At 50.5% G+C, this 120806-nt stretch overlaps 1 protein-coding gene across 2 annotated transcripts; it reads left to right on the forward strand.

Moving 5' to 3' along the window:
* Positions 1-30998: 30998 nt before the first annotated feature.
* On the forward strand, positions 30999-92803 carry PMEPA1 (prostate transmembrane protein, androgen induced 1). Of its 2 annotated transcripts, none has more exons than XM_050745613.1 (4): positions 30999-31148; positions 81450-81604; positions 88091-88144; positions 88571-92803. In XM_050745613.1, the coding sequence occupies exons 1-4, from the start codon at positions 31145-31147 to the stop codon at positions 89114-89116; spliced, it is 759 nt and encodes a 252-aa protein (XP_050601570.1). In that variant the 5' UTR covers positions 30999-31144; the 3' UTR covers positions 89117-92803. The 2 variants fall into 2 exon arrangements, with proteins under 2 accessions (XP_050601570.1, XP_050601569.1); XM_050745612.1 differs by lacking the exon at positions 30999-31148 and adding an exon at positions 31593-32133.
* The last annotated feature ends 28003 nt before the right edge of the window (positions 92804-120806 follow it).

A 120806-nucleotide genomic window follows, 5' to 3' on the forward strand; every position in this document is an offset into this window, starting at 1 on the left:
CACTAGGTCATGGCCCTTGGGTGGATCTGGCTTAACAAACATAGTCATATCTCCATAGGATTTATTTTACTTTATGTTTTAAGTGGCTACCAAAATTTAAACATAAGGACATTTCACACAAAAATCAGCATTTCAGCTTCTCTTGAATATTCAGAAGGCCAGTGAACATGACTCACATGCCTCATGAAGGGCCCAGGCTCAGGCGTCCGACCACCTGCATCAAAAGCACTGCTCTGCGCTTACCAGACCCATGGACTTGGCAAACCACTTATCGCTCTGTGCCTCAGTTTCCCCTGCAATCAAGTGGGTTGCCAAGAGCACAACTTTCCTCCTTCCTCCAGTGGCCCCAGAACGGGTGTCCTTCCAGTTTCTCAAACTCACCAAGGTCTCGCCCACCCCAGGGCCCTTGCACATGCCAGAATCCTCCCCACGCCCAGCTCCTCTCCAGAGGTAACTCCTCATTTTGTCTTCCTCGTCTTAGCTCAGGGGTCTTATTCTCAGGGAGGATCTTGCAGACATGCCAATCCCTCCTTTTACTCTCTTGTCCATGTCCTTCCCAGTAGCACCAGTTATCTGCAGTTATCACACATGTGTTTGCTGTTTACTGCCTATCTCCTCCCCCACTTCCCCTTTCCCTCACAGAACGCCCACTCACACTCAACATCTCATCCTTCTGTGAGGAGGCAGAGCCGGGATTTGAATCCCATCTCTCTGACCCCAGTGATTCTTTCCTCTCCATCATTGTCCCCCAGCATCACAGTGGGATGAAGGATCTAGAGCTTCACCGCCAGGCTTGGGTCCCAGCTCCACCTCCTCCAAGCCGTGACACTGACCTGTCTGTGTTTCATCTTCTTTGTCTGTAAATGGGATAACAGTGCCTAACTCATGGGCTTATATAAGGATGAGGTGAGTTAGCAAAGGGTTGCAAACAGTGCCTTGTGCAGGGAAAATACACAATTAGCCAGCATTATGTTATCCCAATTCTCCACTTTCAAGGAGGTACCAAGGTCCCCAAGGCACCTTCCCAACTGGCCCTCTGGCTTCACCCAGGAGCCGGCTGGCGCCAGTCCTGAGCCCTAATCACTTTCCATCTCATTGGCTCCTCCTAGCAGCTCCAGGAAGGACATCCAATTGTTATTCCCATTTTAGAGAGGAAGAGACCAAGGCACCGGGAGGTTAAGGAACGTGCCCCAGATAAAAACAGTTGTAAAAACAGAGGCACAGAGCCCAGACTCACCCCCAAGCCCTTGGCTCTAGAACCCACCCTTAGAATCGTTGTGAAGACAGCCACCTGTGCACAACCTTTGAAGCAGCGAATCCACACTCAGGAATTGATCTCAAGGCGAGGATCAAGCCAGTACCCAGCGGGTAAGGTACAGTGGAGCATTGTCCTCAGTAGCACTGTTTACACAGTCATGAAAATCCAGAAACAGCCTAAATGTCCATCCACAGGGGATTGCTCAAATAACGTGGGCTGTATTCAAACTCAAATGCTCTGCTGCCATGAAAGATGATGATAAATCTATATTCATTAGCATGGAAAGCTGTGATAGTTAAGTGGAAAAAAAGCAATCCACTAAATAGCATTCGTAGTGTGATTCTATTTTTGCTTCAATATAAATTTAAATATATATATATACATATACATATTTTATATATATATATATATATACACCCATGTGTGCAAATATGCATAGAAATGAGACTGGAAGAAAATGCATCAAAATGTTAAAAGTAGTGTTTCTGGGCAGTAAGATTCTGGATCCTTTCCACTTTCTTTCTCCTTATACTTTTCTGTTTTCTCTATTTTTTGCCATGAGCATGTATTGCTTTTATAATTGGGGGCGGGTGGAGATGTGAAAAACAATTTAGCTATTTTCATTTTGAAAAATGTGCAACTTGCTTTCTGTACTTCAAGATAAATCATGGGCACCTCTCTAGATCCACAGATAGAAACCAAATCCTTTTTTATTACTGCTGCACAGTATTCTGGAGCTTGGAGGTATTGCTATTTACTTGACCATCTCCCTAGTCATGGATCATCAAGTTAGGCAAGGTTAGATCAGAAAGGTTTCGGGGATGGTACCCCCATTTATTGAGACAAGGGGGTGCTTTAGAGGTGAGTGGGGAGTGAGCAGGGAGAGAGAAGATGGGTGGGCAGTAAACCTGGCCCAGTAGGAAGCTACTTATTCAGCGGCAGTCCTCGCCCCAGGAATCTGGTGAGTTTTATTGTTGTTCTTGTTTGAGATGGAGTCTTGCTCTGTCACCCAGGCTGGAGGGCAGTGGCATGATCTCAGCTTACTGCAACCTCCACCTCCGAGGTTCAAGTGATTCTCCTGCCTCAGCCTCCCTAGTATCTAGGACTACAGGCGCACGCCACCACCTCCAGCTAATTTTTTATATTTTTAGTAGAGACGAGGTTCCACCATATTGACCAAGCTGGTCTTGAACTCCTGACCTCGTGATCCGCCCGCCTTGGTCTCCCAAAGTGCTGGGATTACAGGTGTGAGCCACTGTGCCCAGTCGGAATCTGTGTTTTAACAAGCCCTCCAGCTGATTCCAAGGCACACTCAGGCTTAAGAACCACTGACTTCAATAACTGCTTGACTACCATCTGTCTCTTCCATTACAACAGTTCTCTTACCCAGCTGCACATTCAGATCATTTGGTGTATTAGTTATACCCAAGACTTAGAAGCTTAAACCAATGAGTGTTTGTTATCTCACAGTATCTGTGGGTCAGGAAATCAAGAGTGGTTCAGTTGGATGGAGCTGGCTCAGAGTCTCCCCTGACATTGCAGTCAAGATGGCAGCCAGGGCTGTGGCCATTGAAGACTTGACCGCATGGAGGATCTGCTTCCAAGAGGATCCACTGTGTGGCTGTTGGCTAAAGGCCTCAGCTCCTCACTAGACATTGGCAGCAGACCTTAGGTCCCGCCATGGGCATGTTCCCAGCCTTCATTAATTGCCTCTCCGTAGGCTACTTGAGCGCTCTTACAATATGTCATCTGGTTCCCCCAGGGCAAGTGATCCAAGAGAGAGAAAGAGAGAAGCCCCAGTGCCTTTTATGAGTTAAGTCTCAGAAGAGACACACTCTTACGTCCACCATATTCTACTCTTCAAAAGAGCATGAAGTCCAGCTCAAACTCCAAGAGGTGGCAGTGGGGGGAGTCAGTTTTACCTCTTAAAGGGAGGAGTATCAAAGAACCTATGGATTTAATTCAAGACCATCACTGTTGGGGTAGCCTAATAAATATCAACTCTTCCAATTCCACTGTAACTCCCATGGACTAGCAGCACCAGGGAGTTGCTCAGAAATGCAGAACTTCAGACCCCACCCTAGACCTGTTGAATACTCGTCTGATTTTGAGCAAGATGCCCCGGTGGTTCACCAACCTGCTGAAGTTGGAAAATGGCTACTCCAGACCAATGAAGGGCATCTATGAGGCAGGGCCTGGACCTTAGAACATCTCAGAGTTCCACAGGCCAATTCCACGGATCAGCCATGCCAGACTTAGCCCTTGACACCCAGTGTTTACTGCTGTGTCTTTGTGCTGAGGGAGGGCCTGGCACACAGAAAGCGCTTGGCATGTAGTTACTTTGACTGCCCACCTTCACAGACACCAAAAATAAAACCAAGTTCGAAATGTATTTATTTCTGTTATTAAAACCAGCACACCATCCGCCAGTGTTTCCACTTTGCATTGGCTTTGCCTGCCGCTGGGGTCTAATGACAGCCGTGAAACTCACCAATGGCATGACCCTGGGCTGTTCCTGGGCACTGCCTGGGGCAGAGCTCGTGAGGCTCTTATGTCTACTGAGTGCTCCCTGTCCCTGAGCTGAGCATTCTTCCTGAATTGTCACAATCAACAAACCATCTTAGGAGACGGGAACTGTTCCTCTCCAGCTTCCAGATGGGACAACAGAGATGCAGAGAGGCAAAACCTGCCCAAGTGAGGCAGAGAAGTCCGGCTCAGAAGCCCAAGCTCTTAAGGGGGGCCTTGAAGGATAACATCTGGTGTCCACTCAGAAAAGGAAATTGTATCCCTGGCATGAGGAACTGCATGGGCAAAAATGAAGTGGTGGGAAACAAAACTGTGTAGGACAGACTTTGAGGTGTCCCTATGATCCCTAGCTCCTGGTGGCCATACTCATATAATCCCCACGCCTGGATTGTGGGTGGGATTTCTGGCTTGCTGAAAACCTCCAGAACATGGCAAAGCTCCTGGGTGTCACTCCCATGATGATGTCATGTCATGAGACCCCCCCCCCATCCACCAGCACTCACTCTGGAATCTTACTCTCTTTATCAGCTTTGAAAAAGCAAACTACCATGAGTCCTCCAGCCGTGAAGGAATAAATTCTGGCAACAGCCTGCAAGAGCTTAGAAGCTGATTGCTTTCCAATTCCACACCTTGATTTCAGATAAGACCACAGCCCCAGTCAATACCTTGATTTCAGCCTGGGGAGGGTCTGAAGCAGAGAGCTCAGCCACGCCGTTCCCAGACTCCTGACCCACAGAAGCTGCAGAATAATCCATGTGTGTTGTTTTAAGCTGCTGAGTTTATGGTAATTTGTTACAGGGCAGTAGATAACTAATACAAACTCATTAGTTTGTTCATCCAACTCAGCTCCACCAGATAGAAATGCACCAGATTTAGCAAATAAAAATACAGGATGCCCAGTTAAGTTTGTATGTTAGTTAAACAGTGAATCATCAATCAACAGTATAAGTATGTCCCATGCAATATTTGGCACATATTCATGCTAATAAATTATTCATTGTTTATTAGAAATTCAAATTTAACTTGGTGTCCTGTATTTTATCTGGCCACCCTATGTTAGACCTTATGGAAAAAATGTTCTCCGAGGTCAGAAGGCTGAGCATATCCCAACTTTTTGCTGAACAGGTCTTGGGCAGCAAACGCGGGGACTCCCTGGAAACAACTTTCCAGGGTCAAGTTGGTAAAGACGAAGCCAATTTCCAAGTGCTTCTTTTGCAACCCCTAATGTTCAGCACCATATCACTGTCTCTAAATCGAAGCTTTCCTATATCTCAGGTCTCCTGGGCCAGAACATACCCCAAATCCTGCAGGACTCCCAGCAGAGAACAGTGGAAGGCTGGACCCACTTCTCCCTGATGTTCTCCCATCTAATGGGAATAAGCCCACTCCTTTGGAAGAGTTTAGTCGAGCGTCTATGACTCTGCAGTTCTTGGCACCCCAGTACAAAGGTAAGTAAGATATAGTCTTATCCCTCAAGGGGATTATGGTCCAGTAGGCGACAAGGAGGCAGAAGATAGGCAAAAAGGAAGGAAAAGAAGGAAGGAAGAAAGCACGGAGGGAGGAAAGGAAGGAAGAAGGGAGGGAAGAAGAAAAGGCATTAGATAGAAATGATGCCATCTGCTCAGCACCATGTTAAGGTGAAGTACAAGGGCTTGTGAGAGGAGTACACACACCTAGCCTGGAAGATGGGCAGAAGTTTCCTGGAAGAAGCCATGGGTAAACTGAGGCCTGCAGGATGAGAAGGACTTAGCTAGGTTAGTTATGAGGCAATATTCCATGCAGCAGGGCAACACTCATAAAAGCTTAGAGAAGAGAAAGGGAGAAACAAGAGACAAAGGGACATTCCAGATGTTGTTCAGACATCTGTGCCAGGCACCTGTTAAGTGCTGCCCACGTGGGTCAGCGTGGCCAGAGGGCTGAGACCAGGGGCGTTTCAGCAGGATCCGAAATCACCCAGTTGCCAGGGCTCAGAGCACATAGCCTGTGTGAAATTTGCTGGACAAGGCTTTGTTCCAAGAGCAACAGGAAAACATTTTGTTGCATGCTTTGGTGCAGGTGGGACCTGACCTGTGATTCTGAACAGTTTAACAAATAGAACGAATGGGAATGGACAACTAAAAATATTCCCTGGGAGGCGGGGAAAGGGGATCAGTGCAGGTACTCAGGTTTCTGCTGAGAGCGAGGAACACCAGGGAGGGAGCTGCTGTGGGGAGGAAGGCACTGCGTTCGAGGTGCCCATAGGACTTTCAAACAAATGTGGCCAGGAGGGAGTTGGAACTGTGGGTCCGGGGCTCAAGGGTGGGTTTGGGCTGGGGAAGTGTGGAGGAGTCATCAACCCACAGACATGCCAAGACTACTGGACCTCTTGCCTACCAGCATCCCTGTCCCTTCCAATAAGAGCACCTGGATTTTCTTGGGACCTCACCCCACCCCCATGCTCCGTCCCTGTGGCCCAGGTGGGTCTGACGGTTTATCTTGCTTTGGGGGCGGAATGTGATGTAAGCTTGACTCCATCCCCACAGCCACAGTGATTGGTTCAGGGATGAGCATGTGACACAAGCCAGGCCAACGAGCACCAGCCGTGGTATTTCTGCTGTAATTATTACAAAGAAGGAGGCTTTGTGTGTGTGTCCCTAAGGAGAGGGTGTAGTGGGTGTGTGTGTGTGTCAATAAGATGGGCTTGTTTACTGCAGGAGGACAGAGCCTCACACGGCCTTGGCTAACACAGCTCTCCCACCTCCTCCCATGGTGTTCTCAGAACCTGACCTGTGGTTCCCAACAGTTTAAGAAGTCCAACGAATGAGAATGGACAACCAAAAATAGTCCCTGGGAGGAGGGGAGAGGGGATCAGTGCTGGTCCCCGGTTCACTGTGGAATATGCCACAAATCCAATGTCCTGAGGTTAGAAGGAGCTGTCCAGACCAGCCCGGGCTGTATATATCCTCATTCCTCCTAGAGCAGGGTGTCCCTCGATGCCGGAACTCAGCAATCCCAGTGTCACCCGGGATGTGAAACCTGAGGTAGGGTGCTTTCAGGGTCCCTTGGCTGTAGTGCAAGGTGGAGCATGCACAGATGAAACACCTTCCGCCTTGGGCAGCTTTCCTGAGCCGCGAGCAACTGGCTTGCTGGGTCCTAGGTTTCTGCCTGTTCTCGCTGCCTATCTGGGAGTGACGTCTGCTCTGCCTGACTTTCTGTGTGAGTGTTCTGTCTCACCAGGCTCAACCTTGTGGTAAAGAACCTTTGCATTTATTTTCTGCTGCTCAAGAATGCCAGCTCTTTGAAGAAAAGGACTTTGGTTGTTTCATTCCATGCTCTATCTGCAGCTTCCGAAACACTGCTCAGCACATGGTAGGAGCTCACCATTTGTTGGACAAACAAATAAATAAACAATGAGATCAGGCTGTGAAGTCAGGGGAATCTAGGCTGGGATTCTGCCGACCGCCCTCCTTCCAGCCACGTGACCTTGGATGACCAAGTGACATGGTTTGGGTGTGTCCCCACCCAAATCTCATCTAGAATTGTAGCTCCCATAATTCCCACGTGTTGTGGGAAGGACACGGCAGGAGATAATTGGATCATGTGGATGGTTTCCCCCATACTGTTCTCGTCGTAGTGAACAAGTCTTACGAGATCTGATGGTCTTATAAGGGGAAACCCCTTTCGTTGGCTCATTTTCTCTCTTGACACTGCCATCTAAGGAGTGCCTTTCACCTTCCACCATGATTATGAGGCCTCCCCAGCCACGTGGCCCTGTGAGCCCATTAAACCTTTTTCTTTATAAATTACCCTGGTTTTGCCACTTAAAAGCTGTGTGACCTCAAACAAGTACTTCACCTGTTAATGCTGTGGTTTCTTCACCTGCAAATTCATGCCTGTTACTAGCATTCACCGCAGAGGTTGCTGTTAGAGTTGACCCGGGAAGCATGAGTAAAGTGCTCGGCACTGCGGGAGGCCCTAGGCAGGCAACGAATGTGCACCTTCCATGAGTCACACAATGCCTAGGAGCCAGAGCCACAGCGGGGCACCAAACAGCCAAGGCCCCTGCTCAGGGCACCGACAGGGGTAGGGAGGGAGTAGGATGGGGATGCAGAAATGTTCGAACAGGTAAGTGAACAAGGTCATGCTGGCCAACGCAGTGGCAGACAAGTGGAAAATATGAACAGAGGGAGACCAGGTATGCAAAAGCCAGGGCCATCTGCCAAAGCTGAAGGAGAAGAAGGCTTGTTCCTTGAGATGGGGCAGCAGGGAGGCCAGTGTATCCAGAGAGGGATGAGAGGGCCGTGGGCAGAGAGGCAGTGGCTCCCCGATGTCCATGAACTAATCTGCAGAACCTGTGAATATGCAACTTTACAAGGCAAAGGGACCAGGCAGATGTAATGAAGTGAAGGACCTGGAGGTAGGAAATTATCCTGGACTAGCCGGGGCCCCAGTGCAAGCACAGGGGTCCTTATAAGAGAGCTGAAGGAGAGCCACAGTGAAAGAGGAGATTAGAGGATGGAGGCCACAGAGGAAGGGGCCTGCAGGCAGCCGAGGAATGCAGGTGACCTCTAGAGCCTGAAAAAGGGCAAGGACACAGATTATCCCCTAGAGCCCCTCAAAGGGATGGGTCCTGCTGCCTGTGGTAGACGTCTGAGCTCCTGAACTTAGGATAATGTGTGCTGCTTTAAACCATGGAGTCCATGGCAATCTGTCACAGCAGCCAGAAGAAACTCATCCAGGCAGTCAGGGGTGGGACGAGGCAGGGCCTCATGGGCTTCAGGCCCAAGAGAAGACAGGGCAATGACATAACCCAAATTGCCATTTTGAACGCTTACTCTGTCTTCCATGTGGAGAGTGGTTTGGGGAGGGGTAAACAGGGATCTGTTCAAAGGCTGTTGAAGTCACCCGGGTGCAAATGGCAGTGTCTGGGGCTAGGATGGTGGTGGACAGCTGGAGAGCAAATGGTCTTACAAGGAATTTAAGAGGAAGAATATCTAGTAGAGCTGACCCTATGCACATCCTAGGAGCCGGCACCTCCACTCCTGGGCACAGCCCAACAGAAATGAAAACACAGGCACAAAAGCTATGGCTGCAATGTCTGCAGGCGCATTATCTGAAATGGCCAACTACTGGAAACAGCCCAAATGTCCTGCAACAGGGGACCGGAGAAACAAACTGTGGTGTATTCACACAGTGGAATATTACTCAGCTGTAAAAAGGAACATGCTACCAGTATACGTAACACCGAGAATGAATCTCACAGTCATACCATAGAGTGGAGGAAGCCAGGCACAAAAGAATAACATATCGTGTTATCCATTCAGATCAAGAACCCTCAGTGTGATCTGTGTGTCAGAACACAGAGGGGAATTGAAGGCAGAGACAGGGAGGGGCTCAGAGGGGATTCTGGGGTCTGGCCATGTCTTGTTTCTTAATCTGGTGCTATATAGTTACATGAATGAGGGTGTGCACTTCACGAAAATTCACTCATCTGGTCACATATCATTTTTTTCAGTACATATAATTTAATACATTCATATCATTAGACAAGATTAAATCAGTCTGCTTACAATACCCATCACCTTAAATATTTGTCTTTTCTTTATGCTAGAAACATTCAAATTATTCTCTTCTAGCTGTTCTGAAATATAGAGTATTATGAACTCCAGTTCCCTTCTGATCCATCGAACACTAGATCTTATTTTTCTATCAAACTATCATGAATGTTTTATGCACTTTGCTGCATGCATGTTATACTTCAATACATAATTGCATTGTAAAAAAGAGGTAGATTTATCAACAAGTGAATGGATAAACAAACCGGGGTATATCCATGCCACAGACTACTACTCAGAAATAAAAAGCTATGAACTGCGGATACACACAACAACGTGCACACATCTCAAAATAATTATGTGAAGGAAAGAAGCCAGACCCAAAAAAGTACATACTGTATGATTCCATTTATATATAAAACTCGAGGAAATACAAAGTCATTTATAGTGACTGAGAAGATCAGTGGCTGCTTGGGAGAGAGGGGGCGGGAGAGAGAGCTCACCGGGAGTGACAGAGATATTCAGCATGTGGACAGTTGAGGGGTTCACGGTGTGTACATAGATCAAAAGTTACCAAATGGTACAGCTGATTGTATGCCAACGATGCCTCAATAGAGCTATTTTTAAAACAGAGGTAGAGCTCCAGGATTTGCCAATGGATGAGATGTGGGGGGTGCGGGGAAGGAGGGAGGCATCAGTGGGACCCAGGAACCAGGGAGCTCTGGAAGGCAGGGCCTGGATCTGTGTTTTAGCACCACTGTTCCCAGTGCTTAGCACAGAACTAGGCACAAGGAGCTTTGTGCAGTAGATGCTGGTTCCCTGATATGGTTTGAAAGCTTTGTGTCGCCACCCAAATCTCATGTTGAATTGTGATCCGAGCATTGGAGGCGGGACCTGGTGGGAGGTGATTGGATCATGGGGATGGTGTTTCCCTTTGCTGTTCTCATGATAGTGAGTTCTCACAAGATCTGGTTGTTTGAAAGTGTGTAGCACTGTCCTTTCACACCCGTGCTCTCTCTCCTGCTGCCATGTGAAAAGGTACCTGCTTCCCCTTCGCCCTTCCACCATGATTTTAAGTTTTCTGAAACCTCCCCAACTATGCATCCCATACAGCCTGCAGAGCTGTGAGCCAAATAAACCTCTTTTCTTCATAAATTACCCAGTCTTAGGTAGTTCTTTATAGCAATGTGAGAACGGACTAATACGCGAGATGTACTTAGATTGCAGGGCCTGTCCTCTGCTGCCCATTCTTAGGGTGGTGTCTGTGTTTCCTTGGTCAAGTCACCCATGGGAGATCCAGGACAAAGAGCAGAAGAAAGTAGGGGGAAGAACAGGGAGGCTGAAAGAGGCCCAGAAGCATCACTGAGGCCCCCACAGCATGTCCTGGCCTTCACTGAGCATGTCACATGCCTCCCCTCCTGTCTCGGCTGTGTTAGAGCCTGGACATGCTGACAAGGTTGGAACTAATATCATACCCATTGTACAGGTGAGGAAACTGAGGCATTGTGGTGAAGAACCCAGGCTCTAGCGCAGTGGTTCCCAACTGGTAGCGATGGTGCCCCCTAGTTAGGATTGGCAGATTTAGCAAATAAAATACAGGACATCCAGTTAAACTTGAATTTCAATAAACAATGAATATTTTTAGCATAAGTATGTCCCAAATATTGCATAGGACATTCTTATGCTATACTTATGTGTATGTTTGGGACATACTTATACTAAAAAATAATTCCCTGTTTATCTGAAATTCAGATTTAACTGGTTGTCCTGTATTTTATCAGGCAACTCAAACCCCAACAGACATGTGGTGATGCCTGGAGACATTTTTGATTGTCGCAACAGGGGGTGAGGGGTAAGGTATGGGGCATGGATGGGACTGCCACTAGGACCTAGGAGGTAGAGGCCAGAGACGCTCCTGCAGGTCTCATTTCCGACAGCCCCACAGGGCAGTGTTCCCCGGCTCCAGTTGCCAACAGTGCCAAAGTTGAGAAGCCATGACCCAGAGCTGGACCTCAGGGCCTGACATTTGGGATGTGCCACTGAAGAGTGAGAAAGAGGCAAGAGAGGGAGGCCTGGGCAGATCCTGCCTCACCCGCAAGCCCCGGGAGGCTCACCAATGAGAGGAACAGTGAGCGCGTGCACACAGGAACAGGCACATGGTCCAATGCCCTGCACGCGTGTGCCTGACGCTTGCATTTTGTCAAGAAAGTGTGTAAAATGATACACAGGCGTCTAAAAATAATTAAATAAATAACTAGAGAGGCCCAAATTAGCCGTCTGATGGTTTTAGCATGGAGATTTGGTACAGCTTGCTCCAAGCATCCTGGTTTCCTAGGATACGTTGGCCACGCATTAGCTGTCTCAGGCCAAAAATAAAAGATTTGTGAGAAAGAAGCCACAGGACGGTGCCGCCGCCACTGCTGTGGTGCTCATCACTTAAGAAACCAGACGCCCCAGCCTCCCAGGAGAGAGACGGGCTTAGCTCTCTCTTCCTCCCGTTGGCAGGAGCACACAGGGACTCAGAGAGTGGCCTCTGGAGCCCGACGGGTCTGACTTCAAACCCTAGGCTGGCAGTAATCAGGCAGCTGGGGGAATGTGATTTGCCCTCCTCAAGCCTCAGAAAAGTTCTCCAGCAGAAGGAAAGACGCTCCCCGCTTCGTAGGGTGGCACAGAGTTGTTGGGCACAGAGGGAGCATTCGATACCTGGGAGCTGCTTCTAACACCACCAAAATAGATGGACATGATGGCCAGCGCTCAGCACATGGTACCAGGTGCCAGGAAACATGTAGAGATGCTGCTGGCCCACAAAGGAGACACAGCCCTGCATCTACACCCTCCTGAGCCCCTCTGCCGAGACCAGAGGGAGACAGAGGACCTGAGACAGGCCGTGCTCGGTTACCTGCCCACTCCGCCATGTTGGTTCCTGCCTGGCCCCACAAGCCTGAGTCTGAAAGTTTGAGCTCAGGGATCTCTGGAAGGAGCCTGGCGCTGCTCTTCCCATGGTGCTCTGATGCCCTGTTCATGCTTGGGAGGTACTGACAACCAAAAAGAGGAGTCCTAATTAACAGCCAGCACTTCGGGAGTGTTCTCAGCCCAGGCTGCCCATTAGAATCCTTCGTCCCAGCTGCACTCTTGACCAGTTAAGTCAGAATCTCTGAGGCTGACGCCTGTGCATCGGGATTTTTAAAGCTCTCAGGTGATTCCAATGTGCTGCCAAAGTTGAGACCAATTGGTCTAGATCAGGGGTTGGCAAATCTTTTCTTTTTTGTTCGAGACAGGGACTTCCTCTGTTGCCCAGGCTGGAGTGCCGTGGTATAACCATAGCTCATTGCGGTCTCGAACTCTTGAATGTAAGCAGTCCTCCCACCTCAGCCTTCCAAGTAGTTAGGACTGCAGGTGTGTACCACCACACCTGGCTAATTTATTTTATTTTATTTTATTTGTAAAGATGGGCTCTGGCTTTGTTGCCCAGGCTGGTCTTGAACTTCTGGCTTCAAGCAATCCTCCCATCTCGGCTTGCCAAAGCATTGAGATTACCGGTATAAGCCACTGTGCCCAGTCACAGATTCTTTCTTAAAGGGCCAGAGAGTAAATATCTTAGGCTGTGTGGGCTGAACGGTCTGTCACAACTAGTCAGCTTTACCCTTATAGCTCAAAAACCACTATCGACAATACGTGAACAAATGAGCCTGTTTGCATTCCCCAGAATAATTTACTTATGGGCACAGAACTTTGAATTGCATATAGTTTTCATGTACCACAGAATATTATTCTTTTGCCTTTTCCCAACCGTTTAAAAATGTAAAGGCCACTCGTAGCTGGCAGGTAGTACAAAGACAGGCACCAGGCTGGATGTGGCCCACAGGCTGTACTTTGCCACCCTTGAGAACCATACTCAATTTTTGACTCAAGTTGTTAATTAAGCATCTGCTATGCACCAGGCACAGTGCATAATGCTGTGTATCCTGGGAATACAGCCGGAAGCATATCAAAATCTCTTGACTTACAAAGCACATGCGTGCACTGTTGGGACTGTATTATTTCACTGCTCAACACCAGCAATTCTGTTATTTGCCTTTCCCGGAAGTGCCTGGCAGCTGCCAACCCAAGACTGAACCCAGAGGAGAACTCGGATTCTAGAAATTGCTGTCTGAAGTTCCCCTCACCTTCCAGGACGGTCCCTTCTCTCCCCACTGTCTGCCCAACCCCGTGTGCAGGTGCTGGGGAGGGACCCACAGGGACTAGGGGTTTGTCTCCATCCTACAAGGGACAGGAAGCAGAGCTGAGTGGCCGCTTGGTGCCTTGCAGTGCTCCGAGGGCTTTACCCCATGACAGCATTTGTATGTTTCCACCCATTTTACAGAGGAGCCAACTGAGCCCAGAGAGGTGAAGTGATTTGCCCAAGGACCTCCGCTAAGTCGTCCCGGCTTTCAGGAAACCAGACCCACTGAGGCAGCTGAGATGATCAAGTTTCGAGAGTGAAGCTGTGGTCAGACCCAGGGATCCTCCAAGCAACCTCCCCCAACCCTCGACTTTGGCTGGACTTGCCTCTTCCACCTTTGCAAGCCACTGGATCACTTCCCCCAGCCTGGAGGTATTTTCCCCGGTGCCAATCCCAGTGTTCCCTTATATTCCTACTTACTTTCAGCATTGGGACATTCCACTGACAAACTGTGCATGTACATCACCATTTTCTTTAGTTTTTGTTGTTGTTACCAGAAGTCAAAGCCCTCTGCTTCTTCATTTATCACTGTAGTCTTCCACCCCACAGGCATTTTTTTTCCCACAAACATGCTTGCCTCTCCCTCTTAATTTTTCTGCTCTGGGTTGATTTCTGACATTTCTAAGCCTGCCCTCAGGCCTGGGGGACCCTGGGGTTACACTAGGGTGTCTACCATGTGCCAGGAAACGGCATTGGAATCCGCCCTTCATCCTGGTTTCTCAGTAATGTACCAGAGCTGGTTCTTGTAATGCCTTGCTTTCCCGATAAGGCTAAGAAAGGCGAAACCACCCACCTTTAGTTTATGGAGCTGATTAGGTGGCAGAGTTGTGTGATCATTCAGACCCGGGCTCACGTTCCAGGTACCCGGATGCTGTGACCTTGAGAAGTGGCTCCCACATGTCCAGAATTCACCAACTGGCATGACTTTTCAGAAGGGGATGGCAAGAGACCACCACAGGTTAGTAATAATAACATTTTAAAGTTACTTTCTGCAATCAAAATCATTTCATAGGAGAATCTCTAACATCAATGCAACAGAAATAATAGTTCTTTTTGCAAAAAGTTCACAACATCTTCCGGTTGGCCTAATTTCCCAGCTGCCTGATGGAAATGCCATCCCAGTCCAGAAGTGGTCCTCGGCGCTGAGCAGGGCAGTCACCAGGCAAGTTGGCTCCTTTGAGTCTCAGTGCTCTCCTCTGCAAAATGCGATAAAATTAACGGCCGCCTAGAGTTGTTCAGTGATTGAGTCAACAAATATGCAAGTAACACCTCCCAAGCACCCGTGACGTGCTGGCTGTGGGAAGTTGCTGGGAACGTGGAATGAAGTACATGAAGCTCTTTATCCAGGGCCCGGCTCCGGGCCAGGTTCATAGCAGCTGCTCCCACGGCCAGGCTATTAGCATCCCTGGGGTTGTTACTGTGGGCATTGTCGGTGTTGCTCCAATCAATTCACCTCCCACCCCAGGTGGTTCTTCCAGGAAACTCCCAAATCTGGGTTCTTCCATTAATGGATAGGAGCTTCAGTTTCAAACTTCAATAGCCAGAATTAGAATCCTGACTTCACCAAGTGAGCAACTGACGGCTGGCTGTGGTGGCTCACGCCTGTAATCCCAGCACTTTGGGAGGCCGAGGCGGGTAGATCACTTGAGGTCAGGAGTTCGAGACCAGCCTGGCCAACATGGCAAAACCCTGTCTCTACTAAAAATACAAAAATTAGCCAGGCGTGGTGGTGCACGCCTATAGTCCCAGCTACTCAGGAGGCTGAAGCACGAGAATTGCTTGAACCTGGGAGGTGGAGGCTGTAGTGAGCAGAGATCACGCCACTGCACTCCAGTCTGGGCAACAGAGCCAGACTCTGTCTCAAAAAAAAAGAAGAAAAAAGTAAAAAAAAGGGAGCAAGTGACCCTCTCTGGGCATCCACTTCCGTGTTTGTACAAAGGGACAGCACTGAGACCTACCTCATAGGGTTCTCACGAGAACTGTGTACAGTAATTCAGGTGAATGCCTGAGCAGTGCTCAGCGTGTAGCAGGAATGCAAGATGAACTCAGTATTTAGTATTACTTTGAGACAGGGTCTCACTTTGTCACCCAGGCTGGAGTGTGGTAGTACAAACATGGCTCACTGCAGCCTCCACCTCCTGGGCTCAAGCAATCCTCCTGCCTCAGCTTCCCAAGCAGCTGGGACTACAGGCACATGCCAACATGCCCAGCTAATTTTTGTATTTTGTGTAGAGACGGGGTTTCACCATGTTGCCCAGGCTGGTCTCAAACTCCTGGGCTCAAGCGATCTGCCCACCTCAGTCTCCCAAAGTGCTAGGACTACAGGCGTGAACCACCACGCCTGGCCTGAATTCCGTATTATTGTTGTTGCTGCTGCTGCTGAGATATACCAGCCCATTAGATTGCAGATCCCATTCTCTTTCCATTCTCTGTGACAGTCCCCATGGATGCTGTCTGCCCTTCTCTCTCTCCTTCCCAAGTCCACTTGACCAAATGACTTCAAGACCTGCAGAACAGAGTAACAGCCTGTCCTCGGTCATAAGCACAGGGGTGCTCGCTGGCCACATGGGCTGACTCAGTGCTGTTTCTCCACTGGCCAACTGAGACCTTCCCCGAAAGGAACCAGACCCTCCAGGAAGCAAAGGCAGCCCTGTCCACCTGCCCTTATGGTACCAAAAAAAGCCCCCATATATAAAACCAAGAAAGCAATTTGGCTGTTGGCTGCATCCTAAATGCTGAAACCTGGTTTCTGATGTCCGAGGCTGTTCCCTGCCAGAGAGGCACATACAGACCCCCTCACCTCGGACAACTGTGTCCGATCTCCCCACACTAGCTGCCTGGTCACTCTGAACCCTGGGATGCCACCAAAAGGGGCCGAAGCAAATGGCGCTATAAACCAACGGTGTAATGACCCACCCCAGCCAGAGACCACTGCACCGTGGGATACGCCTCCTTGGAGGCCAGCTTCCCTCCTCCTTGTGGGGAGGTCTGCAGTCATCTGACAGTCAGTGTCTCCATGGAGCCTTCTCTGTGCTAGGCTGGAAGCTGGGGTTACACGGCAGACAAACCAGACAGATCCCTATTGTCAAAGGGTTTACAGTTTAGTGAGGCAAAGACAAGAAAAGACAGCTGCACACACTCAATCCAGGTTCTTACTGGTGACCCAAGGGAAAGAAACAGGGTGATAGGGTAGGACATAATGAGACAAGGGGAAGGCTTCCAGGAGGAGGTGACATTCAGGCTGAGCCCTGAATGACAAGACCATGCCAGGCAGGGGAACAGCGAAGGCAAAGGCCCTGGCGTGGGAGGCAGTGGACCAGGTGCAAGACTGCTGCTAGGGGCACCAAGCAAGAGAACAGGAGGAAATGAGGCTGGCCAGGGGGCAGGGCTGGTCAAGCAGCCTGAGTGCCCTGGGCCAGGGGTATGGACTCAGTGGGGAGGTCTCCAAGGGTTGCAGCTGCCTCTGGAGGGCCGATACTTGGCCTGGTTTCCCTGGAGGCACGATGTTGAAAGGAGACCTTGTCTGTCTCCCAGACTCAGCCTGAGCCAACGCTGATCTGCTTCTCAGTGGGAGAAAGGTGATCTTGTCCAGTGGTCGCAGGTTTGGAATTTCAAATTGCTTTGTTGGGCTTTGGGTGAGGGGAAAGGGATAAGATTTACAATTCAGTCCAGAGTGGGCATGTTTTGTTTCTGTCTGTTTTCCTGACAACTTTTGCTGTCAGAGGGATAAGCAAAGAGTCAGGGGTACCTCAGCGTCAGGTCTTATACCAGAACACAAGCTCCTTGAGGTCGGTGATTGTGTCTGCTTTGGTCATAACCAAATCATAGGGACTGAACACTGAATGAATGAATGAATGAATGAATGAATGAGTAAATGAGTGAGTGAATGAATGAATGGTAGAATTCTGGGGGGTGTTGTGGCCATACCGGCATTGTTTGAAGAAAACTTACGTAGTATTTCCTAGATTGTTGAAGCAATCAACGTGCCATTGATTCAACAACTTTTCCGAGACAGGCAGCCCCGAGTGCTCATTTCCACCGTAACGTGTGTCCCCATTTCAGAAACCAAAGTGGGTGACTCCCGCAAAAAGGGATAGTGCTGGGTTGCGTAGTGTCCCCCAAATTTCATATCCACCTGGGACCTCAGATGTGACCATATTTGGAAATAGGGTCTTTTCAAATGTCTTGAGTTGGGATGGGTCATACTGGATTTGAGCGCACCCTAAATCCAGTGACTGGTGTCCCTATGAGAAGCCAAAGTGAAGACACAGAGAGTCACACACGGAGAGGAAGACCATGCACAGAGGCAGAGATCTGCCTGCCGATCTCTGTGACGCGTCCACATGCCACACATTGCCAAAGGAGCCAGCAGCCACCAGGCCGAGAGAGAAACATTGGACAGATTCTCCCTGGAGCCCCTAGAGGGGCCGGCCCCGCTAGCATCGTGATTCTGGACTTCTGGCCTCCTGGACTGCGAGAGAATGAGCTTCTATTGTTTTACGCAAAGACAGGGACCAGGTATTTTTGGCTCACCTTTGCATTTCCCTCACCATTGCCGAAGTCAACGTAGCCCAAATGTGCCACTGAGGGCAGAGAGTGTTGAAATGGGCACCATGCACCCTAGACATGGAAAGACCAATCTCCAAACCTTGCGCATCTGTTTCCTGGGCTGCTGTGACAAATTCCCAGAAACTGGTGGCTTCAAGCAGCGTTGATCCTCTCACAGTTCTAGAGGACGAAAGTTCACAATCAGTTATTGCAGGAGCAAAATTAAAGTGTCAGCAGGGCCAGGCTTCCTCCAGAGGCCCCACTGGGGTCCTACCTGCCTCTGCCAGCTCCTGATGGCTGCCTGTGTGCCCGTGTCCCTTGGCTCACGGCTGCATCACTTCAGTCTCTGCCTCCTCCAGGTCTCTGCCTCTAGTCTCTGCCTCCTCCCAGGTTTCTTTCTCCCCCTGCCTGGTCTCTGCTTCCAGTCCCTGCCTCCAGTCTCTGCCTCCCCCCTACCCTGGTCTCTACCTCTCCCTCTCCATCCCGGTCTCTGTCTCTGCCTCCCTCTGCCTGCTCTTTGCCTCTACCTGGTCTCTGCTTCTGTCTTCCCGTGGCCGCCTCCTCTGCACATGTTGAATCTCCCTCTGCCTCCCTCTCATTTTACAGATAAGGAAACTGAGGCTTGGAGGTCGTAGCCTATCTGTCAAATGGTGTGATAACACCAACCTCCAAGGGTTGCTGAGAAGTTGACATGGAGCCACTCCGGTTACAAAGCCCCCAGCACAGCGCCTCCCTGTATCGAGTACGCCATAAGGGCTGGGATTGTTATTGTTGTGTTTCTGAGATGCATTTTTTTCATATTTTAATCATTCAGGCAGGAGGCTGCAACCTACAATCACTGTGTAAATTTAACATGGTCAAACATCTGATCTGCTCCCTCCTCTACTCCCAAAAGTTGTTTTTAAATAGAGCATGTGATGCTGTGAAGAGCAGATACCTTTCTGTTCCACACTTTTGTTGGGAGAGGACATGAGTGAAAGATGCAACGATTGGGAGGGACTTGTCTAAGAGGAAGCCCCGGCTTTCTCTGCAGTGGGGTCTGTCCTCCTCTGGGTGCTCATCATTCACTCAGATGAAGTGATAGAACCCATGCTTGTCAGATTTGCAAGTGTCTCCAAGGGGAAGGGGCACCCAGGGGCTGAGGGTGAAGGCCACAGGCTGAGAAGCTCTCGCCAGTAGTCAGTGAGGAGCAGCAAATTCGGGTCTTGGCACTCAGCCTCCTTAGGTCAGCTGCAAAATCCAAGGGCGATGCTGATCAGAATGGCTGCATTAGTAAGAGTGGCAAACCAAGTGCTGGGGAGGATGTGGAATACCAGGAAGTCTCCGTCCACTGCAGGTGGCAATGAATGGGCGTCGGTACAACCACCTTGGAAGACTGATCAGGAATATCCACTAAAGCTGAACACAAGCCCACCCTCTGCCAGCATTCCCAGTCCTGGCAAAGGAGCCCAGAGAAAGGAGAACAAGTGTGCAGGGAGCAACCCAGGAGACAATGGTACAAGTGTCCGCAGCAACCCCACGTGCAAGAGCCAACACCTGGAAACAACCCATGCCCATGACAAGAGAAGGGACAAGTCGTGGTGTCTGCACACAAAGGAAAGCTGCAGAGCCATGAAAAGGAACAAAGCAGCAAGGTGAACCTAGCACATCTAACCGTGACTGAAGAAGTCAGACCCAGAAGAATCCATACCACAGGATTCTGTTTACAGAACGTCAAGCCTGGGTGCCTTGGTTCATGCCTATAATCCCAGCACTTTGGAAGGACATGGTCGGAGCTTGAACCCAGGAGTCCAAGACCAGCCTGGGCAACATAGCAAGACTCCGTCTCTACAAAAAATTAAAAAATTAGTTGGGCATAGTGGCGTGCACCTGTAGTCCCAGCTACTTGAGAGGCTGGGGTGGGAGGATCGCTTGAGCCCAGGGGAGATGGAGGCTAAAGTAAGCCATGATCACACCACTACACTCCAGCCTGGGTGACAAAGTGAGACCCTGTCTCTAAAAATACAAAAATAAAATTAAACAATAGAAAGTCAAGAATGGACTAAATAAATCTACTGTCAAGGAAGAATCATGGTTATCTCTTCAGCAGGGACACAGCTGGGCAGTAACTGGAAACGAGGTGGGCAGTAACTGGAAACGAGGTGGGCAGTAATGGGAAAATCTCTGGAGTGATGGGAAGGCTCTCGATCTTGATCCGGGAGGATCAAGGTGTATTCAACGTGAAAAGTCATCAAACTATCGACTTTGGATTTGTGTGCTTTGCTCTCAATATATGTGCCGTCAACAACAACAAAAAAACACTACTCTGCCCAAGCATTCAACTTACATCAGTGCACTTACCCCTCACCAGAACCTGATGAAGAGGGAGCTATTTCCCCGTTTTGCAGAGGAGAAATCCCAAAATCTCCGCGGCTCCCAGGAGGGTGGCAGGCTGGGTCCTGTGAGCCAGATTCCCACTGTGAACTGCAGACATAGAGGCCACACCTGCAGGTGGCCTTCCCTGGGTCCAGCTAGAAACTGTCCTTGCCCTGCTCAGCTGTGGAAAGACCCTGTCTTGTGGTACTGGAGGATGCTGCCAGACCACGGACCCCCAGTAAGAACAGGGCCAGCTTCAAGGGATGTAACGTGCAGCCACGTGGGGCTCTGCCCTCAGAAGAGGCTCAGAGCTCGCCTGTCACCATCCTGAAGTTCTTGCTGATTTTTTGAACATGGAGCCTGGCATTTTTAGTTTACATTGGGCTCCACAAATGATGTAGCAGATCTTGAATAGAACACCATGATGTTTAGCATGATCCTTAGTTACTGAGGGACCGTTCTATGGAAAGAGAAAACGAATTTATGCTGCTAGGAAAACGAATTATGGAAGTTATAAAGCAGGCAGCCTGATGTATGGAAGGACTTCCTGCCAGTGACGATGGCTCTAAATGAGCTGCCTCCAAAGAAAAAGTGTTACTCTGTGCCAAGTGTTCAGCCTGCATCAACGCACTTACCCTTCACCATAACCAGATGAAGAGGGAGCTATTATCCCCATTTGGCAGAGGAGAAAAACTGAGACCCCACAGATTTTATTAGCTTGCCCTGTGTCACTCAGCTGGTTAGCAGTGATGCTGGGACTTGAAACTAAGTCTGACTCACTTGGAGTTGGCATCCACCGCCAGAGTCCTCAGAGATTCAAGCTCAGAGATTCAAGGGCCCCCCCTCTGTGGGCTGCTGGCATGGGGAGACAAGGGAACAAAGCTGCTCAGGGCATTCATGAGCTCGTGGGACACATGAGTAAAGCTGACGTGTGACACTAGGGAGGGGTGTGGACCGAGGCAATTCATGTTTTAAAAATGTTTAAATACCATGCAGGCAAAACCAAAACCCCTCCTGCAGGCTGTGTTCAGGTCAACGTTAATGGTAGCTGGTTTAGACTGACAGCCTCCTGAGGGCAGGGAGGGTATGTCATGCCCAGCACGGCGCCCCACCAGCCCAGCACAGGGCCTGGCAAGGAGGTAGCCTGTTTACCGGACATGTGGCCCCAATGCCTGTCTGTCTCACTGCCCCTCTTCCTGTCCAATGCCACCCCATAGGGCTGGGCCTTGCCGTAGGGGGCAGGACCCCAGCTCACCTGGCTCTGCCTCACCCACCTGATTCCTATCCCCCTCTTCTCTCCCACTTCCCACTAGCACAGGCCTAACTTAGAACATTCTTGGAAAAGAAACGCTGAGTACTCGACAAGTATTGGGATAGTACAGTGGTTAAGAACAAGGGCCCCGGGAGTAGACAGACCTGGATTTGAATCAAGCCCCACCACCTCCTAGCCACAAGACCTTAGAAAAGTTACCTTGCCTCTCTCTGCCCTGGTTTCCACATCTGCAAAATAAGAATAATAATGGTGCCTAATTTGGTTTTTGTGAATATTAAGTTATATAAGACTTGTAATTTTGTTAATATTAAATTGCATGTAATACATGTGAAATGCCCAGAACACCACTTTACACATAATAGGCATTTCATCAGTGCTATCTGTTCTTCTTTGCTGTTGTTGCTGTTGGAGGCAGGGTCTCGTTCTGTTGCCCAGGCTGGAGTGCAGTGGCACAATCATAGCTCACTGCAGCCTCAAACTCCTGGGCTCAAGCCATCCTCCTGCCTAAGCCTCCCAATTGACTGGGACGACTGGCATGCACCAAGACACCTGGCTGATATATACCTGTCTTTCTTTCATTTTTTTCCTTTTTTTAAGAGATGAGGTCCCACTACCGTTGCCCAGGGGTCTCAAACTCCTGGGCTCAAGCAATAATCCTGCCTCAGACTCCCAAAGTGCTAAGGTGCTAAGACTACAGGCGTGAGCTACCGCGCCTGGCCTGCTGTTGTTCTTTATTGCATGAACAATTGCCATTTATCAAACACCTCCTATGTGTTAAGCTCTCTGCTGAGAACTAGTCTTTGCAATAATTATTCAGAAAGTACATATTGACTACAAACTGGGGCAGACCTTCCTCAAGACACATGGGTACCTCCCCGTGGAGCTCACACCCTTTTAGAGGAGATACAATAAAAGCCAGGATGGGGAAGAGCAGTGGGGAAGAAGGGGAGGTAATGCTGAGCCACCTGCCCATGGTTAGAGACGCAGCAGGCCTGGGACTCCCGACGCTTCCCTCCTGCCTTATACCTGATCTAAGAAGGCCCTGCCGGGCACACAGTAGATGCCCAGGAAACGTCTGCTGAAGGGCTGGAGCCTCACAAAACCCTACTGATACAAACAGGCTCAGCGAAGCTGAGTGACTTGCCCAAGATCCTAAGAGGTGGTGGAGGAATCGCCTTTCCCAGAAAAGGACAAGCGCTTCGGAGCCACAGCTGCAGGGCTGCAGCCCCTGCGGACCCTGAGCCTTTAAACCCCGAAGCCCAGCCCGAGCCCGAGCCCAGCCCCGCAGCCACCACGTGGATTTAAAACCCACGCAGCCGCCGGGCTCCGGCCCCTCTCCCACCATTGGTCGAGGCCGCCAGCACTTGTATCCAATAGATCTTGTTTCTCCCGGAATCCCAACTTGGGATTGGGCCGTTTGCTGTGTCATTTCGAGCTGCCCATGACGTCAGCCTGTCTGGCACCCCGCCCCCCTTCGGTGTCTTGACTGCTGTTAAAGGAGCCGCAGGAGGTAGGACTTGAGAGTTGCTTCAGAGGCGCTATTAAGTAAAAATTTTTAAAAATTTTTCTAAATGAATGCTTATCGTAGAAAATATAGCAAACAATATGAGAAATATATTGCATTTAATCCATTACACAAAGCTGACCACTGTTAATATTTTGGCAAATATCATTTCAGTCCTTTTTCTAATAATATTTTTGTACAAAGTTGAGATCAGTTCTGCAGCCTATTTTTAAATTTAGTTTACATGGGACTTTATGTCGTCAATTTTTGAAAACATGGTTTTGAACAATTTTATGATCACTGACTTATTTACGCATCCCCTATTTGTTTTTAATTTCATTGCACTTTTGCTTTTACAAGTGAAGACAGGATCAACGTTCTTCTCCTTAAAACTCTGTTCACTTCTCTGATTATTTCCTTAAGATATGTGGTAGAAACGGAGCTACCGGTTGCAAATACTCATACTTTAAGGGACTAGTCCACATTGCAAAATTGTTTTGTGTTTATTCATTCAGCAAATATTTATTGGGCGTGACCACATGCCAGTCACTGCTAGGGGCTGTGGACACGGAGAATAAGACAGATGTAGCCCGTGCTGCCTTCAAAGACGCAATGCCAGTTTCACTGCCTTTAAAGCCAGCTCTTCTTGGACACCGATTCCCAAGCCCTAAACTGAGGACAGATTCACTTGGCCTGAGGGCTACCTGTGCAGATGGGACAAGACCGTGTCTCCAACCCTGGCACAGAGATGCAGGTGAAGGGCACAGAGTGTTTTCCTGGTGCCACCCCCTTGCGGGGACTGTTGGACACTGTCATGCCCTGTTCCTCTGGGCTCCCACAGTGCCTGCCTGGCATTCTGGATGCTTTGCAGACATCTCAGCATTTGTTCCTAGACCAGACACTGGGGACACACAGGACACAGTCTAGCTGGGGCGAGATACTGAAAGAAGCCACTCACAAATTCACACACACAAAATTATAATTTGGGATAAGTTCTCCAAAGGGAAGAAAAGGGTCTGTTTGTATTTTGTCCAGGACGGGGAGCCCCTGGAATGCACAGTGTGTAGTGTTAATCAGTCTCCCCTCCTATCCGTGGGGGGTACATTCTGAGACTCCCAGTGGATGCCTGAAACCTCAGATAGCACCGAACCCTATATACTCTGTTTTTTCATACACGTGGATACCTACAATAAGGTTTAATCTATAAATTAGGCATAGTAACAGATTGACAACAACAGCTAACAATAACACAGAACAATTATAACAATATAATGTAATAAAAATTATGTGAATATCGTCTCTCCCTCTCTCTCTCACACTCTCAAAATATCTTACTGTACTGTACCCACTATTTTTGGACCTTGGCTGACCATGGGTAACTGAAACCTTGGAAAGGGAAGCCATGCATGGGGTGGTGGGGGCGGGGGGACTACTGTAATTAACTTTTTCAAGAGATTGCTCCAAGCCAGGCCCTGTGCTCAGTGCCCTGTGTGAATTCCCCATGTAATTCTTGCAGTTGCCCTATGTGTGGATACCTGTCAGATCTCCACTTTTAAGTTGAAGAAACTGAGGCCCAGAGTAGCTCATTCACTTTCTCCAGCAAGGGCACACAGAAGTGGTAACATATACTTGCCTGACCCCGCCGTTTTCCGCATGCAGAATTCAGTTTTTGGGGAAATGGGCAGATGAGTGAGTAAGCCCATCAGGGGGAAACTGTGGAGGCAGAGCTGGCCTGCGCTAGTCACTGTGCAGTCCCACGGCTTGTTGCAGCGCCTGGCACGAGGTATGGAATAGCCTCCGTGCCAGGTGAGGTGCCCAGCATTAGCACTGCACACAGCCAGGCAGACACAGTCATGTCGGAGTCCTCTGTGATTAGTGTGGTCTTTGCTGTCACCCCCAGCCCACTCTACCTGCTTCCCCTCAAACCCAGCAGCGGAACACAAAGGGCTAACCTCTCCTAAATCTCTCTCATGTCATTGAGAAGCATACTTTTATATTATTAATTACTCCTAACAACAGTACAATGTGTCATTTGTGACAAGAGAGACGCAGAACACTTTTGGTTGGTTGTTTCTGGTCCATGAAGTCAGCTTGAATGACTAATAGTTCTTTCTGAAAGTGTTTCAGACATGAGTTAAACATCTGGAATCTTCCATTTCCCTCTCAAGCTCAACCTGTGCTAGAAAGGTCTGTGTATTAAGCTATTTAAGGTAACCAAAGACCCTGCGGGGCCTGGGCCGCTGTCAGGTGCTGGATGGATCCTAGCTCAGCTCTGCCTTTCTGTGGCACCTTGAATCTTCTCCAAGTCATGGCCCTCTCTGGGCCTCAGTTTACCCATCTGTCAGAAGACCAAATTGGCTCTAATGTTCCCTTCTGTCCTCTCCTTCTGCCCACCCCTTATCTCCCTGCCTGGCTTCCAAAGCCCTGTCTTTTCGGGAAGAATCCAGTTCCCTGCTGAAATTGAAAAACTGGACAGAAGAGAATGGGATGGCACCCTGGGGTGGAGGTGGGGGTGTCGTCTGTGGCCAATTTAGCCGAGCTTCTTTGGATTGCTGTTGGAGAACTCAACCATCTGACATTTGTCCAGCAGCAAAGCTCATGTATCAGTGCCTAAACAAACAAAATGCAACCAAGAAAATGTGCACACACACGCACAGATGACGCACAACACACGCATACCCTCACGGCAGAAGTATTCACATGTGTACCCCACACATATGTACAACACCACATGCACCCTCAAACGCTCAACACAGACGACACACACCACACGCATACAAACACCCCCACAGCATGAATATGCACATGTACGTCCCACATATACATGCAACACACACACACAAGCTCACAGTGTAGACCACACATGCACAACACGTCTTTCTGGCTGAGACTTCTGGTTCTGGTCGATACCATACAAACTCTCCTCGCTCTTTTCGGTAGGTGCTAGCCCAGATGACTGGCTTCTGGATACTCGGTTGGAAGGATACTTGGTTGGAAGGATACTTGGAGGTGGAGAGGGTGAGTGAGCGGGAAGACTTGTTAGCTGGTCATGAAGGCAGCCAAAAATGGGATTTGAGTGTGTTTGTGGCTAGGTGCCCCTCCCGCATTTACTCCAAGGAGGTTTGCCAAGCACCCACTGCAGGCCAGACTGGCCCGCCTGCTGGAGCTACCAATCAAGTGGAGGGGATGCTGAACTCACAGACACCGAGTCCAGGGGCCGCTGGGCCCTGTGCTGAGGCCTCCCGACGCTGCCTCTCCCTCACTGTGAAATCCTGCTCCTCCCTGTTCAGTGGCAGAGGGGATGCGGGTTCAGTGAGCTGAGCAGCCTGCCAAGGCCGCCCACGCCGGATCCAGAGCAGGTGCTGACGGGGCCTCTCTCACCACCCCAGCCCCTCCAGCCTCACTCCGCTGCAGAGTCAGCTGCCCTCGTTGTCGGAAATGAGTTTTTATGAACGAACACCACCAGTGGTGAGGCCAGTGGTGGATCCCAGGGAGCCTCCATGGAGCCAAGGGGGACAGTGCCAACCGAGTCCAGTAGGATGGCTAGGAAGGACCCAGTCAGAGGCAGTGAGGAGGGAGAGGGGGTGCATAAGGCGTCATTTGCTGAGGCTAACCCATGGGCTTTGGGGCCCAAGTACTGGATTCCCATCCCAGCTCCACCTCATCCTTAGGTCCCTGAGCCTCAGTGTCCCCATCTGTCAAATGGGAATAATATTAGCTTGGACTTCAGAGGGTTGCTGTGGGGATCCAGTGAGCCAATTTCTGGCTCACCGTAGGATCCCAATGCATATTTGTTGAATGACTAAGTGGAAGAATGTGAAGTGGTTAGAACAGGGCCTGGCACGGTGCATGGGCAGTGCCCAATAAACATTGGCTCTTACTAGTGTTTAAAAGTAAAACAAGAGAAAAACAAAACAAAACAAAACACAAATGAAGTCCAAAGTTGCTAACCTGTGAAAGTTGACAGCTCCAATTAACCCCAACCTAAGGAACAAAATGAGCCTGCTGGATGCCATTTCCGAAGGTGCTAAATTGGGAGGGGAGGTCACTAAGTTGCTTAAGGTTTCCCAAGACTAATTCTGCAGAGGCAGCTCCGTCCAGGCAGGCCAGGGGGTGGCAGGCAGACCGGGGCACAGATGGCCCTGAGAAGGGCCTCTGCCTTGTGCCCACAACCGGCTCCCCAAGCAGGACCTTTGTTGGCTCAGCCAGGCACTTTCCACAGTGGCCAGCCACCCTCGGCCAGCGGGCACAGTCAGGACATTGCCAGCCACCCTCGGCTGTGGCCAAAACCCACACTGACTTCCACGGGGTCCCAACTGGCTGCCAGTGGGGGCCTGGCATCTGAGCAGGACTGGTTACAGATTTGCAGGCCCCCGTCTTTAGAAATTGTTAACTATTAGGAATTCAAGAGGTCAACAGTAGAGAAGTAAACTAAACCAAAAAATAAAATAAAATAATACAATAAACCCCCGACCCTTCAGAGCATGTGGCCCTGGTGAGTGCAGGGGGGCTGCCCTCCCACAAAGCTGGCTCCGCGCCCAAGTCTGGCACCGCACAGAGGCGCGGCGCCGCTGGGAGCAAAGCCCCTTTACCTGCTGAAACAGGACGTTTCCTCTGGAAATATCCCCCCTGCCACAGATTAAACCCATGGGCAGGGCGGATGGTGGCACACACTGTCTGGAGTCCCAGAAAGGCCTGTCTCTGCAGTCACCTGTTTCACAATCCATTTGCTTCACACACCCATTTCACAACCCCACGGCCACAGCCAGGCCGGGAAATGTGTCCCAAACTCTAAACCTACTGGGACCATGAGAGTCTCCCAGTTCCTGATGCCCCCACCGGCCTGGCACCCCCTCTCCACTGTCTCCTACATGCGCAGCCCACGTCTCCCCAGAGAGGAAACCCAACCCTTTGGGCTCAAGTCGCCTCCAAACCCTCCCCCTTTATATTCTTCCCAGGTTTCGTCTCTCTGAAATTACCACCTGGACTCATCTTTTTACACATGTGATGTCAGCCTCACCTGTGAGCCTCAGTATGGCTGGGGCTGCACCTGTGGGTGGTCGGTAACTACAGGTGGAATGAGATGCCACCTCCTCAGAGAGGGCTTCCTTGATCTCACCCCAACTCTGGCCTTTGGCCTGTCATCACCATGTCTGAAATGACCTCCTGACCACATTGGCCTATGAGTTTGCATGTGTGTCTTTAGTCCCTTTGTCCCTCACAATGTCACACGAGGTCAGGGAGTTTGTTTTCTTCCCAGCCCTGTGCCCAGTACCCAGCACAGAGCTTCACACTGACTAGGAGCAGAATGTTTGTTGAATGAGTGAACAAAACCTTTCTTTTACTTCTGACTTGTGGCCTTCTTCCCAGGGACTCAGGCCTGCCCAATCGTGGTGCCCCTTCCCCACTCCCACTCCCAGCGGTGAGCCCTCCCTCCTCAGCCCATTAACACCTTGGCTGTGCCCATTTCCCCTGGGTAGAATCAGGGAGTTGTGACCTCCTCTGCCTGTGCCTGACAGTGGGCTCTGCCCCTCATGCCCAAATTGCCGGCATCACAATCCCTGGCACATCTAGGGTTACCAGATTTCACAAAGAAAAACACAAGCTATCCAGTTAAATTGAGATATACTTATACTAAACATTATTCATAGTTTATCTGAAATTCAAACTGAACTGGGTGTCCTGTATTTAATTCTGGCAGTCCTGGGCACACACGAAGCCTCCTGTGAATGCTGGCAGTCCAGCCTATGCTCCTTCCAAAGCAATTCTCCTTTCCTACTGCCCCGTCAGGGGCCCTGTCTGTGCTGGAATCATCATTCTCCTCATCTGTAAAATGGAAAATAAAATGATAGTGGTTCCTCCCTCCCAGGGTTGCCAAGATGATTAACATAACAACTAAGATGTATCCGGCCCCTTCTTCTCTATTTGCAAGGCATCAATCCCTTCATTCCTCGCAATCACACCATGTGAAGGTGCCATGAAGCCACCCATTTTGCAGAAGAGGAAACTGAGGCTGGAGAGGTGAAAGCACTCAGCCAAGGTGACACAGCTATGTCCCACTCATCTTTGGGTGACCCTCAGGTTTGGACCCTCAGTTCTGAACACTGCCTTAAGCTCTCCAGACAGAATCAACTTTGGAACTAGTGCCAGAGACCACTAAGTCAATCCCAGGTGATACCATCAGCACTCAATAAATGGTAGCCACTGCCATTGTCGCAGACAGATCAATGGGAGGTCAAGTGTTGTGGGTAGGTTTGGTTTCTTTAATCCACTGAATTAACTGGTTATTTTTGCCTGCTGGCAGTGCAGCCTCCATTGTGTAAATGCCATCTCACTTCCAAGACAATCAACGTGTGACTTCTCCCAGCCAGACTAGCCAGGTCTCCCGAGACTTCCCGGAGGGCAGGGGCTGGGTCTGGCATGGCTGAATTCCCTCGGCTCAGGGTTGCAGCTCAGCCAGAGTTAGTTGATTGAATGAATGAAGAAATGGCTGAAAGCAGGAGTGGTAAAGATGACCTCCTTTACCCTAGGAAGTGAATGGGACCCAGGTTATCTCCAGGCCCAGCCAATATTTGCAGTGGTCCCCCAAGGGCCGCTCAGGACCCCTCAGCTTTTCTCGTAAGTTGCAGAGGCCAAACTGCAGCAATATTTCCCCTGATAAAAGACACGCTGATGATACTGCCCCTTCCTCAAGGCAGGGGCTGAGGGAGCCCAGCTCACAGCAGGGTGCCATCTGGGGTAGACCCTGGGTATTGCCCCACTCCTGGGCCAGGGCCTGGGTCCTGATCTAGTGCTGGCTGTGGCTCCAAGAGTGAGCGTCTCCTCTCAAACAGAAGATGGTCAGTGACTCTGAACCTCCCTCTGGGCTGGGCATTCTTGGACTCCTCCAAAGAGCCTGGACCAGCCTGAGCCACATCCCTGGGCTTGACTTCTCCGGAACAGGCCTCCCAGTCTTTCTGGGGGAGCTCTGGCGGCACCGCTGTGCCTGTGCAGGGAGAGCAGGAACCCACTTCCTGCACCGGCTTTCTCTGAAGGATGAATTTACTCTGGTCTAGGTAAGTTCTCCCCTGAGGCCACCTTCATTTCCCAAATTCCAGCTTTTCCTTCTCTATCCAAACTGTTTACCAACACAATAACACTTTTTAAAAGCTTTTTTTGTTTGTTTGCTTTGAACACACACTAAGTCCCTGCTAATTACTAAAACTCCAGGCATTACAGGAATATGTGGATATTTAAAGAATCAGGACTATGTGGGAGAGGGAGAGGCAGCACCCCAGGGTCCTGGGTTGGAACACAGGCTCCTCCACCGTGTGACTTTCAACAAGCAACTTCCCTGACCAGCTTCCCGCTCTGTAAAATGGGGAGAATGACATTCGGCCACACTGAGTCGGTGTCAGGTTGAGTTAATATTTGGAGAGTTTCTGGCACAGGTAGGTGCTCCTTAAGTGCTTGTTAAATAAGTGAAGCTTTGAGAAAGTGTCTAAGAGGCGACCCACTAAATTCTTAAGAGGCTGGAGGTGGGCCAGGGAGGGGAGGTCTCTTATGTAATATTTTAATATCTTTTTAAACCAGAAGAATGTGTTCTTGTAGCACTCCTGTAATTAAAACTTAATGAAATAAAAGTACACCCCTCCCGCTCATATCCCTTTTGAACTCCGGCGCGCCGCGCCCCCCAGCCGGTGGCCCCTCGGGCAGCAGACAATGGGTGTGGATTCGCCCCAGGTCCCGCCGGCTGGGGCGGCGACTGTACACCAGTCCCCGACAGCTATTTACATGACAAGGGCTTCCGGGCGTGTCTACGCGAGTTCCCGTCTTTCCTGGTCGTCCTCCTTGGGTTCGGGTGAAAGCGCTTGGGGGCTCAGTGGGCCATGATTCCCGAGCTGCTGCAGAACTGAAGGCGGACAGTCTCCTGCGAAATCAGGCAATGGGTGATCTATCTTGGGGGCTTCCTCCCCCTTTCTCCAATTTCTCTTCCCTGAGCCCCCAGGGACCTTGTGCTCCTCAGAAGACAGGCTAGCCCCAAAAGCCTGGGTCAAGGACCCCAGGGACGGGGCCGAGGGGAGGGCGCACCAGCAACCCGCCCGCGTGCGGCTGGCACCGAGTTCGGCTCCCTGGCCGCGGGCGTGCGCCGGGCTGGCGTTCCAAGCTGACCGCCGTTGGGGAGAGGGCACAGCGCCCCTCCTCCGTTGCGCGGGTGCCGGGTCTACGTGGGCCGCCTAGCTCTGGCCCTTTAAGAGCCCGCCCCGTTTCCCGTCACCCCGCCCCCCGGCTCGGGGAGGGGGTGCGGGGGAACCTCGGCGGGGATTGGCGCAGCGCGCGCCCCCTCCCCGGCCCCCGCGCGGTGGGAACCGGCAGCCCCGTCTAGCGCTGACGTCAGACCGTCTGCCTGCCTCCGACCGCGGTCTCGGAGCGAAACCCGATCTCCTTGGACTTGAATGAGGAGGAGGCGGCGGCGGCGGCGGCGGCGGAGGCGCTCGGCTGGGGAAAGCTAGCGGCAGAGGCTCAGCCCCGGCGGCAGCGCGCGCCCCGCTGCCAGCCCATTTTCCGGACGCCACCCGCGGGCACTGCCGACGCCCCCGGGGCTGCCGAGGGGCGGCCGGGGGGGGCGCAGAGGAGCGCGGTCCCGCGCATTGAGCCCCGCGGCGCCCCGGGAACTTGGCGGCGACCCGAGCCCGGCGAGCCGGGGCGCACCTCCCCCGCCGCGCGCCTCCTGCATGCGGGGCCCCAGCTCCGGGCGCCGGCCGGAGCCCCCCCCGGCCGCCCCCGCGCCCCCCCGCGCCCCGCGCCGCGCCGCCGCGCCGTCCATGCACCGCTTGATGGGGGTCAACAGCACCGCCGCCGCCGCCGCCGGGCAGCCCAATGTCTCCTGCACGTGCAACTGCAAACGCTCTTTGTTCCAGAGCATGGAGATCAGTGAGTGACCCCACGCCCCCCTCCCCGGAGACTCCGTCGGGGTCGGACCCTATGTCGGGGCACAGCTGCGGGCGGGGGTCCGGGCCGTGCGCGCCCCCTCAGACCGAACGCTCTGCGCCCCGGCAGCGTCCGCCGCGCCCCGGGCGCGCCCTCCCGGCTCGCGGCAGCTGGCGGCCGGCCCGGCTTTGTCCCGCGGCGCTGCGAGCCTGGCACGGCCCCCGCTGTCCGCGCCCTGCCCGCCCTGACTCGGACCCGGGGCCCAGCGGCGGCGCACGGCGCGGGAGGGCTGGTGCGGGCGGATCCGTGAAGTTTCCATTTTATTTCCCTAAGGGGCAGTCGCGATGGAGCAATTAGGCCGGCTCTTTATCAACTTTGGGCGGGGGTGGAGGGGCGTGTGAGACACTGTCTGGTCTGCGAGGTGTCTGGGGCTCCGGGCGTGTGTCTGGAGTGTTCGCGGCGCTGTGTCTCGGGCTCTGAGTGGATGTCCGTGCGTCTGTGGAGTGTGCGTGGCTGCGTGGCTCTGTCTGGGTCTTCGGCGTCTCTCGGGGTGTCTGGGGGTCTGAGTCGCGGTCTTGCCCAAAAGTGCGTGCCTCCGAGTCTTCCTGCCTCTCTCTGTGTGTCTTTCCCGTGTCCGGGCCGGGGTGCCTTTCTTGAGCGTGTGCGTCTTTCTGGGGGTCTGGTCTGGCTGGGCCGGATCTGCGGACCGTGTGTGTCCAGGTGTCTGAATCCAGGGCTCAGCGCTGGCGCGTCTGGCCCAGCGTGGATCTTGAATGTGTGTGTGTCATTGTGCCAGTGTCTGTGTCCCCGACGCACCTATAAATAGCCTCTGTCTGGACAGCTTGGTTCAGTCTGGCTGAAGCCGTGGTTACAAAGGAGTCAAAGTTTGGGGCTGTTTGTGTTTGGGACTGCCTGGCCCTAAAAGGGGTTACTGGACCAACGGTGGGGAATGGGGTTTTGAACCTTGTAGCTAACGCAGCCGCCTGTGCACCCAAAAGTTGGGATAAGTAAGTCTGAACCTCCTGCACACACAGCCCACCTAGGTGGACATTTGGCTGAGCAGGGAATTGAACCACCACCTCCCGGGTTCTGGCTTCTAGCTTCTAGCCTACACCTTGTCCCCCAGCCCATCTTTTCGGGGACCTTTTGCTTCCCAGAGCTTTCGTTTCCCCATTCCCACTCTGAAGAAGCACCCCAGGTGAAGGGGCACACAGCCCTTCCCTGCCGGGGCCAGGCTGCCCCTAGCTGGGGCCCGGAGCTGGGAAGCAGCCGCCGTGGAATGAAGGCAGTGTCTGGGCAGCTCATAAGCAAGTGTCCGCAGGCGGCTGCCAGTTTGTGGCCCCTGAGCCTATACAGTGAGCTTTGAGTGGTAAAAATAACCAGGCTCGCTGGGCTTTGGCGGTGGGTCCTTCCATCCATCCACCTGGACACTCCATCCCAGCCTGGAACGGATAGCTCTCCCCCTACCCCCTCCAGCCGGCCTGCGCCAGCAAGGTGCCAGGAGGACCTGCCCAGAGCCAGCGTTTGCGGAACCGACTTGCCTTCCCAGAGGCCCTTTTGTGAACTCAGGAGGCTAATGAAATGCACGAGGATGTTATGAAAATCCGTTCGCACACGTTTGGAGAGTCTTGCCTTAGATGGATTGCTGCTTCAGGGCCCTGGTTGCCTCACTTTTTGCCCTTTGTTCTGTAAAGCTGCCTTGGGGACCTCCTGCTCAAGGGGCACACATCCTTGTGTCACCCTTATTCCAAGGGCTGGGCACAGTGCAGCATTTTACTCTTGTCTCTCTTTATGGTTCAGGACTTTAAAAAAAAAAAAAAAACAAGCATAGTTCTTATTTCTGTCCTCTCTTAGGCTCTTCAGTCCTTCATGATGTTTTTGAACTGACATAAAGGCCTCTTGCTAAATGCCTTGCTGCCACCCTCTGCACTTTGCCCGGCCGCCCCTGGCAGCCTTTAAGTGAGTAAGACCCTTGGGGTTAACACCTGGAACCCTGGCTGGTTCCAGCTGGCCCCTGGGTGCCCCAGTTAGTCCTGTGTTCTGTGTATACACAGCCCCCTACTTATTGAAAGAAAGCTGCAAGGCGCCAGGGAACCAACCAGTCTTTAAAATGCAGGTATACTGTAACTGTTTGTTTTCATCAGATTTCCCTGAAGGACTAGGGTGAGGAAGTAGTCAGGCCTGGTGTCTCCTGGAGTTTCTTTATACCAAAAGATAGGAAGGAAGCGAGGGGAGGAAAAAAGAAAGGAAAAAAGCTATTACTTGGTTTTTCTTTTAACTAGTAGTGGCTGCTGTTTTTCACCTAGTACATGCTGGGAGTTGTTTGCAACTAGAACTTGATGGATGGTTTGGAATTGGGCTTTGAGGCAGTGTCCACGTGGCTCCTATCCTGTAAGATACCTTGCTAGGTCCTTAAGCCATGATGGGCCTCACTCTCCTCATCTGAAGAATGAGACCGTGATGGATGAAATCTAAAATTCTATAGTCTTTCAAGATAGGATCTCTGCCCTGCTGAGCCTGGCTGGAGGTCAGTGGGCTGGACCCGGCTTCCCACCCACTGCCGATTCCCCTGTGTGGTCTTCAGCTACCCCAAATTTCAGACCTGAGAGGAGCCTGCGCAAGCTCGGGGTTCACATCCCTGGCTTATAGATGAGGAAAGCCCACTGTGGAAAGTTTTGCCCAAGGTCCAAAACCCACACCAGCCCCAGGCCAGGGTGGTTTCTCTTGGACTGCACACCCGCGCGCCTCTTGAATTTGGAACTTGGGCCCCAGGGCAGGTCCTCCTTGAAATTGGGGGCTGGAGGAAATGGTCAGAGCCCCTTCGTGTCTGCTCTCAGGATGTTGAATGGAGTGGGCTTGACTGTAACAGGATACTCCTGGGGCCCCATTTTTTCTGAGAGTCAAGGGATGAGGTTGCTGTCTGGTGGCAATTCAGTGTTCCCAAAACATACCCGTGGGAAAACCCTTTCTTTTAAAAAGCCAGGGGTCCTGGGATTAAAAGCAGGCAGCACGAGTGACAGCCTAACAGATGACAGCCTGGAGCTTGACGCGGCTACTTTTGAGGAAAGGACTCTTGGCACCCGGTTTTCCTGGCAACCTCATCTACCTCATTTCAGTTCAGCTGCGTCTCGGAGAGGACCCCCTGGTCTTTCTCCTCTGGCTGTTATCTCAAATTTGGGGCCCAGATGGATGCTAAGTTGTCTCTCTCGGGAAAAGACTGAACCTGGGGCCATCCGGTGTCTGCTCAGGCGGGAGGCATTTCCTGAGGGTCCTGGGAGGTGCCCCTGCCCTGGGCCCATCTCTGGTGGTATCTACGGTGACAGCTGTCTTTTTAACACCACCCACTGGCCAGAGTCACCGAGCCTCTGATTCCTCTTCTCCAGCCTGTTCCAAACAAATATGAGAAAATATCAGAAACTCACAGGACACCCAGGTTTCCCTGGGTTTGCCTGGCACATGCTGTTTTGACACTTGCTTGAATCAAGTGAGGGTATAGAGACAGTGCCTTGGCACTGTGACATTCTGAGCCCAGTAATTCTTTGTTGGGAGGCAGGAAAGGCCGTCCTGTGCTCTGTAAGGTGTTAGCAGCACCCCTGGCCTCTGCCCACTAGATACCAGCACCCCTCTCCCAGGTTCGACAGCCAGAAATGTCTCCAGACATGGTCAAATGCCCCTTGCTGAGACCACTGTTTAATCAATTAGTGGTTTCTCCTAAGGGGCTTGAGGGCCAGAGGGCAGCATCTGCGTTGCCAGGAGACCCTCAGTTCCCATCAGACGTCCATCCCTGTGAAGGCCTGTGGCCACTCCGCAGCCACTCATCCACTCAGCTTTCCTGAGTGCCTGTTGTGTGCCATGAAGCAAAGACAGGGGCTTGCTCTTGAGGTGAAGTTTTCCCGTTTCCATCTTGGATTTGCGTTTCGAAGGAGAGACCCCGGCGTTAGTGAAAGCTGATGTTTTGGATCGGGGTTAAAACACAGACGTCTAACACCAGCTGTTCTCCCCTGTGGGCCCGCTAAACCCTGGGACTTTTCACCCGCAGGTTTTCTGACTGTCTGGGTTTTAGGTTGTGGTGTACTAAGGGAGTTATTAAGGGAGTTGAGTTCTGTGACCCGAGTCTTAGGTCAGACAGTTGGCCGCAGCTTCCCAGGAGGTCTGGGTTAAGCCAGCTACACTGCCCAGTGTGACCCAGGGTCGAGGTGAGTTTAGCGTTTGTCAAGGCACAGAATAACTAATTGTTCCTGTACAAACACACACACGCCTGTGAGTGGGTGCTTGCATGCGCACACGTGCAGACACACACACGTGCACACACACATTCATACACAGGCACGCACAGCTTCTACTCCTGTCGGTCTTTCCTGCCCTCTTCTCTTTGGGTTGGGAATGGTTAAAACTTCTGGCCACGTAAGAAGGGGGAAGAGCGCACGTTCTCCCCTGTAAGTGGTGCAAACGTATGCACTCTGTCCGAAAAAGAAGGAAAGTGGAGCCGTGTGTGCTGCTGCCCAGGAGAAGTGAGGCTGTCGGGAGGTCCGTGGAGGCTGGAAGCGTCTACAGCAGAGCTGCCTCCCTCAGGAGCCCCAAGGCAGCCTCCATGCTGCAAGATGCACCCGCCACCAGATTGCCCCAGAGCCACGGGGTCAGGTGTTCCCACATGCCTACCCCCACCATCTCCACTCCCAACTTGGCCCAGGGCCAGGGAGTTTAAATGTTTATAGTCCGGTCAATAGTTTAAAAGCCAGAAATGTTCAGAGGAGGGTGCTGGTGGCAGGGTCCAAACCTGAGGATTGGTGTGGCCTTCTCGCTTCAGGTGTTCGCATCCAGAGACCAAGTTCACAGGCACCCCGGTGTCTGGGATCCTGCCCAAAGAGAGGGAACTCTTACACGGTGAATTTCGGAGGCTGTGCTGCTGCCAGCCTCGGGTTCTGTATGGTGCACATGCTGAGAGAAGGAGATTGAAGCCGAGGGCCCATTTTTTGCTTTTTACAAAGTGTTGCGTAACGCACGCATGGTTGGGGCACGTGCAGGAGCTGTGCGGGAGGCGGACCTGCTCCTCATGCACCCTCTGGAGTGACGAGGATGGTACCATGCCATGCCAGGGGCTCCCCGAGGCTGGGGGAGCATGGCTCAGGGAAGCAAACTCAGTTGTCTTTGGGGTGGGCTCCAGGGAACCGGGGGCAAGAGTCCAGTTTAAAGGCACTGTGACCAATGCTCAGCCCACCATTGCCACGTGGGCCCTGAGTGGCCAGATCTTTCCATTCCAGGGCAGCTGAATGGTTAGATTTTGACATAAAACTCCTGGGTTTTAAGTGTGGCAGTTCCTTTTGTCTCCCCTGTCACCAAGAAGCCCCACAGAACCTGCTGGCAGACCCCATCTGTCCCATCAAGTGACCTGCCCTGCTGTGGGTGGGTTAGGAGTGTGACTGAGGGCCAGAGGGATGGAGATGTCAAAACTTGCTGGTCCCATCCCCTTTGTGCTCCCCTTCACTGTCACCTGATAGGTCTGTAAAGTGGGGTGATAATAGCCCCTGTGCTGAGGGTGCCGAGAGATTCTGGCTGTGTGCGGCCTGGTGTCTGGCGCAGCTGTGTGTTCGTGGAGGTGGGCGGTGGTGGGGCGGATTGGACTCGATGGTCCTTTCTGCCTGGTTCCCTAGCGGTCACTCTCTAACAGAGTGCCTAGTTATGAGAAGGCCTTCACCAGAAAAAGGTTTCCCACCCTCGGACTAGCTGGGAAGGTTGGAATCAACAGGCCCATCTGGGGCCCATGGCCTTGAACATGGAGGTAATTGACTATCTGTGTAATACTCCTTGTCCTTACCAGGTCCACTGCAAACCTGGCTGGCAACGACCCCAGCTTGCCTGTTGCCGGCCCAGGAAGCCCCAGACAGTCTCTTCGGGCCTGCCAGCAGGGTTCCCTTAATCCACTGCCAGGCTTGGTGGACAGAGGCTGGAAGAGGGGGTACAAGGCAAGGCACAAAACAGTAGCTTCTGATGGTTTGGGGCTTCCCTTTTTGAGAATCAATTGAAATTTTTAACAGGTGAGCGTATGAGAGGCAAACCGTTGAAAGAAAGGCCCTGATCTCCCCTACCCCCATTGACAGGTGCAGCAGCGGGAGGGCCGGGGAGGGGCCGGTCTTCAGTTTCACTTCTGCTCCAAGCACTCCTTCCTGCCTGCTCCCCGGGGTGGGCTGCACCCCTTTGCGAAGCTGTGATAGTGCCGAGTACTGACAGTCAACCTCGTTTTCCCATTGGATGACACTACAACGCCAAACCTTGACACCTCAGGGGTCTCGTCAGGGTCTTGTCAGGCACTGGCAGAACTGCTGGTCACCAAACTGGGAAAAATCCCAGAATGACTTACCAGCCAGGGCAGGGGCTTCAGCACCCTGGGGTGGACGTGGAAGAGCTTGGGGCATCCCCAAGCTATCCGAGAGCCACAGAATGGCTTCTCTTTTCTGTTCCCCGGGTGACTGATGGATTTTTGTGCTTCTGCTTTTTTTCCTAGCTGAATGTGAAGAGATTATTATGTGCCAGGTATTAGTGAAGCATTTTTCTCAGTGTTCAAAACAACCCTGAGAGAGCTACTGCACCAATTTGCGAATATAAAAATGGGATCAGAGAGGGTAAGATACTTGCTTGAGGTCACACAGCCAGGAACTGATGCTCCATTGGGACTCAAACCCAAGCTCCCTGACCTTGCAGCCCACATTCCCAGGCTTTCTTTTCCACCACATCGACCTCCTGAGCTCCAGGGCCTTCTTTGCAAGATTGGCCATTGCAGTGGTATTTTAGGCTCCCAACAGTGCAAGCCCATATTGGACCATTTGTTAGGGAAGAACACATAAGAATTGGCCACCTCTCAGAGCAATTGGGTCCATTCTACTCTGGCAAGACACTGGCTGACATTCATTGGAAATGCCTCCCCAAAACACACGTGCCTTGCCAGACTGTGTGAGGAGCCGGTGTCTGTGTCTCCAGCTCCTCTATGCATCTCTGACATACCAGCACCAACAGATGTCGTGGCAGGGGTTTAGGGAGTAGCTGGGGAATGTTCCCAGGGAATCAAATGTAGGCTTGATAGGGGACATCACTAGACACAGCCTCCACAGGGGCTCGGCGTTCAGCACCATTTGCCACGCACCTCTGACCTCCTGTGCTGTTCCCAGGGCCGCAGAATGTCAGGGAACGACACAGATGAATTCCTGCCCTCTGCAAGCTGCCGCTCTTGTAGGGAGACAGGTGAAAGAACAGAGGGTAGCTGAGAGGCCACACTCAGAGGCACCTTCAGGGCCTCGCCTAGGGAGACCCCCAGCCTGGTGTCCTATTTGGGGCCCACAAGCACCCTGGTCTTCCTCCTGTCACACCTGTCATGGCAGTAATCCAATTTTTGTGTCATTAGCTGTGCCATGTCTGCTTTCCCCCCAGGCACCAAGCACAGAGTGGTTGTTGGTTGTGTCCTGAACCTGGTAGGAGTCTAATATGCATTGGATGAAGGGAGGAAGTGGGCAGGCGAACTTGCAAGAGATTCCAGATTCTTGTGTTCAAGATACAGGCTTTGAAGACCTTCATTTCGGGGGTGAGCGTGGTATCCTCCTGAGCCTCCAGTTGACCCTCTGTGAAGTGGAAGGAAGAATGACATCTGTTTTATGGGGTTGTCAAGACTGTTACCTGAAAAGCACCTCTGGCACAAAATGTGATTTTTAATGCTCCAAAGTTGCCACTATTTGGGGCAGGAAGCTGTGCCTGAGTTTCATACCTGCCCTCTCTTATAGAGCTAAGGGACAGGTACAGAAGTCAATGCGCACCCACCTCCCCTGCACCTGCTTCAGTTGTCCTGTGTGGCCAAGGTTTCACAAGTGATGGCTTTAGTTCTACAAAGGCCATCAAATGGCAAAAATGCATTGCCAGGGCTTGCTGCAAGCCCCCAGAAGGAGAATTCCTAGCGTGGTTCTTCTTGGCACACACTTGCTGCAGACTGGGAGTGTCCTGGGGTTAATATCCTCCTCATGGAGGAAGGTGGAGTTTGCTCAGAGGTGATGTTGAGATGCCACACGTTGAACCAAGCTAAGCAGCTATTATGACTCAACTTCGGCGGTATCAGGTGGTGATCAGCTATTCCTAGTGCTCCAGCACATTCTAGTATGTATTTGTTGTTAATGGGGATGGGGGTAGGAAGAAAGGTGGCTTGGAATCAGTCCCTGCCATAAACTAATAAGGAGTCAGAAAGGTTAGAAGTATAGTCTGATTTTCTTCTTTTTTTTTAATTTTTTTATGTCTTTTATTTATTTATTTATTTTTATTTTTATTTACTTATTTTTTTTTGAAATGGAGTTTCGCTCTGTTGCCCAGGCTGGAGTGCAGTGGTGTGATCTCAGCTTACTGCAACCTCTACCTCCCGGGTTCAAGTGATTCTCCTGCCTCAGCCTCCCAAGTAGCTGGGACTACAGGCGTGAGTCATCACACTTGGCTAATTTTTTGTATTTTTAGTAGAGACAGGGTTTTGCCATGCTGGCCAGGCTGGTCTCAAACTCCTGACCTCGGGTGATCTGCCCACCTCGGCCTCCCAAGGTGCTGAGATGACAGGTGTGAGCCACCACGCCAGGCCCCTTTTTTGATGTCTTTTAACTAAAATCTTTTGTGATTGTTTCAGTGGGCTTGGGAAATGGCTCTATGGCAGGAAAGAGAGTTTTAATTATTGGTAGCAAGTTGAAAATCCCCACTGGCTCGGGGATCTGGATGGTGGATAAAGGTTGATTGTGACCTCCACAAACCAACTCTTCACCATCAGCAAAAAACACCTCCCAATCCTCCTTGGCAGTGGTGCTAGGCTCCCCCCAGGCTGGACGGCCACAGCCAGAACCAGCTAGCGGTCGTGCAGTTTCGAGATGCCACTTTGCCTTTTAAGCCCTAAGAAACCGTCCTATATCCTTTGCCCCCCAATATAGGCTTTTGGAGTTTCAGGGGAGGTGGCTGTGCCGTGTGCTTATTTGTATTGATAGAAGTTGCACGATCTTGACACCAAATAGATCAATAAACATTTTGACGGTGGAAGCAGAATTATTGTGTGCCTCAGTTTCCCTGTTCCCCAGAACATGTTCTGTAAAGCGTGGGCCTGTGGTGGGGTCTGTCAGTGGCAGCTGTCAGCCTCTATTGTCATTGGCAGGTTGTCATGGATTCCCAGTATGCAGGTCGCATCAGCATCAGGAGTGGAAGAGTCTCTGCTGGTCCTTAAGGTCTCCAGGAGGGGCCGGTTCCATCGCTGGCTTTGGGAGCATGAAAGTGACAAATCCAGCCCTGAATTTGTCTGAGTGTCAGTGGTTAAGAATATAAAAAGGTGTGTTTTCATATTTAGAGCCACGTATCTTCAAGTATATACAGTAAACATTTGCATTTTATGTATGATATATGTAAAACATGGACTGTCAAAACATGTGAGTTCCAACCGCCGAGGCTGGGAGGCTTCTCTGAGGTCCCTTGTTGGAGTCCACCATGAGCATCCCACCTCCCACAGGTGTGTCACAGGGCAAGCTCAGGTGAGTCTGACCTTCTCCCTGCTTTGCCCTGGGTTCCCCCCGGCAGGTGAAATCAGATTTTCCAGGCTGTGTCCTCAGCAGCAAGAGAAGTGGGAAGTTGAATCAGTTTTCAGAAATGTTGAGCAAATGCAAACTGCTCTTTCCCCCAGGAGGTTTTCAGCACCAGTGGTCGCAGGTGCCTGGTTGCCCCTCTGCTCATCTAGACCAGATCCCGAGAGACTACCCTGCACCCCACACGCCTTGCTCAGCCTGTGGGGCAGTCCTGGCACCTGGTAGTTGCGCAGGGAGAGAGACTGTGGCAGGGTCCAGGGGCTTTTTAACACAGCTGAGCCTCTTTCTAGATGTGGAGTCTTTGGTCAGCTCCTTACGCTCCCTGATCTTGGCTGCCTCATTTATAAACCAGGATTTATAATTGCTGCACAGAGGTGATTAAATAAATTGTCTTTTAAGCACCTATCACAGGGCTGATTCTTAGTAGATACTCAATAAATGGCCACGAGGGTGTTGGTGCTGATGGTAAGTAGGGATTGGTGGTAAGCGGGCCAGCTGCCCGAGAGTGTGAGTTGAGTGGAGCTCAGGTTGGCTCCCTCTTGCATCAAGCTGCCCACTAGACTTGCACATCCCTGATATGGGTGACACCCACAGACTGCACAAGCTGTCCCGTAAGGTTCAGATGCCCAGACAACAAGATTCGGTTTGAGCCCGTGGGGTGATTCATCCCGGAGGCCACACTTCCTTTAGGGAGGCTCAGAATTTGCATGGGGCCACAGCAAACGCCTTTCTTCATTCCCCTGAGTTATGCAGCAGGTAACAGAACTTCGATCTGAAACACTTCGTGGATGTCAGTTGAGAGATGGCGTGAGAGTTTGATTATGGTCAGTGATGTGCTTCAGACTCCCAGAGAAGGGAGAATCTTGATGTCCTCTTACGGCTGCTACATTTAAGGAATAAAAAATAAAAGTTAATACAGAGACTTTTGCCAAGTCTGTGTGTGTGTATATCTATATGTACGTGCTCACGTCTTAGGATTTCTGCAAGGTCCGGAACAGCTTTTTCCAGAAGAAGGTGGAAAGTGAAGCCAGGGAACTTCGCGCAGGTCTGGGAACCCTGCAGGAACTTGGTGCCTGCCCCGCCTGTTCCGCAGATTCCCCTCACCGGGCTGAGCTGATGTCTGTAGCTGGCCAGAGCTCTAATTGCCTTCCTAAAGACAATTTAGTCGGTAATAATTCTATAAACCTCTGAATCAACTTTGCGCAAACACCCTGAGTAATTTCTTTGTTCTTTTCTTTCTACTTTGTAATTGGTGTCTGTAAAAGCCAAAGGTTTGGTCTTGCGGAAGGCGTGATTCATTTATTGGTGTCTCTGCCTCCTCGTTATTGAGTCATTTCAGATGCCATCTCAGTGAGCCAGGGCTGATTCATATGGGGCTGAGCTTAGAAGCCAATAGGGTCACGGCCATAGGAGGAAACTGGTTTTCTAATCTATTTATGATAGGGGAGAAAGAGGCGGGTGTATTGAAATGATGGAGAGGGTGTCATTACATGGGTGAATATAACCGATGAAATAACACCAACCAGCTTTTAAACACCACTCCATTTGCTGCTGTTGATTGTTAGGATAGATCGCAGCTCAATGTACTCCTATCTCGGGTGTATCTCTCCCTGTGTTTATGGATCTTGATCTCTGAGCAGGCTGACACGGGAGGGATACCCCCGCCAAACCTGGAGGGACGTTTCAAGTCATAAGCCACAGATGCAGAGAATGTTGCCTCTTTAAAAAATGTATCAGCTGGACCTACCATGAAACACATGTTTAAATGTTTAGGCTCACGTGTAAGGGAGCCTCTGCCCCATTTCCCACTCATTTCTCCAACAATGACAATTATTAGATGTTTGCGGTTGTTAGTTCTTTGCATTATTCTCCAAACTGTGAACTTACACATGGTGCCACTTATTTTGCCTGATTTTATTAGTTGCTTTGGCCCTGAATTGTCACTGTCCTCCCATCTAGAGGGTAATCAGAGTTGCTTGCCACATGGCCCAGAGGTGTAATTATGAGTCCAAATTCCAACTGTCCATATAAATCTAGGCTCTGCCTGCAAGGGGAATATTTCTTCCTGCCGTGCTTTCCTCTGGTTTGTTCCCCATCTGCATAGCTGCACTGCATCCTCCACTCTGCATCGGGGAACAAAGGCCTGTCTCAGGTAGTTTTGAATATCCAGCTCCTAGCCCAGGACCAAGTGCAAAGCATTCCATTGGTGTCTGTCTAGCTGCTGGCTGGATGGCTATGAGAAAGTTCACTGGAGGAGAAATTTGCCAGTAACCCTGTAGAATCCAGCCAGTATTTATTGAGCTGTCTGGTGACTTTCAAAGTATAGATGAGGGATGTTGAGTGCACGGCATTCGATCGGCATCCCCCATTTGCTGCCCATAGCAGACATTGCTAATCAATTGCACCCTCCATCCTTGCTGGGCTCAGATCCTCACCGAGGTGGTACTGCCAGTGTCTGCTCCCAGTCGGGGTTCAGAGAGGGCTCAAGTGATGACACCTCTTGGCCATCGGGATGTGGATGATCCTTATGGAGGAAACTGGAAGTTGTGCGGACAAACGGCTGACTAAAAGACTAGTGGGGGCTGCAGAAATCCTGGTGCATGCAGCCACCAGGACCAACTCCCATCTGCTCCTCCTTGTCACCCTGTGTGAGTCCCAAGGCAGTTCTTTCCATGAGTTCTACGGACATTCCCCACCTGTGGATGGCTTAGCCCCACACTTCAGCTGCCATGTAGCGGGGACCTTCCAGCACTTTAGTGAAGCAGCATCCAAGTGTGACTCCAAGAGCAAGGCTCCCCAAAGAGCATGACTGCCCGGAGTAAGCGTTATCCTTGGTTCCTTGACAGTATGTTATTTTTCTTTTTTAAAAATCAAGAGTGAAAACGGAAATATGCACAGAGGCCTCCATTTTCTCTTGCCAGCCTTTCTACACAAAAGTCTTGAGCTCTGCTCTTCGAGGCATTCCCTTTCACTCTAGTGAGAATGAGCTCTGGATCCTTTTCCCAGAATAGACTCGGGGGGGAATTGAGGGTGGGGTTCAGGAACAAAAACAAGAAAGGGGAGAATCTGGGAAGCAGTTAGTATTTAGGGAATGAACTTGACACCCAACAACTTTATCTCCTTGTTTTTCTGGGTTCTTGCCTGTGACATCGTGGCGTTTTGAACCCTAGTGATTCCTACTGACAGTGGCTCAGGTGCTCACTGAGCACTTTGCACACTCTGTCTCATTCATCCTCATGGCAACCCCGTCACGTGGAGGAGGAGGAGCTGAGTCATTTGCCAGGGATCGCCCAGCACACCACAGAGCAGGGTTTGAACTTGGGCTGCAGTGTCTTGGCACAGAATGGGAGGGAGAGTCACAGAGAAGCAGGACCGCTGGCCAGCCCATGGTCAAAGGGGAAAGTTCTGGACACAAGGTTTTCCTGGCATTCCTGGAGCCCCAGGGGCGCCCGGGCTCATACCTCTTTCTTCCTGAAGCCTGTGCCTCACTCGGCTAGGCAGGGATGAGCCCACCTTCCCCTGAGCCTCAGAACCGCGTGTCACTTGGTTTAAGGGATGGGCTGATTGGGGGCCTCTGCTGCTTCCTCCTCTCCTCCCATCCTCCACACACTTCCCTCCTTAGAAGGGTACCTACAGTGATCCCTTGGGCTCAGAGCGGGAGGGAGCAGAAATTTTCGGTAACAGGTTGCAGCTGAAGGGAGAAAGTGGTCCCTGTGACCAGTGGGGTGCTTGGGCAGGATCTGAGCTCCCCAGGAGGGGTGAGGAGAGAGTCCAGAGAACATCTGGACTGGAGGGACCCTCTCTAGCCTTCTTCTTCTCAGTCCTGGCCGCATATTAACACCACCTGAGGGGCTGTGGCGGCACCCCAGACCCACTACCTCTGGGATGGGGCCTGGCCAGCTGGGTTTCCTAAAACCCCCCAGGTAATCGCAGGGTGTGGCAGAGTCAAGCCCGCTGAGCTGCCCCCAGCCCCAAGCTTGCAGATGGGTAAGTTGAGGTCTGGTGATGGGGAGGAGGAAACTCAGGCCACTTTTCAGCCACAAAATCCTTCTGGTGCTAATCAGAGGAGTACTGCTAGGCCAGGCACGGTGGCTCACGCCTGTAATTCTAGTACTTTGGGATACAGGTTTTCACCATGTTGGCCAGGTTGGTCTTGAACTTCTGACCTCAAGTGATCTTCCCGTTTCAGCCTCCCAAAGATTACAGGCCACAGCGCCCGGCCAGGCCTGCAGTTTTAAGCAGGGCAGACGGATTGTGAAAGGGCCAAGCTGGGCTGGAGGTCTGATTCTCTAGCGGTGAAATGCCAGGTGCCTCTGTGGGGAAAACATTTTGTAACCTGAATCTGGGCCCATAACGGGTACCAGAGACCTGGGCGTCTGTCCTAGCCCCGGCCAGGGGGCCCAGGGTAGTGGCAGAGCCTTGGAGACTGGACAGACTCCAGCAGCTCTGGGGCTGGGTCAGCCCATCAGCCACTGATGCCAGCCCCACTGGGCTCCAGCCCAGAGCCACCGCCTGCCGGCCTCACCTGGCCTGCATTCCTTTGTAGGGAACGAGGATGTGGGTGACCCCAGACGGGTATGAATCATGTCTTGGGGAGGTGGTTACTCAGAGGCGGCGAACACCAAGGCTGCCTTCCTCCCAGACAGCGTGGACCTCAGCGTGGAGCTTCGTGTCCTGGGCTTGGGGCATGGCTGCTGAGGGGGTATTGGAAGAGCCTCGTTGGAGTGAGATGGGCTGACAGGCAGTGGTTCCTCTGCTCTCCACTCTAGCATGCTCTGAAGAAGAAAAAGAAAAGAGCAGTGTGGCTGCGGCACTGGGATGCCAGGTCAGTCACGGCAGCCTCACTTACCAGCTTTGTGGCTCTCAGGCCTGTTTTTCATCTAGAGACAGAAGTGCTGGGAAGCAGTCCTGACTTCCTCCTGTTGTGAGGGCAACATGGACTCCCGTACCCTTATTTCCCGAGTGCCTACCATGTGCCAGGCACAGCACCATATGCAACCCTGCGAGAGTTACTAGACCTGTCTTACATGGCGCTACATGCAACCCTCCAAGAGCTACTAGACCTGTTTTACAGATAAGGAGACTGAGGCTCAGAGGGCAGAAGTCAATTGCCCAAGGGTAATTGGCTCGGCTGGATGTGGAACCCGTTGCACCCACTTGTGTCCTAGCCACCCTCCCATGTCAGTTCTAAGAAATCTACAAACACAAAGCAAACGGTAGCCCATGAGAAAACTGGAGATGGCACGTGGATGGGCATTTAAAATTTAATAGTTCCATACTCACGTGAATGTATGTTAGGAAAAATATAACAAGCACATTGTCGATTTCATGAGTATTATTGCTTAAGATCGGGTTAAGTAATAAGTAAATCAATTGAATATTTTCTTTCAGTTGAAAAGAAAAATATTGAAGAATTTTAATTCCTTTAATGGGGTACTTGGGTATGGCAAAAATCAAGAAGGCTGAGAGTGTCATCTGGGAGCTGTGTCCCAAGCCCCTCGTGGGTCTTTAATCAGCAGTTACAGATCCGCTGCTCCTCCTGCAGGATGGAAGCACTTTGTTCTTTGGCCTTTGGAGGTCACCCAGCTATGTGAAGGTCAGGGGCAACTCGATTCTAATGAGATCAAGGTCACAGGGTCATGTTGCCCTCAGGAAAGTGGTAGATGGAGTTCTGTGGCCCTGCTGCAGGGCTGGGAGGTGGAGAGGTGTGGATGGAGAAGGACCTCTTGTCCTCACCTGCAGAGAAAGCTCAGAGATGCTCCCAGCTGGTGATGGGACTCCAGCCTGAATCTCAGCCTGCTGGTGATGATGGACAGGCCAGCACTTCCCTGGGTACTTCTTTGGTGCCCCGTCACCACCCAACACCTCACAAGGCTTGCAGAAGAGCCTGCTGAGACTCAAAGAGTGTCTGTATCCTGCCCCAGGTCACAGCTGTGTGGCATCCTGATCTCTGTGTATTTTTAACCAAGATCTCAGCGTTCTCTTTTTGTAATGGAAAAAAAACAAAAAACGAAAAACTCCATAATTTCATTGTTTCACAATGTCTGAAATGGGTGGATATTCTGCAGAATAGGTCTGTGACTTATTATCTAGCCTCCTCCTGTACCTTTTTAGCTCTGGAGAGAGGGAAAGACAATTGGAAGCAAGTGAAGAAAAGGCCTCAGGTGTGTCCCAGCCCCAGGCCTTGCAAATACACCTGCTGTGTGCTGGCCCCCACCTTCACCCAGTTACTGCTAGGAAAAGTCCCGGGGCGGGGAGGTGTTGGGGAGGTTCTGCTGCCTGTCTGGCTTGCGGTTTGGCAGACCTTCCTGGACGCAGGTCTCAGATCCTGGGCTTGGGTCTCATCCTACAAGAACTAGGGGGAAAGGTCAAGGAGGCAGCTCCCGAGCCCACTGGCTCTGACTTGTGTGGGGCAGGGAGGGCACCTGGCACTCTGTGCCTACTCTCTCTGCTCATCCTGTGGGCCTGCCTCCTACCTGACTACCTGTCTAGGAATTTTTATTGCAGCCCACAGAGGCACTGCAGGTCGGCTGGAATGTGAGATCCTGGCCCTGGGAGGCGTGGGGTAGGCTGGCTTCAGACACAGCTCCTGGCTGCTGGGCAGGGACGCGGAGCGAGGTGGCCACCCCCTGGCCTCCTCACAGCATAAGCGTGGACATCGTGGGTTTGCCGCCTCGAGACTTGTCTGGGTTTTGCCATGTTTCCTTATGCCCTGATTCTGCCAGGTTAATTCTGATGAGGTTTTGGTTTGACCACTTCCTGGGACACCTTGACCCAGAACAGGGATTGAGATAAACAGTTGATTATGATGAGTCGTGAAAGCCGGAAAATAGTCCTAATACCAGCAGCACTTAGGCAGCCCCCCTGTGCCCTGAGACATTGCTGAGTGCTGTCCTATAGTACAGAATCCTCCCACTTAGCCTGGCCAGGATCTCTGCCTTTTCTCTCCACAATGAAGAGTATCGAGGCAAGAGGAGGTGGACGGAGATTGCTCAGGCTCCAGGTGACCATGGCTTCCACAGGGCGCCCTGCCAGTGGCACCCGCTGGCATGGGGTGGGACAGCCACTTGGCCTCCTCTGCATCTGACAGCCTCAGCCCTCAAGGAATTAAATCCTCCTGGGGCCAAAAGTGGCCATGCTTGTGACCCCCCAGCCACAGGCCAGGTACAGACCTGGGCCCTTGGAAGGAGCAGTGGCCTGGCAGGGAGGGGCTTCAGGGGACCGGGCTCAGGAGTACTGGGTACCCTGGTCATGAGGTGGGAGCTTCAGTCCCCTGTCCCAGCCACCCTGTGAGTTCCTGCCACCAGCCCTGACAGCCTATTGCTTACCTGCCCCCATGACTCTTCCCACACCTGGTGGGCTGTGCCTTGGTGCCTGCAGCTGCCCAAGTCCAGGTGAGGCCACACCCCCTCCATAGGGAGTGAGTGGTCACCGCATAAGAGTGTCCTCCGGGTTGCATCTCCTCTATGAGCCTCTGTTTCTTCATCTGTGAAATGGGGATTGTAATAAGCACCCAGTACACGGGGCATCGTAAGAATTAAATGAGACTGTTTGTGGCAAGGGCTTAGCTCAGTCCCGGGTGCTTTGTAAATGCTCGAGAAACGCAGCCTGTTCTGTTAGTAAGACGTAGCCAGTCCTGGGGGAGCGGTGGCTCTGTAAGCCCCGGGACCTACCCATGAAAAGGGAGAACAGGGTGGTGGGATGTGAAAAGTTGGGAGGCTCCTCAGGGAAGGAGATGTGAGAATGAGGCTTGCAGCGTGAGTAGGAGTTCTACCCAGGGGGAGGTTTCAGGAACCAGCCCCTCCCAGGCACACCCAGGGTTCTTTTCCCCCACTCTGCAGATGGAGGCGGTTGTTCAAGACCACACAGCGGGGGTGGCTCTGGAACAAGGGCTGCAGGCACCGGTGAGGTGGGTCTGAGCTCCTGTGAACATGAAATGGACACAGTCTGGACTGGGAGATGGTGCACCCGGCCCTAGCTCGCAGCGTCTTCCTCTGAGAGGGGTGAGAGTGAGGGTGAGGGTCCTGCCTCCCCTGTCTTATTCCCACCTCTACTGTGACCTGTGTAACCCCCAACAGCAGAGTAATGATTTTCTTCGGGGGAAAACGTTCTCCCTACCCCATCCTTGAGGAAGCACGAAAGGAGGTTTGGGGAGTCGGAGCTGGCATCAGCTCAGGGGAGAGGAGTGGTGCCAGTGGTGCCTGTCCCTGGGGCTGCTGCAGCCTGGGCACCTTCGCCCTCCTAGACCGGCCCAGAGACTGTTTGTGATTCGACTCTCAGTCAGTCTGGGGCCTTGGCTGGTCCTCGGTCTGTTCCTCCTCCTTCAGATCCCGCACAAGAACCCCTAGCGCAGCCCCTCTGCTGGAGGGAACTTCGGAAGAGTTGGGGAGAAGGAGACTCCCCTCACGCCATGTTAATGGGGGGGACACCAGAAGACTGGGTGGCATTTGCCTTTTTGCACAATTAGGAACCTCACTAATGGGTAACTTTACTCAATATTTCATGCCATTCGTGAACTCGTCTGACACATTTATTGAGCACCTACTATGTGGTGGCCCTAGTGTTTTGGACGCACACAACCGTGAAAAAGACAGGCCAGCTCTAGCGTGGCAGACAGGAAATTGGCCAGAAAACCAATGACCGTAGAACAGCTTTTCAGAACTCCTGTAGGAAAAGACTGAGGGGCTGGTAGGGACGAGGAGAAGGCACCAGGACCAACTTTCTCTAACCCCACTTCTCTGGTAGCCTTGTAAGCAGGATCCCCAGGCCTCAGGGTGTAGAGGCATCAGCATTTATCAGGCGCAGTTCTTCCCTCGGATGTGAGCTGAAATGGGGCGAGTGCAGGAACCTGCATGCTCACACATTTTCTCCCAGGAGGTGCAAGTTCCAGAATCCCCAGCCTCTGGATCCTCCCCGACTGGTGGGTGAGCAGTAGACGGCCAGGTTCCACCCCAGAGGTCCGGCAGGTGGGGGTCAGCCGGGCGTGTCACTTACAAAACTCAGAAGAAGCCACATCTTCATCCCCAGTGAGTGTTTCCCAGGACAGAGCCCAAGCAGGAGAAGCGCAGGCTAGGGTGTGTGCCTGCTCTCCAGGCCCCTGCCACCTGTTTGCACATGACCCTGTACACCCCACATAGCAGTGGAGACCCCGCCTCCTGCTAGAGTTAATTAACCTTTTTTGCTTCACAATAAAAATAGCATGGCTCTTCTGATTGTAAAAAGTGATATACACTCCTTATTTAACCAAAAATTCAAAGAATTTGATAAGTGACAGGCGAAAAGTCAAAATGCCTGCAATTCCAGCACATGGAGGTGAGTTTCTTCTATGGGGGATATTCTCAGGAGCATTTGCATGTGTAGTGCTGACGCAGGGTGGGTGGCAGTGGTGGGGGTGGGTGCAGGCACTGGGCCCGGCCCCGCCGGGTGGTCTGTGCCCCCACCGCTGCCCAGTGTCTCTTCCCTAAGGGGTGAGGGCAGAGGCTCACTTGGGGACTTTTCTGGACTCCCTGGCAGCCCAGCTGGCAAAGGCAGGGAGGGTTTCACATGGAGGCCCCCGGGCTGAAAGCCAGGCAGGTGGGAGGGTTAAATCTGGCAAGCTGTGCCTTCACCTGAGAGCCTCGCCCTCCGTATCCATAAAATGGGATGACACTGACAGTTCCTGCCTCACGGAGCTGAGGTGAGGAGTGCATCGGGTGTTGGGAGAAGCTCAGCAAACTCCCAGCACACAGTAAGTGCCCCGTGGACCTCGGCTGCTGCCGGGCGATGCAGCCTCTGGCTCCTGGGATCCACGTCAGCCTGAGCAGCGCTGTGTCCACATCCCTTCGCTATATGGAGCTGCTGAATCAGACTTTGATTCACAATTGAAGGCTTCTGCGGTCAAACATGTCTGAAAGGCCACAGCCTCTTTTACAGACAGGTCCCTGAGACCCAGAGAGGGTGAGTAGGAGGCAGGAGCACCTCCCCATGGTCTTGGGAGGCAGATGCAGGGCGGCCCCTGGGTCGCCTTGTCCCCCGCGCCAGGAATGTACTCGAAGCTTCTTAGCTGATCATCATGAGAAACAGCTATTTATGTGGGCACAGTTGTGAGAACTCTCCTTGAACTAGTTCCTTTAGCGACGGACAGAGGGGATTCCCCGAGTTTCATTTGGAGACTGTCCCGTCTTGGCACTGACCTAGGTCTGATTCCCGGTGCTGGGTCCAATGTTGGACTCCCCAGGAGGACCAGGGCAGTGTCTGATGCCACAGAGGTGGACCAGGCCAGAGCCACCCCTCACCTCGCCCCACTCCCCGACCGACCTTTCTGCCTGGGAAGGCCAGGCCTCTGTCCTGGTCACACAATACCCCCTTCTCACGTTCAGACTGGCGGTCTAGACACTCATGCTCCCTTTGTTCCGAAGGGTCAGGGGTTGGGGGAGGGCCCCAGAAAGTGGGATTTGGGCCGAGACAGAAGAGAGGGGGTGGGTGGCGTGAGGGGAAACTGGCTTCAAAGGAGACAGCCGGTTCTCCCTCCGCCTGCCCGGCGAGTGACCAGCCCTACCAACAAAACGTGCACCAATTTCTAACGATAGAGGCAGCTCCCAAACAGAAACGCGTTTTGAAACCCAATCAAGCTGACGCCCACTCGGGCCCATGCGCCCAGAGCTGTTTAGCTGACACCGTCTAAATAAAACCCCACAGCCTGTGCCAATAAGTCTGGGGCGGGCTGCCAGCCGGGATCGAAGGCCTGGAGGCAGCGCTCAGCCAGGTCTGGCCAAAGAAACCCCTGGGGAAAGACGCAGAATTCCCACCCCCACCCACTCAGGGCATGCTCACCATGCCTGGGTGCCCCATAAAGGGGAGGGCAGGCGGGAACATCCCCGAAGCCACCTTGTCCTCACAGCCGTTAGTGACAGGAAGCTCCAGGTGCTGACCCAGGTGAGAGGCAGAATCTCCAGTTTGATTCTCTGGCTCTAGGCTTAGTTCTCGCCTAGCAAGGCCTGTACCTCTTTTAGCCTCATTCGCCTCATCTGTCAAATGTGGATGTGAGCGTTTGCCCTGATTCCTTAGGGAGAATGAATGTGAGGCTCTGCCTGGCAACAAGTTCCCTGCCTGGCAGCGTGAGGTCGACCACTGGGTGCTGAGGCTGATGATGTGGTCGTCATTCAGCCCTTGCTGCCGGCCGTGCTTTGTAGCTTCCTGATACTCTAACTCTGGGGTTCTCAACTGGCCCCTAGGGACATTGGCAGTGTCTGGAGACTTTTTGGTTATCACAACCTGGGGTATGGAGGAAGTGCCCACCCCATAGGCGTCTAGTGGGTGGAGGCCAGGGATGCAACTCAACAGCCTGCAGTGCCCATGCCAGCCCACCCCACCCCACAAAGAAGTGTCTGCTTCCTAAGGTCAGGCAGATGGAAGTTGAGGAACCCTGATTTAACTCAGTCCAGGCCCCAGACACCCCCTCTCCAACTTGCTCTTGCTCCTCCATAATTGCTCACACGAGGCCGGACAGAAAACGGCTGCACTGACCTGAGCAGGAAAAATGGAGACATCTTGGAATGGGGAGAAACACTCAGGTGCCCGCTCCCCTGGGGAATTCAAAGCTGGTGGAGGCTGAGCTGAGGCCTTCCTGAGATGAAGGCTGAGCCGAGGCCGTCCTGAGGTGAGAGCTGAGCTGAGGCTGTCCCTAGATGGAGTCTGAGCTGAGGCTGTCCCGAGGTGAGGGTAGAGGTGGCAGAGAGGCCTGAACCACCTGGCCTGACCTTATGGTGCTCACTGTGAGAGGGGAAGAGGGAAACACACTGAGCCCAGGGTGGATGCAATGTCAGGACCCGATCGAGACGCAGGGTCAGACTTATGTCCCTGGGCAGGGAACCCATACACTAGAGAGAGTTCACGGCTCAGGAGCTCTGCCGGAGACCCTTGTGGGCTGGAAATGAGTTTGGGCAAGCTTGGGTCAGCTTGGAGTTGAGAAGGGCGGGCCAAGCAGGGCCCTGTGGCACAGGTGCAGAGGCCGGACGTTGCTGTGGGTATTTCTGGTGACTCCTGGAGCCCAGCTGTGTCAGTTGCTCCCAGAATGCCCCTGATCTTGTCCTTCTGGATTTCTCATCTCTCCTCTGAATACTTTATCCTTTCTTTTCAGGTCAACTACCCCATGACTATGTTTGGGGAAGAGTTGGCCAAAAAAGTTGTATTTGCCTGATAGAGCCTTCCTGGTGCAGTGGGGAGAGGAAGCTCCTGGAGGCAGGGCTGGGCTCTTTGAGAAGGAGTGTGGCAATTGATTAGTAATGTCTGCCATGGTTGCCAGCAGGGAGTGGCTGTAGGTATGTGTAGGCGAAGTCATACATGCAAAAAGCACCTGGGTTCTTTCCTGACCTGGTTGGGTTGCTGTGGATAAGCCATGTCCCCTCTGGCCTTGGGGTCCCTCTGTTAAATGGCAATGCTGAGTCAGTGGCTTCTGGGTCACTTCACCGATGTGCTATCTTGTGGAGCTTTGGACCAGCCACAGCCACAGGTGCCCCCAGGCACAGGAGATCACCTGGAGAAGAAGGAAGTTGCTCAGTTGAACCCCTTAACAGAAAAAGAACATTGCTCCATGTCTTGAGCTCATTCCTCCGCATTGGCAGATCCCCTCTAGAACCTACACATCTATGTCTGGGGCAGAACCAGAGGCTGTGCCCACAGATGGCAGAGCTCGTGGGCTGCTTGCTGCAAGAGGAGTGAAGATTAGGAACAATTTAAAAGCAATTATTAAAAATGAGAGTGCGGAAACCAAAATCAGAAATGGGGGAAAACTCTTGAGTCCTCTGACATAACCCATCACCCTTTTGGGGGGCTGCTGTAAGGACCAGCTGGAGAGGTCCTCTGGTTGTATCTCCCTGGTGCACTGTCCCCGCAGGATTAGTGTAGACAGCTGTTTTTGGTGGGGATCCTAAGCCTGACCGTGGTTTTGTTTGTGGGGTATCTGCTGCGGGTCCAGCACTGAGCTCCACTCTCTTGCGTGCACTGTCATCTCCTCTTCGTTGCATGGGATTGAGGCAGGTACTTCTGGTCACCCCATCTCACAGGTGAGGGCCTCGAGGCCCAGAGACGGGGAAGGGGCCTGCCCAGGGCCTCGCTGTTGAAAGAGGCCAGTGGATGCTGTGCCAGTGGCTGGTTAGTGGGTTAAATGCACCAGGACATTTAATCCTCACAATAGCCCTTCAGGACAGGTGATTGAGACCGCATTTCACAGCTGGGTAAACTAAGGCTCAGGGAGGTGATTTCCCTTCGACCACACAGCCTGAAGGTGGTGGAGAGGGGCTTTGCCCGATTCCAGCATCTGGGCTTTACAACATTTGAGAGAGAAGAAGGAATGAAGGGAGGGCAGGAAGGAGAGCAGACCAGTCTCGTATAGAAGCTGCCATGAGCAGGGCAGGCATCGAAAGGAAGTAACCGTTTGACCGGCACCCCATCAGAGAAAGGTCGGTGGAGTGAATGAGCCCTCACTGGGCATCTGGCAGGCAGCAGGTCTTTCTCTAGATTGGAAGCTGACAGTCCCAGGGGAAGAAACTAGTTCCCCCATTTAGGAGAGCCACCCCTGTCCGGCTAACCCGGAGTGTAACCTGGAGGAGGTCAGCGCACAGCCTGTGTTGAGGCTCCAGGAGCTCCTGGATGCAGTTCTTCCTCCCTTGGAACCCACCCTTGAAACATTGGCTGCATGGAGGCCCACTCCCCAGTTTACAGGGTGTTTAGGTGTCACCTGAGTGTGCCCCTGGGCCACACCCTTGCAGTCAGCCCACCTCCAACCCTGTCTTTCTTTCCTGGGAAGGAAGGGTGACTCATTTTACAGCGACCCTTTGTATAACAAGGGCTGAAAGTTGGAGGTGAGACCAGATTCCTCTCCTCTTGGTTCTGGTCCACCCGGAGCAGGTAGAAACAAGTTCTCCCCCATGCATTTCCATGTAACCCTTTTTTGCCACACACCCCCCTTTAAGTGAACAGTTCTACAACAAAATTGCTGCCACTAGGTGTTAGAAACGTCTTAGCAGGCGCCTTCCTAGAACAAGAAGAGCCAGAATTATTTGCTGGGTGGCCACGTACAGTCCTATTTTAAGAGCGACCTGGAGGGCAGCCCAATCACAGACGATGGTTTCTAGTTCTCTGGAGCAGCCAGCCCCCTACCCCCAGCCAGTCCACCAGCAGACCCCAAACCAGACCGATAACTTAGCATTTTCATTTGAGTCCATCTGACAAATCGTTTTAGGCCGAGAAAGCACTACTGCATCTTTAAATGGCTACTTTGTCAGCGCGTCTCTGCGCGCTGTAAAAAGTCCTTTGTTATCTGTGTCTAGACAGCACGCCAGCGGAATATTTGGTCTGCGTGAGGGGAGAGAGATCTGACAAGGTTGAAATCATTTACCAGCTTATTTAAAGCGGGATTTCAAAACACTTGCTCATAAACTGTTTTCGGCCCAGACTCCCGGCCTCTTCCTAGCCCACACTGGCTTTTCTTGCTTTTATAATTTTTCACCTGCTCGGGCAGTTAGCTGGAGATTGCAGCCGGGTGGGTACCCTGGCGAGGAGAGTGACTGCGGCTTGCAGCTTTTTTCTTTTTTTAATTGTCCTCTTTATGACTGTCTAGACGTTCTGCAGATGCACGTTCTCGGGGGAAATGGCTTTTCCCTCTGGTTACAGTACTTGGGAGGGTTGCAGACGGCACCCCCTCCAACCATTTGACCACCCAACCCCCTTCCTGAAACTCCCCTCAGCCGTTCTTCCTTTCCTTAAATTAAGGCACTTTGCCTCCTGGCAGCCTCTTTGTGTTTATAACACATTGACTTGACTGTGCTAATTTTATACCATCATCAAAAAAGGAAAAGTGACATTCCAGGTTTTCTTCTCTCTGAGGGGTGGGCAGAGACCCCTCCCAGCTCCTCCCCACAACTTCCCCTGTTTCTTCTTCCAGCTCCTCCTTTTGTGGTGATGTTTTGTTTTGTGGCATGCCTACATGCCTAGACAAATAAAACACCAGAGGTTGGCTTCTTAAGGATGAAAATATCAGGGCTACTTGAATGCGTCCGAGGTTTTAGTTCTGCCAAATAGATGCATCAATTAACCTCATTGCCATAGCGACTAGGTCATTGTTACCGCAGTGACAAAGGGGCAAGCTGTGGGGGTGGAGGGTCTCCCGGGCCCCCCAGTCACCTATCACCCGCCCCACAGGAACCGGTGCAGAGGCCAAATAGGCATTGTCCTGCCAGCGACCAGAAAGTGGGCCCACTTTGACTCCCTCAGACTCTGCAGTGGGTGGTGGGGGCGGTTCTCAGAGCCCCCGCTCCTTCTCAGGCAGCCACAAAGCCCAGTGGACTTGGGAAATTCAGTTGCCTTCCAGGCCCGCTACATATTCAGGCTGGGAGGGAAGCAGGCTTCAGAGTCCCCTTCTGGAGCGAGGGCTGCGGGGTAGAGAGAAGTCAGCCTGCCCCGCTCCCAGCTAGACCCCTAACTCCCCCACCTCCACCCCTGAAAACTATTGCCATTACCACTGACCTGCTGCAAAGCCATAAATTTCCACCCACCTCCCCTCCCGCAGTCATCAATCTGCCCTCCGGTTTTTACTTGGTAGGGGGCACAAAAGGTGGGGAGGGGGAGTCAGGGGTGAGCAGCTGACCAGATGTCTCCTGGGATCCCTAAACTGCATCTCATTTCTGCCAGATGAAGCGAGTCTAGCCTATCAGCCTCCTTTACCGTGGTGTTGGGCGGAGGGTGGTGCGCAGTGGGACGTTTCGAATGCAGGAGATAGAGAAGGACGTCCCATAACGCTCCGGGTTTCTTGGCCAGATCTTTTTATTTCTACTCCCAAAACAGACAGCACACAGGCAGGAGTGGTCTGTTGAGCAGCTACTCCCATTGTGCGCGCATGGGTTTATGACGGGCTTTGTGCAGGTGGCCGGACAATATGCTTCAAAGGCCAAGAACTCTGAGAGCTGCTGGGCTCTAGTCCTTTCCTCTTCGTGGCAGCCTGGAAACCTGTAAATTTCCCCGCGGGGGTGAGGAAGTGGGGTGACTGAGCTTGTAATATTTCAAGTTATACAATCATTCAGGGGTTTCTTTCTGCAGGGGTTTCTTTCTCATAATTACAGCGTCTTTAAGAAGAAAAATCAACATGAAGTATTTTCAGGGGAAGAGACTTTTAAAAGAAACACACACGCGCGCGCGCGCGCGCACACACACACACACACACACACACACACCGGCCAGAACAGCACCACCGAGTTAGTACGGTAATGCAAGTTTGTAATGCATGCTGGGCTGCTCGCTCCAGGAAGCTCCCAAGCAGGAATGTTCCTGAAGGATGGGCTATTAAATATTGGATCCTCAGGCTGGCAGATGCGTCTGCGCTGTAATTGGGTCTGTCTTGGAGTAATTAAAGGAAAATGATTATATTAACCCAGTCACCAGGCTGGCATGGCATGGAGAACTGAATGGCATCCGTATTGACGTTTCCCTCCAAAAAATTGGCCTTTCTCAGCACATCAAAAACGCACCCTTGGCTTGAGTTTAGGGAGCTTTTCTTTCTTTGCACTTTTTATAATTGATCGCGTGTCTCCTGGCCTTCTTTTTCTTTTTAAAAAGCAGTGGGGGATATCCGTGCCCTCTAACGTGAGCAGCCTCTACCTGCTCAGGGAGATCTGAGCTTAAGGACGAGCATGGCGCAAATGCCCCAGGAGATTGCGGTGTGAGAGATGACATTGAAAAAGGTCTGGCTTTTAAAGCTCAGACCTGGGAGGCCTGGACTCTTTTTTTTTTTCTTCTTCTTCTTTTCTGAAGAGTTGTAGAAGCCAGAGTTTCAAGACCGTCTTGGTTGTGCTGCCTTATTTAGGAGGCGAGTTGCTGCTCATTTGTCAGGCAAAACAGATGTGGTGGGGAGACAACATCTATTTTCATAATTCGAAACAAATCTGGCGAGCCGCCTTCCTTTTCAGCGGGGCCTGCTCATGCAGAAAGCCCAGCTCCCAGGCAGCATCTAGCAGAAATATTTATAGCTCATCCATTGAACTTTCCTTCCTCCAGGAGGAGCTGGTTTCTGCTGGCGATGGGGACACAGACTTGATAGGGAGTGGGTGCTGTTTCAGGGATTTTTTTTTTAAATCAAAAACTGGAGGAGTGTGGGTCACAGCCAGCGACGCAGCTGTGCCTCTCCTTCTCGTGTCCTTTCGTCTTCCAGGTGTGGGGCGTTGGCCACGGGAGCCTGCTCTGTAGCGTTTAGCAGCCTCTTTACTGGGAGGGCAGTTAAAGACTGACTTTGAAACTTCTCTGGGCCGGTGGCTAGGACCCCGACACTCCAGGGAGAGCCAGGACCTGGGCCCCTAGTTACCAGTGACTTTGTGCTTAGGTGTGCAAGGGCAGCGGGCTGTCATTTCCCCGTTTTATGGATGAAACCACCGAGGCTTAGAGAACAGCTTCCCCAAGGTCACGCACGGAACTGAGCACCATTCACTGTCAGCTCAAGCCTTCATTCCCACTGGGAGGCTTTGCTACACCGTCACCTCCCATCAGAGGTAGCCGTGTCTGTCTGTATATAATAGCGACCTAAGGAAGGAGGACAGACCTGGTATTTGGGTGAATCACCCATCGCCTGTTCATTTATCCAGTAGGTGAGCTCCTTCCCTGTGCCACTGGAGATGGGAGGACTTGGTGAATGGAACAGGCCTGAGCTTGCCCTCAGGGAGTACTTGTCTGGAAACAGAGTCAGATACTGAATGGAGGAGGAGACTCGACAGCGTCACATGACTGTGCCTGGGGGCTGCTTTCCTGGAGGTCTGAGAGGGTCTCTCAGCAGGGCTGACCTTGTGCCGAGAATTGAGGGATGAGAAGGAGTCAGCAGTGGGAAGACCTTGGGGGGAGTACCTCAGGCAGAGAGGAGAAGCTGGGAGGGTGGGGTGTGCTCAGATAGATGTGGTGGCCATGTCCAGTTCCCCGCTGGCTGTGTCACCTTGAGGGGGACTGATCAGGTTTCAGTTCCTTCTTCTGTAAAATGAGGGGGTGACTAAAAAGTACACAAGTTCTGATTCTAGGAAAACCACAGAGAATCGAGTTTTGTAAGGTGCTGCTGGTAGGGGAAGTGGTGGAGGGTGTATGGAGAGCTCTATTACTTCTTACAAAATTGAATGTGAAACGACAATGGTTGCTAAAATAAAAAGTGGGTTATTTTAAGCAGTGAAAGGTCAGGGAGGGCCCTTCCCTTCTCGATGCTGGGACCACCCTTGTTCAAGGCAGCGCTGCACCTTCCTCACAGTCGTCCCAGGAAGGGAACACCCTAGAGAGGTCTCTGGCTATCACCCACAGATGTTAGAAGTGGGACTGGCTTCAGGGCAACTCCGGGTTGCCTAGCACAGGGCTCCCTCCCTGGCAGGAAGGAGACCCATGCAGGGTGAGGGTGCCCTCAGGAGCTCAGGCAGGTGGCAGGTTTCGAGGGGTGGGGGTTCCCAGTGGCAGTGATGGAGGGGTGCTTCTCATTCCCCAATGCCGTGATTCCACGCAAGTGGATGGAGCATGCTGGAGAGGTCAGGAAGGAACATGGGCACCTGCCTCACAGCTGCCCCACCAGCACTCAGGCAGGCATCACGAATCACACTGGGCCATGTCCCTGGTAGCACCCGGGGTAGATGAATGGGGACTCCCAGGCCCTGGGGTGCCTGGAAATCCCATCACCTGAACAACCAGCAATAGAGATCGCCTTTGGGAGCTTCCAGCCAGTCAGAGCACAGCTCTGCAGTTCGGAGGCCACGCAGGGCCATTCCAGGTCTTTATAAAGACTGAATGAAGGCCCTTGGTTTCTTAGAATCCTTTTAGCTTAGGGTTTCCTATGCATTTGGGTAAAAAGACGCTCAGTGACTGCCCTTTGTGCCAGAGGTGGAACCTAGAAGTTGTCCTAGACTCCAGTTTTCCTGCAGATTGACATTCTCAGAACTCCTTCCCTCCCTTCCTCACTGACCTGGCCCCGACCCGTGGGATGATTTTCATTCTCCTGCCTCCAGAGAAGGACCTGTGAAGCAGTGCTTATGTCCTCACACAGACTGCTTTCCGCCACGTTCCCTCACCCGTGTGTTCATTTCACAAACATTTACGAATGCTAGTGTGCATTGATCGTTGATCAAGGTAGTTGTGACTCCAACCTTCGGAAATGTACGATCCAAGTGTGAAATGAACAAGTGCCCTTTCCTAAGCGTTTGCTTTCAAAATAGATTTTTTTAGACTAAGTTGTTATTCTTTAAACCGGTTGTCTGTGATTTAAGTCCCTGCTGCTGTCTTCATATTGAGGCCTAATTAGGAATCAGCTGTTGCCTGGCTAATGTTTATTGAGCAAGCACTATGCACCCGGCACTGTGCCTTAGATATTCACTATCGTCTGATTTAATCCAGAGTTCCTCGACCTTGGCGCTGACATTTGGGCTGCATAATTCTTTTCTGTGGAAGACTTTCCTGTGCATGGCAGGGTGGATGTTTAGCTACTTCCCCTCACCCACTAGATGCCAGTAACACCCCCTCCCAATTGTGGCAACCACAAATGTTTCCAGACATGGCCAGATGTCCCCTGGGGGCACAATCATCTCCGGTATAAGAACCACACCTTAGCCCTAGCAGCTGCCCTTGAGGTCCCAGTCCCTTCATCTGCGGGATGCGGGTGATGACGGGACTCCTCAAAGCGGCTCCTTGGGAGCTTTGAATGATATAATGCACTTAAAGCTCTTAGCACGACCCGGCTAAAGCTGGAGTGGCTGCAGCTCTCCCCGCTGGTGTGTCTGAGTGTCTGATGGGCAGAAGTCGTTTTTACCATCCACTCATCCCTTCCACGGTTCCCTGGGGCTTGCAGTGCAAGCCGGACTCTATGCCACAAGCTAGGCTCACCTTGCAAAGATGGTCAAGGTCACAGCCATTGTGACCCTCACTCCCACCAGGAATGCCAGCGTGGACAGCCTGTACCCAAGGAACTGGAAGGTGCAGGCTCTGGCCCTGGCCCGCTTTGCTCAGTTGCTCTGTGTCTCTGGGCAACTCCCCATCTCTGGCCCCATCCTTTTCTCATCTGACCCATTTTAGGGGCTTCTAAGCCACTTTCCTCCCCTAGAGACTCAGTATCTAAGAGGGTGAGTTTTTCCCAAGGTTTTCCCCTGGGTCATTCACAATTCTGATCACTTGGGGATCTCTGAGCCACTCACAGTGCCAGGTGACCACCCCCTTCCACCATAACAAATTCACCTATGTGGCTCCAGCAGTTGCTTTTACATCCTGGGCTTCATGATTGAACAGGTGGTTCCTCCACTAAGGGAGCAAGCGCCTGGTCAGAATCTGTTCATCTGTAGTAGGGCACTTGTAAGGCCATTCCCTGCAGGTCCCGGAACCCACCACTGAACGATGTCAATTTCAGCCTGTTGGACACGGCTCCCACATTGGCTGAAAGGAGCTTCCCCAGGAGTTCTGATGTGTGCCATGCTTGGAAAATCACACTGGAAAATGATACCTGAATCGTTTCAAGTTCACGTTGTCTGTGTTGCCTTTGCCCCAATACACACACACAGCCACCTGCAGGAAGTCTCAATGCAGCTTTGCCAAGCCCCAATTAGTTCCTCATTGCATCTTCACGCTATGCCCCAGGAGGTAGGGTTTCTTGCCCTTGAATGAGACAAAGGTTCCTACCTCAGGGCATTTGCCCCTGCCGTTTTGTTCAGCCAGGAGTGTTCCTTCCCCAGCTCCCCTCATCTTGAAGTTCTCTGCTGAAAAGCCACCTCCTCTGAAAGGCTGTCCCTAACTGGATCATCTAAGGAGGTCCCCCCTCCCAGGTGCTTATTATCACAAACCTGCTCTAGTTCTGTTCCATGTTCTGGAGAAGACAGGAGGACTCTTCTTCAAAGACACTCGTGTTGTTCAGAGATCCCTGCAGTTCCTGACTCTTGTGTACCTGAAGTGCTCACTGGCAGAGAAGTTTGCAGTTCTTCCTGAGCAATACGTTGATACTTTTCAATGACACTTTCTCTTGGGGATATAGTGGTAGTATGGGACATCCTACTGGGAGTATTTGATTGTACTGGGGAGGCAGGGACACTTTACATCGGGGAATCCCAAGCTGCCCTCCGTCCCCTGGCTGTTGTCACCTTTAAGACAGAGGTTGGAGGTTCCATGCTTGTTGCTTGGGGCAGACAGTAGGAGCCAATGCTTCCAGGTTACTTAAAATCTCCTTTCCTCGTTTCTAAATTTTAAATGACGTGTTTAGAATTTAATCTTCAAACCTGGGAGCCAGACCTGCAAGTGGAAAGATGACAGCCGAGAGAGGGTTTCGTGTGGCTGCAGCAGCCAGATGGCAGATGCTGTGAGCGGGAGGCGAGGGAGGCTGCGAGAGAGGGAAGCTGCTTCTGTTTCGGCTCTTACCCTCCCTCTGCAGGAAACTAACCCGCTCCCCCAGTGCCAGGCCTGGGCCAGGCCCTAAGGACCGCTTAAGGCTGCTGGCCTTAGAGTCTGCCAGGGGGATTCTAGTGATGCCAAGGGACAGGGCACTCCCAGAACGTTCACTTGTTTTCAGAAAACTTTTTATTTTGAGACAATTGTTTGTTAGCGCGCAGTTGTAAAAAAATAATACAGAGACGGTTCTATGTAGATATCCTCCAGCTTCCCACAGTGGTACCATCTTACATAACTGTAGTACAGTGCTAAAGCCAGCAGTTGACATTTGTCACAAACCATCAACCTTACTCACATTTCCCCAGTTTTACACGCACTCATTCGAGTGTGTGTGTCTGTGTGTTTTCGTTCAATGCAATTTTATTGCATGCATAGATTTGTGTAACCACCAGTCAAGACACAACAGTCCCATCACAAGAACTTCTCATTCTACCCTTTTCTAACTGTATCCACCCCCTTACCCATGAAACCACTAATCTCTTCTCCATTTCTATAATGTTGTCATTTTAAATGTGTTAGAGAAATGGAGTCATACACTATGTAGCCTTTTGAGATTGGCTTTTTTCACTTAACGTAATTCTCTGAAGACGTCTCCTTGTTGCCGTAGGTATCAATAGTTCATTCCTTCTTGTTGCTGCGTAGTGTTCCAAGGTATGAACGCATCATGGTTAGTTTAACCACTCACCTGTTGAGGGACATCTGGATTGCTTCCAGTTTTTTGTTTTTGTTTTTTTTTGCTATGAAAAGTAAAGCTGCTGTGAACACTCAGGCACAGGTTTTTGTGTGCACATTAAGTCTTCGTTTCTCTGGGGTGAATGCCCAGGAGTGCAGTTGCTGGGTCGGATGGTAGTTGCAGGTTTAGTTTTTGAAAGACCCTTCAGTTTCCGTTCACCTCCATGCCTTCCTCTGGTCTCTGGCTTTGGTGGAAAGATATGAGTGCTGGGGAGCGGGCATTATGCATGGATTCCTTCCTCTTTCACATATTAATTGAGGGCCACTTGTTGTGTCAGGTATGGTGTTAGCCCTCATGGATACAGCACCAGGATAAATAAGGGTCATTGAGGCACTTTCTTGCTGGTGAGGTGCACTTGACGATGAACAAGCAAGCACTTAGAAGGAAGATGGTTTCTCATAGCAGCCAACACTTACTCAGTGCTTCCTACACACCAGGTGCTTTCTGGGTTCTTTATGATCCTCAAACAACCCAATGAGATGGGGCCATAGTTCACTCCATGGTACAGACAAGGAAGTGGAGACACACAGCTGCTCCCACAGCCGGCATAATCCATGCTCCTCACCATACCCTGCACTGCCCCTCGTGACCAAGACAGGCCACCAGGCGATGCAGAGTAAGAGAAGAGATGAGAGCACATGTGGGATGACAGACCCAGGGAAAGTCTTCCCACAGCCAAAACTGCATGTGCAAAGGCCCTGGGGTGGGAGCAGGCAAAAGGCCAGGCTGGCTGGCACATGGTGAGCGATGAAGGAGATGGGAGGTGCAGGGGTGAGGTGGGGTGGGCCTCGCAGGGTTTTAACCTGAGCATAGTGTGAGAAGTCAGAGACTTGATTATTTTTAAAGATTGCTCTGGCTGCAGGGTGCAGAATAGACTGGGGTTGTGTTTGCAAAAGAGGAAGTAGGGAGACAAGGAGGCCACGTGGACAAACCCTCTGCTCTTGAGGGATGAGCCCCGAGGCTCTCTCCTCCTCAGCCCACAGGGTTCCCGTGTGGGTGCTCAGCAGTGCAGGGAGGCCTCTCCTCGTGGGGGTCCAGCTCCGAGTGACTGTCCCGCAGCTCCGCCCCTCGAGGGCAGGAGAGCTCATCCCCAGCCAGTCGGCCCCTTGAGCCTCTGCAGCTGGACCATGAGCTCCCATCTAGATCTGTCTTCTGATGGATGTTTCTGGTTTCTTGAGTTTTCTCACCATGTCTCTTGCTTCCTCTTTCCGTACCTGTTGTGATTCTATAAATTGAATTTACCTGCTCAGTATCAGCCACTCCAGATCGTTAATAAACGTGCGCCTGATGTCCTTGACACATTCACCATGCTCGCTGGGTCAGGCGAGGATGCCTACTTTGCCATGTCATGATGGTCACCATTTATTATGCACTTGCTGTGTACCAGCTAGCGTTCAGAGAGCTAGTACCTATGTCCCTGTTGAGTTCACCCTGAAGCAGTCCTGTGAGGCCGGTACTGTTGTTGATTCGTGCCTTACTATGCCTTACTGTGAAGAAGCTGAGGCAAGGGGCCAGGTCACCGCAGACACCACACCTACAGCAAGTGGCTGCATCTGGATTCGAATCCAGAGCCAGGCTGCCTGCCTTCCGCAGCTTTGCTGTGCCCCGTCTTGACACTCAGAGAAAAGACACCTCCAGAAGCTTCCCCTGCTCCCTTCGCAGAACAGTTGGTCAGAACCTCGTCTTCCCAGAATTTGGGATTTTCTGCTTCTGGAAGATGCTGCTTCGAAAGGAAGTGATAGCAAGGGCTGGAATAGCCTCGCCCATGGGGCGGGGACAGGGAGACGCGGCTGATGTCTGAGAGGCTTAGAACTTCCTTCTTGGAATCTGTTTTTCACGTTGCCTGAAAAAGAAAGAGGAAGAGACTCATACAGATGGAGACACAGGGAAAGACTCAACGGATTTAGACCCCAGACAGTCACACACCGGAGACAGACAGACAGACGGACGGACGTCCCAGCGGAAAGGACACACCCCCAAACAATCGAAGGTGGGAAGCAGACACACAGACGCCCTTGGACACACGTTTGCTGCCCCGGAGCCCCGCCTCTAGCGAGGTCGCCCTTCCCACCTGAGCTCCTTCCCTCCTCAGGCTGCTGCAGGGCCCAGCGGCCCATTCCGGGGCCAGCAGCATTTCCCAGACCCTCCTCTCCCAAACCGGAAAACACTTGTAGCAAGGAGTGTCCCGCCTGTGGGCCAGGGGTCTTCCTGGGCCTCTGAGCCACACATGAAGGTGACGAGCCAAGCTCCAGGCCAGGGTCAGCAAGTTGGCATGGTCGGGGGACACGTGGGTCCTGATGGCAGTGACCTTCCAGCTCAGTGGGGCTCCCGACGGACTCAGGCCTTTGCTGCTGGTGGAGAGGTCGGGGCTACTAGAGGCTGCTTTCCAGGGTGGGTACTTTGTTTTGAGTTTGTTGTCCACTCTTGTGACGAGTGAGAACAGCTGTCACAGCACCGGGCTCCGTGTCCCAGGCACAGGGAAAGTCTGACCCGCCCACCTGAACTTCTGTGACTTTTCTGGGCATGGGAGCGGGATGGGCGCTGACATTGTTGCACCTCTCTGAGCCTCAGATTCCTTATCACGAAAATGGGATGATAATAAGAGAAGCGTACTTCTTGGGAAGCTGCTGAGAAAAGTAAATGAGATGACAGAAACCCCTTCATACGGGACATGAAGCACAGCAGGAACTCACTGTACCTGCTGCACGTTCACTGTGGTCAGAACGGCTTTAGAAGGGTCCAAGCTATTCCTCATATGTCCACATTCGTCTCTCCAGATAGAAGTCCAGCCTGATTTCCAGAGTACAGAATCAAATTGCTCTGCTCCAGAGAGGACAGATCGTAGTAGAATTTGCATGCCCTGGCTCCTGGGGCCTGGCCTCAGTCATCGTGAATCCTCAGCCCTTGTGCACGGCCTGGCATATAGCAGAGGCATGATAAATATATGCGCTGCCGCAGTGAGGAAATAGGAAGGGAAAGGGCCTGAGGATAGATTTAGATGACAGAAGAAAATGTCTTTCATGGAAAATAAAATCAGACACCCCCCTGGGCATCCCTGCATGGAGACAGAGGGCAGGTTGCTGATATTCTGTCCCAAAGGGGTGCAGCTGGGACTCTGCAAGTCCATCGTCCAGGGCAGGGGTACTGCCTCCTCACCTTGCAGCTCCTTTCCCATTCGGCCCCCTCTGTCTACACAAGGTGTATTATTCTGTTCAGGTCACTGTAATAAAATAACCCTAGACTGTGTGGCTTAGACAGTAGACATTTGTTTTCCTGCAGTTCTGGAGGTCAAGAAGTCCAAGATCAAGGGGCCAGCAAGTTTGGGTTCTGGTGAGAGCTGCTTTGTGACTTGTAGATGGCCACCTCCTGGCTGCGTCCTCACATGGCAGTTCCTTGGTGCCAGCACATGGAGGGAGGGGGGAGAGAACAAGCTCTGTGCTGTCTCTTCTTATCAGTTCACTAATCCTGTTGGTTCAGGGCCCCACCCTTATGACCTCTTTTAACCTTAATTACTTCCGTAGAGGCTCCATCTTCAAATGCAGCCACACCAGGGGTCAGGGCTTCAATATATGTTGGAGGGGCACAGAGGTTTATAACACAAGGTCCTTTGCTTTCTGCTCCAAACAGGGGGTTTGAGAAGGGAGGTGGGAATGGCCACCTCTATAATGTTACTATTAGCAACAACCCAATAGTGGCTACCACTTGTCGGCCAAGGGAGAGGCATTTACTATGGAACTCTCATGTTGGTTGCATGAGTGAGGCCCCATTTGCTCATGGGATCTGAAGGTGGGAAAACAAGCCCAGAGAGGGAAGGGTAGCACTGAGGTAGCAGGTAGCAGGGTGCGGACTGGTGTGCAGGTGTATGCCACATCCAGGTTCACACCTTGAGCCCCTGTACTGCTCTGGAGGTAGTAGCTTGGCTGATCGTGTGTTGACTGGCTGTGGGTCTTTTTGCTGCCTGTGGACCAGGTGCCAGGGACACTGGTGAAGGGACACTCGTGATGGGACACTCTCTTCCTTGTAGCTGGGGGTCCCACATGGTGGTGGCGTGCGCTTGATACCACAGTAGTTACTACGACTATGCAGGATGTGGCAGTTCTCAGGCGACCAGCCCTGGGCTTTGAGGGTTAAAGAGGAGTCTACCAGTTAGAGACTGGACCGGAGGACTCCTGCGTGCCAGGCTTATGCCAGCTTTGAGGAGGCTGCAGGACGAGGCGATTGCATCTGACAGAGTGGCCAGACCAACGATGGCAGCAAGACATAGACCGAGGAAAGGCTAAGTCATGACTTAGACATTTTCTTAGAAGTCATAGCAGATGTCTTGGGTGGTATTTACAAAATTAACCACCACATGGGAGAGTTTAAAACCGCCAGAGACAGCCAGAGAAGGAAGTGGCTGCAGGGGCTGGGCCGTTGGAAATGGGGTAGACGCGGGCCACTGAGAATGGGCAGCAGGAGGAGGGCGGGCACCCCAGGCAGGTGGGCCAGCCTGGGCAAAGGTGTGGCCCCAGGAAGGCGGGCCTTCTGCTCCCAGGGCGGCCAGGGTGCTGGCGGCCGAGAGGCATGGACCACAGTCAGGGGCAATTGGTGAAGTCAGGGCGGGGCCCCAGGAGAACCGGTATGTTGGGCTCGGCAAGCAGCCCTCTTACTGGCGGCTGATACTGCGCACCTAAGTGTGCACCAGGTGCCGTTCATTGCATGTAATGGCTCTTCACTGCATCCACACAGCAACCCATGCATGGGTGCTAATGTTATCCTGCTTTTCCAGATGTGGAAACCGAGGCACAGAGAGTGAATGAATCACTTCCTGATGTCCCGTGTTTGGCCATGGGGAGAGCTGGGGGTTGGATCCAGGTAGGGCAGCGTCAGGGTTCCCGTTAACCACTAAGCTACACTGCTGAGTGTTTACTGAATTGAATTCAACTCCTGGGAGCCCGATGGTGCAAGGGGCCTGCCCAGACCCTCACTGCTTCCTCCAACCTGACTCTGACCTTGCCCATCCGCCCGCCTCCCTGCCTCTGCCCCAGGGGAGACCAAGAACAGCTGGGCCCCTCTTGCTCCCGAAAGGCAGAGCCACCCCGGGTTAGCGCCGAGACCCCTCCAGACGGTGCCCGTCACCGGCTGACCCTTAGAGGCTGTCCAGCACGCGGCGGGCATCAATGAGGCCCCAGGGATTGAATGAGGCACTATTGAGAAGCAGCTAAATACCGGCTGCATTGTGCTTCCTGATCCAGGGGCTTCGCTTTTTGTCCAAGAGGCTTGGAAACGGAGCCCCGGTTCACTTCCCCTCCCCCGGGCGCCGCCCGCCGTCCTGGCTCATGTCAGGAAACACCAGGCTCTTGAAAATCAGTAATTGAGAGAAACATCTGCTGGTTCCCAAGGAGCACGAGGTGCTTGCCGAGTGGCGAGGGCATACGTGCGTCACTGCCGGCCGGTTGGAAACACACATGTGAGTGCATGCAGGCACACACGTGCACGTGCGAGAGTCTTTCTGGTATGTTGTTATGGTTGAAAAAATTAAAAGTGTCATGCCTGTTATAAAAATGTAAACAATTTACGAATACAAAAAAGTAAAAGGGATAGCCCACTCATCTAGAAGTCATCATGAACAATTTAATTTTTATCCTCATTTTTGCTGTAAAACTGGATCCATATTTTATTTACCGTTTCAGTTTCATTATTACTGCCCCACAGTAATTGCCAGCATCCATCCATTATCTGACTGCATTGGATTCAGTTCCTGGGAACCAGACAGTGGACCGAAAGGGCCTAGTCAGGGGCGATTTGCCCCACGGGGGGCGTTTGGCAATGCCTGGAGACATTTTTGAGTGTGGCAATGGGGGGGTGACGGTGCTTCTACCCTCTAGTGGGCGGAGTCCAGGTTGCTGCTGAACACCCTGCTGCGCATAGGACGGCCCCACAACAGAGATGATCCAGCTCCAAGCTCAGAGTCCGCTGCTCAGAGCTCAGCGTAAATTTCTGTCATCTGTTTTAATGGCCTCATCATCCCATAATGTGATGTACCAAGGTGTATTTGGTGGCATTTAGATGGTCTCTGGTTGATCATTTAAAAAACACCCCATGCAATGATATCCTATATATATATATATATGAACAAGGATATATATATGTGTGTATATGTATATATCTGTTTTGTGTATATCTATATATACGTTTTGGGCCCTTCTGTGAATTTTTCCATTGGATATGATTCTGGAAGTTGAACTTGCTGGGTTGAAAGGTCAAGTGCATGTGTAATGTTGACAGGCACTGCTCAATATCCTCCAAGGCGGCTGTGGCCATCAACACCACCACAGACTCACTCACCCACGCCCACCCATTCCCCATTTGTCGTCCACTCTCCTGAATTAACAAACACATTTGGTTTGTTTTAAATAACTTCCGCATGTTACGCACCTCCGACATGTCCACTGACTGCTCGCTCACGGTGAATTCACTCCATTCTGCCAATAACTTCAAACGGTGATTGATATTTTGCTGACAGTGGATGTTTAAAGGTGTTCGATGTCAGTGACAATAGAAACAAAAATCCCATTAGTTCTTTCCATTTGGATAATAGCAAGAAGGATAAAAGGCACAGCTTTGTCTTTTCTTATTGAAGGAGTATTCCAAAATCATCAGGTTCTAAAATGATTCTAGGTACCATTTACTTTCCTGTTCCCCAAACGCACTTTCAGACCCAGGGCTCACCCACGGCCGCAGCTGCATCCACCTCCTGCGCAATGACTCGGGACACCATTTGGGGGCTGGGGGAGCGGCGGGGAAGAATGTGTTTCTCTGTGTTGCTCAGAAACTCCCAAAGCTTCAGAAATGAATGGCGTTCTGCACAGTTCTCCCTGTGTCGTATAAAAAGGCAGCTCACCCCTAAACTGAGTGGCCCTTTACAAACTAGAACAGGGTACCAGTGAAAGGAGAAGCACACACAGGCCAGGTATGTGCCATTTATTGATCTCTGAAATCTCTCTTGGGTCTGTGCTGGCTGGGGACGGAATCCAACCCTGAGTCAGGCACACCCGGCCTGAGAGGCTCAGGCCATAGGGCAGGGGGCGGAGTGGGAGTTAGTGTGGGAGCCTGGAAGGAGAGGAACCAGGCCAACAGGGCATCGCAGGTGTGCATGCGACCTGAGGGTGGAGGCTTGTCAGGCGTGTCAGCCTTGATCCTGGCACCTAGGAGGGAGGGAGGTTAGAGGGAGGGAGGAAAGATTGTGGCTAGTCGGCCACGTGAGGAAAAGGTGGAAGTGGTCTGTAGACAGCGGGCATGAGTGTGGATCCTGGGGCTTGAGGCAGGGTGGTGAGACCGCACCCTCAGAACCGTCATCTGCCAGCCCATTTGCTGTGCCGCACCACGGAGGCCCAGCGAAGACGCCTTCCTCCCTGGAGTGGCCCGGTGAAGGAGAGACAGTGGACCCGTGCGTGTCACAGGGCAGCCTGCATGCCTGGCTCCATGTACTGCCACCCCACCCCACTCCTACCTCCAGGCCAGGAGAGGGAAGGCCTGGGGAGCTGAGATGACTGGTACCTGGACGTCACCTTGGGGTCCTCAGCCAGGGGCACGTGGGGGGTGGTCAGGTGCCCCTCCCTGCCCTACCCATTCCCAGTGCAGTATCTGTGCTGTTAGGGTCAGGCAGAGGCTGTCCGGCCTTCCCACCCTAATTCCGAGCCCCTCTGCCAGCAGCCCTTGTCAGCCCAGGGTGACGGCACCTCCGCAGAGACCACCTGGGAAACCTCATTATGGGAGCAGCTGTCTGTTTTGGATACTGACAGATGCTTCTCAGATCTTTTTTTTTCCCTCTTTTACTATAAATATAATTATATGTGCCCTAAAATGCTGAGACGCAGAAGTATGTTACATGGAAGGGGATGTCCCCTGCTGTCTGTGGTCCCTCCTTGAGGGACCCACAGCTGGCAGTTTCATGCATGCCCTGCTGGTTCCTGGTCTATGCAGACATGGACAGTCACTCATTAATACAGGTGTGTATCAGAAGATTTCACCTGTATTTTTAAAACTGTATTTGTTGTTCTTTTCTAACCCAGTTTGGGCTCATCCTGTGAGGACACAGACTGACCGGTGGCTGTGCTTCCCAGGGTGCTGTCAGCCCTGCCGGGGACATTTCAGTGGTTCCCGGGTGATTGTGACCTTTGTGCAAACCTGCAGGGGGCCTTCGTGCACACTCATCTGTGCACACCAGAATAAATGTTTCGGGCCGGGCGCGGCGGCTCATGCCTGTAATCCCAGCACTTTTGGAGGCCGAGGTGGTGGATCACTTGAGGTCAGGAGTTCAAGACCAGCCTGGCCAACATGGTGAAACCCCATCTGTACGAAAAATACAAAAATAGCTGGGCGTGTTGGCGGGTGCCTGTAGTCCCAGCTATTTGGGAGGCTGAGGCACAAGAATTGCTTGACCTGGAGGTGGAGGTTGCAGTGAGTTGAGATTGTGCCACTGCGCTCCAGCATGGGCGACAGAGCAAGACTCTATCTCAAAAAAAAATTAAAAAAAAATCAATGTGCTTTTTTATTCAATGTAGTCACTGCGTGCCTGCCTTGGAGACGGCACCATTCTAGGTGCTGAGGACACCACAGAGAATGAGTTCGCTCTGTGTCACTGATATTCCAGAGGGGAGAGGCAGAGAGTGCAGTGTTGGGTGGGTCATATACAGATTCCAGATCAGGACTGCAGAGATCAGTAAAGCGGGCACAGGGATGGGGGTCCTGGAGGCTGCAGGGTAGAGGGCTGTTTTAGTCCAAGACAGGGACGTGGGAGCCGGGATCAAGGCAACAAAGGGAGCAAACCATGCAGATATTGAGGGAAAATCATTCCAAGCAGGAGGAACAGCACGTGCCAGGGTCCTGAGGGGGGGTCATGCATGGTGTTTTATAGAACAGAAAACAGGTGACTGGAACAGAGCACATGGGGGAGGAGCCCGGGGGAACTGGAAATGGGTGATGAGCTCCCAGCTGTCGATATGCCGGAGCAAAGGTTCACCCCCGAAAATGTCCAGAGGTTGCTGTTTCACTCTGCAGAGGGGCTCCAGCTTACACTGCACATAAGTGAAGGTGCTGGACGGGGCCCGCTTAAGGGAACCTTCTCCGCCCACTGTGAGTTTGGATGCCTGCAGCTCATGGCTTGTGGGGAGAGGGGACAGGCAGAGGAGGAGCCTAGCCCAGAGCTTGGAGCTCTTGACTCAAGAGGTTCCATCTGGGAGGTTAACTCAAGTAGTTCTTGCTACAGCCTTGTGTACAGGGGACTTAGTTATCTCTCCATTTTCTTCTCAGATGAGGGTATGGGGAGATTTACTTAAGGTCACAGCAAATGGCAATGCAAGGACTTGAGCCCAGGACCACTGGGTGCAAGCTGCATGCTCTTAACCTCTATCCTAAGATTCTACCAAGAACAGCAGGGCAGGGAGCCAGTGCAGGCCCTTATGTGGGCCCCAGTCCCCACCCTTGCTGACCATGTGACTTCTCCCTTCTCAGCGTCCCTCCCCGACATGGGACAGTGTCCCAGGTTCACCTGTCCAGGAGCCAGGCGCTCAGCCGTGTGCTTGCCACAGAACAAGCACTCTGAAAGCAGTACAGTCTGGTTTTAAAAACGAGAGAACCGGCCTAGATTTGCCGCCCGCCCCCCAAACCTCAAGAGAAAGAGCAAATTTTTTTATCCATAAAAGGTCTTACCCTAAGAAACAGACGTGCCGTCGGGGGTGTTTGAAATGGCACCAGGAGCGATCAGAAAGTTATTCCTTTGACGGCTGGTTTGATTGTACTTAAAATTTGGGGGGCTGGGGTGGGGGGGCAGGGAGGTGGGTTCCCATTCAAATGTAGTGGGGGTGGGTGGGGGAGGGTACAGTAAATGAAGGGGCTGGAACCCCAGGGCCGCTGGGGTTCTGCAGAATGACAATGAGGCCCTGCCAGGCCGGTCTCATCCAGGCAGGCCTAACAAGATTAGATTTTCATAAATTTCAGACAGCGCCAATTCCTAATTCCTCGGTGTGCGGCCAGGAGGCCAGACAGGGCCGCATGCACGGGCTGCTTGTTAACCAGGAAGGACGCCAGCTGCCCCTCCCCTGGGACAGACTGTGGGGGTGGCTGTGGAGGGGGGTCGTCTGGTCTGGAAACCTCCATGGAGCCGACAGGAACCAGGTGGACTCTGCTCCCAGCTCCCCAGCTGAGGAGAGAGAAATGAGCCCCAGCACCCCGGTGTCGCCCCCGTTATTTCTGAGAAACTCAGTCGCTGCCGCACCCCCACCCGTGCCCCCGTGGGCTGGGCAGGTTCTTCTTGCACATTAACACATTCTCCAGCAACCCCCGCCCCATTTACAGCCACGAAACGTCCAAACAGGGATCCGAACCCTGAGACCCCTGCTCTGCCCTCAGTTCAGGTCCAGGCTCTGTCCCCAAGAACAGAGGTCCAGAAACTTGGAAGGGAAAGAATTGTGTCTTTGCCTTACCTGAGCTCTAACTGAAAGGTGGGGTCCCCTTGGATCCCAAATGCAGGCACCTGACCATCGTCACCTGGACTGCACCAAAGACACAGCTGGAGGTGGGAGCCACTGGCTTCCCTCCACAGGTCCGTGTCCCTTACAGGCCTTCCAGCTCTGGACCCTGTGGGTGTCCACTGCGAGGTCATTTAATGCGATGATACTTCTGTGTCGCACACGTGCCATCCTGTGTGTCATTCCCGTGTCACAAGTCCGCTTCGGAGTTTGGAAACTATTCATATAAGTGGCTTCCTTTGTAAACCGATGTGTTTTCAGGACTGCATTATGAGAGAGGGTCACAGGCTGTTCCCCCACTGAGGGCGCCCAGAGAGAGGAGGCAAGGGACTCGGAAGCCCCGGACGTGGGGTTTAGCAGGCCTGGCCCGTCCCCTCGCCTGTAACTGGGTCCAGTGCTGCCCCTTGGGGCTTGCCATGAAAAACTCAGAGACAGGTGAAGTCTTTCGTGGTGAGGGGCTTGGCACACAGGAAGTGGCAGAGGAGAGGGCAGCTGTCAGCGTCTATGTTATGCCATGGCAGGTGCCCAGAACTCCTGGCACCTGCTTCCTTCTTCACCATCCGGATTTTGCTCTGCGCTGGCGGGGAGGTGGGCACCACAGGCCATAAATACCAGCTTCATGGACTGTCGCTGGAGGCGACACACCAGACAATTGTCATTGACCCCAAGATTAATCACATTCAACACAAGCCCTTGGCTCGATCTCCCGCTGTTTCTGACATTCTGGGATAATCACACTCAGGACTGCTGGGGGTCGGGCACACTCAGGCTTTGGGGTGACAGGAACTCAGTGCTGAGCCCTGCACTGTGTGGTCTTTGGCGGTTGCCTCACCTCTCCCAGCCTCAGCCTCCTCTTCTGCAAAGTGGAGGTCCTGTGAGCACCGACTTCACAGAACGACAGTGAGAATTCAATCGGACAACGTGCGTAAAGGGTTTGGCCCCCCTGCCTGGCATCTAGGGAGCGGCCAGCTCACGGTTCCTGCCTTGCCAGTGTAGGACGAACCAGGACAGAGGCAGAGCTGTGCCCGCACCTCCCAGAGGGACTGCGCCTGTCTCTGGAGGAGACCACGAAAAGGAGGATGGGGCCTCTCCAGCAAGGCACATGAACCTGTTAATGTGAAATTATTCACAAGGAAAGAGGACACTAAACTAAATTAGAGTGACCTTATTTTGTGTGTGGAAGATGGGCTTGGTCACCCCCAAGAGCCTGCCGCATTCACCACTCTCCCCAAGGGAAAAATTATGAAGAAAAACGGCAGGAGCCCCCCAGCCCTCCAAGTGACCATAACAGGCTTGATGCCCGGAATGAATTGAGAGCGACGGGATGTTTCTCCTTCCCAGCAGCTTCTGTTCCCACGGTGGGCTCTTGGAGCGGGGTCCAGCGCCTGTTAGCTCCCAGGAGACCTTGGGTCCAGCCACCATCCTGGGTGACCTTTTGGGACTGACTCGAGCTCAAATCTCCCACCTTGGGGACAGAAGCCAGTCAGGGAACACCGGGCTGAGCAGGCTTATACTCTGCAGGCTGGCAAACCTCAGCATTTCCAGGGAGCATCATGGGGACGAGGGATGCTTTTTGTCCCCAGAGGAGTGTCAGTAATTGTGACAATGGTGACAGTGGAGTGTGCTGTGTTCTGCCCTGTTCTGAGCTCTTGCATCCATTATTTCACCCCTGCCCCTGGTTGGTTCTGTTTTTTACAGATGAGGTAACTTCTGCTCACAGAGTTAGATGCGTACAGCATCACACAGACAATGGATGCACGAGGACCACATCCTCAGATTCTCGGGGCAGGGGTGGGCGGACTAATGCCGTGGGCAAGCTAGGAAAATTTAGCAGGAGAATGAAACCCTTCCCCCTTTTGAGTTCCTATATGACGGCTCTGGGTTCAAGTCTCAACTCTGCTCCTAGTTGCATCATCTAGGGCTACTTCTCCCTAAGCCTTAGTTTCTCCATCTGCAAAATGGGCATGGTACCTAAACTGGGGAGGCTCAGCTCAGTGGCCCCGGGTCATGTGTTAGAATCATGACAATACTTACAGTGACTACAGTGAGTTTGGGTATGAACCAGACCACCTGCCCTCTCCTGCTCTGTCCCTTGTGGTCCATGACTGCTTGGCAGTGAGTCCTGTGGTCATGACAGAGTTGAGCCTAGGTCAGGGACAGCGGTAGGACCCACGCCTGGTGTCATACTGGGCATCTGACCTGGGATGTCTTTGCCTATGCCTTGGTAAAGGGGCAGTCTGTCAGATTAGGGAAACTGAGGCAGGATTGGTGTGGCTCCATATCTGCTGGTAGTCACTGAGTGACCTGGGGCCCAACTCTTGGCCAGAAATCCTGAAGCCGCCCGCCCTGCAGATGCCTTGGGTGTGGCCTGCTTGGCCCTTTTAAAACTCTTGAATGAGGTTCCAGCCTTAAAGGACTACAACTTCACAGCTGGCTCCAAGGTCCTCTGGAGAGAGGGAGGGATGTGGCCGCCCCGGGCCACCTCTCCTTCCACCTCTTGTTGGCAGTCCCGCTGGGGTTCCTTCCCTTGCCCGCGAGGCATCTGATCCTGAGAGTCCGGCTCTCAAGCTGCGACTGGGAATGGGCCCCACCAGCCTCCCTGCACTCCTCGGGACAAATACAGGTGCACAGGAGGATTCTGTGAGCTGCCATGGGTGGAGAGCCATGTTTACATTGGTGCCGCTTCATGCACACATCATGTTTTGCACTTGACTCCGAGGCCCTTGTGGGGAGGCACCTTTCTCTCCCCCAGGGGGTCTTTGCTGGTGGATTCACAGTGCCTGCCCAGAGAGATGTGTTGGAGGAGGGATCCCATGCTTGATGAACTCGGCCTGCAGTGAGCCCTGGAGTGCACCTTAGAGGCCCGTATGCTGAGTCTCAGGCATCCCGGGGTAGTGTGGGGTGGGGAAGCGGCAGTGTCAGGGCATGGCTGCCCCAGGCCAGGTGGGTCCTGGGACCAGACCTGTGGAGAGGGTGGCCGCCCACAGCCCTGCTCCTGTAATGCCAGGTGGGAACACGGCTGGGGCCAGGGATGGTTGGTGCACATGCCGTTGGCTCTCCAGTTTGTGACCGACCTCACCAGCAGGCACTGCATGGTCCACTCTCCAGAGAAGTGTGCTCCTGTCCCCTAAAGCTGAGCGTCCCCTGGAAGCAGCACCAGGGGTGCAAAAGTGCATGGGAGGTTCCCCCTCACCCCATGCCCGGGGTGGTTTTCACTGGACCTGTTTGTGGGCCCTGATGCTGCTGTGCCTGACCAGCCTTCCTCCCGCACAGCATCCAGGCCGGTGGGGCTTGACTGGAGCTGGATGGAGATCTCGGGGTCTCCTTGGCCAGAATACTCAGCCCAGGGTGTTCCCTTACTGATGGGTGGGGGTGACCCAGCTGCTGGCTGGGGCACCTTTCTTGCCCCCCTCAGCACCTCCATGTCTGGGCATCATGTCCAGGGGCATCCAGGAGGATCCAACTTCCAGCCTCTGCTCACCTACACCCTCTGCCTGTGCCCTCCTCTGCCTCTCCCTCCATGCCCTGCACCAAAAGTCTCAGTGCCCACCTTACAGGGAGCCCTCCAGGGTCTCCCATTAGATGCTCCCTCTGCGATTCCAGCGCAGGTCGGCTCTTTGAGGGTGGATGGGTTTGGGCCACCCTTGTTCTGGTGGAGCCGGGGTGGAAGTGAGCACCCCGTGTGTCCGGGTCCACCTCCAGGGAGCATTACGCGCTGAGCACGTGCCCCCCGCACATGCTGCTGCCCACTGTCCCCCGCTGACACAGGGTGACTGTGATGGACTCAAAGCGTGCCCCCGAGAGCCTGGCTCCGGGCCCTTGGCCCACCAGGTCTCGCCAGCAGTCAGTCGTAGTTCCTCTTTTCTGGAGAGTTTTTCCCTCCCCTCCCCCGTGTGAGTGAATTTTCTTGGGCCTGTGACTCAGTGGGGGTTGGTGCCCCGGGGACCAGGGTGACGCTTTGATGCCCTCCTGAGCCCGGTGCTCATTTCTGGGAGCGTTTTTCTCACTCTGTGGATACAAGCATCCAGAAGTCAGATCCGCCTGCCCCTGGGGCTGAGCCTGGCGGGGCCAGGAGAGCCATGAGGATTTGTCCACACCCATTCAGTCTGCAGGGGCCTCCCCCATTGCCCCTGCGTCCCGCCGGCCCTGCAGCCCCAGCTACTGTCTCGCTGCTGTCTGGGTCTTGCGGTCCTGCGGGCTGCCAGGGCCCGGGACAGGGACAAAGACAGCCACACACCTCCCTCCCTCCAGGGCTGGTGTGGGCAGGGTCCCTGGAGACAGCTGGGGAGGGGGACTGGGGTGAAGAGTGCACAGGGTTGGGGGGCAGGGAATTGCAGGCCCCGGGGGTGGGGGGGCGTGGGTGTTGCACAAAGCCAGCCCTGTGTGTACCCTGAATGCGGCTTTATCCTGAGTGCTAACAGACGGACCTGGGCCCTACAGAATCAGGCCGGGCTGCCCCGGCCCTGGACCTGCCTGTCTGGGGAGACAGGAGGTGTGGCCACAGCGACCTGGGTCTGAAGCCTGATCTCTCCTGACCAGGAACATGCGGGTATCCCACAGGCGCCGCAGGGCTTGGGGCCTGAGTTCCCAGCAGGCAGGGCCGCAGCCTTCTCGGGGCTCAGGAAAGCCTCACCAAAGCCCTTGGTTAGTTCATCCTCTTCCTCCTGACCTCACCAGGGTGAGATGGGGACGCATCTCGCCTGGGAACCCCAACCCAGGCCTAGGCTCAGACTGAATTTCCTGGTGCAGAGGCCGGCTGCCTAGTGGGGCTACCCGCCAGCTCTAGGGGCTTGGACTTCTGAGCCTGTGTCTCCTCACCCGTGAAACGGGAATAATAATAAAAACGCCTGTTCTTAGGTGTGTGCTCAGCCCGCAGCACGACTGACTGGCTCGGATCACTCTTTGTCATGCGGGACAGTCCTGTCGGTGCAGGACGGTTACCACAGCCCCGGCCTCCACCCACTGCATGCCAGGAGCACCCCCCAGTTGTGACAACCAAAAGTGTCTCCAGACATTGCCACATGTTCCCTGGGTGCAGACACGGCCCCAGGTGAGCAACACGGGCTCAATGGCAGTGTAGACAAGGGCGCCCTGAGCGGTTGCGCACATGCATAAAGTGCCTGAGACGGGGAAGTGCTGGAAAACCTGGTGGGGAACAAGGAGTGGCAGTGGACACACATGTGGGAGTGCTTCTCTGTGGAGAGGCATCTGCCGCTTCCCAGACAGTCACATTCCCACCTAGGATGGGTTGCTTTCCTGCCCTGGGGAGAGCAAAGCCAGTGGCAGGAGGCGGCTGGCCCTCCCGGGTTTGGAGTGTGCTTGCCTGGGCCGTCTGATGGCCCAAGCGCCTGGCATCGGCTCTGTACGGCCTGTTTCTCCAGTTCCCACCTGACACCTGCCCACCCCAATCCCCCTCCCCCAGCTTTGGTTCCTCGGTCCTGGGAGGAGGAGGAGCTGAGTCAGTGGCACTGGGCTTGAACTGGGGCCCCCAGGGAGCCTGGCTAATTGCTTGTTAGTGCCAGGGAGCCATGGGGAGTCCTCCTTGCCCCCATGCCAGACAGGGTCTGGGAGTCACATTCCCGCACACCTTGGGCAGGGTGTCCTGGGCCGGGCGAAGCTGGAGGAGCTTTAGCCCTGGATGCTGCCGGCTGGTGCCCACTCTGCCATGTCACCTCCAAGGGACCCGGCGTCTTGCCCATTGCTGGGGGCTCTGCTGGCACCGTGCTCGGCCAGCTGCCGAGGCCGCTTCGGCACAGACCCGCTTGAGTCAGCAGAAACTGCCCGGCTCAGGCAGGATCAAAATAACCTTCTTCCTATTCCAGCACTTGAGGGTTTTTCCGCCTTCTAGGGGAAAAACAAATCAAAAACCAAAAAAAAAAAAAACCAACCTTAGAAAATGTGAATCGCAGCATCTGCAGCCATCTGGAATGTGGGTTTTCTGAGGCCTTTTCACCAGGAGGAGGGTCCTGACACCCCCGTCCTGTTGAGCATGGCGTGTATTTGTGAGTCGTGGCATAGATGTGTATGTGTGTGGGTACGTGTGGCGCACTGTGTTTGTGTCTGTTGGGAAGTGTGTGTTGGGATGTTGACTTGTGTGTGGGACTGTTGAGGGGTGTGTGTTGGGGTGTTGGTATGTGTGTAGGAGGGTTGGGTCGTGTGTGTAGTAGTGTTGGGGCATGTGTGTTGGTGTTGACGTGTGTGTAGGAGTGTTAGGGGTACGTGTTGGAGTGTTATTTGTGTAGGAGTGTTGGGTGTGTGTTGGTGTTAACTTGAATGTAGGAGTGTTGGGGTGTTGCGTGTGTAGGAGTGTTGGGTCATTTGTGTTGGTGTGTGTATAGGAGTGTTGGGGTGTGTGTGTTGGGGTGTTGATGTGTGTGTAGGAGTGTTGGGGTATTGTATGTGTAGGAGTGTTGGGGCATGTGTATTGTGTGTGTAGGAGTGTTGGGGTGTGTATGTTGGGGTGTTGATGTGTATGTAGGAATGTCAGGTTTGCATAGGTTTGTGTACACACATTCACGTGTAGCTCCTCCTCATTTAATTCCACAAAGCTCCACCCCCGAACTCGGTGCCAACTTCCTCTCTCCGCACTCGGGTCCCCTTCTCCTACCAACTGCTCTCTCCCTGGGCACCTAAGACAGCTGAAGGTCTGTGACCATCTGCCTGAGCCTTTGCCCAGCGACAGGAACCAGTGCGCAGGGCTCCCTTTCTGCCGGTCAGATCACGCCGTGCATCCGCAGAACAGCTCCAGGAGGCTCTGACAGCAGAGAGCAGGGCCTTCCTCCTGCCTGTCCCATTACCTCCTTCGGGTCAGTCCCTACAGAGGGGGTGTTTGGGTCCCAGGACTCCTTTGAGGTGCTCTCCCAGCCAGCAGTACCCCTTCCTCCCCCATAAGAGCGGCTTCCCTGCGCGTACCCCAGCCTCAGGCATCGCCTGTGACCTTGCCAGGACAGTGGCGGGGGATTTCCTGAGTCGGGGTTGCACTCTCGTCCCCCTAGGCAGGTACAAAAGCTCAAAAGGGCTGAGCGCTGAGCACAGCGGCCTGCGGGCGTCCAGGCGCTCACGTGTCCCTCTCTGTCTCCACAGCGGAGCTGGAGTTTGTTCAGATCATCATCATCGTGGTGGTGATGATGGTGATGGTGGTGGTGATCACCTGCCTGCTGAGCCACTACAAGCTGTCTGCGCGGTCCTTCATCAGCCGGCACAGCCAGGGGCGGAGGAGAGAAGATGCCCTGTCCTCAGTAAGTGCCCCACCATCCTGTCTGTGGCCTGAGGCCCCAGCAGCAGTGGGACGCCCCTTGTAAAAACTCGAACGGGATCCAATGGCGGTGTTTGCAGGAAACAGATTCAGGACAGGAAGACAGGGTCTGAGGAGCCCACCTGCTAGCAGCTTCCTCCCCTGAAATGGGAGGAAAGCACCCGCCAGGCGGGCCTCAGAGATGCTGGAGGAACGTGGGGAATGAAGAGCTGGGCTGGGAAGAGGCTTCGTGATCCACTCACGCACTCAGCTGACTCTCTAGCAGCCTCGGGTCCCAGGCTCTGCGAGGCCCCGGGAGTGGGCAGCACACAGGTCCTTGCTGTCACGGAGCTGACGTTCCAGGAGGGAGATGAGGAGACACCCGGTGGTGATAGCGCCATGCGGCGGGAGATGTGACCACTGGGGGATGGGGGAGCCTCTGCGAGGAACCCTCGGCTGGGGAGGCAGGGCTGGGCTCACAAGCAGTGCAAGCTGACCCCTGCCCTGACCCACATCTCTCAGGGCTGAGTGGAGACAGACCTAGAGGGATGAGACTGAAAGCAGGGAGGCACCTGGGGCAGGCAGCATAGGAAGGCGTTCTGAGCCCACACAGAGGCCTGATGCAACAGGATGGTGGAGACAAGGGGCCGGCATTTGGCTCCACACCCACTGGGGTAGTGGTGGGAAAGGTGCCTGCAGTCCTGCAGCCCTGACCCAGAGGGAAGGGAGGTGGCAGCCCTGCCCTCGCGCCTGTGCTATGCTGACATCTAGTCATGTGGTCACAGTGCTGTGGAGAGCCATAGAGGCAACAGGACACCAGGTCCTGGGGATCGAGTTTAATCCCAGCTCCACCAGTACTGGCCACGTGCCCTCAGACCTGTCCCTGATCCCCAAAATGGGGCTTCAGGTCCCCCACATGTAAAATGGGCTGACAGTCACGTCCACCTCCCCGGAGATATGGGGCTTTAGTACAGAGCACGGGTCCGGCCACTACTGGCTGTAAAAGCACTTCCATCCATCTATCTGCCCGACCAATCTCTACCCAGCGCACACACATGGGGTACACAGAACTCCCCCTGCATTTGGGAAGTGGCTGTGAGCCAGTCCCAGGGGGTGCTGCTGGTGAGTTGGATGGGTGCAGACAAGAGCAGGTGCATGGATGAAGGAAGCCGAGGGCTGTGGCTGGGAAGCCGGGGCGAGCTGCTCTGGAGGCCGAGCTGCGAAGGACCAGGTGAAGTGGGAGCGGTAGTGTGAGGAGGACAGAGCCCTTCAGGAGGGACCCTGCTCTCCGTTACAGTCCTGGGTGTTGATCTCTCAGAGTTGTGAGAATTGATGGGCGTTCTGGAAACCCCAAGAGTTGCCCCTTCAAGCCTCCACAAAGTCAGGGGCAAACAGGGCAGCTCCAGGTGGGTGGGAACTTGCCTGCCTCTGACGGTGAACTCCCGGCTCCACGTCGGCCGCCTGAAACCCTGCCGTTGGGTATCCTTCCGCAGGTGGACCAAAGGCTGGCGCAGAGATAATCTCTGAATGGCTTCCATCTCTGCACCCAGGATATGTAACTCAACAACGTGGGGCGGGAAGCGGCTGTTTAAAGAGCAGGCTGGGAACTGCGGGGAGGAGGTGGCACGTGGCCAGCCCCGGGGCTGCGGCACATCTCTGAGCCGGGACTCGCCAGGTGTGGGGAGGACTCACAGAACAAGCAGCACTGGGTGTGGCCTCCACACTTCCGGGGACTCCTGGGGTTGGTGGCGGTGCTCAGAGTCCCTGGGCTGAGCCAAGTCAGCTGAGGAGCCTATTGGCCATGGTCCCGAGCCAGCAGGTCTGGGCACCTCTGCTTGCGTCAGGCCTCAGCCTCAGTGCGTCACCAGGTTGCCAGGGCAAGGAGCATCAGCCGTGGGACCTCTGATGGGAATGCCAGGCTCCCCAGACCCGGGACCCACTGTGCATCCCAGCATGCTGTCCGGAGGGCGTACTGCAGACCTGCTCTCAAGCACCTACGTGTTTATTTGCTGTTGCTACCATTCCAACAACAAGCACCGGTTACATCTGCCCAGGGATGTCGTCAGGGACTTCAAGGGTTCACCCCACTTTCCAGAGGAGAAACTGGGAATGAGAGAGGTGGAACATTTGCCTGAGGCCACACTACTTGTCACTGCTGGTTTGAAGAGCCCACAGCCTATTCTGTCCTCCCTCAGATGCTGGGGAGTGACGGTGCCCTGGACATTCCAGAAGGCACCAGCCTTGGAGGGGCACACACTCCAGGCTGGGCTCACCTTGCCCCTGGGAGCCTCAGTGTGTGCATCTGCACAGTGGGTAGAAGCTACACATGTGCGGCCCGTGGTCATGGGGAGGATGCACTTAGGGGAGAGTGTACCTTCCCAGAGGCGGACTGGAGGGGCCTCGCTGTTGTGGAGTGGGAGACAGCACCTGGGATCCTGCTGCCAGGAAGGGGGTAGAATTCTGTCCTGGCTCTCGGACACCTGCGGCCAATAGAAAGTCCCCTCCCACTGTCTACCCAGCCACCTGCACAGCCCCTGGGGTGCCTGGCTGGGTAAACACAGAGTCTTACTAGGCCTAAAACAGAATGTGGCAGCTCCCCTGGGGACCCCCTGCCAGACAGGAGTCCCTGTGCCCTGTGGCCTTCCATAGAGATCCACACACAGCTCCTGTCTGCCCCAGGCCCAGTCTACATCCCCCTAGCCCACCCATGCTCTGCTCCTGGCATGACTATCCGACCTCAGCCCCTTTTCAGGGTGACCCTGGGGGTCCCCTCTTGCCTGTATGGAGACAAGAGCTTGTGCCCCACCCACCTGCCTCACCATCTCGGGTAAGACCCTGAGCTCTGAGGTCCGGTCCCAGCCTTGTCACCTCCTTGCTGTGTGACACTGGGCAAGGATCTGCCCTCTGAGGGTAAGGCTGCAGTGCAGGCGAGCCCCTCGGCCAGGAATGGCGCTTCCACCCTGGCGCTGCTCCGAGGGTATCCGGGACGTGATGCAGAACGTCACTGCAGTGACCGCCCAGCCACCAACTGGCCCATACCTCAGGTTTATCCAGAAAGGCAATCCCAGTCTTCGTGCCCAAGGCCTGCTCGGACCAGGAACTCAGGCCTTCGATGGGGTGACCCTTTGTCCTCTTTATCCCCAAATCAGTCCTCAGTGTGGGTCTCCTGCTCCCGAGAGAACCCAGCCTGCCAAGGGCCCATTTCCCAGGGGCAAGGACAAGACTGTGGCCAGGCCAGTGTGCAACCATCTGCCAGCAGCAGGAACCAAAGACCTTGCGTCCACTCCCATGGCCTCGGGACATACCGAATTCCCCCAGGCCCCTTGTGCTGGGCTGTGTCCTGGCCAGAATCATCTTTCACTCTTTAGAAACAGCTCTGAGTCCTCGCTGTTCGATGGAAGGCCATCCCGTCCCCTGGGATGGGAAGATTGTGCCTGGGGACTCCAGGGGAAGAATGGGGAGCTGCGTTCTGGCCTCGTGGTGTTAAGACTCTGGAGAAGTCTGGGAGGAGCTGCCTGAGCGTCAGCTCACTGCAGCTGCCTGGTTTTGTCACTGAGGTCTTCTCCAAGTGTGAATGAAGTCTCTTCCAGTGCGTTTGCCCATAGCTGCGCTTGACTGTAGCAGCAAAGTTCAGTGGTATGACAGAGACCCGCTGGCCCACAAAGCAGAAAATATTTTGCTCTCTGTCTCTTTATGGAAACAGTTTTCAGACCCTTGGTCTAGAAGCCTCTAGATGGGGAAGGTGCAGGCGGACTGGGTGTACCCACTTCCAAGAAGAGGAGTCCACCCCAAGCCCTTGCAGCCTAGGAGTGGTTGGAGATTGCTGGGAGCAGGGGGCTTGTCAGCAGTGGCTATAGGATTGGAACCTGTCCTTGTCCTCCACCTGGGGATGACTGCCAGACATAGCCAGAGGCTGGGGAAGGTTCCAGATGATTCTGAAGCTGAGCCCCCCTCCCTCCACTTCTCAGGTCATTTTGGGACTTAATTCCACAAACATGACTTGCACAGGTCACCCAGCAACTTTCGCACTCGAGTAGCAACCTGAGCCCTCACTGACTGCATACCACGCGGCGCCTGGCATTGGGGAAATGGTAGCAGCTCCTGTACGGCGAGTGAAACCCATGAATAGGCTACCAGGGGCAGAGGGACAAAGACTCTGGTGCAGGAGGGGACTGGAGGAGACTGGAGGAGGTGCCTGATCTGCCTGAGGGCTAACGGAGAGCTCCGGGGTTAGCATGTCTTCGCCTGGGGTTAGCACGTCTTCGCCTTCGAGAGGCATGAGGGGAAGGTCAAAGTTCTTCAGGAAAGGGAGGAAAGGGGCCATTGGTCCAGGCCCAGAATGGGCTCAAATCCAAGGGCAAGACGTGAGAGTCTGTGTTCCCCGGGCACCTTACAGAACACACTGTACGATGCATTGCAGGTGCTGTCATCAGCCCGCTATACAGATAGGAAAACTCGTTAAAGTAAACAGCTGTACTACAGCCGTGGACATCTACAGGGGCATGGGTCTTAGTAAGGGGTTGGAACTTTCTCTCCTGGAGGCAGTGGGGGGCCCAAAGGGTTTAAGCAGTGGAGTGACAGGGTGTGGGGTGGGGGATGTGAGGGAGATGTTCCCGTTTCTGTGAGGAGGAAGGGCCATGGGGAAGGGCAAGAGTGGAGGAGGAGACCCTGGAAGACCCCTCAAGGACCTCAAAGACCAGCGGCGCTCGCAGCCTCTGGGAGATTGTGAGACACGTAGCCTCACCAGTCCTCCTGCTACAGAATCTGTATTTTTGCAGGCTGCAGATGGAATGTGTACACGTGGAGGCGCTGGTTCCAGAGGACTTTGCTGTCTACTAGGCACAGATGCTGGGGAGAGAGGTGGATAGAACTGTTTAATAGAGGGAGAAGTAAGAGGAGATCAAGGGTGGGTGGGTGGAACAAGGGTGGTGGTGAGAGGAGCTGTCAGGAATGATCCCGTGGATCTGGCTTTGCAACTTGAAGAATGTCAGAGCCCATTCACTAAATCAGGAGACAAGGCAGGATAAGACCTCCTTAAGGGGTAGGAGTGTTTCTGATGGGACAGTTTTGAGGGCCACAGAGCCTCCTAGTGGCCATATGGGAAATTACCGCCCTCTAGCTGTTCCTACCCAGGCTGCAGGTGAGCGGTATCCTATCTGGGAACCCTCAAAAAACCTGCCCCAAGGGAACTTTTGAGGTGATGGACATACTCATTCTCTTGATTGTGGTAAGAGGTTCTTGGTATAAATATATGCCCGAGCTTACCAAATTGTATGCTTTCAATATGTCCATTTATTTGCATATCAGTTATATTTCAATGAAGCTATAAAAGTAACAGACATCCCTTTCCCCGGGCCCAGGGCTCACTGTCATGGGATTTGGGGAAACTCAGAGGAACTGGCCCTGGCATGGGGTCTCATTTTCCTGGGAGGAGGTCCAGGCCCCTGCTATAATCTCAGAGCAGATGGCATAAGCTTCATGAAGTGGCAGCTGTGCCCCTGCACCCAGACCAGAGCTTGGCACCGCAGTGGAACCACACTCCTCCTTTGCCGGAGACCGAATCACTGTTTTATGGCAGAGCAACCGCCTTGAGTACTTTCCTCAACTTTCCTGTTTTTCACCTGTGAACTGGGATATCAGTAATAATGGGCTCACTAGATCGAGGGAGAGAAAGACCGTAAAGAAATAAATGCATAGAAGCAATGATTAAGGTAGGACAGGTGCTAGAAAGGGAATCAACAGATGACAAGGTTCCCGAGAGGCCCTTTACATGCTGGTCTCTACGGGTCTGCAGGGGACGCTGGAACTAAAAGTGGACAGGAGCTGGCCGTGCAGCCTGGCGGCCGTGCAAAGGACCTGCGGCTCAGGCTCAGCTTGTTGGGGCCCCATGGGGCCAGTGAGTGTGACTGGTGGGAGTCTGGAGGTGACTCCCAGCACATTCACATGCTACCTGAGTGCCACGTGGACTCCGGGTGGATTTTATGTTCAAATTCAGCAAGTGCTTGAGCAACTCAGTGAGGCAAGTACTCTAATCGCAAGTACTATAATTCAGGTACAAAAACTGCAGCATTGACATTAAATAACTTGCTGCAGGTCACACAGCCAGCAGGGGGCCCAGGCCCAGGGGAGTGGGGCCAGGGGTGAGGGGCTGAGGCCACGCTCAGCCTCAGGAGAAGCCACTAAGGCCCCTGGGAAGCTACGGCCGGCTTTGAGAAGGGGGCCTCACGAGTTGGTGTATGTTTTGGAAAGTGTCAGGCTGGATTTTCGGGGGACAGCAGTGGGCACCGTAGGGATCAGTGAGGAGGCGATTGTGGTCATGTCCTGGAAAAGCGTCCAGGGCCAGGGCTGGGGAAGCTGGTGCGGAAGCAGAGAGGTGGGTGGTTCAAGAGCTGATTCCAGGGTAAAGGCCTAAGAGTCGAATCTGGGTTGATCCTTTGCTGTCCCTCCTGCCCACCCCACTGACCCTGCTTGTACCTTTCCTCCCATGCAGGAAGGATGCCTGTGGCCCTCCGAGAGCACAGTGTCAGGCAACGGAATCCCAGAGGTGAGACCTCCCTCGGCCTCCCCTCCAACAGCCCCACCCCACCCCGGGCTGCTCCCCGAAAGCAGTGTGGGCTGCTAAAGGCTCACCCCTCCGCGCTTCTCTGCAGTGTCCTTGCTGCTGGGATCCTCCTTGCCCGAGATAATCTTCTCCCTGCCCCTGAGGGAGCAGTCCAGCTCTCTGCTTTCTGCACACGGGAGCCCGGACGCTGCCCCTGTTTCGAGGAGGCGGTGCAGCTCTGCAGTGCTGCCCACAGGCCAGGGCCCCCCGCGGGATCAGGCTGTCGGCTCCTGCCCCCGCCAGCCCTGCCGCCCTCTCCCTCTCCCCAGAGAGCCAAGTCCCATGCAGCAGAACTCCAGGCTCAGGATCGCTTCTGGACGACCGACCTGAGAAGGCCGCCCTCCCTCACTCCCGCTCTGCTTCCTCCAGCCGCAGGTCTACGCCCCGCCTCGGCCCACCGACCGCCTGGCCGTGCCGCCCTTCGCCCAGCGGGACCGCTTCCACCGCTTCCAGCCCACCTACCCGTACCTGCAGCACGAGATCGACCTGCCCCCCACCATCTCGCTGTCGGACGGGGAGGAGCCCCCACCCTACCAGGGCCCCTGCACCCTCCAGCTTCGGGACCCCGAGCAGCAGCTGGAACTGAACCGGGAGTCGGTGCGCGCACCCCCAAACAGAACCATCTTCGACAGTGACCTGATGGATAGTGCCAGGCTGGGCGGCCCGTGCCCCCCCAGCAGTAACTCGGGCATCAGCGCCACGTGCTACGGCAGCGGCGGGCGCATGGAGGGGCCGCCGCCCACCTACAGCGAGGTCATCGGCCACTACCCGGGGTCCTCCTTCCAGCACCAGCAGAGCAGTGGGCCGCCCTCCTTGCTGGAGGGGACCCGGCTCCACCACACACACATCGCGCCCCTAGAGAGTGCAGCCATCTGGAGCAAAGAGAAGGATAAACAGAAAGGACATGCTCTCTAGGGTCCCCAGGGGGCCGGGCTGGGGCTGCGCAGGTGAAAAGGCAGGACACTCCGCGCTTCTTAGAAGAGGAGTGAGAGGAAGGCAGGGGCACAGCAATGCGCCGTGTACCCCTCCCCTCCCACCTCCCTGTGTATAAATATTTACATGTGATGTCTGGTCTGAATGCACAAGCTAAGAGAGCTTGCAAAAAAGAAAAAAGAAAAAAAAAAACACGTTTCTTTGTTGAGCTGTGTCTTGAAGGCAAAAGAGAAAAAAGTTTCTACAGTAGTCTTTCTTGTTTCTAGTTGAGCTGCGTGCGTGAATGCTTATTTTCTTTTGTTTATGATAATTTCACTTAACTTTAAAGACATATTTGCACAAAACCTTTGTTTAAAGATCTGCAATATTATATATATAAATATATATAAGATAAGAGAAACTGTATGTGCGAGGGCAGGAGTATTTTTGTATTAGAAGAGGCCTATTAAAAAAAAAAGTTGTTTTCTGAACTAGAAGAGGAAAAAAAATGGCAATTTTTGAGTGCCAAGTCAGAAAGTGTGTATTACCTTGTAAAGAAAAAAATTACAAAGCAGGGGTTTAGAGTTATTTATATAAATGTTGAGATTTTGCACTATTTTTTAATATAAATATGTCAGTGCTTGCTTGATGGAAACCTCTCTCGTGTCTGTTGAGACTTTAAGGGAGAAATGTCGGAATTTCAGAGTCGCCTGACGGCAGAGGGTAGCCCCCCGTGGAGTCTGCAGAGAGGCCTTGGCTGGGAGCGGCGGGCTTTTCCGAGGAGCCGCTGTCCCTGCAGAGTGGATGCTGCTTCTGCCTAGTGACAGGTTATCACCACGTTATACATTCCCTACCGAAGGAGACACATTTTTTCCCCCTCTGGCCCAGAACAGCCTTTAAATCACAAGCAAAATAGGAAAGTTAACCATGGAGGCACGGAGTTCCACGTAGTGGTTTTGCCTTTCCCAAAAATGAAAATAAACTGTTACCGAAGGAATTAGTTTTTCCTCTTCTTTTTTCCAACCATGAAGGTCCCCGTGGGGTGGAGCATGGTGCCCCTCACAAGCCGCAGTGGCTGGTGCACGGGCTGCCAGGGACAAGCCAGAGGGCTCGACGTCCTGTCTGTGCAGGGCGCTTTGGTGGTGGTTCAGCCGGCTCAAGGTTCACCGGTGAAGGCAGGTACGGTAACTGCCGCACTGGACCCTAGGAAGGCCCAGGGTATTCGAAATCTGACCTCATCCTGTCTGTTTCCCTTCACGGATCAATTCTCACTTGAGAGGCCAATAAACAGATAACCCAACATGAAAAGGTGACAAGCCCAGGTTTCTTCCAGGATAGGTGAAAGGGTTAAAGTGAGTAAAGCAGTTGAGTCAACACCAACCCAAGCTGCGGGTGCAGAATTCACCTTTTCTCTTCCCACCTTTCCATCTCCTTACCCCGCAGAAACAACGCTTCACTTCTGGTGTGTCTGTTGATCTGTGTTTTCATTTACATCTCTATTAGGCTCTGCTCTTGTTCTTCAGATTTTCACCAAATAGGTTTGGGGTTGGCGGGACCTGCTGGTGACATGCAGGTGAAGGGGGGAAGGGGCACGCAAGCATAAATAGAGGTGACGAGAGGAGAGCATGAAGGGTGGGGCCTTGGGACCCACTGGGGCCAGTGGCTGGAGCTCGATGTGTTTCCTCCCCATGGGGGTGGGAGGTCCCCCAGCTGGAAGAGCAGACTCCCAGCTGCTACCCCCTCCCTTCCCATGGGAGTGGCTTTCCTTTTTGGGCAGAATGCTGACTAGCAGACTAACATAAAAGAAAGATATAAGAGGCAATAACTATTGTTTATGAACAACTTTTTTAACTTCCAAAACAAAAACCTGAGCACAGTTTTGAAGTTCTAGCCACCTGAACTGCATGCATGTGAAACATGTGCTTTAAGAAGGTGGCAGCTGACAGACGTGGGCTCTGCGTGCCGCCAGCCTAGTAGAAAGTTCTCGTTCGTTGGCAACAGCAGAACCTGTCTCTCCGTGAAGTTGTCAGCCTAAAATTTGTTTCTCTCTAGAAGAGGATTCTTTGAAAAGGTCCTGCAGAGAAATCAATACAGGTTATCCTGAAAGGTACAAGGACACATTTGTAAAGATTATTGAAACGTATCTTTCCTTTATGTGACGTGTCTCTAGTGCCTTACTGAAGAAGCAGTGACACTCCTGTCGCAGGGTGGGGACATTCCTGGCCAGTGCCTCACTCACCTGGGACTGGTATCCCCTCCCAGGGTCCACCAAGGGCTCCTGCTTTTCAGACACCCCATCGTCCTCGCGCGTCCTCACCCTCTCTCCACTGAGGAGGTGCCTAGCTTGGTGAGGTGACCCCTCCTGCTCCTCCAATCTTTTTTGCCAAGGTTTGTGCACAACTCCCATCTAGGCTGAAAACCTAGAAGTGGACCTTGTGTGTGTGCATGGCGTCAGCCCAAAGCCAGGCTGAGGCAGTCCCCATATCCTCTTGAGCCAAAGTGTTTGGGTCTCGTTGCATCATGGTATGGTCTGGATTTGTGGGAATGGCTTTGCATGAGAAAAGGGAGGAGAGTGGTTGCTGCCCTCAGCTGGCTTGAGGACAGAGCCTGTCCCTCTCGTGACAACTCCGTGTTGAAGCCCATTGTCCCCGGCTTCATGCCCAACGGACGGCAGAAGTTCATGGGGGTGGTGACCTATCAAAGGCTGGGCGCATCCCAAGACAGCCAGCAGGTCGTCTCTGGAAACGACCAGAGTTAAGCTCTTCGCTTCTCTGCTGGGGGTGCACCCTTTCCTCTAGATGGTAGTTGTCACATTATCTTTGAAGACTCTTGGACTGCCCCTGAGGAGGCCCTCTTTTCCAGTAGGAAGTTAGATGGGGCTCTCGGAAGTGGCTAGTTGGAGGGGGACCAGCTTGGTTTCAGGGATCTGCCATTCCATCCTGGTTCAGGGAAGGCCGAGGGTGACTTTCTCTAGCCTCGTCACTGTTTCTCTAGCCTTGTCACTGTCTCCCTGCCTGTCAATCACCACCTTTCCTCTAGAGGAGGAAAATTATCTCCCCTGCAAAGCCCGGTTCTGCACAGACGATTTCGCAAATTGTGCTAAGAACCTTCCGTGTTCTCAAAAAGCCCAGTGTTTTTGCAAAGAATGAAAAGGGACCCCATATGTAGCAAAAATCAGGGCGGGGGGAGAGCCAGGTTCATGCCCTGTCCTCACTGGTCGTCCCTATGAATTGTACGTTTCAGAGAAATTTTTTTTCCTATGTGCAACACGAAGCTTCCAGAACCATGAAATATCCCGATGATAAGGAAAGAAAATGTTGTTGTGTTTTTTTCTGGAAACTGCTTGAAATCTTGCTGTACTATAGAGCTCAGAAGGACACAGCCCGTCCTCCCCTGCCTGCCTGATTCCATGGCTGTTGTGCTGATTCCAATGCTTTCACGTTGGTTCCTGGCGTGGGAACTGCTCTCCTTTGCAGCTCCATTTCCCAAGCTCTGTTCAAGTTAAACTTATGTAAGCACTCTGTGGCACGCGGGGCGCGCACCCACGCCCCGCTGCATAAGACTCTGTATTTGGATGCCAATCCACAGGCCTGAAGAAACTGCTTGTTGTGTATCAGTAATCATTAGTGGCAATGATGACATTCTGAAAAGCTGCAATACTTATACAATAAATTTTACAATTCTTTGGAATGAGGCTTTTTCACTTCTTTGGCCAAATGTAGCTCTTCTCACTCCCCACCCGTTTCTACAACAACCCCGGATGCATTCAATGGAGGGGGAGAGATCCCTCGGAGCTGCTGTGTAACCTTGAACAATTCATTCAACCTTTCTGTTTTATTAGTTCCGGCAGCATTCAGGGAGCCCCGTGAAAACACTAGCTCAGGCAGGTTCTGGTAAAGGGGGTGGTCATTGTTAAATGATTTTGCAAAACACTGCATACTTTTCCTCCCTTTTGGGAAATCATTATTCCCCATAGCATGACGAAAGCTCTGATAAGGTCTGCAAGAAAAAAAACTATCTTAGGTAGGGTTCTTCCAGAAGTAACCCTGAGACGTGGTCTTGTGTACAAGGGATTAAGGACGTTTTAAGGATGTGCTCCCAGGGAGCTTCAGCTAAGGGAGTCAGGGAAGAGGATCAAGGAGGGGGAGAAGCTGAGCAAGGTAGACACTTGTGGACAAAGTTCCAGCGTCAACTTGATCCCAAGGGGACCTGTCGGGGCTCTGGACCCTGGAAAGGTAGAGTCCCAGACCCTTCTGGCTCTTGGTGCACAAGAGGGAGGAGTGAGTCTCAGAAGCTGCAGAACTGTCCTCCCAGAAGTCAACCACTAGCAATGCTCATGGAGGCAGGGGGAGGGCTACACAGACCCACTAAAGGGTTCCAGTGGGGCCTGGGGCACCTGCAGTAACCACTACAGAAACTGTCTCATTTATTTTTCTACAGTTGACCCTTGAACAACGAGGGGTTCAAGGCACACTGAAACCCTCTGCTGTCAAAAGTTCATGCGTTGCTTGTAAAAAAATTTTTTTCTAGAGATGGGGATCTCACCTTGTCACCTAGGCTGGAGTGCAGTGGTACCATCATAGCTCACTGCAGCCTCGACCTCCCAGGATCAAGCATTCCTCCTGCCTTAGTCTCCTGAGTAGCTGGGACTAGGTGTGTGTGCATCACCACGCCCGACTAATTTTTTATTAGTCTATTATTTGTAGAGATGAGTTCTCCCTACGTTGCACAGGCTGGCCTTGAACTTCTGGGCTCAAGAGATCCACCCTCAGCTTCCTCAAAGTGCTGGGATTATAGGCATGAGCCACTGCACCGGCTTTATGCTTTATTTTTGCTTCCTCCAAAACTTAACTACTAATAGCCCTACTGTTCACCGGGAGCCTTACCGATTAATAAACAGTCGATTGCCACATGAATAGACTAGTATCTATATATATTTCATGCATTTATGACATACCTTTTTAACATTTTATAATATTTTAGGCTACATGTTCATCTGTGAGTTTTTTCCAATTGCTGTAAACCTCCAAAATATTTTCCAATCCATTAATTTAAACAATCTACGTATAAGTGGACCTGCACAGTTCAAACCTATGTTGTTCCAAGGGTCAACTGAATCAACTTTAATGTCTGATTAAGATTATTTTTAATCAGTCAATATAAAGATGCAAAGACCCCACCACCATGAGGGATTGGACACCATTTGGCCTCAGCCCCAGGGTTTTCTAAGCATCTGGACCTCAGAGCCCTAGAAACAGCTCACTGCTTTGAGGAATGCTGCCCAAGACAGCAGCCCACGTGATCAGGACAGAACTCAGCACCCTCTGCCTTCCCAGGGCCCTTTCTGGTGGAGAAAAACCTCAGATATTATGAAGAATTGGAGAGAAACCAAAAGAGCTTGTAACTCCTCGGTGGTGAGAGCAATGGACCAAACATGATAACCCAGCTGCCTCCTGCTGGGGTCATTCCCCTGCAGACCCTCGACCACCAGGTCCCTAGCATGAGGTTGACGCGGGCACCATGAGATGCTGGCACTTGGTGTTTCTGATGAGATAATGCCTGTAACATCATCCCAGCAGGGTGTCTGGTACCCACAAGGATTAGCCACTCTTCAGGCTAACGTGGACATCTACATGGGGCTTTCATATTACAATTGAATCCCTTGAACCTTCGGATCAGCCTGCAGGTCCTGGGCTGGGCCTGGAGACAGAACTGTGTCCCTCAGGTGGTCAGGACAGAATAGAGGTCCTTTCCCAGCTGGAGAGAGGAGTCTTGGGTTCTAATCAAGAAGGAGATCCCCCGAAATCCTTGAGTATAGCCCAAGTAGACACAGATCAAAATCAGAGCAGTCGACGCTTGCTGAGCACCTACTAAGTGCCGAGCTCAATGCTAAGTTCTTCTCTGACGGCAGCAGCTAGTCACCTGGAAGGTTTCATCTTTCACTCCATCCACAACATTTTTTTTTCTTTAATCACAACTGGGTGCCAGGCTGAGATAGCTGCTGGGAGATACCAGCACTCAGACGCAATCCCTGACCGCCGAGGATTCACCTTCAGGTTTCAGAGGCAGACTCAAACTGGAACCCCAGCACAGTAAGGTGAGGGGCAGGAGAGTGGGATTTTTGGAGGAAGGGGGTGGTTTATAGAAGACTGGATCTTCAGCTTAGAGATCAAGAGATCACCTGCCATACAGGGAAAAGAGGGAAGAGGGTGAACCGGGTAGCTGCATGAGCCCAGGTTGGGAGGGGACTTAGCACTGCTGCTGCTCGATATGACAAAGTGACCCCTGCAAAGGGAGGCAGGCCCCCCACTCTCCAGCACACCAGCCCAGAAGGGTGATGAGTATGGGCTGACAAGCGGCCCCAGCATGATCACAAATGTCACTTCCTGTGGCTTCAGAGCATCACACAGGTACCGGAGAGAACAGCGAGAAGGGACCTGGGCTTGGGCGCCTTTAGGTCCACCTGATGAGCAGGCACTGTGCACCCACTGTGTGCCAGGGGCCACTGACAGGGACACGGTTGACCGGACAGATGCATCCTTGCCTTGGAACCTGCAGACTGGTATTGGCTGCAGTGGCAGGCAGAGGCCCCCCACTTCCCCCTCACAGGCCTGATGTCAACGAGGACACCCTGGGGATGGCCTCGGGGCCTCTTTGTGGGTACGCGAGCATCCCTGGCATGTCCAATCTTTGCTCGTCCTGACCGGAAGTTACCTGAACACCAGCAAGTCGCCTGGTCTGGCCGCCTCCATGTCTGTCACTGAGCATCAGGCCTAGCAGTGGGCACCTCCTGAGGAACGTCTGGAATCCATCAGCAGCAACAGGGAATTTCCTGAGCTTATTCTTGGTGGCAACCGTCATCCGCCTGACCAGAGCCTCCTGTTGCCCACCCACTGCTCCTCCCAGATGCCCCTTCTCCCTCCCCTCCATGCCACCCACCTGCACCCCTAACTAGCTGGTACCCATACCTCCCCACGTCCCCACCGTGTGGTCTGGGCCAGGCTCCCACGCCACCCAGATGCCCACCACTGCCTCCTGTCTTCCTCCCTCTCTCTTGGGGGACCCCCAAATCTGGGGAAGCTTAGAATCCTCTGTGGCCCCCATGGCCTCACGAGGAAGCCTTGATGCTCTCGAGGCTCACAAGGCCCTGCAAAGTCTTCCCATTCTCTCTGGTGTCTCCCAGATGCTCCAGCAACACACACCATTTTCTCCCCACACACCCCGTTTTCTACCTACGGCTGTACTCACTGCTGCCCCTTCTGCCTGTGATCCCCTTCTCTCAAACCCCACATTTCCCTGACATCATTCAGACCCAGACCCAGTTCAGATAGCACCTTCTCCAGGAAGCCCTCCAGGATGCCCCCAGCTTCTCTGTGCCGGCTCTACCGAGGTAGTCACTGCACTGCCTGTGGCATTCATGGCTCCTCCCCAAGGTCACTGCACTGCCTGAGGTTAGGGCCAGACTCATGTCCATTGTCTATGGGGGATAAACATGTGCTCCCAGGAGGGACCAGGCCTGCACTCCCCAACTGCTTCCATTCTCACAACACCCCATTCTTCAAACATGGAAACTGAGGCAGAGAAGTCAGCCGGCCTTCCGTGTCACCAGTTTGGAAGAGTTGGGATGCTCTATCCCACCCATGCTGTTTCCTCATCCAATTTCCTCAAAATCTTCCTATGGACAGACAGTCAGACATGGGCAGACAGATGTGCACCATCCAGCTGCCTGTTCACCCCGGCCTCCCTCATTCACCCCAGTGCAGCCAGTAGGAAACAGGGAAAGAGTGGGCACAAGAGCTGGCACACTTGTATCTGTCTGGGGGCTTCTGGCTGCAAGTAACAAAAAATAAGCAAACAGGGATTTCAGTGACTAGGAAATGCATTATTTCTAAAGCAAGATGTTCTAAGGAGTGTCAGGGCCCTGGGCTGTTTGCATCGTCTCTCTAGACCAGGAGTCACCAAACATTGGCCCATACACCAAATCCCCAGCTGCCTGTTTTTGTAAATAAAGTTTTATTGGAAAACAGCCACACCAGTTTAGTTACAGGTCACCTATAGCTGCTTTTGTGCTGCAATGGTAGAGTTGAGTAATTGCCACAGAGGTTATATGATGTACAAAGCCTAAAATAATTACAATCTGACCCTTTGCCAAAGTTTTCTGATCTCTGCTGTATTAGTTCGTTTTCACACTGCTGATAAAGACATACCAGAGACTGGGCAATTTACAAAAGAAAGAGGTTTATTGGACTTACAGTTCCACGTGGCTGGGGAGGCCCCACAATCATGACAGAAGGTAAAAGGCACATCTCACATGGCAGCAGACAAGAGAAGAGAACTTGTGCAGGAAAACTTGTGTTTTTAAAACCATCAGATCTTGTGGGACTTATTCACTGTCACAAGAACAGCATGAGAAAGACCCACCCCCATGGTTCAATTTCCTCCCACCAGATTCCTCCCATGATATGTAGTAATTGTGAGAGATACAATTCAAGATGAGATTTGGGTGGGGACACAGCCAAACCATACCATTCTGCCCCTGACCCCTCCCAAATCTCATATCCTTTTTACATTTCAAAACAAATCATGCCTTCCCAACAGTCCCCCAAATTCTTAACTCATTTCAGCATTAACTCAAAAGTCCACAGTCCAAAGTCTCATCAAAGACAAGGCAAGTCCCTTCTGCCTATGAGCCTATAACATCAAAAGCAAGTTAGTTACTTCCTAGATACAATGGGGGTACAGGCATTGGGTAGATACAGCTGTTCCAAATGGGAGAAATTGGTCTAAACAAAGGGGCTACAGGCCTCATGCAAATACAAAATCCAGCAGAGCAGTCAAATCTTAAAGCTCCAAAATGATCTCCTTTGACTCCATATCTCACAACACAGTCATGCTGATGCAAGAGGTGGGCTCCCACAGTCTTGGGCAGCTCCATCCCTGTGGCTTTGCAGGGTACAGTCTCTTTCCAAGCTACTTTCATGGGCAAGCTGGTGTTGAGTGTCTGTGGCTTTTCCAGGTACACGGTGTAAGCTGTCAGTGGATCGACCATTCTCAGTTCTGGAGGATGGTGGCCCTCTTCTCACAGCTCCACTAGGTGGTACCCTAATAGGGACTCTGTGTGGGGGCTCTGACCCCACATTTCCCTTCTGCAATGCCCTAGCAGAGGCTCTTCTTGAGTGCCCCACCCCTGCAGCAAACTTCTGCCTGGACATCCAGGTATTTCCATAGATCCTCTGAAATCTCAATTCTTGATTTCTGTGCACTGGCAGGCTCAGCACTATGGGGAAGCTGCCAAGGCTTGAAGCTTCCAGCCTCTGAAGCAACAGCCCAACCTTTACCTTGTCCTCTTTTAGTCATGATTGGAGAAGCTGGGATGCAGGGCACCACGTCCCTAGACTGCACACTACAGATGGACCCTGGGACTGGCCCACTAAACCATTTTTTCCTCCTAAGCCTCTGGGCCTATGATGGGAGGGGCTGCCATCACCATTGCCTTGGTGATTAACATTTGGGTCCTCATTACTTATGCAAATTCTGTGGCTGGCTTGAATTTGTCCTCAGAAAATGGGATTTTCTTTTATATCACATTGTCAGGCTGTGAATTTTCCAAACTTTTATGCTTTGTTTCCCTTTTAAAACTGAATGCCTTTAACAGCACCCAAGTCTCCTCTTGACTGCTTTAATGCTTAGAGATTTCTTCTGCCAGATACCCTAAATCATCTCTCTCAAGTTCAAAGTTCCACAAATCTCTAGGGCAGGGGCAAAATGCTACCAGTCTCTTTGCTAAAACATAACAAGAGTCACCTCCCAATAAGTTCCTCATCTCCATCTGTGACCACCTCAGCCTGGACTTTATTGTCCATATTGCTGTCAGCATTTTGGACAAAGCCATTCAACAAGTCTCTAGGACATTCCAAACTCTAGGTGTGCATGCTATTATAGGGTGTTATTGTTTCTAGGCCTTTTCAGCTGACTTAGCAAGGAAATATATGTGTGTATAGTAGCCCATGTATATACATATATTTATAAATATTTGTGTATGTAACCATCTGTATTTAAATTAAACTAAACATAAATTCATACTGCTATCTCCAATCCTAATCTGTCACCACATGAATTATTCTAGCCTTCTCCCCTTACTTATCTGCAATCTCTCACCCCAGCAATGAGAAACATGGTCCCATCACTCATCATCCATTTATTTAATTATCCAATTCCAGTGTATGTAGGTAGCAGTATCAGAACTGTTAACTGGTATCCTCATAGGAAATAATTTTATCAACTAGCATCCAGTTTCTATGTACAGTTCCTTTTGTCTTTAGTCTTATAGACTCCACTCATTTTCAAAGTTACTTAGGTTAACACCCTTTCCCTTTCAGTGAGGTTGTTTCCTACATTTGTAATGCAGTTAGATTGTTTGGTCACATTCTACATTTCATCCTGAGATTCCCTCAACCTCCTAATTTTTTAAAAAAAATTACATACATTAAGGTTCATTCTTTGTTCTGTAAAGTTCTATGAATTTTGACAAATGAATAGTGTCATAAATCTACTGTTACAGTATCATTGATGTAGGGCCGACAAACACCAAAATGGGGCTTAGCCTGCAAGGATTCTTGGCTTCACCCAGGAAATAATTCAAAGGTGAGTCAGTGGTAAGGTAGATGAAAGCAGCTTTGCTGAAGCAGCGTTATTAGAGCTCTAAAAGTGTTACAGTCCCGTGACTGCTCCTGCAGAGCAGGGCCACCCCATAGGCAGTGTGCTGAGAGTAGCAGCTCAGGGCAGTTCTGCAGTCGTACTTATACCAATTTTTAGTTACATACTGTAGACGAAGGGGCTGTTTACACAGAAATCTCTAGGAAAAGAGTGGCAACGTTTGGGTTGTTAGGTCATTGTCATGGAGAGTGGCAGTAACTCCCAGGTGTTGCCATGGTGATGGTAAACTGACAAGGCACACTGGTGGTGTGTCTCATGGAAAGCTGCTTCCACTCCATCCCTGTTTCAGCTAGTCCTCAGTTTGGCCTAGTGTCTGAGCCCCACCTCTGGAGTCAAGTCCTGCCTCCTACCCCATCGTTTTGGAATAGTTTCACTGACCTAAACATCTCCCATTTTTCACCTAATGAATTTCTTCTCCCCTTTACCATCCCCCCAATCCCCTGGCAACCATTTATCTTTGTACTATCACTATAATTTTGCCTTTTACAGAATGTCATGTAATTGAATCATACAATATGCAACATTTTCAGACTAGCTTCTTTCACTTAGCAATATTCATTTAAGACTCATCCATGTCTTTTTGTGCCTTGATACCTCATTTGCTTTCATTGCTGATAGTATTCTATTGTATGAATACACCATGTTCTGTTTATCCATTCACCTTTGAAGGACATTTTTGTTGTTTCATAATCACTAGTTTGCGATTACAAATAGAGCTGCTAAAATGTTCACATGCAGGCTTTTTTGTGGTCATAAGTTTCAAATCTTCTGGGTAAATAACTAGTACCATAATTGCTGGATTACATAGTAAGACTAAGTTTAGCCTTGTAAGAAGCTACCAAACTATCTTCCAAAGTAGCTGTACCATTTTGCATTCTTACCAGCAGCAAGAATGAGAATGCCTGTTGCTCCATATTTTTGCCAGCATTGGTATTGTCAGGTTTTCTTTTTATTTGAATTATTTTAATAGATATGTGATGGTAACTTACTGTTGTTTTAATTTGAAATTCCCTAGTGACAAATGATTTTGAGCATCTTTTCATATGCTTATTTGCCATCTGTGTATCTTCTGTGTTGAGGTATCTGCTCAGATCTTTTGCCCATTTTTAAACTGGGTTGTTTCTTTCCTTATTGTTGAATTTCACAAGTTCTTTGTATGTTTTTGATACAAGTCCTTTATCTGATGTGATGTTTTAGGTCCAGGATCCATTTTGAGTGAATTTTTGGGAAAGCCTAAGCATTGCGTCTAGGTTGATGTTTTTGCACATGATATCCAAGTGTTCCAACTGTTAAAATTGTTAAAAATACCAATTGTTAAAAGGACTTTCCTCTCTACATTGAATTGCCTTTGCTTTTTCATCAAAGATCAGTTGACTATATTTGTGTAGTCTCTTTCTGGGCCTCTATTCTGTTCCACTAATCAAGCTGCCCACTTTTTTGCCAATACCATGCTATCTTGATTGATATAGCTTTATATAGTAAGTCTTCAGATAAGTTAGTGTGAGCCCTCCAACTTTTTTCTTTTCTTCATTATTGTCTTGGCTATTCTAGATATTTTGCCTTTCAATATAAAATTTTGAATCAGTCTGTCAATATCTACAAAATAGTTTGCTGGGATTTTTATTGGGGTTGTACTGACTCTATAAATCAGTTTGGGAAAAATTGACTCATTAATAATATTGAATCTTCCAATTCGTGAGCACAGACTATCCCTTTATTTAGATCTGGTTATTTCTTTTATTTGGATTTTGTAGTTTTAGACATATAGATCTTACATATTGCTAGATTTATACCTAAGTATTTCATTTTTGGTTGGTGCTGTTTTGAGTGATGTTGATTTTTAACTTCAAATTTTAATTGTTCATTGCTGGTATATAGGAAAGTAATTGACTTTTGTATTAACCTTATGCCCTAAGACATTGTTATTATTTCTTATCATTTGCAGGTAGTTTTTGTTGCTGTTGTTGATTCTTTAGGATTTTCTACATAAACAATAATGTCATCTATGAACAAAAGCAGTTTTATTTATTTCTTCTCTATCTGTACACATTTTATTTCCTTTTATTGTCTTATTGTCCTAGGTAGTTACCTAGGCCTTTCAGTACAATGTTGAACAGTATTGAACAGAAAAAGTGAGAAGACTATCCTTGCCTTCTTCCTAATTTTAGCAGGGAAGTTATCCAGCTTCTTACCATTAAGTATACTGTTAACAGTAAGTTCTTTGTATAGCTGCTCTTTATTGAGTTGAAGCAGTTCTCCTCTTGTCTCAGTTGACTTGGGCTGCTCTGACATTAATGCCACAGACTAGGTGGCTTATAAACAACACAACTGTATTTCTTACAGTTTTGGAGGCTGGAAAGCCCAAGATCAAAGCCCTGGTAGATTCAGTGTCTGGTGAGGGCTTCCCGGTGCATGGACAGCTCTCATTTTGCTGGGAACTCATATGGTGGAAGGAGTGAGAGATCTCTCTGAAATCTTTTTTTATAAGGGCACTAATCCCAATCATGAAAGCTCTTTCCTCCTGCACCCATATCCTAATGTCACCACCTTAAGAGTTAGGATTTCTACATATACATTTGGGGATACACAGTCCGACTATTGCATCTTCATTCCTACTACATTTTATCAAGAATGGATAATGGATTTTGTCGAATACTTTTTCTGTATCACTGATATGATCATATGATTTTTCCTCTTTAGCCTGTTAGTATGGATTATGTCGGGTTTTCTGAGTGTTAAACCAGCCTTGCATACCACTGGGTCATGGTGTATAATTCTTTTTATACATGGTTGGATTCAATTTGCCATTATTCAGTTAAGGATTTTTGCCCTATGGTCAAAAAAGATATTGTTTCATCGTTTTTATTTCTTGTGAAGTTTTCATATACTTTCGTTAATAGAGTAATTCTATCCTCATAGAATGATTTACATAACATTTCCTCTGTTTCTATTTTCTGGAAGATATTATAGAAAATTTGTATCATTTCTTCCTTAAATGTTTGGCAAAATTCACCAGAGAAAACCATCTGAGCCTGATGCTTTCTTTATTAGAAGTTTATTAATTACAAATTAGTCTATTTGTTGACATAGGTATTCAGACTATTTATTCTTGTGTGAGTTTTTTGCAGTGTGTATATTTCAAAGAATTGGTCTGTTTCACCTAAGTCACCAAATCTGTAGGTTTAGAATTTGTTTTGTTTGTTTGTTTGTGTAAATTTGTTTGTCTGAGACAGAGTCTTGCTCTGTTGCCTAAGCTGGAGTAGAGTGGCACAATCTCAGCTCACTGCAACCTCCACTTCCCGGGTTCAAGTGATTCTTGGGTCTCAGTCTCCCTCATAGCTGGGACTACAGGTATATACCACCACAGCCGGCTAAATTTTGTATTTTTGGTAAAGATGAGGTTTCATCATGTTGACCAGGCTGGTTTCAAACTCCTGGCTTCAAGTGATCCACCTATCTCAGCCTCTCAAAGTGCTGAGATTGCAAGTGTGAGCCACCACACCCGGCAATTTTTGGTATTTTTTATTATCCTTCAATGTCTATGGGAATCAGTAATGATGACTCCTCTTTTATTTCAGATACTGGTAGTTTATGTCTTCTCTCTTTTTTCTTGGTTAGCCTAGCTAGAGTTTTATTAACTTTATTGGTATTTTTTAATGAACCAACATTTGGTTTTGTTGATTTTTTAAAAATTGTTTTACGATTTTTATTTTCACATCTATTTGCTTTAGGCTTAAATTACTCTCCTTTTTCTAGGTTCTTCAGGTGTTGACTTGGGTTGTTCATTTGAGATCTTCTTTGCTGATCTTTACATTTTAATGCTAAAAGTTTTCTCTAAGTGCTGCTTTAGTTGCATCTTATAAGTTTTGGTATGTTTCATGTTTTCATTTATCTCAAAGTACTTTCCAACTTTCTTTGTCATTTCTTCTTTGATTCATTGGTTATTTAGGAATGTGTTGTTTGAGAGCCAATCATAATCCCAAAGACACAGTCCTGAATGTTGAAATCTTAAAAGATAAAAGTCACCGAAGTCTAAAATTCCAAAATTTACAATTCCAAAAGATCAAAATTTCAAAAATATAATTCTGAAAAAATATTTATTTAAAAGACATTTTAAAGAAGAAATTTTTAAAGGGGAAATTATTTGAGAAACATAAAAACAGAACACTTCGGAGGCCACTTTACACAATAAAATAGGCAATAAAACACATATTTTTGCAAGCAGGTATACTAAAGTCAGTCACATGGGTATAACAGTTATGAGCAGACAAACTGTGTAAAGAAATAGATCAAAAAAGGAACATATAAACGTGTATCACTATAGTTGGTAATTGTAGGCAACCAGCTTTCTAACTGTGGTTGTCTGCAATACTGTGACAAACAATCTAAGTCTGATGAGATTGTTAAAAACCCACAATAGATTACCACTGCATATACACCTTCCCAAAGAGCCAAGATCTCAAGAAATGTTATCTTTCACAAATGCAGATGTACAAAAAGGACATCTCTTCGTTTATTGAGACAGTTTCAACATTTTTCCATACATGCACAATGCTTACACACAAAGTCAACGTTGCGATAGTGCACTTTCATGGAGTCAAATTTGTAAAAAATGCATAAAGTGAATTAGAGCTCTGTCAAAGTCTCTATACAATTTATATTTTCAGTATTGGAAATGATGTAAACGTGAAATGCATAGCATAATGAATGGTAAAAACTAATGCTGACAATTTAAAATAATGAGAAAAAAACTTGAAAAAAGAAAGTGCTGGCACAGTGGCTCATGCCTGTAATCCCAGCAATTTAAGAAGTGAAGGTGGGAGGAGTGCTTGACCCCAGGAGATCAAGACCAGCCTGGGCAACATAGGGAGACTCCATCTCTACAAAAAAAATTTAAAAATTAACCAGGCATAGTGGTGTGTGGCTGTATTCCTAGCTACTCTGGAGGCTGAGGTAGGAGAATTGCTTGAGCCAGGGAGGTGAAGGCTGCAGTGGAGTCTCACCACTGCACTCCAGCCTAGGTTGCAGAGTAAGACCCTATCATACACACACACACACACACACACATACACACACACAAAAGGAGAAAAACCTAAAAACCTAAACAAATTAACATAAGTAAAAGGTATTTCAGGTATAGATTATGCGTAATTCCATAGGGATAGTCCATAAAAGCTGGCTGACTTTCATGGTCATTAACTATGTTTTGAAGTCTTGCATCATGATGAATAACTGCCTTTTTCCTTTTAGCACATGACTGTCCTCAGAGAAAATGTTCACATTCACTTTCTATATGGTGCTGCATTTTTTGAAATTCTGTGATTTAATAGACACTGACATGAGCATTCCCGATTGTATTTTCCTATCTTCTGTGCCATACTTCTGTGTTGTTTCGGGCATGCAAAAACCCATTTCACATGCACTTACATTACAGACCCCAGATTTGGCAGAAAGAATACTGGCAATCAAACAGCAACACCCAAAATAATGCTTTACTAGGATTCTAGTAAATCCACTATTTCTCAATCCAGTCAAATCAACACCTAAAATTAAGTCTAAAAGTTCACCCCTGGTCAATTTGGCTCCCATATACACATCTCCTTAAGTCATACTTAATTTTTAAATAAAGACAATAACAAGGTAATAGTTCTGCCTGACATGATGCAACCATCCTGTGATTGTGATTTTCAGTATTTGAGATTTTAGAAATTTAGACTTTAGAGATTTTTATCTTTGGGGATTTCAACATTTGGGATTATGGCATTCAGGATTGTGTCTTTTGGAATTATGATCCAAATATATGTTGTTTACATCTAGACATTGATAACTATTGATATAATTTAAATCTGCTGTGGTCTGAGAACATACTGTGTATGATTCCTATATTATTTAAAATGTGTTAAAATGTGTTTTATGGCCCAGAATTTGGTCCATTTTGGTGAAAGCTTTATGTAAGCTTGAGAAGAATGTTGTAATTTGATGTCAGATGGAGTATTCTATAAATGCAAATTACATCATGTCAACTGACGCTGCTGTTCAGATCGATTCTATTCCCACCGATTTTCTGCCTTCTTGATGTATCAGTTACTAAAGAGAGGTGTTGAAGAGTCCAACTGTAGGAGTAGGTTTTTCTATTTCTTATTTCATTTCTATCAGTTTTTGTCCTGAATATTTTTATGTTCTGTGTTGGGTTCATACGTGTTTAGGATTGTTGTATCTCCTTGGAAAACTACCCCTTTTATTATTAGGTAATGTCCCTCTTTATTCCTGATAACTTTCCTTGTTTTGAAGTCTGTCTTTATGAAATTAACATAGCTATTCCAACTTTCTTTTGATTTGTGTTAGTATAGTATATCTCTTGTCTATTCTTTTACTCTTAACCTGTTCAAGATTTCATTTAAATTGGGTTTCTGTAGACAATATATAAAAGGATATTGTTTTTTAAAATTCTATTCTGGCACTCTGTCTTTTAACTGGTATATTTAGCCCATTCACATTTAATGTGATTATTGATATATTTGGACTAATATCTGCCATTTTGTGCTGTTTTTCTTTGTTGTACTTATTCCTTATTTCATTCTTTATCTTCCCTTTTTTCTGATGTCTGGCTTTAGTGAAGCATTATATGATTCCATTTTTCTCCCTTCTCTTAACAAATCAGTATTTCATTTTTTAAAATGTAGTGGTTGCTCTAGAGTTTTCAATATACATTTACAATTATTCTTAGTCCAATTTCTAAAAATGGGATGCTTCATGGAGAGTGCATGTATTTTGTAACAGAGTGTCTTTATAACAGTCTGCTCAGACTGTGATAATAAAATGCCATAGACTCGCTGGCTTAAGCAACAGTAATTTATTTTCTCACAGTTCTGGAAGTTAGGAAGTTTAAGATCAAAATGCCAGTTGATTGGGTTCCTGGTGAGGGTTTTCTCTTTGGGTTGCAGATACCTTCTTGCTGTGGTCTCACATGGACTTTTCTCAGGGTATGTGTGTGGGGAGGTAGGGAGTGACAGAGGGATGAAAAAAGAGAGACAGAGAGAGAGAGATCCCTGTTTTTATAAGGCCACTAATCCCATTATGAGAGTCCCACCCTCATGACCTAGTCTAACTCTTAATTACCTCCCAAAGGTCTCATCTTTAAATATTATCACATTATGAATTAGCAGTTCAATGTAAGAATTTTAGGGGAACGTAAACATTTGGTCCACAACAGAATTCCAATTCCTCCCTCCTGTTATTTACAACATTTCTGTAATTCATTTCACTTTGCCATAAGTTATTATCAATGAATATATTGTTTCTATTGTTATTTTAAACTATTACCTATTAAATTATCAAAATAAGAAACATAAAATTTAATTTTGTCTCCACTTATACTTGATTGAGCGCCCTTCCATTTTTTTATGTAAATCTGAGTTTCTGGCCTACATCATTTTTCTTCTCCCTGAAGAACTTATTTCAATATTTCTTGTGAAGCAGGTTTATTGGCAATAATTCCTCCAATTTACATGGGAATTCAGATTTATATGGGAAAGTCTTTATTTCTCTTAATTTTGAAGGGTATTTTAACTGAGCATAGAATTGTATGTTGGTAGTTGTTTTCTTTGGACACTTTAACTGTTTTAGTCCACTCAATTTTTTTTTTTTTTTTTTTTTTTTTTTTTTTTTTTTTTTTTTTTTTTTGCTTGAATGGTTTCTGAAAAGAAGTCTGATGTAACTATTTTTCTTGTTCCTCTATAGGTAAGATGGGGCTTTTTTCTCTTCTGGCTTCTTTCATTATTTTCTCTTTATCTTTGTTTTTTTGTCACTTTGAATATGGTATGTCTGGGTAGATGTTTTGGTGATTATCCTGCTTGATGTTCTGTGAACTCCCAAGATCAAATAGTGGGTGTCTGTCATTAATTTTGGAGAATTCTCAGTCATTATTGCTTCAAGTATCTCCTCTGGTCTGTTTTCTCTTTCATCTCCTTCTGGTATGCCAGTTGCCCACATATTAAATTTTTTGAAATTGTCTCACAGTTATTAGATTTTCTATTCTGTTTTCTTCCATTCTTTTCACTCTTTGCTTTTAAAATTGGGAAGTTTCTCTTGATGTATTTTCAAGCTCTTCCTTTCCTTTGCTGGATTCATTCTATTGACGAGCCCATCAAAGACATTCATTATTTCAGTTATAGTGTTTTTTATTTCCAGTATTTTCTTTTGTGTCTTTCTAGAGCATTTTTATTCTGTGCTTACATTGCCCAACTGTTCTTGCATATTGTCTACTTTTTTCCCATTAGAACCCTTACCATATTAATCATAGTTATTTTAATTTTCTGCCTGATAATTCCAAAATCTATGTCATTGCTGAACCTGGTTCTAATGCTTGTTTTGTCTCTTCAGATCATGTTTTTTCTTGCATTTCTGCATGTGTGGTAATTTTTTATTGAAAATCGGACATCAAGTATTGGGTAATAAGAATAGAGGTATAGAGGCCTTAAGTGTGAGGTTTTATGTTATTCTGTCCAGCAGCTGGGCTGTATTTAATGTTTTCTGTAGCTGTAGTGCCAGAGACTTCAAATTCCTCTAGTGTCCTTGTTTTCATTATCCCTGTTCACGTAGGGCTTTCCTAAGTATTCCTCCTCAAAGACAGTCTGTGTCTTCCTACTTTTCCAGGTGACATCTCCCATTTTCCTGAAGCCCTATTGGTGTAGTAGTATAGTATGGAAAAGATAAGTATTTTATAATCTTATGATTGAATCTGAGTTACTTAGTGTGCTGCTGTTCCTGGGCCATGACCTTCACAAGTGTTGATTAGCTTTTTATCTCCCTACTTAGGTAAGATAGGAAGGCCAAGGGCTCTGGTGGAGTCTTTTTCCCTGGACAGCAGGACTTTTTTGTGGAGGACGCTCTGGGTGAATTGCAATGGCTACTCTTTCCCTTCCATTGCCAGCCCAGGTGGGCTACTTTCTCACTTCTTTACTCTAAAAACCTAGAGGGACTCCTAGAGGTGAAACCCACGAAAATGTGGGGGCCCCCTAAGACTGCAGCTGCCGGGATTAACGTTCAGGCTAGTACACACTCATCCTCCAACAGTTCACCAAAATTACCAGTTAAGTGTTTCCACCAATTTATTCCACAGGCTTCTTCCCTAGGTAAACAGATATCAGCTGGGAGTCACTGGATTCAGTCATCTCTGCATATTTTAGGGTGGCTGTTTGCCCTCTGACCTCAGTTCTCTGATGAGTCGAAGAAAAGGTGTTGATTTTCAGTGTGTTCAGATTTTCTTGTTGTAAGGGTTAAGAGTGACAACTTCTAAGTTGTTAGCATGTCAGAGCTGAAAACAGAAGTTCTCCTGAAACACTTTCTTTCTTTTTTGAGACAGGATCTGCATGTGTAGTGGTAATCCACTGTGGTTTTTGAACAACCTCATCAAAGACTTAAGTTGTTTGTCACAGTATTTCAGATGACCACAGTTATGAAGGTGGGTGCACACAATTACCAGCTTGCCCAGGTTGCAGTGCAGTGGTGCAATCATAGCTCACTGCAGTCTCAACTCCTGAGCACAAACAATCTTCCCACCTCCACCTCCCAAGTAGCTGGGACTACAGGCATGCACCACCACACCTGGCTATTTCTTAGTTTTTATTTTCAGTAGAGACAGGGTCTCACTATGTGTTGCCCAGGATAGTCCTGAACTCCTGACCTCAAGTGATCTCCTGCCTTGGCCTCCTAATGTGCTGGGATTACAAGCATGAGCCAGCATGCCTGGTTGTCTTTCTTTTTTTTTTTTTTATTTAAAAAATTGAGACACAATTCACATACCATAAAATTTACCTTTGTGAAATGTACAATTCAGAGTTCTTTTCGCATATTCACAAAATTATGCAATGATTATCATTATCTAATTCCAGAACATTTTCATTGCTCCAAAGTGAAATCCTATTGCCATTAATAGTTGCTCCCTCACTTCCCTCTTTTGCCATCTCTTAGAAACCCCTAATCGATTTTTCGTCTCCACAGATTTGCCTGTCTGGACAGTTCATCTAAGTGGTGTCATATGATATGCGGTCTTCCGTGTGTGGCTTCACTCACTCAGCATATTTTCAAGGTTCATCCATGTTGTAGCATGAATCAGTGCTTCATCCCTTTTTGTTGTGATTGAATAATATTCCATTGTATAGATGTACAATATTTTGTTTATCCATCAATTGATCGATATTTGGGTAGTTTCTACTTTTTGGCTGCTACAAATCATACCACTATGAACATTCATGTGCAAGTTTTTGTGTGGACATGTTTTCATTCCTCTTGGATATAGACCAGGGAGTGGAATTAATTGCTGGGTCATATAGTAGTTTTATGTTTAACTACTTGCAGGAAGAAACAAACTGTCTTCTCAGTGGCTGCACCATTTTATATCCCACTAGCAATTTATAAAGGCTGCAATTTCTCCACTTCCTCACCCACATTTGTTATTTTCCTTTTCTTTCTTAATGGCCACCTTAGTGGGTATAGAGTGGTGTCTTACTGAAGTTTTGATTTACGTTTCCCTAATGATAAATGACATTCTGAATCCTTTTCTGTGCTTATTTGTCATTTGTACATCTTCTTGGGGGAATGTATTTTCAATGCTTTGCTCATGTTTTACTTGGGCAATTTTTCTTTTCAGTGTTAAGTTGTAATACGTATTTATACACTCTAGATAGTGTATCTCTATCCGATATACGGTTTGCAAAATTGTTCTCCCATTCTTTATGTTGTTTTTCACCTTTTTGATAATGTTCTTTAAAAGTACAAAAGTTTTTCATTTTCATGAAGTTCAATTTATCTATTTTTTTCTTTGGTTCCTTTTAAAATTTCAGTGTCATGCTAAAGAAACAGTTGCCATATATGGTCTATCTTGAATAATTTTTCACTTGCCCTGGAGAAGGATGTGTATTTTTTGTTGCTAGACTGGGTTTCCTATACATGCCTGTTATTAAAGGAAACCAAAAATATTTCACCCCAAAATATATCTCTTTGACGTATTTCTAGATGGCTATTAAGAGGGCCTGTGAACCTAAGGCTAGCCCTGCAAAGATGTCTTTTGTAGGGGAGAGCTGCATCTGCAGAGGAAATACAGTGAAGTAAACAACAGATGTGAACAGGCTCTCTCTAAGCCCATCTTGTCCGGATCTAAAAAAAATGAACTGAGAGTTTGACACCTTTAAAGTTCTGACAGAGAAACATTCCCACCGGCTACCATCTATTCTTTCTGAGGGGAGGTTTCATCTGCAAAACAAATTGTCTTTGCTCCATGCCTTTCCTCCGCTTCTCTCCTTCTCATAACCTGCATTGCCGCCATAACATGTGTTCCATGCGCCAAACTATTCTTTCTGTAAGCTCACGATGCTATAAAAGCATCAGCCATCTGGACATTTCTTTGAGTTTTCATATTTTGTACGACTCCTGTGCACACAGTGCACCTAACACATTTGTATTCCTTTTTTCCAGTTAATCTGTCTACTCTCTGTTTGTTTTATAGTCTCAGTTTTCCAAAACTTCAGGAGAAAAATTTCACTTCCCTGCCTCATCTAGACTCTATTTCTTGTTCCACAAAAGGGGATTCGGCTCTACACTCCCCATGGTGCCAGTGCAGAATCCGGAGCCCCACCCTGGCCTCCAGCTCACTGCCTCCTCTGGCCTCTTCATTGTTATGTCCAACTCTTCAACATTAATGACATCTGGATTCTGCCCTGCAGCATAATGAATCATCTGTACTTTACCCGTGAGATGTTTCTAAATATGAAACTCAGTAAACGGCGTTTACATTGTGACTATGCTGATATTGTTCATTGCGTTGCATGCCAATATTGTTCACTGCATTGCAAAGTCTCATGCAATGTAAATAATTGATTTTTGCTATTATTTTTATTACACAGTGCTATGGACTGAGTTGTGTCCTCTCCAAATTGATAAGTAGATGCCCTAGCGCCAGTGGGATGGTAGCTGGAGATAAGGCCTTTGGGAGGTGATTAGGTTTAGATATGATTATAAGGATGTGGCCATCATGCTGGGATCAGTGCCCTGAGAAAAGACACCAGAGATCTTAGTTGGTCTCTCTCTCTGTCAATGACACAAGGAGAAGGCAGCCATTTGCAAGCCAGGAAGAGAGCCCTCACCAGAACCTGACCATGGTTACTCCCTGCTCATGAATTTCTAGCCTCCAGAACTGTGAGAAAAGAAACTTATTGTTGAAGCCACTCGGGCCATGGTATTTTGTTATGACAGCCCAAGCTGACTAAGAAACACAGGTAATCCATTTTTACCATAGAAAGAAAGAAAATCTAAAATACACATCACCTATATATCTCGGAGACACACTCCATACTCTCAGTATTTTTCTGGGTTATGGATAATCACAGACAGTTTTAAATGGAATCATACAATTTATGAACATTTTTTCCCAATATACTGTGAACACTTTTCCATATCAATAAATACAATTCTAGATCCCATTTTTCATAGTTTCAGAGCATTTCACTGTACAGACTTCCTAATTCATTTAATTGATCCCTTTTGTTTGGATATCTAGGTTGTTTGTGCCTCCTTCACCTTTGTAAACAATCCTGTAATGAACATCTCATGCATACATCTTTGAACAATGTAATATTATCTCTAGGATAAAAGAAAGAAACTCTGATTATTATCACTGCTACACACACATAGCGAATGACCCGTCACTGAGGGTGAACAAGCAGAGACCACATGGCAATGTTGGGACAGAGGCATTCTCTGGACTGACTACACTCTCTCAAAAATGCTTTTCATCTCTAGACCTTCACCCAGTGATCTTGAACCAGTTGATTCAACATTTTGGTTTTCTGTTAAAACAAAATTAAAATAAGTTTATGTATCAGCTAAACCTTTCTATAATAAGTGACCTACACCTAAATGAGATCTTTTAGCCCAAAAGGACATTGTTGGCTCATATAATTGAAAAGCCACAGTCTAGAGCTGGGCTAGATTATTCGCTATGGGATCTAGACATGCTCATGGTGGTGTTAGGAAGGAGTTTGTCTCCACCATCAAACCGCTGTTCTCTCTACTGATTTCTGCTCAAATTCTCCCCTCCTGGCACTACCTTTTCTCTAGGCTCATTTCCTTACACTTATAAATCCACCCGGAAGAAGTTAGTCCCCAGCCCTTCCAGCAAAAGTCTCAGAATTGAAGCTGATTGGCTTGGCTTAGGTCACGTGCCCATCTCTGGACCAGTCACTGCAGCCACAAGAATGGAATGCTCTAATTGGCCAGGCTTGAGTCCCACACCCTGGCCTGACCCTTGCAGGTAGAGTCCGCTCCACACGGATTGAGAAGGGGAGAGGAGGTTTTCAAAGGAAAATTGAGGTGATTTTACCAGAAGAAGGGGTTGGGTGCTGGGCAGCTAGCAAGAACAGATTTCACTACACTGGACAAGTTTTTAATCATGAAAAACAGGAAGACTTTTCTAGCTATGGCAACACTCTTGCATTGTGTAGACAGCGCAGTTTCCTGTGCACGAAGCTGGAGAAGGCAACCGTGTCTGAACCAGCCTGTCCATTTCCGACGACTTCAGGTTGGTTTTAAGTTGATATTTGTTGAAATTAGTTCAGCATGTGTGTCTGGCTTCCTGTCTCAGTTGCAGGCCTAGACGGAACGTTCGGTGTGAGGAAGAATGTGTGAGCCAGCGAGGAGACAGAACACACAGCAAACCCGTGCCAAGTCAGCAATGCATTTTCTTTAGCACTTTGTACAGTTGTTCTGAAGTAAAAGAACTGTTTCTAAAAATAAAACAAAATATTATAAAAGCTTCACAATCAAACAATTTGAAACAAACCATCGATTTAAATGTGCAAATAAATTTTAAAAAGAAACATACATCTGTGTGTGTGCCCGTCTGTGTGTGTTAGCCCACTTCCCCTTCTCACCCTCAGCCCCCACTTCCCTTCCTGCCCCCTCCCCTCCCCCTCGCCATCTTGCCTAATAACTTTGTGAGCAGAGGGCTGAAATCATGACGTTCAACTTATTAAAAGGCTTTTATTGAGTTCAAACTTATTAAATTTGTCTTTAAAAGCTTCTAACTTGATTGAGTGAATGATTGAGTTTAAAAATGAATTTTTAAAATTCACGGAGTTAGAGTCCTGCCTGCCCTTCATAGGAGTTGGCAAAGGCAGAGGAAGCTGCAAAGCCTGAGGTCAGGTACTCCAGCTCTGCGGTCATTCAATCTGAATTCAAATTCTCTCCACTGCCCCTTCCCAGCTATTCAACCCCAGCATGCTACTTAACCATTCCAGGCCTCAGCAGCCATAAGGAGCAACTTACACAGAAATCTGTTGCACATGTGGTTGGTATCCCACCCACATCCACTTGGCCCTTGGCATTTCTGTCCACATGGGTCCAGCTTCCAGCTGATGACATCTGTGCCTTTCCTGGAGTTTCCTCTGGTCCCCATGCAGCAGGCCAAGTGTGCCAGGGAATTAACACCCCCCAGGGGCAACCTCACTGAGTGATGATGGAAGTGGGTGGATCAATACACCAGCTCCCTCGCCCCATGGGTAGATAACCCTGAGGCATGTGCTCTCCCAGCATTGTCAAGCAGGATTGAGCTCCAGTTACCCGCAGAAGTCATCAGCAGATGGCACACCCTTGACTGCTCTCCATTCTTCCTGGGCTCACCTCTACACCCACCTCCCAGAATTTCCTGAGACCACCTCTCAAATAACCAACTTGCACTCAAAGCTCTCCTTTGGAGTGTGCTTCTGGGAGTGCTCAGCCTCAGACAAACTAGAAAGCAGTGGTCAGTAAGTGAGAAAGTCAGAGAACCTTGGAGGAGAAGGGCTCAGGGAGGTGAAAGCACAGAGAGGCTATGTGTGTGTCCGGGGCTGTGTATATGAGATCAGTGTGCACAAATATTCACCTTGTTCTATTTTTTAAAATTTTAATGATATTTTATCAAATATATATATCAAATATTGTTTCAACATGTAGTCAATATTTTAAAAACCATAACGAGGAAAAAATCTTAAATATTAGATTCTCTTCTTCTAGCTGGTCAGCTTTCTATGCCCCTGAGTACTTGGCCCAGTGTCCTGTTCCCTTGGGCACATTCAGTCAAAGAAACCTTAGGAAACAATGACATTGCAACTTATTTTTTCTGACAGGACTTAAAAGCTTTGCTAGATAGCAGAGTTGTCTGGCATAGAAAGCATTTCTTCTTATCTTTGCAGAATTATAACAACAGATTTGTTCCTAGCAATATTAGAATTGTTAAGAGCTTGGGTTCTAGGGTGTGATAGCAATCCCATCTTTAATGCTCACCAGCTCTATGATCTTGGCCAGTCGACTTGGTAATTTCTCCATGCCTCAGTTTCCTTGTCTGTGAAATGCAGATTTAATCTTAGTTGCCTACCATATAGTATTGCTATAAGAAGTCAATGAAATGTAAGGCACTGGAAATTGAGTACACAGTAAGCTCCAAATAAATGTAAGTTGCTGTTCGGTTACCAAATGAAAAGAAGTTACACATTAACATGTAAAACCATCTCCCCTTGCCTTGTCTTCTGTCCCACACTCAGCAACACCCAACGCCACCATCAATTCACACCCTGTCCACTATTCTGGGAGGTCAGGGAACCTGTCCCTTGGATGTGTGTCCCTCCATTTCCCCATCTTACTTTTTAGGTGTGAAAGTCTTAGAACATCAGGCCAACAGACATTTCAAGAGCCTCTGAAAATGTTTGTGCCCAAAAATATGGAAGAAAAAAAAACCCACTGCAAAATTAAAATCAATAAATGTTTAATTAAACATCTACAAAACTAACATTATGGCAAGTTCATTAATTGTTCCATTTAGTTCTCATAAAAATTTCATGACACTGCATTATATTTGAAAAGAATTTATAGGTGGTGAAATTTTCCTCATTTTGCAAGAATTCCCAAGAATAATGCTTGGTAAATTGTCACCAATTGTAATTAAGTGAATTTTTTGTAGGCAAATAATTTTGGAAGCAAAATGATTTTTAAAATCTTTTGATTATAATAAAAGTTAAATATGAAGTGGCTGCCTTCCCTCTCCCCCTGCCCACTTCCTGTCACCTGTTCTCCCAGCAACCAGGGCCACCTTTCCAAATCTTCCACTTGCCTTAGATGAAAATCTTCCCCTAGCCCTTCCTTTACATCCTGGGTAAAAATCTCAGTTTTCTACCAGGACTTTCCATGCCCTGGCCATGCCCATTTCCCTGACCTCATATGCACTTGAGAGCAGGTGCTGATTTCCCCCGCTCAGGTCGCCTTTACCAGTCAGTGCTGGAGCCCTAGGACTTGATCTGAGCCACCCTGTTCATCCCAGGACCAGGCAGTGTGGCCTCTTCTGCAGCCAGAGTGGGAAATGGAGGCAGGAATCAGCAAACAGAACTGTTATTGTTAGAATGTCCCCTGCAAAACTCATGTGGAAATTTAATTGCCATTGTGATGGTATTAAAAAGGCAGGACCTTTAAGAAGCGATTAGGTCAGGAGGGCTCTGCCCTCATGAATGGACAAATGCTATTTTTGCCAGTGTAGTTTGGTTATCTTGGGATTTCAGCTCCTTTCCTCTCTGTCTCATATGCTTGTATGCCCTTCTGCCTTCTGTCTTCTGCCTTCCACCATGAGATAATACATCATGAAGTCCCTTGCCAGAGGCTGGTGTCATGCTCTTGGACTTCCCAGCCTCCAGAACCATGAGCCAAATAAAATCCTATTGTTTACAAATTACCTAGGCTGTGACATTCTGTTAGAGCAGCAGAAAACAGACGAAGACAGAGACGTTTCTCCCATGCCCTGCAAGGCCCTGCTTGTGGCCTGATAACAGCAAGGCATGAGAAAGTATTTGGCAAATGATCAGATGAGTGAATAGGATTGCTTTATTACTAGAGAGAGGGACAGCTGAGCATCACAGGGTGATAACATGCCTAGCTCCTGTTTATTGAGCACATACTGTGGTGCCCAATGCTCTACTAGGACCTACAGATACACAATCACATTTAACCTGTGCAACAACCCCACAAGGTAAATACTTCTATGACCCCCTTTACAAAGACATAAACTGAGGCTCAGACAGAGCAGTAACTTGCTCAAGGCACGGAGTTAAAAAGGTGGGTGCCAGGACCAGAACCCCAGGTCTCTTCAGCTCCTATGGACACAGATAAATAACGGAGGTCCCATCAACAGCTCTGCCTTGAAGAGCAGAGAACAGGGCCAGGGCAGACTCCTCTAGGGACTGCAATGAAAGCCTGCTTTCCTAGACACATCAGTTTTATTCAGTCTTCATTCCGCCTCTGGAGGATGACTTTGTGACCTTGGGCAATCTTCATTCCCCTCTTCAACCACCCCTGGTCCTCTGACCCTTGTCCCTGACCAAAGACATGTTATTATTCACATTCAGTACCTTTCCACCTCCTCCCTGTGCATGAATTCACAGAGGAAATCTGAAAATAAAATCCAGGCTGCCTGGTAGAAAGGAGACTCGGGTTTTGTCAACACAATGTGCAGTAAAAATATCTCTCTTTTAAAAGAGAGAGAGAAAAATTTAAAGACTCAAGATCAGTAACATGTAATTATCATCTGGTTTGGGCGGAGAGCTCTAATAGTTTCCAGAAAAACACAAGCCATGAACAGGGAGTGCGCCTTCCAAGGCAAAAGGAGATGTGGACTCCAGCAGGCAGTGGTGCCATCTTGGAAGTCTTGCAGCCTTTGAGGCCCTTTCCAGGCAGAGTAAGGAGGCACAGCAACTGCTGAATAAATAAACCCCATGAATGGACACACCTGAAGGTGCAGAGGAGGTATCTTTGCTCCTTCCTTGGGGACACAATGGAGCCTTGAAATGGCAGAGATAGCTAGGTCTCTGCCAATATCTACTGTCCCCCATTTTAAAGTCATAGAATCCCAATTTTAGTTGAGAACATGGTGACCCACAATACAGACCATCTTTCCAGGTCTGCCTTGCAGGTAAGAGCCACAAGACTGACCAATGGGGTATTAGTGGAATGTGTGTGCAACTGGCAAGATGTGTGCTTAAAGGGAGATAGCTGCCCTTGTTCCCTTTCCTACTCCCTGCTGGAAGGAATGCAGATGTAATGGCTGGAACTTGAGCAGCCATTGTAAAATGTAAGGCAAACCGGGGAATGAAGGCCACAAATGGCAGACCAACAACGTAGAAGGACCCTGAGTCACCACACTAAACCTGGAATGCCTACAATTGTTACAAGAAAAAGACACAACTCTATTGTTTTAGCCACTGGTATTTAGGCATAAAGATAATCTTTAGGGTCAAACTCAACTTAAACAGCTCTTAAATAGAGAAGAAAAATAAAGGCAATCCAAGTATTTAAAAGTAAGACTCCCATTCAGTGGGGTGACAGGCACACAGCAGATTCCTGGCTTCATCTCCAGATGTCCCACAGAATGCAAAGAAAGGTGGAACCCACCCACGCGAAATGTTTTTTCTTTCTCTTTGTCTATTGCTCCCTTTCGTTTGTCTGGTGTCTAAAGAGATATTGTGGAGATGCATCACATTTTCTAAGTTATGCAAATTTTGTGAGCATATATTAAGTGTCAAAAATGCTTTTTCTTATTATCTCTGTTTTATAGTTAAAGAAACTGCGACTCAGAGAGGTAGCGCCACACAGCTGGGAAGGAGAACCTGCCCTGGAGAAGAGACAAGACAGAATCCTTGTCCAGGGAACTGCCCGAGGCCCTTGGTCTCCGCTGGCACGGTGGTCCCTGCTACAGACTCCTAAGAATGGCTCGGGCCCCAGGGGGCTCCATGTGGCTTCAGGACAGGGCCAGGGGAACAGAACGGGGTCATCCAAGCACAGTCTGGATGGAGACCAGCCATGAGGGTCACCAGCCTCCACCCCTGCAGCAGAAGTCATCTTCCTAGAAGCAAGGCTGGTACCCAAGACTGAGCTAATATCCCGCAACCAGCGACCTGGGGTCAAGGCCTGAGCTGCAGAGGCCACGGAAGGAAGGGGAGAAGCTAGTATGGGCCCTTGAGAAGGGGGAGAGACGGTTTCCCCACAAGGGAGTGGTGAGCTGTGTCAAGACCAACACTGGGAGGCCAGGCTGGAGGAGCACAAAGAACTGTCTGGAGGCTTCGCAGATAAACAGCTAGAATCTCACTCCTTCCAGAAAAGATGAGTGAAGAAACCACGATGGGTGACTGAAGAGACAGGAAGGGTAAAGGATGATGCAGGACAAGGCAGTGGGAGGGGTGGGCATGTCTTGGAGCCGTGGGCTTGTCTTGTGAGCCGTCAAGTCTGGAGTCCAACCACCGGTTGGGGTAGGAGCTCCTCCCTGCACATTAGAGGGAACCTGAAGCCAAGGTGGGCCCAAACCCAGGTTGGTGAGCGGCGTCACCTGGTGGCCAGTTCGGGCATGGCACCCCAGACACCCAAGGGGCTCAGCCTTGCAGGGCTCAGCAGGAGTCCCTCCTGGAGGACGTCTTCATCGTCTCCCTCAGCACCCCACCTACCCCCCATTTAAAGAGCACTATTGCTATTTCATAGGGTGACACACGCAGTTTTCGCTTTTACATAAAAGGAGAATAAAAGCATCCTGCAGTTTGCTGTTACTGACTTGCCACAGACTTAACCTGGAAGCAGGAAAAGTCACCCAGGAGCATAAAAAATCTCGCCCTTGGGCCCCAGCCCCAGAGGTTGGAGTTGATTAGTCTGGGCCAGCCTGGGCGTTGAGACTTTTTTTTTTTCTTCAAACCCTTAACATGCAGGCAGGGCCGAGGACCTGGGCTCCAGGTGGTCGCTCTGCAAAGACAGACAGCTTCAAGATAAACCTCCAGACCCCCTTTCCATTTGTATCTGCTGCTAAGCTGCTCCTTATGCATAAATGGGGTCTGCAAGGAGCGCAGACGTCTCTAGCCCTCCCAGCCCTCTGCAGATGAGACACAGACCCCAAGTCCAGGGACTTTCAGGGCTGAGCTCTCGACCCCATTGGCTACCAAGAGCTGGGAGGCCTTACACACAGCATTCACCTCTGTGGGCCTCAGTTCCCCCTTCTGTGGTCTGGAAGAGAACAGTGGCTCTGAGTTTTTCTGGGGTCACTGGACCTTTTGAGAATGTTGTGTGAGCAATGGGTCCTCTCCCAGAAGCATTCCTGTGAGGGTGACCACGGTGCCCATGACTACGGATGGCTCTGGGGCTCTAGCCCGAGAGCTGAACTGGATTAGCCCCTTAAGTCCTCACCTCGACCCCATGAGCTAGGTCCTTTAAGTCCTTTTACACATGGGGAAACTGAGGCACAGAGGGGTTAAATAATTTGTCCAAGGTCACGCAGCTGGTAAATGGCAGAGCCAGGTTTGGACCCAAACATGCTGATCGCAGGCTTGCATTCCGAACCACTCAGCTGCCGGTTCTCAGATGCTGACCCCAGGCATCTGACTCTGGAATTAATAAGCCAGTTTTATGATGAGGCTGGGAACTCCATGCCATCTGTGCACTAAGGGTGATTCACCAATGACTTCTAGGTGTTACAGATCAGGAAACACAACTGGGGAATGGACAGGACAAGCTCTGCCATGGACTCTGTGTGGACTTGGACAAGTGATCTTGCCTTTCTAGCCTCAGTTTCCCCCCTGAGAAAAAGTCAGAACTGGCCCCTACCCTGTAGATGGGTTGGAGGAGCACTTGCGATTGGAAAGCACATAGTAGGTGTTCATTAAAGACACTCACATGGATACATACAAGAACAATCTCAGGGCACTCACCCACCTAAATGTTCTGCCCCTAGTGTGAGCAAGGGAAATAAACTGGGTAGAAGACAAGAAAAGCCACTGAGAGCTGGGGATGGTGCCTCTGTAGCACCTGTGAGTCCCCGGGGAGGAAGCACCACAGGAACCAGGGGGGCCGGGTGTGGGGGCTCACGCCTGGAATCCCAGCACTGTGGGAGGCCAAGGCAGGCAGATCGCTTGAGCCCAGGAGTTTG

This window comes from Macaca thibetana, chromosome 10 (genome assembly GCF_024542745.1).
Source record: "Macaca thibetana thibetana isolate TM-01 chromosome 10, ASM2454274v1, whole genome shotgun sequence".
Classification (NCBI taxonomy): Eukaryota; Metazoa; Chordata; class Mammalia; order Primates; family Cercopithecidae; genus Macaca; species Macaca thibetana.

Excerpts from the sequence above, each read along its gene's own strand:
- PMEPA1 (XM_050745612.1), top strand. The coding sequence starts at position 31,935 with ATGCGGGGCCCCAGCTCCGGGCGCCGGCCGGAGCCCCCCCCGGCCGCC. Across the intron at positions 81,605-88,090 it reads GAGAAGATGCCCTGTCCTCA|GAAGGATGCCTGTGGCCCTC; the intron begins GTAAGTGCCCCA and ends CCTCCCATGCAG. Across the intron at positions 88,145-88,570 it reads CAGGCAACGGAATCCCAGAG|CCGCAGGTCTACGCCCCGCC; the intron begins GTGAGACCTCCC and ends TGCTTCCTCCAG.